The sequence below is a fragment of the Melanostigma gelatinosum genome, assembly GCF_949748355.1.
Source record: "Melanostigma gelatinosum genome assembly, chromosome: 14".
NCBI lineage: Eukaryota > Metazoa > Chordata > Actinopteri > Perciformes > Zoarcidae > Melanostigma > Melanostigma gelatinosum.
The window spans coordinates 17,779,961-17,901,856 of NC_136647.1; the positions used below are offsets into that span (position 1 = coordinate 17,779,961).

Here is a 121,896-nt window from a genome sequence, read left to right on the forward strand (position 1 = left end):
CCTCCCTCCCTCCCAGATAGATCTGGCACAGCACTGGGACACTTGGCTCAGCTCCTGGCTCTTAGGGTTGAACTGGAGCTTCATCAACATGCTGTTGACTCATGTAGGACAAAGTGCTGTAATGAGCACTCAACAGGATTTTCTTCATAAACTGCTAGCCCGGTCTCACCGAATGGCGTATGAATGACAGGACAATCTGTGAGTCATGTAGCGTGCGCAACAACAACACCGCTCTTTCGTGTCATTTTAGGCTATTTAGTCTGTACTGTCTGCAATGTATATGCAGTATTAAAAAAAAGCGAGTTATGGTGGGTCGATGGGTCAAACAAACACAGGACGTTCAACAAGGAGGCCTGTGATCGGGACCGGTGTTCGTTTCCCAAAGTGCTGTTGCGTTATTTTGAAGTCGCGTTAGTGATGTGTTTTCCATACTTGCGTTACCTTATTTGTGTTTTACGTTGTTTGCGTTTTGCGCTCTTTACGGTTTACATTGTTTACATTTTACATTGTTTGCGTTTTGCGTTGTTTACATTTTACGTCGTTTACGTGTTACATCGTTGGTTTTTTGAAGATGCCGTGAATACACAGATAATACTAAACCACTTTATCCTTGCGAGGGAACATTCCAAGCATGTACAAACACACGCATGTGTTTGAAACGGGAAGATTGCCCAAACACCAACGTAAATGGAGTGTAAGAGGGTGAAGATCAAAGCCATGGACGCCACTTCAAACAAATTTGTTTCCCCATCATCATTCAACTCTTAGCGCTGTCACCATGACGTTATTAATGATAACATGCACACTTCCTCTCATGTTCTACCGCTTCATTTTCATATTTATTATCACTGTATACAGCCATGAAGACTTAATGCTCTGGAAAAGATTTTGACTCACTGGCATGAGTGGAACATTGTGTGTCATCTGTGTCCACGACTATTAGTGGCTGACCATGTCACATCTCATTTGGCAGAGATTACAAATGTTATGTTGTTTCTGTGACCACAATGTTAGCGTGTCTTGGTGATTCTTCATGGTCACATTTACCCTGCCAGAGGTAGAAGTGCTACACTCGTGTGTGTGTGTAGATACGTGTGTGTGTGTGTGTGTTTCTGTGCGTACGTGTGTGCGCGCGCGTCTTGCTTTCAAGTATTCCCCCGCAGTCCCAGACTGTCCAAGGACTCCAGAGCGGCAGACATGTCATTACCCAATCCTCTGCCAACCTGCTGCTCTAATCTCAGAACGAGCAGACCAAACACCAAACCACACACAGCTCTGCTTTCGTCTTTAGAGCTGGCTTTCGGGGGTGCTGTGGTGTAATGCTGTGCTAACCCTAACCTAGGGCGCAGAACAAAGAGCAACACCATGCTCCACTCCACTCCCGCACAGCAATCTGGGGGTTTAAATAGCAGCCTGTGAGGGACTGGGGCTTGGCAGCTCTGGTCACCAGCGGATCGCTACAAAGTAAAAAGAAAAGGAGCCCACATGACTGCATGCAGCTCTGCGAACATGCCTTGTTAGCAGTGGCGTACTACTTTCCTGCTGCCTCGGAGCGGCTCCCACAGAGGAGGTTATCAGGTGTGCGGCCCTGATGAGACATCGTGGCCCCTGTTCTCTCAAATACAGTCTGCCTTTTGATCCGCCCACCCGATCCCCGTGAACCGCTGCACACCAGGGGCGGCTGACAGTGAAACAGAGAGGATCTGGTTATTTGTTTTGGAGGCTGTAGGAAGCCTTATGTTGGAACAAATGTAAATACACAGGTTATGTAACCCAGATGTAGATGACACCCCCCCCCCCACACACTCTCCTCCCCCAACTCTATCGCTTCCCTCCAAAGTCCCAGTCTGTGGTCAAGGCCATTTGAAGAGAGAGTGATCTGAACTTATTCCAAGTGGAAAACCAACACAGCGTGCTGGCATGGTAAAGCCACGATAGTGAGGCATATTTCGAGCGAGTCCAACAGTGAAGTCATTCGTGTTTCGACGCCGACTGCTGTTAGCCGTTAGCTCCGGAGGGTTAAACACGAGGGGAGTCGGCGACGGTTCCCGAGCCACTCTCAGAGCACCCTAAACAGCAGCCTGTCAGCATTCCTGCTGGGTGCCAAGGTATTTACTTTGGACAAGAGAGGGAGGCACAGAGAGGGACTGCTTCTAATTAGGAGCAGCCAGTCGGGAGGTCACGGCCAATCGGAACGGGTCTCCTAGATACGCACTCATCTTCCGAGGGCCGTTGGACGGTCCACCGGGCGCAGTCAAGTTTGGGTTTGGTTGTTTTGGAGCGCGTGTAACAAGGTCGCTGCGTGGCTGGTGGCAGCATTGTTATCTTCAAGGGAGTACACAGCTATGGAATGGCCTCATGGTGGCTGCAGGGCCTTTATAAACATTGTTAAAGAGAGCATGCAGTGCCCCAGTCCTCAACAATCTTATATGGGGAGGAATATTTGCACGCTACACTGGCAAATAACCAGCCTGCATGTAATCAATTTGGTAGGGGTTCAGTTATTCTATCTTGTTTATGGACACTTCAGCAGGGTGAATGTGTGCTGACAGTGGGATTCGAACCCAGGTATTTCAAGGTATGGCGCGGAACGAGTGCCAAACAAAAGCGCCTACTGCCGGCCACCGATCTGGCCTCTAATAGGTTAGCGGCGATGAATGAGAGTTTGGCACAGAAGACTAACTTAAGCCCTATTCGCACATGACTAGTACTACCTGGGGACCTCTTGTAATTTGTTATAATTGCGGAGGTCATCTGAGATCTTAATCCCATCAGCAAATCACCCATTGCATTTTGCCAAACACAGAGGTCATGTGATATTATTGGTCCCTAGTGATTTTGAGTTAAATTACTTTTTGTTTTTTGCACCGTTTTTTGTTTTCTCAGCGCATATTTTATGCCTCTTTCCTAATAGACAATTAGAGGCTGCATTTCTAGTTATAATTGAAAGTTTTGACAACATTTTGGGTGCAAATTGAGAAGGCTCATCTTGCTACACAGCACGGAGACCTATTCCCACACGCACCGTGCCAAGAGGTCTATATATATATATATATATATATATATATATATATATATACACACAAGTGACCAATTCAATATCTGAGAATAAAATTAGCAATAAATAATCGGCGTTTGCAAAAGGTCTGACCACAGGCCTGAGATTAGTGGCAGTAGAATGAGACCACATGAGTCAGATCTCAGTTCCTCAGAGACAAATGGACCATTGAAGAGCTCTGTTGCACAAACGCACTAACTGCTTCAACTGTTGCCCCTGATAAAAACCTAGAATATTGGATTTGTGTGATTTTGACTTTGTGAAATGCATTCGTGAGTGCATGCGTGTGTGTACATGTGAGTGTGTGTGTTCATATAGCGCCCGAGGCCACGTGACAGCAGTCACACCAGTGTGCGTTTTTTAACAAAAACTCCCTGGAGGGGAAAGGCAAGGCAAGGCAAGTTTATTTGTATAGCACATTTCAACAACAAGGTACAAGGAACAATTAAGAACATTCATTAAAACATTAAAAAAACAGTGCAAGAAATAAAATGCAGTAGTAAAATGCAGAAATGCAGGAAATTGATGAATATATTAATTGAATGTGGTTCAATTAAAGGCAGCAGCAAACAGAAAAGTCTTCAATCTTGATTTAAATGAGCTGAGGGTCTCAGCAGACCTGCAGCTTTCTGGGACTTTGTTCCAGATATGTGGAGCAGAAAAACTGAACGCTGCTTCTCCATGTTTAGTTCTGACTCTGGGAACAGAAAGTAGACCGGTGCCAGACGACCTGAGGGGTCGGGATGGTTCATAAGGTAGCAGCAGATCAGAGATGTAGTTTGGCCCTAAACCATTCAGTGCTTTGTAAACCAACAGCAGGATTTTAAAGTCAATTCTTTGTTGGACAGGAAGCCAATGCAAAGACTTCAGAACTGGGGTGATGTGATCCACCCTCCTGGTCTTAGTGAGGACTCGAGCTGCAGCTTTCTGACAGACTTTTTACAGAGACCTGTAAACACACCGTTACAGTAGTCCAGTCTGCTGAAGACAAATGAATGGACAAGTTTTTCCAAATCCTGTTGAGACATAAGTCCTCTAATCCTTGATATATTCTTCAGGTGTTAGTAGGCAGATTTTGTAATTGTCTTGATGTTCAGGTTGAGGTCTGAATCCATAACTACACCTAGATTTCTGGCTTGGTTTGTGGGTTTTAACATCAGTGACTGAAGCTGAGCGGTGATTTTGCGTGTTTCGCGGTGAAAGAGGGTAAACTCTCTCTGCAGGTGAACGGAGACGAAACACATCAGTTAAACACACTTAGTCTGGCAGACATACTAACCCTTTGTCTGATTCAGAAGCATGCACTTTTCATTTTGTCCAGCCGAGAGAACAGCCATCTATCATGCTGGCAGGCATGTGACTGGAAGTATGATGATCACAGAGAACAATCATTCACCTTCCGCTTGCACAGCAATCGTTAGGAGCAGGGGGGCAACTGCCAAAGGGTAAAAAACGCAGCTGTGTTTCAAGTCAAAAGACAAAATGATGAAGTATATTTCTGGTTAGCTAGCTATGATCAAGATATGACTCATTACTCGCATTAATTACAGGCCATCTGAAATCAGGAAAAGGTGATAGTGAGGACTGACACGTTAACTCCGTGACTGTAACTGAATCCGAGGATAGAAAGCATGTTATCTGGTTTACTGTTTTTTTCTAAGTCTCATTGTAAGTTACGTAATCAACTATGCGAGCTGAACAATTGAGCAAGGGACACAGACAGTCATGCATCCGCATTTCTAGATTAAGTACATTCAATTGATTAATCCTTAAACTTTCATAAGATCAAACCTCTTTCTCCTATTGTCAGTTGTTCAGTGGCGGAGTCCGCCATTCCTGTGCAAATTACAACCATAGGCACAAGGGACTCACAGGAAATGATGCAAGAATGTAATCCAGGGTCACCGTTTGTAATTTTATATCTCGTGTTTACTGTCCACTCTCCGGGACTGTGTTAAGTTACTGCCGATTCAAACCCGACGGCTAATTTACATTCAACACATATTCAACTGGCGAAACTCAGGGAGGCTTTTATTGTGAAGCCATCAAAGGAAGCTCAATATATTTGTAAGCAACTTTGGACACTGCCGGCTCTTCGTGTCGAGTTTGTTTGGCCGCACTGTGAACTCTTCTTTGGTATTTCTAATTGAAGTGGCGGCTGTCTTCTGCCCAAAGAATTCTGGGATATGTAGTGTCAAACTGCATTTTAACCACAGGCGTTGATGGATCAACTGAAATCTTGTAACTTTATTTGCTTTCATTTCATAAATTGACCAGCATTGGGCAGGTTGTTATTGTTTAATTGGTTAGCTACAGTGTATCCCGTGTAGAAGAGACCAAGCACAGCTACCTGGCTACACTGCTGCAGTGTGTATTACAGTACCGCAAGGCAGGTACTTCAACGTGTCTCAAGCCACTTCAGTGGCATTTCACATTTACACATCTGTTTTTCGGCTTTTCTAATTCAATAAATCAAACTCTGCATGCAGCACGGACGTATGAGGACCAATATTGAACCGAACACTGAAGCCTTTCTGAGTAGAAGGCCAAAAGAAAAAGAAAAAAAGCTCATAAATGGGACATGGCGTTTGTTGTTTGGAAGTGACCATGTGACTTCTGCGGACATAAAGCTTTTTTTGTCAGCAGCGCTATCTCTCTGGATCTGGGGTTACAATATGGCTTTTGTAGTCATGCAGCACTGAAAGATCTAAGTCACTTTGATCCCGCTTAATATAGTTTGGTAAATGATCTCAGTATGGGAGCTCCGCCTCCTGTGCACACGCACGCACACACTGTGGTCTCACACACACTCCCAAAGGCTCACTCATGCTTGTACACACACACAGACATAAAGAATCAGACCGTCACACAGGTGAAAGCTTCTCTCCTCGCGGATCGTTGGGCCGAGCGTTCAAGCGGAAAAGGAGAAAATGTGCTTCCACTCAGAAGACTTGCTGCAGGTTCTACTTTCGAAACAATACGTGACGCGCACGTTTCTGTCGTGAGCATAGTTCAAATAGTTTTCCGCTTCTCATACAGGAATCAAACAACTGTGCACGAAATTGCGTTGCTGGGGAGGTGTTAATGAAGCGGCAAACACATAGCCATACAAAAAAACACACACACACATAAAAAGAGAAATGCCTGAGAGAGTGACTGGATGAACCACGGGGAGCCAGAGGGAGGGAGGGAGGGAGGGTGGGGGGGGGGGGGGTCAAAGAGCATTTATCTGTAGTATGGTGACGACTCTTTTCCTCCAAGCTCTCAGCGAACTGAGCGCTTCCTGCCTTTTTCTTTTGCCCTTGAAACTAAAGCACTTGCAATGAATTACAACCGTCTTAAAGAGCTGTCAAGAAACAAGAGAGGACTGGTTGGAGGAGAGGAGGCGGCAGGAGGAGGATTTTCAAAGCTGCGCGCCGTGGGAGGACGAGGAGCGAGACGGACGGAGAGAAACGAGAAGCTGCAGAGCCCTTTGATGTCGGTGGGGGGGCCGGGGGGCCGCTTTCAGTTCAGATAAACCAGTGAGGGACCTCAGGATAAAATCAATATCTATGATGTCATTTGGCTGAAATGAACAGGATATCACTTGTCTGATAATAAAATTAGGTCCCGAATGAGCACTAACAGTTATGGATTCATCAACACAACATTTAGCAATTTACGCACGCGAACGCAACACAGACAACCGTGCTAAATGCTAACGGCGGGCACGCTAACAATGGCGACGCCAACAATTGGGATGTGCGCTTAGCACGTTAGCGTGCTAAATGTGTGGCATTTCACTCACACACCACAAACGCCAATGCTCATGGCGGCGCACGTCAGGGCAATCTATACAATAGTTATTGTACTGACGATATAAACATCCCCAGAGATGTGCCATTAGCATGAATAACTAGAATTATGTCCTCCGCCAACTGGTCAAGTTGCAGTTTACATCCATGTCTGTCCAAAAATGTTCCAACGTCAACATTTTATCTTATTTGTGTGAAATTGTCATAATTAGCATATAAATTCATGTACGGCCGGTGAAACCGTAAACATAACGTCCCCGGCCACAGCTGTGGAGGCATAAAAAACTGGAAAGGTTGTTGAAATATAATGCATTTATTTAGCTTACTTTGTCTCAAAAGCCTGGAAGAGAAGGCAGCGATGGACTCTTATCTGGTCTGACTTCTCCAGTGTTTCACAGTACACGTTTTTGCCAGTGACTAACCAATTTTGTTAAAAATCTGATCGGAAAATCAGCTGAATTGCTCCTTGCTTGCCCCCCCCCCGAGGATCGGTTGGAGGACAGGTGCTACACTTGACCTGCACCGACAGGACAAGTTCAGAAAGGGTCGCACCAGATACCGATCTCAGTCGGAATGCCGAAACGCAGAGGTATTCTCAACTGTTTAACCCGACATAAGTGAATTACACTGACCCTGAACACACCCTGGCCCCGCCTGGCCCCATGTCAGGTACGGCGCCATCAAAGGAAAACCAACGCCTGTGTGTGTGTGTGTGTGCTCTTTTATAAGTCGGTGGTGACTCACTGCCCTAGATTGTAATGGATGCGTGGCTATACACGATGGCACAACTTAAAAGAGCCGCGCGTTCATTTGCTGCTCCTCCACTGGTGGTTTCTCAGAGGGACACACAATAAAAGTGCTCCAAAAGAAGAGCGAGACAAAGCCTGTATCATTATCATTTCGGTTAAGTGTGTGTTTATGTGTGTGTGTGCGCACCATTTCAAGTTTGTCCACCGCTTTTGTCTGAGATCAATGAACTGTGTGACTATATGAAAGCGCCCACACACACACACACACGCACGCACGCACACATACACAGTGGTGGAGGAGGGCAGGTCTTCACTTTAATGTGAGGTTTTTTTTGAATGCTGTTTGTTCCCCTTTTTCTCTCCAACTCGGCCCTATCTGTGGCTCCAGTAGTAATCCCTTTACCATACTGCATTGAGTGTGTACTTAGCGTGTGTGTGTGTGTGTGTGTGTGTTTGCATGCTCTACATCAGGCATGTCCAAAGTCCGGCCCGCGGGCCAATCACGGCCCGAGGTCAGATTTTATACGGCCCGCGCCTTCTGTCTTAAAATGCATTATTTATGGCCCGCCAGCACAGTCAAAACGGAATGAATAAATCATACAAATTCAACATGCAATTCCTATTTTTACCTCATGGTGGCAGCACCACTCTGTAACTGTCTGGCTGTTTGAAATTGGCTCTGACCCTTGAACTGTCATGGCTACGGCAAGTAAAAAATATTTTTTTCACCGAAAACCGAAACAACTGTGTCTCCCTAATTTGTCATGAGACTGTTGCCTTGTTTAAGGAATATAATGTAAAGAGACACTACGAGACCAAACGTGCTAATGCTACAACAAGCTATCAGAGAGCGTCCGTGCTAGAAAAGTGAAGCAACTCCAAGATAACTTGGCCACACAGCAGCGGTCCCTTTCACATGAAAACATCATCAAAGTAAGCTGCGGAGTGGCCGTGGTAATTGCTAAACATGACAACCCTTTTACGGAATGTGAGGTTATCAAAGACTGTTATGAAAATAGCAGAAAACATTTGCCCCGAGAAGACGACAGAGTTTGCTAATGTTTGCCTGGCTCGTAACACTGAAGAGCTATCATCAGATACGAAGAGACAACTTGATTTTTTTCATGAGCCTGTTTCATGTGTGTTGAATTTAAATGTTAGACAACTTTTCATCACCCTCACTAAGTCATATTTAAGATTGTCTTGAGGTGAGAATATTGATCGGTTCCTATGTAATTAGCTTTTAGATGGCTTGTTCTTTGTTATCTGACTTTCAAGATGTGAAAGAAAGGCAGAATAGTTGTTGAGATGTGTTCACACATGAATGCTTACATTTGGTTACATTGCTATTTGCTGTCATTGAAAATAAAATGATAAAATAACAATGTATGTATAGGCTACTTGTATTGTTTAAAATAATGTCAGCAGGGACTGTTGGCCCTTGGGCATTTTCACATTATCAAATTTGGCCCTCTTTGAAAAAAGTTTGGACACCCCTGCTCTACATAGATGTGCTACCAAAACAAAACAAAACAAAAACTTGCAATTAAGCATGGGACTGTTTTGCACCCGAGTAGAACGATGACAGTGTGCTGCAGTGACTTTCTCTCGCTATTTGCATGAGGAGAGCAACGAAAAGTAGAAAAGAATGTGTTGTATAACGTCCATGAATTCCAGACCCGGTCTAATGACTTAAAAAGAAGGGGGCCGGCGGGATTAAGAGATTTGCCATGTTTCCCCTACCTGCCTGTCCTCTTTTTTTATTCCCAGTGCCCCGAGAAACATCTCGGCGGCCATCTCCTGAAGTGGGTCCGACAGGCCGCTGCTTCCTGTTCAGACCCCCCCCCCCCCCCCCCCCGCTCAGGAGGAGAAACCATGAGTCCAGAGCTTTGTCTGAGGGGTCGGACACGCGTGGGGGGGGGGGGGAGGCCAGAGGCAACATGGAACCGTGGTCTCAGATCACTGGAGGAAGGAGAAGATAGGAAAAGCACCAGCTGAACTGACGACCATGTGGAGAAAAAAGAGGAAAAAAAGAAAGAGGAGCACGCCTCGACGGCAGATATGAGGGAATGTGAATAATCTCCGTGTTTCTTATGCGATATGTTTGTCTCTGAGTAGCCTTCCTTTTTTTTATCTTTTAAAATCACAGAAAAGACAGCGTTCCTTTCAAAAGGCAAAGCTGGGGGGAAATTGTGAGCTTATGGCAATTTCATTCGTACCTTTATGAATGAATGAATGAATGAATGAATTTTATTTATATTGCACTTTTCACAGACAATAATATCACAAAGTGCTTAAAAGAGCAGACATTTAAAAGCATAAAAAACACAATGTGACCCTAGGGTCAATAAATTATATACACAGAGAAAAGTAAAAAATAAAATAAAAAATAAAATAAAAATGTAAAACATATTTTAAGAGCAGGTCTAGGACATGGGTTTACTTTTACACAAACGCCAGCCTAAACAGGTGGGTTTTTAGCTGGCTTTTAAAAGTATCCACAGTATCTGCGAGGCGCAGAGTTGCAGGCAGAGCATTCCAGAGCCTCGGGGCCACTGCCTCAAAGGCTCGGTCACCACGGGTCTTAAATCGTGTGCGTGGGACTGACAGAAGACCTAGAGCGTTTGACCTGAGAGTGCGGGCGGGTGAATAGGGGCGAAGTAGATCAGCTACATAAGCCGGAGCCTGACCGTGAAGTGCTCTGTAAGTGATGGTGAGAATTTTGAAGTGTATCCGAGATGCTACAGGGAGCCAGTGGAGAGATCGGAGTACGGGGGTGATGTGAGACCGTCGATTTGTTCTGGTGAGTAATCTGGCGGCAGCGTTTTGGATGACCTGCAGACGGTTAAGAGCAGATGCACTGAGCGATGTAAAAAGTGAGTTGCAGTAGTCAATGCGTGAAGAGATAAATGTGTGTATAATCATTTCTAATTCAGGTGTTGATACTACAGATCTCAGTTTACTGATATTTCTTAGATGGAAGAAACATGACCTGGACAGCTGCTTAACATGAGGGTCAAACGACATGGATCGATCAAAGAAAATCCCAAGATTGCGCAGGTTGCAATGGGCAGCAGAGGAGAGTGGACTAATAATCTGCCTGATCATGGGGACAAACTCCTCTGGAGCAATAACTAGAACCTCCGTCTTAGAGTCATTGAGTTGTAAGCAGTTTTCTGCCGTCCAGTCTCTGATGGCATTGACACAGTCCAGGAGCCTAGTTAATGTCAATGCCTTGCTGGGTTTGAATGACAGATGGAGTTGGATATCATCTGCATATAAGTTATAGGACACACTGTAGCTTTTTATAATCGGCCCCAAAGGTAACAGATAAAGGGAAAATAACAGAGGCCCCAGAACTGAGCCCTGCGGTACACCACAAGACAGTGGAGAGGTAACAGACACAAAATCACCCACAGAGACATTGAAACTTCTGTCATTGAGGTAAGATGTAAACCAGTCTAACGCTATGCCGGATATGCCCACCCAATCACGTAGCCTCTTAATCAGGATGTTATGGTCTACAGTGTCAAATGCAGAACTGAGGTCCAGAAGAACTAACACAGAGCAGTCACCTGCATCAGCACACATGAGAATGTCATTTGAAACCCTCAGGAGAGCGGTTTCAGTAGAGTGTTGCTTACGAAACCCAGACTGGAACTTGTCATCCATGTTGTGCCTCTCCAGTGCAGCAGTAAGTTGTTTGGCCACCACTTTCTCTAAAATTTTGGACAAGAAAGGCAGTTTTGATATGGGCCTGTAGTTCATGGGCAAAGCTGGATCTAAGTTAGGTTTCTTTAATATGGGCTGGATAGTGGCATGTTTGAAATAGGAAGGGACAATTCCTGTAGACAATGAGGAATTGACAACAGATGTTACTGCAGGGCCAATAGTTCGCAGAACTTTCTTAAATAGAGAGGATGGTATTATATCCAGAGGGCAAGATGATGGCTTTGTTTTGTTAATTAAGTCCATCAGGTCTTGAAGGCTGATAGGCTGGAAAGAGTCCAGAACAGCAGGAGATTGCGAGGAGCTACATGTAGATGAACAGATCCCAGGCTGAATGCCAGACCTAATACCTGTTACCTTATCAATAAAATAGATAAGGAATTTGTTGCAATCGTCAACAGAACAGCATGGTAATGTAGAGACAGACGGTGAAACAATTATCTTAATTGTGTCAAACTGAATCTTGGGATTTCTCTTTGAGGAAGAGATTAGGTTGGCAAAATAAGCAGTTCTAGCTTCCTTTACTCCAGTATTAAAATAAACTCTGAGGTCTTTGAGATATGAGCGATGCACTTCTAGCCCAGTAGCTTTCCAGAGCCGCTCTGTCCTGCGACACTTCTGTCTCAGGCTGCACACAGCGTCTGTCATCCACAAAGAAGTGTTATAGGCTGCCCTGGTCCTTTCCTTAAGAGGTGCCACTTTGTCCAGCAAAGTGGTGCAATGTTCATGAAATGACTGTATCAAGAGTTCAACATCATTGAGATTTGTGTTAATATCACAGCAGAAGTGCATAAAGAACTGATCAGCTGTACTCTGAGTAATAATGCGGGAGTGGAATGTTTGTTTCAGACACAAGGGGTCAGCATTGACAGAAAGATCAAAGAAAATACATTTATGGTCACTGATCAATAGGTCCTCACAACGGGTATTATCAATATCAAGACCCAGAGAGAACACAAGGTCCAAGGTGTGACCACCCCTGTGAGTGGCGCCAGAAACATGTTGCGTGAAATTAAAAGATTCAGTAATATTGAGAAACTCAGTAGCTGTACAGTCTGTGGTGTCATTGATATGCAGATTAAAATCACCAACCAGAAGCACTTTGTCTGCTTGATAATAGAGGTCAGAAAGTCTGTGAACTCTGATAAAAACTGACCTGCAGGACCTGGAGGTCGGTAAATTAAAAAACAGAAAAGCGGCTTTAGTCGGCCCACTTTAGTGAGCTGCAGCTCAAAAGTAGCATAGGATTCTGTGCTCCCCAATTGGCAGGAAAGCTGATTCTTCCAGACCACGGCGAGGCCTCCACCGCGGCCTGTCAGACGCGGTGTCCCAACATAAGAGCAGTCCACAGGGCAGAGTTCATTGAAATGGATGCATTCCATATTCTGTTGCCAGGTCTCAGTCAGAAATAAAAAAGCCAAATTATGACTTGTGAACAAGTCATTTAAAATGTGAGCCTTGTTTGTTATAGAGCGTGCATTAATCAGACACATTTTGATGGGGGAAGACACTGTGTCGTCATCAGCACAGGAAGCTTTGGGGGTATGTGCAATAGGACGGATCACTCGTGCAGCACCTCGAAACCGACCATAACTAGGGCGTGAGCGCGAGCCTGTGATTCTCACGGGAATGTTCATGGGTCGTGGAGTGGAAGTTACGGTAGAGGCTGGGAAAAGAGTGGTAGGAGACCCTCCATGCCGCCAGGGGGAGCTAGTATTGCTTGTAGGGGATGAATGCGGCTGATGAATGATCGTAGATAATTTATAGGACTGCCAGTGTCGCCGAGGGGCAGATAGGACTGATAGGGACGTGGTCCTCCTGCTGCTCATGTCGGGGGTCTCATATGGGGGATGTGAACTGGGGCTTGCAGCAAATTGAGGCCTTTTCTACGGCTACTGTTTATGTATTAACCTGGAGGTTGTTCTAGATTCATTAGCGAGCAAACAATCGGAGGATCCCATGCAAGGACATATAAGAGTGAGGGCAAAGCACTAAGTTTATTGTGAAAATAGCACTCGTCATTCGCACTGGTCATATATTCAGCCATTTCACTGTATTCCTTTCCACAGTTCAATTCATCTCCATCCCTGTTGCTACGAATACAAAATCTTCCAAACACTTCATGGATTTGGAGTCAAACCCATTTTCTGATCCCATCCTGATGATTTTCAGATTTCTCACAGTTCTCACACCACAAGGAGTTGCGAGGGCTGATATGAAACCAAAAACAAAAGTCCAGGGACCCGGACCCACTGCAGGAAAAATGTATAGATATATATTTTCAGATGAATGTTATGCCACGTGTACAAAAGCAAAGCTATGCGCCACAGCACCTCCGCATGAAGCGGCGAGGAGCCCCGAGGAGCCCTGGACAGGCTGTTATCTCATCCAGGGAGATAGGAAGTATGGACAGGAAATCTAGAGGGAGGGGGGAAATGCGAGGGCCCATATGGGAAGTGCAGTGTAAACAGCCTCCGTTTTTAATCATCCCGGCTCACGTTCAGAACTGGACGCGCTTTGATGTTCTCCCTCAGCGCCGCCTCCGCCCTCCCGTCCCTCGTTACCCAAACGGGCCGTGTCCCGAAACACGCAGATACCGGCCTGGGACGGTGGAGCTAGGGAGGCTCAGTATACCTTGTGGGACACTGAGGAGGGAGGCGGAGGAATGTGAAGTGGTGCAGAGTTAACTGGTGTTCAGTCAATTGCTTGCCCTGCTTTAATTATAGCTGATGTATTTAAGGGAGCTCTCAAAGGTCAATTCAACGTTTTCAAAAAGTACAAAGACCCAAAAATACAGGATGAAAAGAACGCTTCAAGCTAAGAAAAAGAAAGAAAGAAAGAAAGAAAGGTAGAGCCCTTATGATGTCCTTTATGGCTCAGTGCCCATTGGAGGACAAACTCCAACTCCTTCTCACAACAGAGGACAGTTGACAGTCCTCTCAAGTTCAAAGTTATCCCAGAAGCCTTTGCACTTTTCCTCTGGTCATAATGCAAGCTTCGTTTTGGGAAAGGGGGGGGGGGGGGGGGGGGAGTCAAAATTCCTCAGCACTTGTATTTGTCCAAATAGCGCTGGCCGGACCCCAGCCAGTGTTCCAATGAACGTGTTCATTCAGAGGACAGGGCACACGTCCAGGGAGATCACAGTTTAATAGATCAGAGGGAGATGTGTACCAAAGCAAGGTCTCATGACTCTGAGGGGGAAACTGGGGATTCCTTCTGTCCCAGGCACTCAAGAGCTCGGCCTTCACGTGTGTTAGCAAACACGATCAACACAGGATCTGATGGTTTACGAGAGAACAGACTTAAAAAACAGAATTTCTGTTTGACTTCTAGACTCCTAGATTCGGAGATATGGGCCGCAGTTAAGAGGAAATATACGTCTTTTGGATTTTGGGGTGAACAATCCGTTTAACACAGAGGATCAGTTAAAAGAAAGATAAAAGGACAGACACAGTGTGTGAGGCAGAGAATATATGGGAATCAACCTCCTTTCCAGCCTTCACCCCCCCCCACACACACACCCATCCACTGGAAGACGAGAACATAAAGCGGGACCGTAAAGCAGCCTGCAGAGGCAATGGGGACCTGTTGGAACAGGCCTAAGCTGCAACAAAGAGCATCCTGCAGCATAACACCACCTCTGTGCACTGTGGGAACAGCCTGGAAAGAGAGCCGATACCTTCATAGCCTCAAATAGAACCACAAGAAGTTGTCCGAGATAGGGGAAACAATACAACTTCACACTTTAAAAGGAAATCCAGGCAGATAGCCCTTCAACAGTCTCGACCACGCTCCGTCACCCATGTGCTGCTTCACAGTGCGTTGGTGAAGCTCTCTGCTGAGACCTACAGGGGGTTAATATCGTGTATTTCCTCTACCTAAACATTTTGTGTTTGGAACGCGACTAAATACTGCGCACAGTTTTATGGGGGAAGAAAAAACAAATAAAGGAAGCTGGAAATCCCAGAGAGCTGGAAGTGTCTTTGATCTCACCTGCGCTGTGATAAGCATCCATAACATGTTGTCAACATCCCACACATGCAAATCGGCTTTAACACGGAGCGGGGAAAAAAGCAGCGGCGGCTGGTCGTAAGTGTTTGAAACTGGGGCTTTATCTGCGGAGGAGCCATGTAAATCCTCATCAATTATGGCTAACTGCATGCATCTGGCTCGCCATTCACAAAACCTCCCACGCCCAGTAGAGTGAGAAGAGACAGGATCCTGCACTACCTCAGATCTGTCGTCCCGTTTCTCCGGAGACGGTAAATAAATGGACACAGCCGAGGCTTAAAGTGCCCCGGGAGGCTTAATCCACTCCTGAATCCCAAACATGCACACTGAATAGAGTGCATACTTTACGTTTGCTTTGCATTTTCTAAATGGTAAAAAAGAAAAAAGCAACAACAAAAAACTTCAACTTTTGCTTCAATTATAGGTTTTGTCTAAACATGATTTGCCGAGTTGTATCACAGTCTTCGACCACACCTTGATATTAAAAATGTTGGAAGAGCATTAGATGCCAGGAATAGTGCAAAACAAAGCTGTCATCTTTGAAAAGTCACACACAAAAAACAAAAAGGTTGGCAACCTCAACTGAACCCAGGGTTGAGTCAAAAAATAGACTGAACAACAAGCTAACCTCAACAACACCTGCAGGTCATCAGTGTTGTTGAAACTGATGGTCATTTTGATTGGCGTATGGCAACAAGTTCAGGTGGTTAACATCATTTGGTTGATCAGCACAGTGGATTCTGGGTAATCTGCTTTCTTAGGTCAGAGAAACACGTGGGGCCAACAGTCACTCCACAGACGGATTGATTCACTTAAACACAGGGCGGTGTTCTCGTTTTCTTTTATATGTCGTAACTTTTTTCTAATATATGGACGATGAATGTATAATTATTACTCTCCTGTTGGCACCGTTTAACTTTAGCAAAAAAATGTCCTGACATATTCAAGTTCAGTTGTCTCTAAAATGTACAGATGCAAGAGCAGTACAACTATAAACAAAGTGTCAATGGGAGAGTCCATTAGGACAACATGTAACCAGAACAGCAGACCAATGTAGTATATCAATGCCCAAAGGATGCCATGTGACAAGGCTGTCCGTCAAGTCCGCATATTCCCACTCATCCACATTGCTTAAGTGTCTGTGAGCAAGGCATTGCATTCCTGACAGCTTTGAGGGCGCTGTACACTCGCAGGAGAGCCGGTAGAAACTGTGACACAGCTGCGCCACTACGACAACAGGTGCCCACCCGCACCCGCTGTGACCCGGTCCAGTGAGCCTCTCTTTGTCAGCAGGCTATATGTTTTGGAGGTGAATGCGCCCTTGTGTAGATGCTCTAGAGACTCCTTACCTGCATTAGTTTCCCCTCCGCGTAGCCGGCACTTCCTCCTACGAACAACCCCTCCAGAGTGATGGTTTTCCCCGTCAGCTCGTGGTTCAGCAGTGACACCTTGATGACCGCTCGGAGGACCGGCCGCTCGGACTCCAGGCCCGGCTGGCCCAGCACTACCTGCAGGGCCGCCATGAGCAGCCACGGCCAGAGCCCGGCCAGGCGCCGCTGCGGGACGGTCATGGCCTCGGCTGTAGCGGCGGTGCCCGGCCGCACATGGTGGACTTCAAAGCAGGCGAGCACCGCGGAGAGACGGGCGGAGAGAATATTTAATATATGTATGTATATAGTACACGTCCCGCTTCTTCTTCCTGCCTCGACGAGCAAAACGCTAAACGGATACAATCCAAACTTTTAAAGCTGGAGGACTACCATCATACAGGCGCGTGAACGTCCCAAAACTTCCATTCAGCACCGGGAGTTAATATTCAAACTCTGCCCGTTGTAGGAAAAAGCCTATCCCTCCGGTGAGTGCCCACATGGAACAAAGCGCGTTGTTACAGGGAAGAAGAAAAAAAGAACTTTCCGAGATGCAATAAGCTCGAATGAACTTTTATCCAGTGTCAGTAATGTGGGTGGCGAAGAGACTGCACGCTCAGAAGGCACCACGGAGACACGCCGTGTTGTGCGGGAGCTTGAAGTGTGCGTTGACTTCCAGCAGCCGGGTCTTCACGAGACGACACAACAAACGTCCTCATTTGTAGCGTGTTTGTCGGTCTAGTCGAGCTACTGTATCCTCTTCTCTCGCTCTCTCTCCCAGAAGAAGGGCAGGTCTTTCTTCATCCGTATCCAAACTGATATTAATATGACAGTGTGTACGCCGTTCACTGGACCTTACAAATCGCACTTTTTCACCACCAAACACGGGTTGACACAAAAACAAAAACAGCGTCAGGAGACCGCACATCCCCGTGGGCCGCTATGTTTTCTGGATAATTCCACACAAAAAATAAAGGCAAAGGGCGACAACTTGAACTTCAAAGGCTGGGTTACAGGTTGCCGCCGGAAAGTTATAAGGCATGTTGACAGACAGCAGTGCCACAAAGTTGGGTTATATATATATATATATATATATATATATATATATATATATATATTTATTTTTTTTACAACCAAAGAGTTGTTAAATGCAGCCGCTCTATCTAATTATTAACCAGAGCAAATGGACCGTTGCCTTACTTCACTTAAAACTTGGTAATTCTACTGAGTCTGAGAACCAAAGCGACTTCTCTAACAGACCTATCGACTTATTCTCTACAGTCGGTCTTCATTTAAACCAGCTCGCTGTGGGAAAAACACACACTCGTACACACACTCACACAGGCATTCCCCTGAGTTCAGTGCCTCCGCTGCACTGTAAGAAATTAGATACGATCCTCCTGAGAACACCCGAGGGGAAAATTATTTGTTTATCAAAATCCATCAACGATTACAGCGTAGAAACACTGCAAAAAGGACGCAATAAAAGTGGTCCAAACTCCTTGTGAGCTCCATATGAAGTTGATAAGGCGGAGAGACACCGTGTACAGTTATAACACCGTCCCAAAAGTCTACCTCCCGGACTGTCTCTCGCTCCCCTGGGATCTCATTGACACTCTCTACCTGCTCACTGTTCTGCTGCCTTCACGTGCTGTCGGAGAGTGGGAGTTTATTGAAACGATGCACGTGTACGGCCAGATGTGTTTGGGGGAAGGCTGCATTTTTGTCACCTGGGTTCTTTAAAACGAAATGAGAGACCGTGTAAACAAATGTTGTGGCCGGTACATTAAGTTAGTATTATGATACTACTAGTTAAATTACAGTAAAGTGACGATAGGTATTTACGCCTATTTTTACACAATGTGATGTCAATTTGTCGTCTTTAATAATAAACAGCTTTCAAATACCAGAGTTGTTACGTGATTACTTTTGAACCCAAAACACTTGCATGTTACAGAATTTAAAAAATAGTTGAAGTAACAACGAAAGGGGAGTTTCCGAGCAGTACCTGAAGGCCACATTGCAGACTGAGGGCGGAGCACAGTCGTAGTGCTGATTAAACACGAGGAAGTGGCTCCCTCTAGTGTTCACAGTGTACAGAACCAGCAGACACCCCAGCACACAAGTGTCAACAAGAAATAATGAAATACAAGTACACAACACACCATCCGGCTGAATTATCGGAAACACATTTCTCTTTAATTATTAGACTTTTACACACTTGCCTTTAAAAACATGTCAAGTTACACATTTTAAAAACACAACTTTTGAAGTGATGCAGCGAAAAATAAAAAGTTTGGGAAATGCAACCATCACAAAGCAAACAAGCACTAGTAGGTATAACAAGTATAGTTGAAAGCAATTCATTCAATATTTTCTCCCCCATTTACATCAGTTTGTTACAACTTGCTTTGACAAACGCCACCGATTATGCTATTAAAAGCAGACAGGAAGTCAAACCACCGTACACTAAAATAAGGAGATGCTGAGTTAGCCCTACTGCAGCAAATCTGAAAATCTTATACTTCAAATAATTCTTTAAAAGCATCTCATTTTAGATGCTACTCTATTAAAAAAATGTAGCGGTCAATTTACAAGCTTATATATACATGCTTTACAATATATTTTTAAAATTGTACCGTGGTACAAGTAATTCTAAACAAACAATATAAATAGGACTGAGTGTTAAATTATTTTCATTTTCCAAAGTCACTTCCAATAAAGAAACAAATGTACAACATATAACTAATTTTACAATTCTTTAAAAAAAAAAGATTTAAATTTGAACACATCCACAAACTTTTGTACAATAAAGAATCATTAAAATGGAGAATAAAGTCTGGTAATCGTGAGCATTTAGGATCACATCCTGCAGTGAACCAAGACTCCCTGTCACATGCCAATCAAGTCAACAAGTTGACATCAAAACGATAAATAAAACCAACTGTCACTAAACTTGCATTCAAATTTGGAATGCCTTTCCTTCCACGAGTTTTATTCTGACCGCGCTCCCTACGGGTTGAATAATATCTTAGGTGTTTCCTGTGCTTGTGCTGCTGGTGTCCTCAGCCTCGACATCTATGTTCCCAGTGTCCTTCGCATCATCATTGGTAACCTCGCCCTAGCACAGAGGAAACATTAGCAAATAATGAGTAGGTATTCTGCAAGGTTGTTACACATTCTCTAGCAAATATAAATACCCTAACCCTAAAAAATATACATTACATTGACTATGGCATCTTCGGGCATTTGCTCAGGTGGTGAAATCACGGATCCCTCCAGCTGTTTGAATGCGAGTAGATCAGCCCTGCCTCTCACAGACACCACAGTGGGTCCAGGAGACAAATGTTTGGCCTTCCTGACTCTGACAGGGTTGCCGGTTTTAATGGAAACCGGCAGTGACACGGGGCCCGGCTGCACCGGGGCCACAACTCTAACCAGGCTGCTATTGGCCGGAGTTTGCATCACCTCATCTGCAATCTGGAACATTGTGTCGAAGTTAATGTCACATTTTTCCACCTGTTGGTGTTCCTTGTTCTTTGAGTCCTGGTTGTGGTCCACATGAGACAACACATTCACAGGACAGCTTGCCTAAAACAGTGACATAAAAAGAAATGCTCTAGACACGATACGTGTTCACCAAACTCCATCCTCCTCGACCAATTACAGCTCTGGTGTGAGTAATTGATTACATGACAGGGCGAATACAGTCAAATTCACCTACCTGGTAATGACTGTGGGTCGGGTAGGACCCTTTCTGAAGCCAACCACCTGCCCTCTGTGACGCCAAAATGTTCGGATCGTAGCACTGGTAAACTTCAAGAAGAAAAACAAAGATATTATTTGAGATTATAAAATGCAGGATTCAGGTTTGGTGTTGAAACCTACATTTGTGCATTCCTAATTAAAAATGACATGTATTCAACACACAAATTAGTATATTTCAGTATGTTACAAGTATATTGTAGCTGAAAAAAGGAATCTACTCGTAAAGTGATGTAAATAGTGTGGTTTATAACTGTTCCACCCAAACTCCTAACAGGTTAACTCATGTCATGCTCACATGGAATGTTGTAGCCAGGTTGATTTTGCGCATTAAAAGTGAAATTTGGATTTCCGTGGTTTGAGTGAGGCAATAAACTCTGGTGAATGAGCATAGCGCTGGAGCAGGAGGCCGCTCCGGCGTAGTGCTGGCTCAAAGTCACGAGTATCCCTTTGTCTGTAGCGAAGACAGTAGGCGAAAGAGCTGCACCGCTGCCCCACGTCAGGAACCGCAGTGGGACTGGGGTTCCATTGTGAGCCGTCACAGGCGGAGCTTTGTTTGGACAGTAAGGATCAGCCGACTTCCGATGAGGGGTGCTCGGCAGTGAATGATTGCCTGCAAGCAACAGGAAGAAGCAAAGCATGACAACAACCTGTTAGACGGCCACACGATGAAACGTGAAAAACACTGGATTGTGGAGTTAAAATGGCAATTTAGATGTTCGTATCATAGTTATTCATAGTGATTTTCAATGTTGGGGTTTATGGACCCTTTCCAATTAGATTTTTGCAGTACTGTTCACTGTAACACTACAGGGAAATGTGTGACCATTACATTGTGTTTTCACTATCTAAAGCTACTTCCCCACTGACAGTCATGCGGTGACACTTGCCTATTTGACCATATTTGTCTCTGCCACCACAGCATCCACTGTATCGGCTCGGGGGCCGAGGCTTCACCTCAAGACCAGCTTTTAGCTTGGCCTTGTTGTCGACGGTCAGTCTCCTCAGACTCGCCACAAGTTCGGGGTGGTCCCGCTTGAAGTTCTGGTGGTAGTAATAGCGATACTGCACGTCGTTGTATGTATTGGACACCTTGAAACCGTACAAATTGAGATTACGGAGAAAGCTCGAAAAGTTGGCCGTTTTGAAGGTGGCGGTGTTGTTCGAGGCGCTGCTGCTGTTTCTGGGAGACAGGACCTGTTGCTCGACGAGGGTCTGATCAATGACGACTACCAGTCCATCTTTGTCCCAGCAGATGGCTTCATTTAACGGGTTGTTCACCAGACGCCATAGCTTGGCAGGAAAGTTGTTAGTGTTGATGCTCTCGGTGACGCAATCTTCCACCACATCCATTCTTGTGCCTGTAGAATTGGATAAAAAGAGGTAAAGTTAGTGAAGCCTCGTCTGAATAACAGGCCAAGCGTCATCAGTTTACGTTAAATAGGTTGAGGTCAATCTTAGTTAGAAAGCTAAGTTGCTTCATGACAATATAATTAACTGATAACGTTAGTAAAGTAGCATTAAAAGGAGCTTATGGTCTAACTAACAGAATGTCCCGGTTCCGACACTTTTCGTTAATGCTGACGATACATATGTCCCAGGTACGACCAGTTAAGCTAACGTTACACTTATGAAGTTAATTAACTTAACTTTAATTGGACTTTCGTAACATTCATGTTTCAAACTCCCCATACTGACACACTTAACTTTAAAATAACTTGGCTTCTAACGTCATTAATAATGTCAACTTTAAAAAAATACATAAAATGCTGTACACAAGACCTGAAAATGCTAACTTTTAGTGTTAACGTTACTGGTAAGCTAAGTTAGCATTAGCTAACGTTAGCTCCCCAACTAACAGTAACTACTCTGAATTGTAATGATCTTTTGCGCAGTCAGGTTTGAGTAAAGTCGCATAGAATTATGTCGACATAGCGTTGTATTTTTTGGGGGTCATAACACACCAAGAAAAAACGCCATGAGAGGTGAACTGTGACTTTACCTGGGTCTGCAAACTCACTCCGGATCTCACAACCGTTGAAAGTTCCCGAACCGTTGAAGCTGTTGGAGTTGTAACGTTCTTCGGTAATAAAGCGCTCGAGAGGACAGTTTATGACATGCATCGTCTGACGCAGGTGTGTTCATTAGAACACGTCTTTTTGGGGGGAGGTATTCAAGTCCACTGCTACCATTTAAAAATACTCCAGGATAAGTTAAAGTCCTGCATTCCGAATATTACTTAGGTGTACAGAAGTATTAGCAGCATAATAAACGGGTCAAAAGTAAACGCGACCCTTTTGCAGACTTTTCCCTTCTGTTTATTATATATTTTACATAAAATCATTGGCCTGTACTCATGACAGAATATGGAAGTGCTTTTCACAAATAACGTCGTGCTTTTCAAAGATATAAGACGCTTTGGATGAACATTTTTTATTTCATAAAGTCGTATCAATCGCTGTCAAACCAATGCAGTCGAGTAAAAGTAGTGTTTCACTCTGAAACGTAGTCACGTAACATCAACATACGATCATAAAATTAAAATTCAAGTACAGCACAACGTTACTTTAATAAAGGCATTTAGCTATTGTAGGCTACACCACAAATTAGCTACAATTCCCTTATTTGAAATCTAGAATTAAAATAACAAGGTAGCAAAACCTTCTCATATTGATAATTAACGTGGATGGATAGATGGATATTCATGTGCCAAAATGTAGTAAAAGTAAACTGTGCGCCATTGAATTTTTATTTGGCATCGTTGAATTGTATTACAAATCTCAGTATTGATCCAACATTTTCCATAAAAAATAATAGCTAATGCTAATGATAGGTGATATAACAGCAGTATTGACAATAACGATAATAAAGAAAACTATAAATGAAAACAGACAGTGTCACAGTTCATTTAAAAAGCATGTAGTTATAGTAAAATAAACTAAAAAGAAAAACCGACAGAGGGAGACATTTTGTGAATGTTGGTCGTGGACTAACTATTTAATGTAACAGAGAAGATTAGTACGGAATGTCTGATCCAGAGGAAAACGTTTTTGTTCATAAATTGTGAGTGTGAATCAAAGGGCTATATCATGGAGATAATCACTGCAGCATTATCAACAGTCAAGGGAATACACAGGATCTTAAAATGTACCCCATGACACACAGGAGCCAGTGAGTCCAAATGCTAGAATCTGTTTGGATTAAAGTTAGGCATGTGATTTTTTTTTTCTTAAGTATCCATATGGTCTTCATTTAGAGATACAAAAAAGTAATTATCCTCCACTTCTCGGTTTATCCATCCATAATAAGTAGTTGCTTTTGCATTGAAACATCTATTATTTTAGTATAATCAAAACGTTTTCACTGTTCTGGATCCCGATGGTTGGAATGGTTGAATTACAAGTATGCATGACCAAATACATCAGTCAACGTTTAGTATTTGCATGCCACGTTTCAGGACATAGTGGAACTAATATACTGTATGTGACTATGCATAACAACTCAAACATAATCCCTGTAACTGAAATAATTGTTTTAAATAATGGAGGTATAACTATTTTTAAACAGGCGCACAATATGGACCCCTCTGCTGGGTCAACAAGGCCCTCGCGGCTCGCAGTCGGTGACGTAATTCCCCGGCGACTGGAATGATTGAAAACATTAATCCGGTTGATATTTCAGTATTACACCAGTGTTTTGTCCGGGAGCTGGACATAATGGCTTTGGAAATGGTCCCCAAAGACCTTCGCCATCTGCGAGCCTGTCTTCTTTGTTCTTTAGTGAAGGTAAACGCTCAAACTAGCGTCCCTGCTAACGTGTAGCCGCTTCCTGCGCGCTGTATTTGTCTTCTGTTGTCAAACAAATGAATGTAAGCTCTAAAGTAATGCTTTTACTGTTACCTTTATTTACTTAACAATACCAATACACATACTGAACCCGTTCCATGGTCTAGTTTGTTCGTCTACTTACTAAATTCAAACGTATCCTGTCTGTTGGTACGTGAAGTAGCTTGTGTGCTACTTCACATGTTTGTATCCATTCTTGACTCTTACTATTGTCCTTGATTCAAGTGTTCCCTCCTCTGGTTTTCTTTAGACCATCGACCAGTTTGAATACGACGGCTGTGACAACTGTGAGTCGTACCTCCAGATGAAGGGGAACCGGGAGATGGTTTATGAATGCACAAGTTCCTCATTTGATGGGTAAACGTTAATTCAGCATCGATTATTTAATAAATCAACCTTTCCCGTTGTTTTCTGGATGTTTACCATTCCCGTCTGTGTCCACAGTGTGGTATCCATGATGAGTCCTGAGGACAGCTGGGTAGCTAAATGGCAGAGGATAGGTAAGGATGTGTGCCTGTACTGAAAGATGCATTAATCCAGTTTGACCATGATGGAGTAGAATAACTCTAAAGTAAGGGAAGAAGACAAAGTATCAATATTATGTCAATAAGGACCTTATTTACTCAAACGGATACATCCAGTTTTACAGTTGGCATACCCAAATGCTGTTGAGATAAATAACATTTGTGGATATTGTTTTTGCTCCATCCTACAGGCAACTTCAAGCCAGGTGTGTATGCAGTATCAGTGACAGGCAGACTACCTCCAGGTACACTTTATCTAAACTAGTCTGCCTCTACGCAGGGAATTACATGTTTGGCTTTTTCTTGATTTGGAATTCCTTCCTTATTATTGCATTGTTAATTCTCCTTTTTTCCCCGAAGGTGTGGTGAGAGAGTTGAAAAGCAGAGGAGTGATCTACAAATCCAGAGACACAGCAGTGAAGACATAAACCGGATGGCTTCCGGTTGTCTGTTCAGCCACACCAGAGCGGCGTCACACTGCTGGGACTGCATTGGATCACGTCTGTGATGAAGGAACTGCCCTTCAACTGTTCAATTTGTGTGTGATTAGTAATATCAGCATGGCTGCTTATAGGGGAGAAGAAGTGGGTATTTTGTATTTCTTTGGATAATTGAGGAAAAAAAAAATAAAGGACTGTTTTTATAAGAAATGTGAGTTATTGTCTTTAGCACAGTCAACACTGTTATTTGCTGAGCCAGCATTCAGTTGACAGTGAACAGACGTGGGTGTCACATATTTGACAAAAAAAGATGATGCAGCACACTGGAAGAAATAGACAATAGCCAGAATTTGTCGCTAAAAAACAGCTTAATATTTTCCCCTGAATAACTCGTACCAAACACAACCCATCAAGGTCCACAGTGTACATATCACACACATTCATCAACTTGTTTTTGCAAAATACATCAAATTGGTGTGTCGAGAGAGAAGTCCTAACTTAATTTACAAAGTGGATTTTTGAATCTTGTGGAGACGTCCGTGTCCCCATCGTGAGTTGTAATGCCGTTGGTGATCTCAAACTTTTCATGAAAAACATTCATCAGTTCACAAATCAAATCCCTCCACTCCTTTGGATGACCACATGCCTGCAAAAGTAATTGCCTCTGCTTCTGTATTCTCGTTATAATATACAGAATTTAAATCACAACCAAAACCTCGTTCCGATCCGTGTCTCAACTTCCCACTGAACCATCAGAGTTCAGAATCAGAACCGTTTATTGCCATTGTATGTTGAACATACAAGTTCATCGTATTCATAGAGAATCACTGAGGTCTGCTGACCCAGCGACTGATTTGAAACACCAGAGAGGAGGAACTAAACCGTCTTACCACTTTTGCTCTGTACAAATGCTAATACAACACCCCTGTACTTATTTATTTGGGTCGCAAGATGGTGCTTTACAGAGTGCTGGAATTACAGGCAGTACCAAACATTGCCAATAGGGGGAACCATCAGCCAAACGTTTGCATTATTCTCACCTATCGTCTCATAAATAGTTTCTCTGGTTAAGTTTGAATTGCTTTCTCGTTTCCATCACTTCTTTGGCTGCAGTTTCATTGTACAAGAGTCTGTAATACGATGTGCACTCTTATAGGTGGGCTTCTATTACTCTGGAGGAAGATGTGTTTGTTGCTAGAAGCTCTGGGCATTGTCTAATTTACTGTAACCTGATGGACCGGGGTCATGCACACAGGGGACTCCTTAAAACTGTGGAAGGGAGCACAGTGACTTCTTGCTAGTGTCTTATTAGATGAGGGTTTCACTGCACCTGGGGCTGATATCTAGTTACAGGGCACGGTTTGTGAGTCAACAGAGGCTGTGAGGTGCAGCATCATACATCACATAATACTATTGTCAGAGTATGACATTCATAATTATCGGTCCAACGTGTGGGGCACAGAAAGATGTGTATGCATGAAAGGAATTTAAAGGGCCATCTTATGACTTACAGATGAGAATTTGCCCCCCCACTAAAATTAAATTCATATTTTTATTCCTAGGGAGTTCAAAATGCAAACATATGCAACAACCTTGTTTTTAAAAACTACATATTCACTATTTCAAATATTGTTAAAATACCAGGAGAGGATTTAATCCATCTGTTTTGAACAGTGATATAATAATGACTTCTTATGGAATGCATCTCTGCAAACATACCGTGGCTGAACAAACACGAGGTATTCAATACAATATTTGAGCGCCTCGCGCTGCAGGATGCGGAGGAGTGCAACATGTAGATTTTGTCGGCCCTTAGCAGGCCGTGACACCAAAACCACGTTTCCAATAGAAGCCTCATTCCAGCAGCGTGTGAGGAGAGCAGCTCTGTAGCAGAGTTTAAGTTGCTGCCCACGTCTCATAAGGTTTTATGCAGTTTTTTTTTCAACACTTTAAATGGATCATTCATGATTGGCTGTGATAACTTTCTCATCAAGTTCAACAGGACGATCAGCACGCAGAGCTGCAGCGTTACTAAAGAACTTGTAACAGGTGTATTATGACCTCATGTGGCAATTGTTAAAATGTCTGTTCACTTTTTTTTGGGCCGACTTGCTGCCACATTAAGGACAAGAGGCCCACAACGGACAGCAGTTGACTGATGTAGCACTATTAACAGTATTTGTTCACTGAAAATCAGTGAAAATGATTTGTTTATCAAAATCCATCAACGATTACAGCGTAGATACACTGCAAAAAGGACGCAATAAAAGTGGTCCAAACTCCTTGTGAGCTCCATATGAAGTTGATAAGGCGGAGAGACACCGTGTACAGTTATAACACCGTCCCAAAAGTCTACCTCCCGGACTGTCTCTCGCTCCCCTGGGATCTCATTGACACTCTCTACCTGCTCACTGTTCTGCTGCCTTCACGTGCGCACAAATCACAAATACGGTCACAAATACGGCCGAAAGAAATGGATACTTTTACAAATACATTCAAATAATAAACACAAAATTAAAATCATCCACTCGGTCTGTTCTTTTAACCACTCAACAGTCAATTCACTCCCTCACCCTCAGCAAACAGACTGGCGCATCGATGACCTCTTGATCACGATACAAATGACAAACTGCTTTTTCAGCAAACAAAATACAGTCAAATCATAAAAATTCTTTCCCTAACCAACACACAAAACAAACAACGTTACTTTAATGCATCACAGCGGCCGCTGCGTATCATAAACACAAGTATAATATCTGCTTTGGCTGGGGTTCGAACACGGCCCTCCCGCGCGGCACCCGGGGATTCTTTAGCTAAAACTCCCTAAACCGTTTCCCATTCATTTTCAATGGTAGTCCTAAACCAGTACGGATGTAATATATCTTTGGCCACCAGCACCAGCAGCGCTGTGGTGCCGTTTTGCGAGAGAAAGATTTTCTCCGGTGTTTGTCAGTCAGTCGGAGCCTGGAAAGAGCATCGACAGACAGCCCGCATTTTCCGGATCTATTCGCTGGGTGGACACTACGTTGAACGGTAAGTCATTAAGATGAATAACAATGAATTAAAATGTCATGACAATTAGTCTGGGCTGTCTGACATTCACTTGAAAGCTTCAAAGATAAAGTTAGTTGTGTTGTTTTTGTGTTATTGTGTCGAAGGCGGACTTCTGTATGAGTTCGTTACCTTACAACGTAACGTAATCTGGAGCCGTTAACGGTTCATATCGGTTAATTCATGTCCGACTTTGATGCGTTTTTGTGACCAAAAGTATCACAAGTTAACACGAACGTGCATTCAAATAAAATGAGTTGGCGTTTACTACGCATGTCAGTGAACACAGAGGCTGAGCAGCGGCCGGTTGAGGTTGTGGTGAACGTAAGATATACTCTGTTACTTTACGGACACGGAACAAAAGAACAACAAGCTGTGACCGGACCCGGTGGTTCATGTGAATCACGTTAACGTTAAATAAACATGCACGTCTCCGTTGTATCACGTCACGTATCGTCATTAATGCATGTAGTTCATAGTTATGTACATTAACTGCTCCACGTGTGTTTGACAGCATTAGTTACTAACGTTAGTTACTTGGCAGATTCAGGATATCAGACAAAATATACTCAACTAATAAATGATGTGTTATTACAGATTAAACTACCAGCAGTATATAAAGTCATTAAAGTGATGAACACATGCTTTTTTGTACTTTTACTGAAGTCAGACTTTGAGTAAGTAAGATTTGAATGCAGGACTTTCACTTAAAGAGTATTTACACCATGTGGTGGTATTAATACATATTTTTTTACTGAAGTACAAGATGTGTAGACTTTCTCCATCACTGTTAAAATAATGTTTATGTACAAGAAGTGCAAGAAGATATTCATTTAATGACGTTCTAATTCTCGTCTGTTTGCATCTCAGTGATGGATGAAGATGAAGAGCTGGAGAGAGGGATGCTGAGTATCTCCTTCAAAGCCACATGTGCAGAGCTGTGAGTAAACATTTGATGTCTTTCATTTCTACCACCTGAAGATTTAAAATCAGTTACAGTTCAGCCGGTTTGCTGACCGGTTAATTGTGTGTTCTATTCAGTGTATATGATATGTTTTTTGTTTGTTTACCAGCTGTTTCTGCATTGATGACAGCCAGACAACAACAGGCTCCGGGAACAGAAAGAGGTTTTTCACCAAAAACGTTCTGCCATCAACAGACAAGCCTGGGACCATGACTTCTTATCCCACGTGAAGCATTGAACCGTTCTGTCTCATGTTTAGGTGTTCTGCTTGTTGTCCTTGTGACTATGAATTGATACCAGTCATGATGAGGGTACGTAGCACTCTTTGTTTCCTTATATGGATAAAAAGAAACAATATGTATGTATGAAACTGCTGTGTTACTAACACCTGAATGCATGTGTTTGAAGTGTGCCATGTTGCTTCACCTGCCTAGGTTACATCACAATGACACACACTGAATATTAACCCATTGAAAGACAAACACACGTGTATGAATGAAGTATATTCTTTATATATTAATGTGAGAAACAGTCTGTCATTGGATACGGCTGAGAAAGGTGAAGTAACGATACTAACAGTTGTGTTTCTTTGTCAAAATATAAATTACTGACAAGGTGTTTTCCATTGTAGAACCATCTGCTACACTGGCTGCACCAACTCATCTGAAGGGTTCACAAGTAGATGGTAAATACATCCAACATGTAAACACATCTGTCATATTCACTGTGCTCATATCTGTTATAAACCGTTGATTGTGTTTTGTGATCCTTCTCTCCTTGCAGCCGCCGCTGTAACTGTAAGGAGACCAGTGCCTGTTCCTCAGGAGCTCACGTGTCTGCTGCCAGAAGGAGCGGGTCGTCCAGCAACAGAGGCGACTGTCACAGTCCCTGGTGTGTGTTATTTGACCTGTATTTGCATCTTAAAAATATACTTCATGTAGTGTTCATCAAAACTGTTGTTAATTCTATACAGTTCCTGCTGCACTGTATTCAGACAATAGGTAGGCAGCACTCCAGTGTCCAGCTTGCTGAGTTTCACAGACTACAGTGTAGCTGTCATGTTACATCCTTGCTTCATCTTACTGTCAATAATAATGACAACATGTTTAATATTCTCTGTAGTGTCAGAGGCACCCCTGATTTCTCCTGAGACGTCTGCAGAGCCCGCTCAACTGTCACCTGCACAGAGAGATCAAAGTTAGTGTGAGAATGTTTTTCATGTCAAAAGATTAAATCAAGACGCACCCAAAATCGTACTAATTTGCTCCGTTTATTCTTGTCTGACTAGGTGAGCCATCACCCAGGACGTTAGCTGTCCCCACCCGTCCTCCTCCACAGCTCCCTGGCTACGAGCATGAAGTCAGCCAGTGGACCTGTTCACAGCAGCAGAGGATCTGGATGAAGACGGAGCTGGAATCCACGGCTCTCTGGCCAGGCTGCTTTCCTGTGCGCAACCTCATGAAGATGGTGTCATTGTGACGTCTCCCTCCCCAGCCAGAATGAATCCACAGCATCTCTGATCTTCCTCCTCCAAAGTTCTTTCAGCTGGAACTGGATGCTACAAGGAAAAGGGTGGAGGACAGAAGACAGCAGAAGAGGAAGAGGACTGAATCCCAGCCCACAGGTCGCAAGTGTCGATTCTGTCAGATGGATCTGAAGCAGGATCCAAACAGTCCTCACATCCACACGGGGTTCCCTGGACTAACAGGGAAGTACATTTACTGCCCTGGTAAAGTCTTTTCCTTTTACAAAGACCAGGGCAGACGACCTGCTTTTTATGAGACAGTACGATACGGTAATACTTCACGGTCTATTTTCTCAATGACTTTTTACATATATCCCCGTCATGTTATGCCGTTTCTTCGTAGTCCAAAACGTTTTATAAATTACGTTAAAGATTACGCTATTTGTGGCATGAATTCGAGTGCTTCGTGTGGCGCGCGTGACCGCGACAGAAGAGGCGCGCGACCGCGTCTCACACTACTTCACTCTACGCTGCCACAAAAACGTCATTTTTCGCCTTTTATTCTACGTTTTCTGATGGACTCATTCACTCATGTGTACAATGACTGTATAACAACTCTGTTGCTCGGTCGATTATTCTTTACAAGTACTCTATAACTATGCAATACTTACAGCTCGGTCAGTCTGATAAAATCTGGATCAGCCTATAAATACAATATTGCAGAATTCAGTTAAATAGGTTTCTGCGCTCACCTTCGTTTGTACCGGTACAATCAGACTGTCGAGCTGCTCGCACGGCACTGGTGGCAATTACCAGCAATCCCAGCCTCAGAGGGAAAAAAACAACGCCTTTTTGGTTCTGGAAAAATAAAGAGAGGTCCATTATTTCTCTAATCCGAAGCTCTGTATCGTATCTATCACGTCGGGGTCACCATCTGTTGTGAAAAATAAAGTTATCTCCCACACTCAGAGCGGATTTAAGAGGATAATGAAAGCTCTCACGAGGCGTTATAGTTATATTAAAAGCAATAGGTTTATTTATCAACAGAGTTATTCAGCCCTGCAGTAATACGTGCACGGGTCACTAATAGCTTCGCTCGCAGAGCTCCACCATTTAGACACGCTTCATCATAGCAGCGTAATCATTTATGTAAGGTTCCGCCTCTAGAGGCCCATTGGTTCAAGTCAAAGTTGCAGGCTGAGCATGTTTTTACATGTATTCAACCTGGTTGGAGCCTGAGCATATCCGCCCACACTGGCCCGTCCCAGAAGGTGTAGTCATCTGTCAGTGTGTAGTGAGATTTTGAGGCGAGAGGACCTGGAAAGTATGTGAAGAGGGAGTCTGCTGGGGCGTTGTCCCTGAATCTCACTTTCTATTGTTCCTTCCTTATCTATCTAAAGATGGCGGCCTGTTTCTTGTGGCGCAGTTAAAGTTATTAATCTCCCTCTTACTTCTCCCTTGCCCTAGCGTGTACTGTGAGTATTGCGTGAGTGATTATTAAATCTGCATAACCTAGTGGCTATTTAAAGCTGCATAACCTAGTGGCTATCAAAACTGCAAATAAGCTAATTTTCTCAACAAAAGCAATTCATTCAATATTTTCTCCCCCATTTACATCAGTTTGTTACAACTTGCTTTGACAAACGCCACCGATTATGCTATTAAAAGCAGACAGGAAGTCAAACCACCGTACACTAAAATAAGGAGATGCTGAGTTAGCCCTACTGCAGCAAATCTGCAAATCTTATACTTCAAATAATTCTTTAAAAGCATCTAATTTTAGATGCTACTCTATTAAAAAATGTAGAGGTCAATTTACAAGCTTATATATACATGCTTTACAATATATTTTTAAAATTGTACCGTGGTACAAGTAATTCTAAACAAACAATATAAATAGGACTGAGTGTTAAATTATTTTCATTTTCCAAAGTCACTTCCAATAAAGAAACAAATGTACAACATATAACTAATTTTACAATTCTTTAAAAAAAAAAGATTTAAATTTGAACACATCCACAAACTTTTGTACAATAAAGAATCATTAAAATGGAGAATAAAGTCTGTTAATCGTGAGCATTTAGGATCACATCCTGCAGTGAACCAAGACTCCCTGTCACATGCCAATCAAGTCAACAAGTTGACATCAAAACGATAAATAAAACCAACTGTCACTAAACTTGCATTCAAATTTGGAATGCCTTTCCTTCCACGAGTTTTATTCTGACCGCGCTCCCTACGGGTTGAATAATATCTTAGGTGTTTCCTGTGCTTGTGCTGCTGGTGTCCTCAGCCTCGACATCTATGTTCCCAGTGTCCTTCGCATCATCATTGGTAACCTCGCCCTAGCACAGAGGAAACATTAGCAAATAATGAGTAGGTATTCTGCAAGGTTGTTACACATTCTCTAGTAAATATAAATACCCTAACCCTAAAAAATATACATTACATTGACTATGGCATCTTCGGGCATTTGCTCAGGTGGTGAAATCACGGATCCCTCCAGCTGTTTGAATGCGAGTAGATCAGCCCTGCCTCTCACAGACACCACAGTGGGTCCAGGAGACAAATGTTTGGCCTTCCTGACTCTGACAGGGTTGTCGGTTTTAATGGAAAACGGCAGTGACACGGGGCCCGGCTGCACCGGGGCCACAACTCTAACCAGGCTGCTATTGGCCGGAGTTTGCATCACCTCATCTGCAATCTGGAACATTGTGTCGAAGTTAATGTCACATTTTTCCACCTGCTGGTGTTCCTTGTTCTTTGAGTCCTGGTTGTGGTCCACATGAGACAACACATTCACAGGACAGCTTGCCTAAAACAGTGACATAAAAAGAAATGCTCTAGACACGATACGTGTTCACCAAACTCCATCCTCCTCGACCAATTACAGCTCTGGTGTGAGTAATTGATTACATGACAGGGCGAATACAGTCAAATTCACCTACCTGGTAATGACTGTGGGTCGGGTAGGACCCTTTCTGAAGCCAACCACCTGCCCTCTGTGACGCCAAAATGTTCGGATCGTAGCACTGGTAAACTTCAAGAAGAAAAACAAAGATATTATTTGAGATTATAAAATGCAGGATTCAGGTTTGGTGTTGAAACCTACATTTGTGCATTCCTAATTAAAAATGACATGTATTCAACACACAAATTAGTATATTTCAGTATGTTACAAGTATATTGTAGCTGAAAAAAGGAATCTACTCGTAAAGTGATGTAAATAGTGTGGTTTATAACTGTTCCACCCAAACTCCTAACAGGTTAACTCATGTCATGCTCACATGGAATGTTGTAGCCAGGTTGATTTTGCGCATTAAAAGTGAAATTTGGATTTCCGTGGTTTGAGTGAGGCAATAAACTCTGGTGAATGAGCATAGCGCTGGAGCTGGAGGCCGCTTCGGCGTAGTGCTGGCTCAAAGTCACGGGTATCCCTTTGTCTGTAGTGAAGACAGTAGGCAGTGGGACTGGGGTTCCATTGTGAGCCGTCACAGGTGGAGCTTTGTTTGGACAGTAAGGATCAGCCGACTTCCGATGAGGGGTGCTCGGCAGTGAATGATTGCCTGCAAGCAACAGGAAGAAGCAAAGCATGACAACAACCTGTTAGACGGCCACACGATGAAACGTGAAAAACACTGGATTGTGGAGTTAAAATGGCAATTTAGATGTTCGTATCATAGTTATTCATAGTGATTTTCAATGTTGGGGTTTATGGACCCTTTCCAATTAGATTTTTGCAGTACTGTTCACTGTAACACTACAGGGAAATGTGTGACCATTACATTGTGTTTTCACTATCTAAATCTACTTCCCCACTGACAGTCATGCGGTGACACTTGCCTATTTGACCATATTTACTGTATCGGCTCGGGGGCCGAGGCTTCACCTCAAGACCAGCTTTTAGCTTGGCCTTGTTGTCGACGGTCAGTCTCCTCAGACTCGCCACAAGTTCGGGGTGGTCCCGCTTGAAGTTCGGGTGGTAGTAATAGCGATACTGCACGTCGTTGTATGTATTGGACACCTTGAAACCGTACAAATTGAGATTACGGAGAAAGCTCGAAAAGTTGGCCGTTTTGAAGGTGGCGGTGTTGTTCGAGGCGCTGCTGCTGTTTCTGGGAGACAGGACCTGTTGCTCGACGAGGGTCTGATCAATGACGACTACCAGTCCATCTTTGTCCCAGCAGATGGCTTCATTTAACGGGTTGTTCACCAGACGCCATAGCTTGGCAGGAAAGTTGTTAGTGTTGATGCTCTCGGTGACGCAATCTTCCACCACATCCATGCTTGTGCCTGTAGAATTGGATAAAAAGAGGTAAAGTTAGTGAAGCCTCGTCTGAATAACAGGCCAAGCGTCATCAGTTTACGTTAAATAGGTTGAGGTCAATCTTAGTTAGAAAGCTAAGTTGCTTCATGACAATATAATTAACTGATAACGTTAGTAAAGTAGCATTAAAAGGAGCTTATGGTCTAACTAACAGAATGTCCCGGTTCCGACACTTTTCGTTAATGCTGACGATACATATGTCCCAGGTACGACCAGTTAAGCTAACGTTACACTTATGAAGTTAATTAACTTAACTTTAATTGGACTTTCGTAACATTCATGTTTCAAACTCCCCATACTGACACACTTAACTTTAAAATAACTTGGCTTCTAACGTCATTAATAATGTCAACTTTAAAAAAATACATAAAATGCTGTACACAAGACCTGAAAATGCTAACTTTTAGTGTTAACGTTACTGGTAAGCTAAGTTAGCATTAGCTAACGTTAGCTCCCCAACTAACGGTAACTACTCTGAATTGTAATGATCTTTTGCGCAGTCAGGTTTGAGTAAAGTCGCATAGAATTATGTCGACATAGCGTTGTATTTTTGGGGGGTCATAACACACCAAGAAAAAACTCCATGAGAGGTGAACTGTGACTTTACCTGGGTCTGCAAACTCACTCCGGATCTCACAACCGTTGAAAGTTCCCGAACCGTTGAAGCTGTTGGAGTTGTAACGTTCTTCGGTAATAAAGCGCTCGAGAGGACAGTTTATGACATGCATCGTCTGACGCAGGTGTGTTCATTAGAACACGTCTTTTTGGGGGGAGGTATTCAAGTCCACTGCTACCATTTAAAAATACTCCAGGATAAGTTAAAGTCTGTTGATAAAATTAGCTTATATACAGCTTTAATCAGCAATTAGCTTATATACAGCTTAATCAGCAGCTAGTTTATATGCAGCTTTAAGTAGCAACTAGCTTATATACAGTTTAATTAACAGCTAGCTTATATACAGCTTTAAGTAGCAATTGACTTATATACAGTTTAATTAATCACTAGCATATTTGTAAGTTTTAATAACCATTAGCTTATGCAGCTCTATTAACCACTTATACAGTGCTCACAACACAGCAAGGCCAGAGAGAAGCAGGTGAAAGGTTACTTATTTAACTGCGTCACAAGGAACAGGCAGCCATCTTTCAGATAGATAAGACAGTGAGATTCAAGCGAGGGCCAACGCCCTAGCTGAGCCCGGCTTCTTCCCACACTTCTTTCTCAGGTCTTGCAGCATGCATCATCTCACTCACACTGATGGAAACCAACGCCTATTGGGAGGGGCCAAGGTGAATGGACATTCACGGCCTCCATCCAGGCGCCATAACGTACAAACGTGCCACGCCTGCATCTTTGACTTTGGCCAATGTGTATCAAGGGGCGGACCCCCTATATTAAGTTTCACGCTGATGTGTTGAAGCGTGTCTCATGGTGAATCTCTGCGAAGTTCATCCATTAGCACCCAAGCTTGTTTTTGATAGCTGGGCTGAGTAACTCTGTTGATAAATAAATCTATTGCTTTGATTTAACTATACGCCTCTGAGAGCTTCTGTTTCATTCTTAAACCTGCTCTAAGTGTGAAAGACAGCTACAACATTTTTTCACAACAAAGTGGTGACCCCGACGTGATTTATATGATACAGAGCTTCGGGTTGGAATGTTAACAGACCTCTCTATTTGTGATTCCAGATAACGGCGCATCTCTCCCCTGAGGCTGGGAACCGATAATTGCCATCGGAGCGAGCTTGCAGTTCGGGAGACAGTCTGATTGTGCCGGCACATCTCAAGGTGAGCAGAAGCCTATTTAACTGAATTCTGCGTATTGTATTATAGTCATAAAACTAAATTAAATCCGACTGTCCGAACTGTAAGTATTGCGTAGTCATAAAAGTATTGTAAAGAGTAGTCACACAGCAGCAGGGTTGTTCAGCCCAGCATTTGGGGTTTTTGTACATATGCGTGAATGAGTCCAGCAGAAGACGTTAGATAAAAGGCGAAAAATTACGTTTTCTGTGGCAGCGTAGAGTGAAGTAATGTGAGCCGTGTCACGCGCCTTTTCTGTCGCTGTCACGCGCCTCGCATGAAGCGCTCAAATTCCTGCCACAAATAAAGCGTAATCTTTAACGTAATTATAAGACGTCTTGGACTACGAAGAAATTGCATAACATGACGGGGATATATGTATATGTTATTGATGTCATTGATAAACTGTATTGAGAAAACTGACTGCGGAATTCCCGTATTAAGAGCATCGAGTCTTCGGACATTGACTCGTGTGTAGCGATCCAGTGAAAAATAATGTTACTCTGCTTAGAGTTTCCTTGACGAAGTTTCTGGACGAGAGCACAGAAGTTGATTATATCGGTGTGTTGTTAATGACGGACGAGATTAATGAAAATGGCCAGAACGTGTACAGGTCCAGAGATGACCTAGGATAAAAAGCAGTTAAATTGTGTTGTTGACGTGCTGCCCTGATGGTGTAGTGGTTAATATAACGGTCTTCCACGCGGTAGGCCCGGGATCGGATCCCTGCTGTAACATTGTTTTTGACAATAAACAGCGGCCGTTGTGATGTATTAAAGAGCAGAGCTCTTTGATATGTGTGAAATTGGTTATAATCTGACTGTTTGTGATGTAGGAAAAAGCAGCTGTCATTTGTATCGTGATCGAGAGATCATCGATACGTCTGTTCGCTGAGTTTCAATATATAGAAATTGCTGTTGCTGATGTAAAAAGTCTGTCTAAAAAACAAAAAAGAGCATTGTCCACGTCCCGTGGATGGCAGTGTGTGTTTTAGTTTGTGTATTAAGTGTCTTCAGAGACAGCCGTGTATGTTCTAATTTGTGTTCATTGTTTCACTGCATTTGTAAAGATATTAATTACATTCTAGACCGTATTTGTGAATTGTGCGCATTTCAGATTTGGTTTTAATTTGTGTTTATCATTTGACTGTGTTTGTTTGCTGAGAAGCAGTTTTTCATTTGTATCGTGGTCAAGAGGTCAGCGGTACACAGTCTGTTTGATGAGGTTGAGAAAAAGAAACTTGCTGTTGGAATGCGATGAGTGTGTAAAAAGAAAAAAGAGCTGTACATCTCCTCTAAGGTCCGCGCTTGTGACTGATTTATGCTTAAAGAGACGGAAGCGTGTGTTTTGATTATTTAGTATGAATGCGGGTGACTATTTGCTGAGCTGTACGTTTTCACTTTTGTTCATCATTTAACAGCGTTTGTAAAACTCTTCACTTCATTCTGAGACCGTGTTGTGATTTCTACACAAATCTAAGACGGCAGTGTATTGATTCAAGTTTGTTTGAATGAGTGGAACTATTTGGCGCATACATGAGCGAGCTGACAGCTAAGCCGCTGAGGAGTACGTTTTAACTTTTGTTTATTTGTTTGACTGTATTTCTAAAAGATATTCCTTTACCGTATTTGTGATCTGTGCGCATTTAAAGATGGCAGTGTGTTGCAATTTTGTTTGAATGAAAGTGAATGTTTGAAGCGTGTATATGAGAGAAGGACTGCTGAAAGCTGTAAAAAGTTTGTGCGTTCCTGTGAGGGACAGACAGTTGAGATCTTGATTTGTGGTTGAAATATTCGTGTGTTGTTTCAAAGTTCGGTCAGTTGAGCAGAAAAAACACACATTATACACAAGCGTTGCACTCACACACACACATAAATCACTAGAATATGCTGAGAGACAGCTGAGGGTTAATCTAAGTGTTGGTTTTATTGGAATAGTTATAGAGACTACAGATACAGTGGAAATTGTGTTTCATAGGCCCCGTTAGTGAAGTTAAGAAAAGCGAAATCATTGCAGGCATACTTTCAGCCAGACAGACGCTAAAAATTAGGAATGTCCAAGGTTTACAGCTGAAACAAAGCATCCATTCATTTAGTCAGACAAACGGTGAGAATATTAGGGAGGGTATGCCTTCCTGATAAAAACACAGCTGCGGCCTTGATTTGAACAAGGACAGAGAGCTGAAGGAAACTAAAAAGGGGGGTTTATGGGCATATAGTTGCCATACTAATCTGAGAAATTCGAAACCACGTAACACACACACACCCGTACTAGACAAAGCACCCCCACTAACTTCTGATTCAGATGATAGATGATCTAAACCATAGAGTTACAGCCATTGATTGAGTAATTAAAACATAGCATTTCACACCTAGCAGGGGTATATAGGGAGACTTGTAAATAACATATATTCATACACTGTTAAATAATATGCGTTATACTTGTAAAGCTTATATTGCGGAGTTGTGAGGTCACTGTATGAAGGTCAAAAACGCCGAGAGAAGCACTCCGTCATTCTTTCGTACAACAGAAAAAAGATCAGTGACCCCTGAACAGTCACGCTTGCTAAAACCATCAGATTAGGGCTGAAAATTGCCACCTTAGTATAATGGACGAGCTTTTGGTGTCTATTCACACAGAGACTTCGAAATAAATCTATAACTGTACTGATTCCGTCCTCTTCACCATAAGTGTTAATAATAAAATAGATCATCATTTCACACACACACATTCCAGAGAAAGCACGGTTGTGAACGAGGGCCAGTGTGAATTCAGAGAGCAAACATGTCAATTGAAGGCATGAGAGGAGGTTTGGCTACCTCTGCTGGCACTTCACAACCTGGGAAGAAAAAAAAAAAAAAGAAAAAAAAACATTTGACATGAGTTTTGGCTTTTCTGTGGCCACTCCAAGAACTGCAACAGGAACAGTGGATAGGAGCTTTGGCTCCATCGTGTGGACATTTGGGAATACTGATTTCAGACTTTCTATTGATTATTGCAGAGGGGGACATCATGGCTGCGAAATACTCCTCTTATCTGTGCAACTTGGAGAATGATGTCCAGGATCAGAGCAGGATGAATGGAAGAATCAAACATTGGCCGGTGGAACAACAAGCGTACAAAAGAATGATAAAGAGATGGAAAGATAAAGACATTTGGGATGGAGAACTGCTGAACTGTCCTCTCACTGAAGAGAAGCTGCAACAAATAAGCGAAGAACACACTTATGATGAATACAGAGCTGCTGTGGAAAGAACAGATATGGAGCTCGAAGCACTAAAAGTGTCAATACAGCTGGCAAAGCTTGACGTGGCTCCAAAGCCTGCTAAAGACAAAAAGAAACAGCACGGACGAACTTTCTACTGCTACAACTGTGGAAAACCAGGACACTATTCACGTGACTGCCGCACGCGTGGTCAACAACAACAAGGCTCACCACGTGGAAGAAGAGGAAATTATCAGAGAGAGACAGGCAGTCAGCATCCAAGAAGCCAGAATCAAGCTGAACAGCAATATCTTTCACATACCTGGCAACAACAGAGACACTGCTGCAACTATTAGCCACAATACCTGCGTCATATCCAGTTCCAGACCCACATATTGCCTTAACAGCCCACAGCCCACAGACAAAGCATCCTCCATCATGACACACCTCAGCCCCTTTAGTTTGAACACAAGAAACAGAAGATGTGTTCACCATTCTCACGTAGACTCTGTCACATGCATCGGCACTTTAAGAATTGACTATTCATTCCCTTTCCACCTAGATGTTTCTGAACAAAAAAGAGGGATGTTAATGCAGTTTTGTATCAGAAAAAAGGGGGAGAAGGAGCTGCATCAAAGAATCCTCCTAAGCAAAGAAATTCACGTTCGGAGCTGCAAGAAAATCGAAAATTCAAAAAGAATGCACAAGAGCACATATTGTCTATGAAACAGGAGGAATCAATATGGCGTCATCACTACGACATGGCAGATGAAGCTGCTAAAGAAGAAGGAGGATACAGACCAAAACAGATGGTTCTGAAAATAGCCATACAAGAACCAGAAATCACTGAAGAAACACTGATTGACATACAGAAGAAGGCTGGACCATACGTATGGTCTGAATGGCAAAGGAGAGGAGCAACAACAGGAGAAAGTGGACTTTGGAGATCCCATGATGGCAGAGTGGTAGCACCAGCAGAATTGTGTGTCTCACTGATATCAGAGGCACGCACGAAGGAAAGAAAGGAACATTGCAAAGAATGCAAGCACTGTGCCTCTTCTGCGATGAATGCACCACCTGTGGAGATCATAATGTGAAGAAACCATACAAAACACCTATGGGCTCTTATCCTGTACCATCAGCCTGCTTCCAAGACACCAGCATAGATTTTACTGACATGGGACATGAAAACAGAGTACAAGGAAAAGTACATCTTGGTAATGGTTGACAGATTCTCAAAGTGGGTGGAGGCAATCCCAACTAAAAGAGAAGACGCACAGACAGTAGTGAGGTGGCTGCAGACAGAGCTGATACTCCGATAATGGTTCACATTTCAGTAATAAGCATTTGCAGGAAGTAGATATGGATCAGTGTATCATTCACAGTCACAAGGACTGGTAGTGAGGGCAAATCAGGCGCTAAAATCAAAAATAGCGAAAACATGTGTAGCATCAAAGCTGACATGGGTTAAAATTTTACCACTAGCTCTAATGGCAATGAGGAGCGCAAAAGGAAATAAGACGGATCTTTCACCACATGAGTTAATGACAGGGAGGCAAATGCCTGGTCCTCCAAGAGACGGTAGTCATATACATAGATATACATAGATACATAGATGTACATATACTTAGATGTGCAGCAAGTTGAAATGAAGGCATATGTGACTGCATTAATCATTCTCACGGAGGCTCTCTCCAAACAGGTCCAGCGAACCAGTGCAGCTGACCAGGAAAAGGTAAAAATCTCATCCGAGAGGGTGACTGGGTCAGGGTCAAAGTTCATAAGAAAAGTGGACTGACCCCAGGTGGACAGGGCCGTACGAAGTGAAGGAGGTTACTTCACACTCGGTCCAAGTCATAGGTAAAGCAGGAGCACCTTGGCACCACCTGTCACACTGTGCCCCAGCATCTGAGCCGTCCAGACCTCTAGCAGAGGTCCGAGGTAATCTGACGCAAAATGCATAATTTGTTTTGTAATTTGTAATTTGACTTTTCAGCAACCACCAACAGGTGATCCAATTAGCTACAGGACATGGAAACGACAATGTTTGGTTAAATTGAATTGTTGATAATGCTATAAAAACAAAATGGGTGGCTGTATAGCTTGTGCTGCAGCTAGACCAGCTAGGTTCACCGAACCAGCACCACTATATCCTGAATCTGACCCAACAGGATACGCATGCATGACAAATATGACTAAAATGGCTACTCCATCAGATTGCATGACTCTGGCATCCATATTCAAAGTACAAAACCTGACCCAACGCAGACGCAGACATATCTTAGCAAAAAGAGCAGCTGAGTTCAGTCTGGACAAAGGTCCAACCTACATAGATACAATCAGAGTGAACCAGAGGAGTGCCTAATCAATACAAATTGGTATATCAAATTGCAGTAGGTTTTGAGAGTGTCGCAAGTATTATTCCATGGATAACTGTGAATAAAAATGTTGATCGTATCCAATGTTCCCTCTAAGCTGCGCGCTTGAGCAATCGCGCACTGCTCGCACATTCTCAGCGCACAAGAAAATCTATGCAGCGCATAAAATAAAATTCAACATAAACGTATTAATTAATATCTAATATTAGTCCTAATCTTATCTAATCAATTAAACCAATAATAATAATAATAATAATTTTGTTTTCTGTACTATTTTGCAACGTAACTCAGTGAGTGACAGGTGTCCAGCCAATGATACGATTCGGTTCACTTACGCTACGCAGCCAATCATAGCATTGACACTATTGCCCTGCCCATTCGCGCCGTGCAGGTTAGCTAGCTAACAACAGTGCGGCGGAGTTACGAGACGCAAATGCTAACCCCTTATCATGGCGAAACGAACGGGCAGCGACACATCCACTCACCAAGCCATTGGAAAAAAGAAATGTGGTTATTTTAAGCTTCCAGTGCAGATTGTGAAAGAGGATTCAGTTTAATGAATCGTATCAAAACAGCATCCAGAAATCGTCTTGAAGTGGCACATTTGGACCAGCTGATGCACATAAAGTCAAAGCAAGAAGCAGACGAAGCCTTCAACCTGGACAAAGTGTACAACCATTGGAGAAGTGAGAAGGACAGACGTGAAAAATAAGGTAAAATTTAAGTCCGATTTGTGTATATTCTAGTGACATTTATTAAGATTTTTTACTTATGGATATTAATCATTAAATTATGTTACTACTAGATAATTTATGGGTAGTAGAAATGATAATAAAAAACTGAGTAATTACATATTTTACAGACAGAGTTACAGGAATTTACACTGTAACACAAGCTACAGCACACGTCATTGTGCAAAATGTGAATGTGTTTTAATGTGAACAAAATGTTATGTCTGAAAGGTGTATATGTATCATTTCTTCCAGAACAGGACCCTCACACAGGCCACAACAGGACCTCACACAGGCCAAAGCAAGACTCTTCCCATGGCCAAGCAGGACTGTCACATAAAACATACTACACATCTCATGAACAACAAGATTTTTGTCTTTTTCCTTTAAAGTTTGTCAAATCACTTATATTAAAAGTAAACTAGTGAAAATTGCTGCTGTAATTTGATTCTTTTAATAAGCCATGTAACTTGCTATGATCCAAGGTTTTGAACAGGTGTGATACTGGTGTGTGGCCACAGCGTGCACATCTGATGTTGCTCACAGTGGTCCTCAGTGTGCTCAGGGAGCTTGTGTGTATGCCCAGACACATGAAAAATTAGAGGGAACATTGGCTACACCACAAATTAGCTAATTACCTTATTTGAAATCTAGAATTAAAATAACAAGGTAGCAAAACCTTCTCATATTGATATTTAACGTGGATGGATAGATGGATATTCATGTGCCAAAATGTAGTAAAAGTAAACTGTGCGCCATTGCATTTTTATTTGGCATCGTTGAATTGTATTACATATCTCAGTATTGATCCAACATTTTCCATAAAAAATAATAGCTAATGCTAATGATAGGTGATATAACAGCAGTATTGACAATAATGATAATAAAGAAAACTATAAATGAAAACAGACAGTGTCACAGTTCATTTAAAAAGCATGTAGTTATAGTAAAATAAACTAAAAAGAAAAACCGACAGAGGGAGACATTTTGTGAATGTTGGTCGTGGACTAACTATTTAATGTAACAGAGAAGATTAGTACGGAATGTCTGATCCAGAGGAAAACGTTTTTGTTCATAAATTGTGAGTGTGAATCAAAGGGCTATATCATGGAGATAATCACTGCAGCATTATCAACAGTCAAGGGAATACACAGGATCTTAAAATGTACCCCATGACACACAGGAGCCAGTGAGTCCAAATGCTAGAATCTGTTTGGATTAAAGTTAGGCATGTGATTTTTTTTTCTTAAGTATCCATATGGTCTTCATTTAGAGATACAAAAAAGTAATTATCCTCCACTTCTCGGTTTATCCATCCATAATAAGTAGTTGCTTTTGCATTGAAACATCTATTATTTTAGTATAATCAAAACGTTTTCACTGTTCTGGAAAAAATGTAGAGGTCAATTTACAAGCTTATATATACATGCTTTACAATATATTTTTAAAATTGTACCGTGGTACAAGTAATTCTAAACAAACAATATAAATAGGACTGAGTGTTAAATTATTTTCATTTTCCAAAGTCACTTCCAATAAAGAAACAAATGTACAACATATAACTAATTTTACAATTCTTTAAAAAAAAAAGATTTAAATTTGAACACATCCACAAACTTTTGTACAATAAAGAATCATTAAAATGGAGAATAAAGTCTGTTAATCGTGAGCATTTAGGATCACATCCTGCAGTGAACCAAGACTCCCTGTCACATGCCAATCAAGTCAACAAGTTGACATCAAAACGATAAATAAAACCAACTGTCACTAAACTTGCATTCAAATTTGGAATGCCTTTCCTTCCACGAGTTTTATTCTGACCGCGCTCCCTACGGGTTGAATAATATCTTAGGTGTTTCCTGTGCTTGTGCTGCTGGTGTCCTCAGCCTCGACATCTATGTTCCCAGTGTCCTTCGCATCATCATTGGTAACCTCGCCCTAGCACAGAGGAAACATTAGCAAATAATGAGTAGGTATTCTGCAAGGTTGTTACACATTCTCTAGTAAATATAAATACCCTAACCCTAAAAAATATACATTACATTGACTATGGCATCTTCGGGCATTTGCTCAGGTGGTGAAATCACGGATCCCTCCAGCTGTTTGAATGCGAGTAGATCAGCCCTGCCTCTCACAGACACCACAGTGGGTCCAGGAGACAAATGTTTGGCCTTCCTGACTCTGACAGGGTTGTCGGTTTTAATGGAAAACGGCAGTGACACGGGCCCGGCTGCACCGGGGCCACAACTCTAACCAGGCTGCTATTGGCCGGAGTTTGCATCACCTCATCTGCAATCTGGAACATTGTGTCGAAGTTAATGTCACATTTTTCCACCTGCTGGTGTTCCTTGTTCTTTGAGTCCTGGTTGTGGTCCACATGAGACAACACATTCACAGGACAGCTTGCCTAAAACAGTGACATAAAAAGAAATGCTCTAGACACGATACGTGTTCACCAAACTCCATCCTCCTCGACCAATTACAGCTCTGGTGTGAGTAATTGATTACATGACAGGGCGAATACAGTCAAATTCACCTACCTGGTAATGACTGTGGGTCGGGTAGGACCCTTTCTGAAGCCAACCACCTGCCCTCTGTGACGCCAAAATGTTCGGATCGTAGCACTGGTAAACTTCAAGAAGAAAAACAAAGATATTATTTGAGATTATAAAATGCAGGATTCAGGTTTGGTGTTGAAACCTACATTTGTGCATTCCTAATTAAAAATGACATGTATTCAACACACAAATTAGTATATTTCAGTATGTTACAAGTATATTGTAGCTGAAAAAAGGAATCTACTCGTAAAGTGATGTAAATAGTGTGGTTTATAACTGTTCCACCCAAACTCCTAACAGGTTAACTCATGTCATGCTCACATGGAATGTTGTAGCCAGGTTGATTTTGCGCATTAAAAGTGAAATTTGGATTTCCGTGGTTTGAGTGAGGCAATAAACTCTGGTGAATGAGCATAGCGCTGGAGCTGGAGGCCGCTTCGGCGTAGTGCTGGCTCAAAGTCACGGGTATCCCTTTGTCTGTAGTGAAGACAGTAGGCAGTGGGACTGGGGTTCCATTGTGAGCCGTCACAGGTGGAGCTTTGTTTGGACAGTAAGGATCAGCCGACTTCCGATGAGGGGTGCTCGGCAGTGAATGATTGCCTGCAAGCAACAGGAAGAAGCAAAGCATGACAACAACCTGTTAGACGGCCACACGATGAAACGTGAAAAACACTGGATTGTGGAGTTAAAATGGCAATTTAGATGTTCGTATCATAGTTATTCATAGTGATTTTCAATGTTGGGGTTTATGGACCCTTTCCAATTAGATTTTTGCAGTACTGTTCACTGTAACACTACAGGGAAATGTGTGACCATTACATTGTGTTTTCACTATCTAAAGCTACTTCCCCACTGACAGTCATGCGGTGACACTTGCCTATTTGACCATATTTACTGTATCGGCTCGGGGGCCGAGGCTTCACCTCAAGACCAGCTTTTAGCTTGGCCTTGTTGTCGACGGTCAGTCTCCTCAGACTCGCCACAAGTTCGGGGTGGTCCCGCTTGAAGTTCGGGTGGTAGTAATAGCGATACTGCACGTCGTTGTATGTATTGGACACCTTGAAACCGTACAAATTGAGATTATGGAGAAAGCTCGAAAAGTTGGCCGTTTTGAAGGTGGCGGTGTTGTTCGAGGCGCTGCTGCTGTTTCTGGGAGACAGGACCTGTTGCTCGACGAGGGTCTGATCAATGACGACTACCAGTCCATCTTTGTCCCAGCAGATGGCTTCATTTAACGGGTTGTTCACCAGACGCCATAGCTTGGCAGGAAAGTTGTTAGTGTTGATGCTCTCGGTGACGCAATCTTCCACCACATCCATGCTTGTGCCTGTAGAATTGGATAAAAAGAGGTAAAGTTAGTGAAGCCTCGTCTGAATAACAGGCCAAGCGTCATCAGTTTACGTTAAATAGGTTGAGGTCAATCTTAGTTAGAAAGCTAAGTTGCTTCATGACAATATAATTAACTGATAACGTTAGTAAAGTAGCATTAAAAGGAGCTTATGGTCTAACTAACAGAATGTCCCGGTTCCGACACTTTTCGTTAATGCTGACGATACATATGTCCCAGGTACGACCAGTTAAGCTAACGTTACACTTATGAAGTTAATTAACTTAACTTTAATTGGACTTTCGTAACATTCATGTTTCAAACTCCCCATACTGACACACTTAACTTTAAAATAACTTGGCTTCTAACGTCATTAATAATGTCAACTTTAAAAAAATACATAAAATGCTGTACACAAGACCTGAAAATGCTAACTTTTAGTGTTAACGTTACTGGTAAGCTAAGTTAGCATTAGCTAACGTTAGCTCCCCAACTAACGGTAACTACTCTGAATTGTAATGATCTTTTGCGCAGTCAGGTTTGAGTAAAGTCGCATAGAATTATGTCGACATAGCGTTGTATTTTTGGGGGGTCATAACACACCAAGAAAAAACTCCATGAGAGGTGAACTGTGACTTTACCTGGGTCTGCAAACTCACTCCGGATCTCACAACCGTTGAAAGTTCCCGAACCGTTGAAGCTGTTGGAGTTGTAACGTTCTTCGGTAATAAAGCGCTCGAGAGGACAGTTTATGACATGCATCGTCTGACGCAGGTGTGTTCATTAGAACACGTCTTTTTGGGGGGAGGTATTCAAGTCCACTGCTACCATTTAAAAATACTCCAGGATAAGTTAAAGTCCTGCATTCCGAATATTACTTAGGTGTACAGAAGTATTAGCAGCATAATAAACGGGTCAAAAGTAAACGCGACCCTTTTGCAGACTTTTCCCTTCTGTTTATTATATATTTTACATAAAATCATTGGCCTGTACTCATGACAGAATATGGAAGTGCTTTTCACAAATAACGTCGTGCTTTTCAAAGATATAAGACGCTTTGGATGAACATTTTTTATTTCATAAAGTCGTATCAATCGCTGTCAAACCAATGCAGTCGAGTAAAAGTAGTGTTTCACTCTGAAACGTAGTCACGTAACATCAACATACGATCATAAAATTAAAATTCAAGTACAGCACAACGTTACTTTAGTAAAGGCATTTAGCTATTGTTTCCCTCTAAGCTGCGCGCTTGAGCAATCGCGCACTGCTCGCACATTCTCAGCGCACAAGAAAATCTATGCAGCGCATAAAATAAAATTCAACATAAACGTATTAATTAATATCTAATATTAGTCCTAATCTTATCTAATCAATTAAACCAATAATAATAATAATAATAATAATTTAGTTTTCTGTACTATTTTGCAACGTAACTCAGTGAGTGACAGGTGTCCAGCCAATGATACGATTCGGTTCACTTACGCTACGCAGCCAATCATAGCATTGACACTATTGCCCTGCCCATTCGCGCCGTGCAGGTTAGCTAGCTATCAACAGTGCGGCGGAGTTACGAGACGCAAATGCTAACCCCTTATCATGGCGAAATGAACGGGCAGCGACATAAAGTCAAAGCAAGAAGCAGACGAAGCCATCAACCTGGACAAAGTGTACAACCATTGGAGAAGTGAGAAGGACAGACGTGAAAAATATGGTAAAATTTAAGTCAGATTTGTGCATATTCTAGTGACATTTATTAAGATTTTTTACTTATGGATATTAATCATTAAATGATGTTACTACTAGATAATTTATGGGTAGTAGAAATGATAATAAAAAACTGAGTAATTACATATTTTACAGACAGAGTTACAGGAATTTACACTGTATCACAAGCTACAGCACACGTCATTGTGCAAAATGTGAATGTTTTAATGTGAACAAAATGTTATGTCTGAAAGGTGTATATGTATCATTTCTTCCAGAACAGGACCTCACACAGGCCAAAGCAGGACACTTCCCATGGCCAAGCAGGACTCTCACATAAAACTTACTACACATCTCATGAACAACAAGATTTTTGTCTTTTTCCTTTAAAGTTTGTCAAATCACTTATATTAAAAGTAAACTAGTGAAAATTGCTGCTGTAATTTGATTCTTTTAATAAGCCATGTAACTTGCTATGATCCAAGGTTTTGAACAGGTGTGATACTGGTGTGTGGCCACAGCGTGCACATCTGATGTTGCTCACAGTGGTCCTCAGTGTGCTCAGGGAGCTTGTGTGTATGCCCAGACACATGAAAAATTAGAGGGAACATTGGCTACACCACAAATTAGCTAATTCCCTTATTTGAAATCTAGAATTAAAATAACAAGGTAGCAAAACCTTCTCATATTGATATTTAACGTGGATGGATAGATGGATATTCATGTGCCAAAATGTAGTAAAAGTAAACTGTGCGCCATTGAATTTTTATTTGGCATCGTTGAATTGTATTACATATCTCAGTATTGATCCAACATTTTCCATAAAAAATAATAGCTAATGCTAATGATAGGTGATATAACAGCAGTATTGACAATAATGATAATAAAGAAAACTATAAATGAAAACAGACAGTGTCACAGTTCATTTAAAAAGCATGTAGTTATAGTAAAATAAACTAAAAAGAAAAACCGACAGAGGGAGACATTTTGTGAATGTTGGTCGTGGACTAACTATTTAATGTAACAGAGAAGATTAGTACGGAATGTCTGATCCAGAGGAAAACGTTTTTGTTCATAAATTGTGAGTGTGAATCAAAGGGCTATATCATGGAGATAATCACTGCAGCATTATCAACAGTCAAGGGAATACACAGGATCTTAAAATGTACCCCATGACACACAGGAGCCAGTGAGTCCAAATGCTAGAATCTGTTTGGATTAAAGTTAGGCATGTGATTTTTTTTTTCTTAAGTATCCATATGGTCTTCATTTAGAGATACAAAAAAGTAATTATCCTCCACTTCTCGGTTTATCCATCCATAATAAGTAGTTGCTTTTGCATTGAAACATCTATTATTTTAGTATAATCAAAACGTTTTCACTGTTCTGGATCCCGATGGTTGGAATGGTTGAATTACAAGTATGCATGACCAAATACATCAGTCAACGTTTAGTATTTGCATGCCACGTTTCAGGACATAGTGGAACTAATATACTGTATGTGACTATGTATAACAACTCAAACATAATCCCTGTAACTGAAATAATTGTTTTAAATAATGGAGGTATAACTATTTTTAAACAGGCGCACAATATGGACCCCTCTGCTGGGTCAACAAGGCCCTCGCGGCTCGCAGTCGGTGACGTAATTCCCCGGCGACTGGAATGATTGAAAACATTAATCCGGTTGATATTTCAGTATTACACCAGTGTTTTGTCCGGGAGCTGGACATAATGGCTTTGGAAATGGTCCCCAAAGACCTTCGCCATCTGCGAGCCTGTCTTCTTTGTTCTTTAGTGAAGGTAAACGCTCAAACTAGCGTCCCTGCTAACGTGTAGCCGCTTCCTGCGCTCTGTATTTGTCTTCTGTTGTCAAACAAATGAATGTAAGCTCTAAAGTAATGCTTTTACTGTTACCTTTATTTACTTAACAATACCAATACACATACTGAACCCGTTCCATGGTCTAGTTTGTTCGTCTACTTACTAAATTCAAACGTATCATGTCTGTTGGTACGTGAAGTAGCTTGTGTGCTACTTCACATGTTTGTATCCATTCTTGACTCTTACTATTGTCCTTGATTCAAGTGTTCCCTCCTCTGGTTTTCTTTAGACCATCGACCAGTTTGAATACGACGGCTGTGACAACTGTGAGTCGTACCTCCAGATGAAGGGGAACCGGGAGATGGTTTATGAATGCACAAGTTCCTCATTTGATGGGTAAACGTTAATTCAGCATCGATTATTTAATAAATCAACCTTTCCCGTTGTTTTCTGGATGTTTACCATTCCCGTCTGTGTCCACAGTGTGGTATCCATGATGAGTCCTGAGGACAGCTGGGTAGCTAAATGGCAGAGGATAGGTAAGGATGTGTGCCTGTACTGAAAGCTGCATTAATCCAGTTTGACCATGATGGAGTAGAAGAACTCTAAAGTAAGGGAAGAAGACAAAGTATCAATATTATGTCAATAAGGACCTTATTTACTCAAACGGATACATCCAGTTTTACAGTTGGCATACCCAAATGCTGTTGAGATAAATAACATTTGTGGATATTGTTTTTGCTCCATCCTACAGGCAACTTCAAGCCAGGTGTGTATGCAGTATCAGTGACAGGCAGACTACCTCCAGGTACACTTTATCTAAACTCGTCTGCCTCTACGCAGGGAATTACATGTTTGGCTTTTTCTTGATTTGGAATTCCTTCCTTATTATTGCATTGTTAATTCTCCTTTTTTCCCCGAAGGTGTGGTGAGAGAGTTGAAAAGCAGAGGAGTGATCTACAAATCCAGAGACACAGCAGTGAAGACATAAACCGGATGGCTTCCGGTTGTCTGTTCAGCCACACCAGAGCGGCGTCACACTGCTGGGACTGCATTGGATCACGTCTGTGATGAAGGAACTGCCCTTCAACTGTTCAATTTGTGTGTGATTAGTAATATCAGCATGGCTGCTTATAGGGGAGAAGAAGTGGGTATTTTGTATTTCTTTGGATAATTGAGGAAAAAAAAAATAAAGGACTGTTTTTATAAGAAATGTGAGTTATTGTCTTTAGCACAGTCAACACTGTTATTTGCTGAGCCAGCATTCAGTTGACAGTGAACAGACGTGGGTGTCACATATTTAACAAAAAAAGATGATGCAGCACACTGGAAGAAATAGACAATAGCCAGAATTTGTCGCAGCTTAATATTTTCCCCTGAATAACTCGTACCAAACACAACCCATCAAGGTCCACAGTGTACATATCACACACATTCATCAACTTGTTTTTGCAAAATACATCAAATTGGTGTGTCGAGAGAGAAGTCCTAACTTAATTTACAATGTGGATTTTTGAATCTTGTGGAGACGTCCGTGTCCCCATCGTGAGTTGTAATGCCGTTGGTGATCTCACACTTTTCATGAAAAACATTCATCAGTTCACAAATCAAATCCCTCCACTCCTTTGGATGACCACATGCCTGCAAAAGTAATTGCCTCTGCTTCTGTATTCTCGTTATAATATACAGAATTTAAATCACAACCAAAACCTCGTTCCGATCCGTGTCTCAACTTCCCACTGAACCATCAGAGTTCAGAATCAGAACCGTTTATTGCCATTGTATGTTGAACATACAAGTTCATCGTATTCATAGAGAATCACTGAGGTCTGCTGACCCAGCGACTGATTTGAAACACCAGAGAGGAGGAACTAAACCGTCTTACCACTTTTGCTCTGTACAAATGCTAATACAACACCCCTGTACTTATTTATTTGGGTCGCAAGATGGTGCTTTACAGAGTGCTGGAATTACAGGCAGTACCAAACATTGCCAATAGGGGGAACCATCAGCCAAACGTTTGCATTATTCTCACCTATCGTCTCATAAATAGTTTCTCTGGTTAAGTTTGAATTGCTTTCTCGTTTCCATCACTTCTTTGGCTGCAGTTTCATTGTACAAGAGTCTGTAATACGATGTGCACTCTTATAGGTGGGCTTCTATTACTCTGGAGGAAGATGTGTTTGTTGCTAGAAGCTCTGGGCATTGTCTAATTTACTGTAACCTGATGGACCGGGGTCATGCACACAGGGGACTCCTTAAAACTGTGGAAGGGAGCACAGTGACTTCTTGCTAGTGTCTTATTAGATGAGGGTTTCACTGCACCTGGGGCTGATATCTAGTTACAGGGCACGGTTTGTGAGTCAACAGAGGCTGTGAGGTGCAGCATCATACATCACATAATACTATTGTCAGAGTATGACATTCATAATTATCGGTCCAACGTGTGGGGAACAGAAAGATGTGTATGCATGAAAGGAATTTAAAGGGCCATCTTATGACTTACAGATGAGAATTTGCCCCCCCACTAAAATTAAATTCATATTTTTATTCCTAGGGAGTTCAAAATGCAAACATATGCAATAACCTTGTTTTTAAAAACTACATATTCACTATTTCAAATATTGTTAAAATACCAGGAGAGGATTTAATCCATCTGTTTTGAACAGTGATATAATAATGACTTCTTATGGAATGCATCTCTGCAAACATACCGTGGCTGAACAAACACGAGGTATTCAATACAATATTTGAGCGCCTCGCGCTGCAGGATGCGGAGGAGTGCAACATGTAGATTTTGTCGGCCCTTAGCAGGCCGTGACACCAAAACCACGTTTCCACTAGAAGCCTCATTCCAGCAGCGTGTGAGGAGAGCAGCTCTGTAGCAGAGTTTAAGTTGCTGCCCACGTCTCATAAGGTTTTATGCAGTTTTTTTTTCAACACTTTAAATGGATCATTCATGATTGGCTGTGATAACTTTCTCATCAAGTTCAACAGGACGATCAGCACGCAGAGCTGCAGCGTTACTAAAGAACTTGTAACAGGTGTATTATGACCTCATGTGGCAATTGTTAAAATGTCTGTTCACTTTTTTTTGGGCCGACTTGCTGCCACATTAAGGACAAGAGGCCCACAACGGACAGCAGTTGACTGATGTAGGTACTAATGTGTGATGTAATGTTACGTATTAAGTGAGCACTATTAACTGCACTGTTAGCACTGTTTACTGACAACAAATCAGATCTAACTGATCTGAGTTTGCCCTGCAGAAGTGTAAATAAAGTTTGTTGGTAGTACTATGGATGCTGAATGTCCTGCGGAGGACACATTGTTCTGGTTCTCTGTGTTTGTGTGATGCAGCCCAGGTGGAACAGAGACACCGAAAGTATAAATAGGAAGTGCGAGTGGCTGTTTGATGATCTATTCAGGGTTGTTTCTCCATCTAGTGCACAATGCATGCTGGGATACCCTCGTGTGAGTCAGAGCAGGAAGACCTCTTTATGAAATGATTCTCGCATGTGCAGCCGCAAAGAGTTCATTGACTCAGTGTGAAATGATTATCAGCTAAATTTAAGAAATCCCATCATTTTACAAGTAAAAAACAAACAAACCGTGTGATAAAATACATCTTAAATACACAACCTCAGTAACACGGTCATCCATTGGACGAGACCTACGTCTCTTCTTTTATGGTCAAATATAAAACAGTTCAATCTCTTTGCAGTTTTGAACAGAACTTTTACTGACTCAAAAAGAAAAAGGGAACTGAAGTTAAAAAACTACAAAGCAAATGTCACCGTTATTGAAATGTACAGAAGACGTCTCATTCTTTCCATCACAAGGGGAACAGAGAATCGAGCTCAAGTGGCTGGAGACGGTTTTTACTCAAATGAGAGAAAAATAGAAACGCGCCACTCAGTCAGTACGCCTCCATGTGGGTTTTTACCTCGATGCAAAACCGAGCGCACGAGTGGACTTTTCTGCTCCATAAAATTAAACAACTCCACACCAAAGTGCAGGTTGTTTTTTATCACCGTCCTCCCCCTCCCTCCACCCACCCATGTGATTTTAACCTATTTTTTCTTCAAACTACATGTGTGTGTGTGTGTGTGTGTGTGTGTGTGGGGGGGGGGGGTTGTCATTTCACGAGAGAGCCGCAAACTAACTAAAAACAAAACCGAGAACTGACTGGGCCCAGCGCTGCAAGACTTCCACAACCACACAGGCGTTGTCAGGAAGGCCCACAGCTCCACCCCCGTGCCATGTCGCCGTCTGAGCGAAGCGAAAAGAAGCACGCCCCTTCGTTTTCACACTCACAAGGGCCGCACACGGGGCCCCGCAGCCACGGCTCCCAGCGCTGTGCTTTTGCCCTTATTTGGATATGTCAAGGCTTTAAAGCTGCAGGGAAGGTAGATCACAAAATGAGGTGTTGGCTCGAGGTTTGTAGGCTGCTTGGTGAGCTCTGATGAAACAACAACAGTTAAAGCAAGTGGAGGCGTCTTGGACTCAGTCTGGGATTGCGCTCTGTGTGACAGGGATGAAGTGGAGATAGGGAAGTAGAGAGGATGCATTCTACACATGGGGGATGGACATTATCAACTGAAGGCCACACACACACACACACACACACACACTCGAGCCGGTGTGTGTGTTCGTGTTTCATCAGGGTGACAAAACTTCCTGTCTCTTGCAGACTAGAAAGCGTGAGATGATTAATGAGTTTTTGAAAGAGGAAAGTCAAATTCTACCACACAAATTTTTTCATGATTTATTTGCTTTTTTTGTGAATAGGAATAATTTGACATCTTTGGGCCTCAAACAGTATTTCATTGAATTCTATTTAATTGGAGTCCATCTGTTCATCGGCGAATACGCTGAGGATGTTTTATTCATAGTAACATAACTTTATTCATACATCATGTGGAGACAAGCTGAGAGACACAGCTGTAAGTGCTGATGCGGGGGGGCTTTCACAGGCTCGAAATGAAAAATTGCCCCCAAACAAGTTGTCAATAATAGACTGTTATACTTTAATTTCCTCGCTGTATAGATAGTGAAACAACTATTTTCAAAATTCTTGAACTTTTTCCAATATTTTCAGTGACTATCGCAAAAAAAAACTTTGTAAATTATACATTCATTCTTGGGTTTTGGGTTTCTGGCCACTTAAGGTTTTGGTAAATTGACAATAAGATGAGACAGACTTCAAGTTTAGACTTAGTTTAAATGCTTAAGTGCTGAACAAAAAGAAAAACCAATGCACTCCGATTAAACGGCACCATGTGAGAAGTTTAGAGGCGAAATGGAACTGGTGGAACTCATATGAAATGAATCTTGATCTGGAGAGAAGCTACAGATCAAATAAATGTATAAAATGGACACACTGCCTCAGAATTTGACCTGAGTACAGGTCAGGACTAAATCTACTTTACACAGTAGCAGGAGCAGCTCAGGCCTCTGTGGAGCTCGCAGGTCTGGGATGGAAATAAGCCTCCGGGTGGCTCGGTGGTGTCGACACCCGGCCCGCGGGGCCCAGGAGGAGCCTGGAGAGCACGGCCTGGGGAGGGGAAATGGCTGCCGGCCCTGATAAGGTCTATCAGGGCCCGGCTTTAGTGCATGCACTCCTCACAGGGAGGGAGATCACACGGACAGACGGCCTCACGGAGCGGCAGCACTTCAGCAGAGTGACTCAATAAGTTGAAGAGGGCAGGGATTAGTAAAAATGCAGGGCAGGGGTCAGGAGATTTGGAAAGTGTGGCTTCTAAAGACGCCATATGTCGGATGTTTTGAACAAGTCTGCATTGTGAGCGACGTGTTTTATCAGTCACTGGAGCATCATGAGGGATTGAATCTCAATACAGAAGATGAATACCCAGAATCCTCACGTCCCACTGGGCCTCCTACATTCAGTGTGAGAGAGTTGTTTATCAGGAGCACCAGCTGACGTCACCTCCCTCGTCTTTTATGAGTTTTTGTATCACAACCTGGTCATCTTTTCTCCAAAGCCTCTGTCGCGTGTGATGGACACCAACACATGTACATTCTGTAGGATTTCAGGTTTTAGATGTCAGAATGACATCCGCTCTTCTTCCTCTCAGACATTAACCTACATGACCTCCCGAACAGGAACGCACTTAATGGCAATGCAGTTACAGCCGTCAAAGGTCTTTCTATACTCACCCAGGTTTCAAATCCTCAAAGGGAAACGATGTGAGAAGGCGTCTGAACCCGGCACGCACCGAGCTGACATGCAGGGGTGGAAAGTAAACTCGTACATGTACCCAGGTATCGTGCTTAAGTATCATTCTGAGGTACTCTGCTTGAGTATTTCCATTTCCTGCTACTTTATTCTTCTATTCCATCACAATTCACAGAGGAATATTGCACTGTTTTTACTTATATGTGACAGCTATAGAGTGAAAATAACAAGCTGCTGCTGTGAAGAGGAAAAGTGGAAGGGACAAACGTGTTAGCTGACCAACACTTTGAGTTCATATGAGCAGCCGATTTGCAAATCTAAAAGACTCATTTGGAGCGTTAACAAGTGCACACAGGGAGCAGGCTTCTGGTGACCCAGATCAGACTGCACACGACAAGAGCAGCAAAAAGAAGTGAGAGAATCCGTTAAGGTTGTGAAAAGGTGCATTTTATCTGTACATGCAGCACAGGCCCCTCCACTGAACCCCCTCCCCAGGTTAGCATTGTGAGAACCCCCCCCCCCCCCGGTTACAGTTGGACATTTACAAGGAACTGAAACCGGCCGCCTTTCACTTTTGAAATCAAACAGATTACCAACAAGGTGCTGCTGGTAGTGAGTGAGTGACGGAAATGTCGCCTCAACCAGCAAACAAGGCACTTTAAACAATGTTCAAGTGCGTCTGTAACTTGGGACAAAGAGATCCTCTCAGTGCTCTTTCACACAGAAACATGCTTTCAAATTGAAGGATCTGAAATGTAAAAAGGATTTAAGGACAGGAGGAACTAGAGCAGCTCACCCTCTCCTTTAACGGTGTGCTTTGGTGTTTCACAACTGATTTCACCTGAAATAGCAACAAACTGAAATATAGTTGACAACGCTCGTCTGGTAGCTCCTATCGTTTTACACCATCTGAGCTGGAGGGCCTCGCTTCCGCCAAACAGAACTAATGCATGTCATCCATGATAAAATCATCTGACAGAAACGTTTCTTGGAGGACTTTGCCATTCATAGCGAAGGGAAGTCAGCTCATCGGTGAGTTTAACGTGAAACGAGCTGGAAATAGGTCACATCCACCTGATGGGAAAGCTACAGATATGTCCACACCAGTGCGTGTCGTAATGGCCCTCAGCTTCATTATGGCTCCATTACCCAACTTCACGTGGCACTGCGGTGTGGACAGAACTGCACCAAGCTACAGAATGCCCACACGAGTAACAATGACATCATCGCTCGCCGGCACCAAAAAAAAACTGAGCTTGGGCCTCGAAAAGGATTCGATTTGAAGTTAATTAAGCGAAAGGAAATGATTAAAAGATGTTTTTAGTGTTTGTACTCAGAAAGAACAGTGTTTTAATGTTGACACCATCCCGTTTCCCATTCAAGTTTGTGTCACTGTGCTGAGGAACATGCTCTCCTTAGTGGCCGTCAGCATTTTGAAACGGCGCCTGCAGAAGGCAGAGCGCTGAGACGGAAGTGGAGAAGGAGAGCGGCTGTGACTGTTAGACCTCTTCCTGTGGTTGCATCACGTGGTTGTGGAGGCTTCAAAAGGAGACGACGACTTCTTCTTCTTCTTCATCTGCTCCTCGGACCGACAGACAGAAGACACCCCCCGAGAGAGGCTGCCCGGACCGTCGCCACTTGAAACTGCAGAAGAGAAATGGAGGTCGGAGGTAACGTATGCTTGGACGCCGCCGTGTATTTAACGCTCAAACTATTTGTGTCAAAGAAGAGAAGAAGAAAATGCTTTTTATCCGTCAGATAATGAAAGATGTTTAACGTCGTCAACTCATTTCTTTTGAACCTTTCCTCAAGCGACCTCTATTCAGAAGTCCATGAGGAATAAAAAACATTGTACTTAAAACGGAACGCTCTTTTTTTAGTTTTGCTACAGTTATATTATGTATTTGTTGAAGTGTTCAGTGGATCTGCTGGATCTTTTCATTCGCTCCAATTTGTTTCTGAACTGTTAACGAATGTCTGTCGTCATTTCAAAAGACTTCTGAACGCACAAAGTGATCGGGCAGAAAAAGCTTACTCACGCCTGCCAAAATGGCTTCCTGAAGATAGCGCTTCCTCTGGCAGGCCGTTCCGCACCGAGGAGGCAGCTGGAGGGAACACGGTGGGGTGTTTGGGATGATTTTTTGTCACGCACAACAGGCCTTCGTTTAGATTTGAACACTGTGAAAAGAAAACAACCACCATGCATGCGAATGTTTCGAGGGAAAACAGGAAGTGTGCGTTTTTCTGGTTCGACATTAAAGCGAGGGCTGTTGGAGCGTTGAGCCGAGAGGTTTCAGTTTGGTGTCAGAGTGTGGGTCTGGGCGTGGGCGGTTGGTGTGTGTGTGTGTGTGTGTGTGTGCAGCTGCAGACGCAGGTGCAGAAGAAGAGAAGACGGACGACGGAGCAGCAGACGTACAGTGCAGTCATCCATAAAGTAGAAAGCACTACTAAACTCATCGCCACAGTGTAGTGTTTCCTACTTTATGGATGAGTGTACTGTTGGCTTCAGGGGAGAGATGAGAGGCCCGGCCGCGTGGAGCCCCGCGCAGGAAGTCAGAAAAGAGGAAGCTGCTTCGTCTCACGAAGCTACGCGTCGCTCAGAGTGTTGGCCCGGTCGGTTCACATGGGCGGCGCGCGGCGCGGAGCGAAGCTCGCAAACCCTGTCCTCCATTTTATAATTCACCCGTTTCAACTGTCCTGGAAACACAAAACAGCAAAATGAGATAATCATGGACATGTAATCTGTGTGATAATGCAATAAAGATAAAAATAAAAAAAGGGCCTCGTGTCGACTTCTGTTTCCCAGGAACACCACATGCGTCACACACTCTGGTGTTTTCTGTGAAAATATACTTTATTCCTGTAAAAAGATCCATATCGAAAGAAAACCACCACAGTTTCAAGTCAACGAGTCCTCCGTGTAGCTACATCTTCACTTACTCTTCCTCCATCCACAATGTCTGGACATGCAAACTAAAAAAAAAGAAATTATAATAATTCTGAAAAACAATATTAACAAAAATATTTACACATGAGCTTCCAAAAGGGTAATAAAAACATTAATATATAAAAAGGTAAATCTTCCACTTAGAAACAATGAATGCACGCTCAGGGAAGACAAGAGAGAAAAAGAAAAGGTTTCCCGCGCTGTATGAAAATATACCACAAGTCCCAACACTGTTCATTATATACACACAGCGTATTTTCCACTGCGTCGACAAGTCGGCCCTGGAAACACATGAATATGACAGTAACATAAATAAGGCTGAACATGGGTACGACATTGGTATGCATGCAGTCAATGAACATCCTGTAAACAACATAATGAGACTAAACCAGGTCTGCTCGTAAGGCTAAATATGACAGACTAACACACTACCTACGGGGCTCTAGGTCCTAACTCACCACAGAAGCAGCTGGAGGAATACTTGTGTATTTGAAGGCCGTCAAATACAAGAGCAGTACAAATATTCGCTGTACATTTCGGCAACTTTTGAGCATCCGACCCTCTTTAAAAAAAAAAGAAGAAAACACACAGCACAGCCCCAGTCTTCCTCTGGCCCGGCTATCTCACATCTAAAGTGTCTTTGTGGATCCGCCCTCCTCCCTCTGGCTCTTGGCATCGTCGTGCTGCCTTTATGTCTTCATGTACAAATAATTAAAACATTCATGACATCAAAGAAACAAATGTGTCGTTAGGTGTGCCTCCGCCAACAACAGGGGTGAAATCAGGTCTGACCTATAAAAGGACGACGCTCTGCGCTTCGACCCGGATTAGCCCACTGAACCCCCCGACCTCACCGCTGCCGGATGCTCGGCCTCTCGTCGCTATGGTAACGGGCAAAGCACCTACGATTTTGGCATATTTCTGCAGCTTCTGACAGCCAGAGTCAACGGGCGGCTCGGCATCGATGAGAAACTACAAGTGAAAACCTGAGAAGTTACCGAACAGATAGCAGACCCAATCAGAACCACTGGACGTGTTGTCACGGACCAACACGCTCAGCAATAAGGCCTGGTCCCACACACACACACACACACACACACACACACACACACACACACACACACACACACACACACACACACACACACACACACACACACACACACACACACTGAATTCTTGTACTACATCTTAATGCCAGTGAAGCTGTCTCACACCATGATGCGTCCATGTTTTGTTCCAGTATTGCAGAGCACAATGCGCGATATTGCTAAAGTTCTATTATTTAGCTTCAACCAAACTTCGACCAAATTTGATGATGCAAATGTGTGGACACAATAAATGCCGCGCTCGACGCTGTTAAGCCTGTCTGACTCAATGCTCTCTCTCTCTCACACACACACACACACACACACACACACACACACTTCAATAAACTCAAACATGGAGGCAAAAGAAAAGATACAACTTATCACAGTAGCGACATTAAATCCGAGCGAGTGTTGTTCCCACATGCTACGTTCAAACCGTAATGAATCCCAAAAGCTGATAGAGTGCATGTTATTAACGTCAGCAGTGCTCAGGACACGGCTTCACTCTCATCTGCATATCTAATGAATCAAGGAATACTTTCAGTATTGTGGTTCTGGAGTGTTAATGAGCATGCGCTGCTATCGATTAATCAATTAGTCCGGAGGTCTTCAAACGGTCCACAGCTGAACCCAGTGGAAACATTCTACATGTTTACATCCCCTGAAGCCCCGAGAATCATGGGAAATGTAGTTCAAAATGTTAGAGCAAGCCATGAGAATGAACTTTTTCAATACTTCTTTGACAGTTCTAAGGCTCAGAATGTGGGTAGTATATTTTTGGAACCCCAACAGTCTCCTCTATCAATCCACAGACACATAATCATAATAAAATCAAACTAATCTTTTAGGCTGTAGCAGTTGTCTTGATTTTGACCAAGGGGGGTGGGGCACACTGTCCGACTTTGAAAACCTCTGGATTAGTCGATGGAGAGAAAACGGATTATTTTGATAACCAATAATCATTTCAGAAAAAACAGCAAATATCTGATGGATTTAAGGTTCTCAAATGTGAGAATTTCCTTTTGTTCCCTCGTCTTACATAATAATAAACTGATTTTCTTTGGGTTTTGAACAGTTGGTGGGAGAAAACAAGACCCTCCATGACATCCTGCATGTTTTACAGGTCAAACCATTAATCAATAAAGACTCAATGACAATCATTAGATGCAGCGCTACTAGCTAACAGGAGCCTACTGATCGCCAGATACTACGTCATGCTTTCTCTTTCTCTCTCTCTCAGACAGAAATATGAAGCATGCAACATTTAGGCCAAGTGTGACTGTGTTAGTGTCTGACAAAGGCATCTTGTTTTCAGTCTCATCAGTGGACACACACGGACACACACATCAAAGAAGTTCAACCCTTCACAATCTTTACCTTCAATAAACAATCTCTACTGTTAACCTCAAAGCCCCACAACTAGTTAGATCTAAACTACCGTCTCTGACCGCTCTAACATGACTAAGCCTCCTGCCCGGACGTCACTTCATGCGATGCGGTGATGGTGAGGGCACGAGTCGGACACCAAATAAATAACACGTTCTGTACAAAGTACTGTATAAATACTGAAAGACGAGAGAAACACAGGTGAGGGGGACGAGCAGACGGGTATTTAAAATACATCCGATCGGGACGGACAGTGCATTCTTCAGTCACACGGAGGAAGAGACAGACTGCTGCTGCTGTTCATTTGCTTCAAATAAATAAAGTGGCACCAGTACATGAACATTAGAGCTAATGTCTGAGCTGCTGTTCCACACCGTTCTGTATCCAGCTGTTCGAAATAGAACCGATCCGTGAAGAGACAACCGAGTGTGTTACATCAAGCATCGAAGCCTGCCGAGTTGAACCTTTTGCAAATGCTTATTAGGTAGTATTTAGAGAATATATTTGCGTTTGCACACTTCAACATGCACTTCGACATGCTAGTGTGATGCTGGAAGCAGGGCGTCGATGCACTCCAATATTTACCAGCTGCTAGCAGTACTCTAAGGCAAATGTATAATTACTGACGGTTGACGCATCGGTTATTAGATCCGATGGCCCCGAACCGCACCGGCTACCAACCGAGAGCGACTGTGACGATAGAAAAAGTGCTTTCAATGTGACGCGGGTGTTCTGAGTCAGATGTACCGACTCAATCTTTCTTGCTGGATCCCAGCTTTTTGAACAGCTTCTTGCCTTTGGAGAAAAAGCCTTTCTTCTTCTTGACCGGCGCAGAGCGGTCCGTCTGCGCCGGGCTGTCTGCTGGAAGGGGGGCCAGAGGGGCGCAGCAGGCCTCCGCTGCTGCTGGACCCGGAGCAGGGGCCGGAGCGGGGCCCGGGTCTGACGCGGGGCTCGCGGTGGGTGCCAGTTTGGGTGGCGGGTCCGTGTGCTCTGTTGGGTCTGGGAAAGGAGTTTCTGTTTGGGGGGGAGAAGCCTCTTCTAGGGTTGAGGGCTCAGGATCTTGTGGCTCCGCAGAAGTCGTTCGGGGACCCTTCAGGAAGAGAGTCAGAACTTTTAGAACAAACATATTAAACAATATCTAAAGCTAAGTTAGGGTTGAAAGTTTAACACCAAAAGGGAAATACAAGGATAGGACAGACGCACACAGAGGAGGAGGCAGTGGATGTGAGATCTCAACTTCTTGACCCGTGTTTTGATGAACTAAAACCAGGTGCAGGACGACAGGTGGAGGGAAGAGGACATAAACGGGGACACTAGTGGTGATCACTGAGCCGCTAGAGTCCGATCTGAAAACACTTACGATCAAGTCTCGAAGTGTACACTTCGTTTCTGCTTCTGCAAAAGGCCATGCAGGAAATAGTGGGGCAAAAGAAATGTGACAGGGCAGAAATTAAAGAAACGCAACAGAAAATCACAGCAACCAGACGCTGAAAATACATGAAAAGAAAAGAAGTCAAAAATAACTTTTTAATGTCAGTGATTTGTGAAAACGAGGCGTAACGTATGCCTGCAGGCATCGCCCACGGTTCCAAACACAGAAGTGCATGCTCGGCGGACAGACGTGCTAAGCCACCTGTGATTCTCTGCGGGGTTCGGGTCCGGGCTGAGCAGACTGAGGTGTGGCTGGAGCGTCCTCTGGGACGGCCTGCAGGAAGTTGGAGGGCACCAAGCCGGTGAGTCCATTCAAGTCCCCCTGAAGAAAGAACAAGGAGGACACGAGGGCGCCTTTCAACAACTGTGAACCCATACGCTGTCATTTTCTATTCGTCAATCAACAGACATTTAATCAACAAATATTTCCATAATCGATTAATCATTCAAGTCATTTTTCAAGCGAAAATGTTGATGGGTCCAGGTTCATAAATGTAAGAATGTTATTTTCATGGGTCTTACATTACAGCAAATCTAATAGTTTTGGATTTTAATCGGACTAAACAAAACATACGACGATGTTAAATTGGGCTTTAAGAAATAATGAACACTTTTCATTGTTTTTGATGTTTTGAGACCAAACGACGAATCAGTAATGCAAAATAATAGTTATATACAGCCCTGCTCTTACGTAGAAGAAGCCATCTTCGTCCATGTCACCAAACACATGGATGACGTCTCCGGCACTGAAGGTCAGCTCAGCCTGAATCCCGTCATGAAAGAAGGAGGCAGATAATGAGCAACAACTAGCACATGTAATGTGCCGTAGTCTGGGTAAACAAAAAGACATTATGCACGTCTGACCTCTATGTCAGTGTTGGGGGAGCTCTCTCGTGGATCGTAATCAAAGATGGCGACCATCCTGCGAGCTCCTGGGGCCGGGTTCCCCACAGCTGCTGCAGCGGGGGCAGTCTGGCTGGGATCTGTCATTCAAACGGGGGGGGTGGGGGTGGGGGGACATGCTGATAGTTAGAGGAGTAACAGCTCATCAGCATGCAGCTCATCGTGACCGACTCACTCAGCGTCATGCTAAGCTGAGGAAAAGTCACACCACTGCAGTCAAACACATGGAAATAAGGAAATTAGGAATTAGGAGTGAGAGTTAGCATTTTTTTTATTTTCATTGGAAAAGCTCCTTGGGCTGTAAGAAATGAAGAGAACAGAAATGATGGAATGATTAATATGATGCCACGTTGAACTGTAAAATGAAAAGGGGAGTTAGGAGAAGGGCCTGCTTGACATGACTGGGGGTTCGTGAAGAAATTGAAGGGACTCGCGTCATATCTTCTTATGTTTTTGTGTCCGAGTGACTCATTTGGACACCAATATTTGAGCGTGGTCCAGTATTGAGTGAGGAGTTGAGCGATTACATTACAATCCGTTGAGCGGCTGCCATCTCCAGCGTTCTCCTTCAATACTGCACGTTCAAAGTTGTTGTCCTCATTCGTCACTTAAACAGAAAAACATGTGAAACTAGAGTCCAAGTAGAACAAAAAGGAGGCTACGTGTCAAGAAGAAGACATTCGATTTGGCAATTGAATTCATGCTGCTCTCAAAAACCAAATATATTGTTTCTATTATTCCTTCCAACACAAGGAACGTGCGTTCTTTTTTAGAAGTCTGTTGTTGAGGATCTTTAAAAAAGGTAAAATTCTTCAGTATCCCCCTAAATGATCAAACAGTCCCTAATCAGGATGAATGAAGGTGAGCCCCGGCGTTATCAGCAGTCCAACCGATAAGGAAGAAGGTCACAAATGGCACGCAAATGCATGAAACGCCAAGTAAACACATGCGGTCCTCCGGTGGACGTAGAGAGGGTCGACATGCAGAGGAGTCAACGTGCTCACTACAAACCTTGGCTGGAGGAGTCTACGCTCTCCTCCCAGAGTGCGGCAGACTCCACTGGAAAAGACGAGGTGCGGGAAGAGAGCATAGACACGATCACAGAATGACACCAGACCTCACAGGCCAAAGAACGACCCTACAGTATCAAGTCTCAGTCGTCACACAAAAGGCACAGATGGAGATCAGAGGGGATGGATGGCTCAACAGGAGAACTCCAGGTGATCATGCAATGCAGTTGTGATATCGGAGCAGAATACCGGCCAAAAGGACTTTCTTTTAGCAATAAGCATCAGACTGCCACTAGTGCCGGACCGAATGTCGTTCTTTACATACGAAGCTTCTATAGAGGCATTTGAACAAAGCTTTGAATGTAAGTCGTCATTAAACTAATAAAAGTGTTTTTGTTATTGTGGATATATAAATATCGTGTATGGTGCTGTTACATTGCTGCTAGACTTTAATACAGGTGCGGGCCTCCAACTGGTGGCCGGCGGGAGAGCAAACTGTTTTTAGAGCACAGGGAAAATGTTTTTAAAAGGCTAAACGCCAACAAATATTCAATTAAAATAAAAATATGCTGTAAAATGTTTAGAACTTGTCATGTTCAATAAATCTTGACTTCTCTGGAGTTTTTGGACTATTCGGTGCGACCGTAACAGCCACATTCTGCTGCTTTGTCTGCAATGTATTACATGAATATCAATGAAAGCTGACAGGACTGACTCAGTACTCATGTACGTGGCTTTTTAACATTGATGAAAAAAATAAAATCATAAAAAGGTTAGCCTGTGAAGAGATGCAATGACTCTGAAGAGCCTGTGGCCCTGAGAAGGAAAGTGGCCCACTAAGCCTTACTTATAGAATATGGAAGCACTGTAGAGAGCTGTCATAGTGCTAGTACTCTGCCAGGCTGCTGGGAAGCGGTCTGATTTCATAACTACAGTAGCTGACCTAAAGAAATCCCCCCTGGTCGCTGAGTGAGAAGCAGCAACTGAAAGAGCAAAAAGCTAAAGTGAAAGAGACAGAAAGAGAAGCAAACCAGAGCAGAGAGTGAAGGAGGGAGGTGGGAAGCCGCAAGCTGCAGCGAGACACACCTTTCTTGGATCGTCTCGGTTTCGGCGGTGGAACCGGGCGACGCGGAAGCTGTGCGTGTGTGCGAGAGCCTTTATGGGGTTTTAGAAAGGAAAACCAAAAAAAAATAATAAAAAAATGATGCAATATTTGAGAGAAGCAGACCAGACAAAAAGTAGACAATGAAAAGCCAGCGAAGAGCAATTTAAACAAAGACAACCAGTGAGCAGCAGACACAGAACAAGTGGAAGTGAAAAGGTTAAACCATCAGTTACACCGCTCTCTGGGTAGAAAGCAGGAAACAGAAGCAAAGTGTCAGCTTGATTTCGCTGCTCGACTCGCCGCGGGCAAACACTTTGACTTAAGTTCTTTCTCTTTTTAGACGCCTGCTTGAGAGCGAAGTCAGTGACTGAGAATAGATGGTTATGCTTTCCTTAACAGCAACAAGAGTGAACAAAAAGCACTAAAAACATACAAAGGAATGCCACGGGGGAAAGTTTTGGATTCATTTTGGATTCAGTTCAACTGAGCTTTCTCTGTGCTTCCTGCTGGATCAACAGGTCAACAGGCCAGAGGGAGCGTTTACATCTCCTCTCATCTGGGGGGAAAAAAAGCTTTCGCTGTTTCCCCGATTAACTGCAGACAAAAAATATGACAACTTTACACAGCTGGCCAATTTGAAGACTAGGGAAATGAAAAATGGATATTTTAGGTGTGGATTCTGCAACACTTGCGCTGCTATTTTTCACTTACCACTTTAAACACAAACAGCGGGGATACATAACGAGTGGAACATTACAATTCACACCTATGGTAAAGGATGTACTCGCCTCCAACTGTAACACACATGTAACGGCACACAACGTGATTACGATTCACACGGAACGCACCGTTTCGTCATTTGGTCCTAAATCTGCCTCCAGGCACGTGTTCAGACAGCTCCACCTACCTATCTTCTCCATGGAGGCCGCTGTGGACAAGAAGCCCTGCCGCAGAAGCTGCTGCCGGGTCTCCTCGTCCTCCACCTGGATCTCAGACACCATGTTACACGGCACGTAGCCCAGGTGACCGCCGCACTCGCCGCGGTAGAACCCGTCTGCGTCTTTATCTCCATGAACCTGCGGAGAGGAGTAGATCAAAGTTACAGGGGGGGGGGGGGGGGGGGGGGGTTCAAAATGACTCATGGGAGAACCAATATCTACAGTGTGCATATCTAACCATGTGCCCCCCCTAATGTGAGCTCATGTGCATGATTGTGGAGGTGGTTCCAGTAGCGTCGGAGCTGTGTGGGGACGTACTTTGATGATCTGTCCTTCAGTGAAGGGCAGCTCCTCCTCGGCAGCGTCAGGATTGGGTGACATAGTGGCCGGATCGTAAGGGAAGAGGGCCACAAAGATGCGTATGTCACCATCTCTTTTGATCTTTGGTGAATCAACACCACCTGCACACACACACACACACACACACACTTATATACAAGTGTCTTTCCTTTTGTTTAGAGAAGTGCAGAGTTGAAAGCACTGTTTCTATCTAAGTTGAAATGAAGAGTTATCATATATAATGACGCCTCAGCATTTCACTGCACAAAAACCTCAATAACGTAAATAATGATATATATATATATATATACACATACACATCTTATATATGTCATTTGCAGTAAATATCACAATATTAAACGTGTATTTTAATGTTTCATAAGTAAGTCGGAAGATAGCAAGCACAACTCACCCATCTTTTAGTGTTAATGGAAGTTTTTTCATAAATCTAAATATTAACTTTCATACTCAAAATTCAGATTTTCTTTTACTAATAAAATACATCTATGCGAACTTAGAATATTCATTGACAGCCCTCCTGGTTTTGTTTTAAGCTCGTCATAATTCCTTGTCTTTGTCGATGCACGATATTATAAAAGTTTTTGTCTTTTTGTTAACTTAGCCTTTCAAAAACGTGTGTCGGTTTATCGTCACTACTGTCACACTACGCAATAGCTCGCAATGAGCTCTGCTAATAGCAGAGCCAGCTCGCCCCTCCCCCCCCCCCCCCCACCAACTGCAACGCTGCTGTGAACAGTGAGCACATGCAAGTCCTTAAAAGAGGTAATCAAGCTAAACCACTGATCCTAAGCTGTGTGAGCCGTTTGACAAACGTGCACTCCTTCATGATCTGCAGCGAGCGAGCACCAGGGGAACACTCACCGGGTCTGACCCACTCTCTAATTTGAATGTGAAGAAGTTTACTGACAACACAGAGGCAAACAATAAATAAATAAATAAATACAATTATATATATATATATAAAAAATAAAAAATAAATATATATATATATATATATATATATATATATATATATATATATATATATATATATATATATATATATATATATATATATATATATATATATATATATATATATATATGAGAAGGTGCAGCTTCACAGCTCGTGCAAAGCAGCCTTTAAATATGTCTGGTAGCACGGTCTACCGCACAGCAGATAGAGGTGTGACACCGGTGTGGTTAAAAGCATTGCCACTGTAGCCTCGACACATTGTAGAGCCGTAGTGCGACTTTAAGCTGCGCTGGAGAGCGCTGTTCTCGATCTCATTCGGGAGAATCAGCCCATCTGTGGCAAAAGTCACGGGCCGCCGACTTGCACACTTTCACATCCTCACTGATTTTCCAGTTGATAGGACAGAACTTCTCCCCGCTCCCTTCCTCTATCTGCGTGCACGTGTGCACATATGCTTTTCTGTGCACCCACACACACACACACACACACACACACACACACACACACACACACACACACACGTGCCCGTTTGTTACCGCCGCAGCAACTGAGGAGGAACCCAGTGAGGGAGAGAAAGAGGGGCGCTGGTACCTCCTCACTGCAGGCCGTGTCTTTGCTGGCTAACCGAGGTTACTATTTTAGTGTCTGTCACTTCCTCCTGTCATGACAAGCCACTTTGAGTTAAGCCGGTTCTCAGCTTAGCAGGCTCTCTCCCACTTCTTCTCTGCAGCTACCGCACCTCCTCCACCCTGACCAACCCCCCCCCCCCTCCCTTCCTACGTGAGGTGCTAATCTGACTACCTTCGTGTGAGAGAGGGGGAGCCTTGCCAACAGAAGGCACAGGTGTGTCAGCATCAGACCGCTGCACCGTTTCAGTAAAGAGAGAGAAAGACACGGAGAGATGGAAAAAAAACAGAAGACAAAAGAGGAAAGAGTCTCTGACCTTTGAGTTGCCTGGCCTGCGATGGACCTGCCTCCGCTGGAGGGATTTGGCCGGGCTCCTGCTCGACATACAGCAAAAGAAACAAGACAATAAGAGAAACCCTCTAACAGAGAAAACAACAGAGGAAATGGACTGAAAATGCAGCCGTTCTTTTTCTTGAACAACATTCAATAATCTATGCTTCATCCGATGATAACCCATTTCAATAGTTACTTATTTCAGTAATGATCGAAACCTCATGCAACCCCACGGTTTCCAACATTCTACTGTTTCCACATGAAGACCTTGTTTTGTTGCATTGCGGTGGTGTTAGCGGATACAGACCGAAGCACATCCACTGTAAGCTAATGCAGGACAAGGCAGACTACTTAAAGACACGAGCTGAGTGGCTTTCAAGGTGAAGGAGAAAATGATTGCAACAGGAAGTAGTGCAGTTAGACAGAGGGAGAACGGAGTCACAAAACCGTACAAATATTAAACGTCTGAAGGAACTGGGTGATGATGGACTGAATAAACTGTATTTTTCTTGCTTTTGAAACAGCAAAATATGCCACAAACTGTGCTACCGAACGTCTCTCTGTCCACTGCTGCTGCGGTGATGATGGAAAACGTAGCTGTCTACCGATCGATGGCGTTAAGTGATATCCACTAAAGCACTCAGAGCGCCAGATCTACGCTGCTACGCTGCTGTACAGGGAGAGGAAGGGGGCTGGCCTGCAGCAACATTTACCAGCGGGTCGGCCTGCATCCCCCAGCGGTGAGCAGGTCTGCTGGGCTCCGTTTGAGCCCCCTCTACCCACCACTCAGATCCCACCTCCCCCGGGCCGCCGTCGTCATCGGTGCCGTACTCCAAGTCGATCTCTTCACCGGGACCGATGGGCGGCCTCTGAGCCTGTGCCGTTTTGCTGACCAGGTAGGGTGTTGGCGGGTTGGGACCATGTCCGGTGTCGACTGCCACGGCGACAGCCATCTGACTCCTGAGCATGGCCTCCCTCCTAAGGCGGTCCCCTAGCCCTTTGAGCAGTGCTCTGTCTTTGCTGGTGGTGGGGGTCAGCTGGGGAGGACAGCGGGCCCGCCTGCTGCTGAGACCCTCATATAAACTCGGGTCTTGTTCTTCGGGATAACTGATGGTGTCAACTGTGTCTGCGTAGTGCACCCTGTGCTGCGTCCTAGGCCTGACCTGCCTGAGTAAAGGCTCTGCGGTTGGGGATCTGGGATCCCTGTTGTAGTGGTGGTGGTGAGGGGGGAAGTGTGGGTGTGGGTTGGGGTGATGCTGGGGTGCGCAGTGGACGCGCTCCGAGTCTCTAGGGCAGAGGTGGCCGGGCCTGGGCCAAGGCTGACTGCGTTGGTTTGAAGGCTCTTCTATAATGCTGTCTTCCTGTTCGGTCACCTCGGGAACGCCGAACAGCTGCTCGTGGTGTTGGACCTGAGCCGGCAACTTGAGGATCTTCTCTAGTACCTCCTCATCACTGTCTGGAGGCTCCAAGTTGCGCGACTACGCCGCCGAAAGGTCAAAGCAACCAAGAGGCGATTGGTGAAGGTGGGACGGGAAATCATATCGTTCAGTGAAAATAAGGGAAGTGCAGACGAAACAGAGGACAAGCCGGTCATGCAGAGGAAAGAGAAAAGAAAGAAGAAAGGATCTCAAACAAGCATGATTAAAAATATGAAAGAATGCCACTGAAGGCCGACTGAGCTATGCAAGACAAACTGAAAGAAGCATGTGTCATTCGAAAAAGCAGAACTCACAAAGTGCCCGTGCAAATGGCCACAAACTATGCAGTGCACTGTCTCCTTTACCCTGTTGGCTCTGAATATGTAGCCCCGGGCCTGTGCGTCTCCGAGGTGGTCAGAGTAAAGGTCCTCCTCCTCCTCCTCCAGGATGTCGGACAGATCTGACCGGCTGTTGTCTGCGTTGTAGTCGCCGGGAGGCTCCACGAGCCCTCTGCTGTAAGTCTGCAATCAAAAAACGTCAACACACGGAAAAAATATCCAATTCATCCGACATTCTAAACCCTTATTAGTCATCCTCATTAGATAAATATCGACAAAAATGAATAGATCTGCAAGTTAAACGAGAACATGTTGCAGATACAAAGGCACACTTGAAACAAAGCTGTATTAATAATACATACGGCTGCCTGGCATCGGCCCAATGCTTTTACCTTTGAAAAACAGCACTGGTAAGAGAAATATGATACAAATAATGATGTTGGCTTTCCTAATGCGAGAGCAGATGTCAAGAGAGACATGCTCTCAACTTTGCATGATGCATTGTCTCCATTAATCCATCAGGATTAATAAATTGCTTTACAAGCAACAAATACTTTGCAAATAAATGGGTATATTTTAATTAGGGTTTCTGCAGGTTCAACAAGTTAAATGTAAGATGTCGCGTGCTGACTGCCATCCACAGTAGCTACTACACTGACTATGGATAAGAACTTCATACATCCCAACTTTAATTGGTGAATTAGACTATTGGAATTAATTATACAACACCTCTGGAGGGTTCAACCCCCTCGTCAGTTTTCTAGTGACGAGTAAACTATTTGTCAACAAATCAGTGCTGACCTGCTGCGTGCTACAGTACGCTGGCTCTTGGTCCTGTCTCAAGAACTCCTCCATGGACACCAAGCGGGAATTCTCTTGATCCTCCTCTGCTTCGGACTCCAGCGGTGAGCTGCTGGGGGGTCGGTGAAGGTTGATGTCCAGAGGATTAAGGACGCCTGCGATCGGGGCTTTGGGTGGGGAAGGGATGCGCACGGGGCTCCCGAGCTCGGCACCGGGGTCCTCGAGGAACTCTACCATAAATGGGAAAGGGCGTATCATTCCGGGGCCGCTGGTGTCTCTGTGCTGCTCCAACACGGCTGCTGTTGCTGGTACTTGTGCAGTTGCTGCTACTGGAGGAGGTGGTGAGGTGGAGGGAGAGGTCACTTTTACCTGAAGACGAGAGAGATGGTCAATACAACACAAATTAACGTTCAATTCCAATTATTCCAGATATTAGTGGTGAATCGTTTGTTCGCGGTGGGCCACACCACTCAGCCTATATTGTTTTACATTTTGGCACATTGGCAGCATTAACAGTCTGCCGAATTAGCAGTTCCTGTTTGCACTGAACCCATCGATGAACGGACAGTTATTGTGGAATAGAAACTTAAACACGAGACGACTCTCAGGCGTGTTCCGGGGAAATATTCTATGACTTCTAAGCGGACGTTTATTCGTGATGGAGAAAGCAGATAATGATATCCGACCTAAAAGATGAATGTCTGTGTTCAGATGTGTCGGATATTGCAGGAATCGGCTGTTTGGGATTTAACGGTACCTTCCCTGCCTCCATGGGCTTCCAATGCTGCAGCTCCAACTGCCGACTGTGTTCATAAGCTGCTCAAACTACCATTACTAACTTCCAGTTGGTTTTAGAACAACCGACGTGCACCTGTCCCTTCACTTCATGCAGTATCTTTGCCTCACGTCTCCCTCTTATACTCCCTTCAACCCGCATCAACATCTGGAGGCGAGTTGGAGGATGACGAGTGAGGATTACCTCTAGCGTAACGGTGGAGGCTATTGGTAATGTGGCCTCACGTACAGCCAAGGCAGCAGCAGAGGAGGGGTTGGCCCAGGCGTTCACGTATGAAGCCGAGAAGAGAAGGTCATCTGGGTGGAGGGCTCGAGGAGGGTTGGCAGCAGCCTCCACTGTGAGGCCATGGATATTTGTGTCCGATGACAAAGCGCTGGGCAGCACGGAGACTTTGGCGGCGGAGTTGCCGTAGGACGGCGGCGAGGGCAGGTGGCTGCAGCCTGTGGGGGTGCAGGGCTGGGGTTGCACCACTTGAGCGGCGGTGGCTGGACCTGCCATGATGGCGGCCAGCTTGGAGGGCACATTGACTGGCAGAGAGTCGCAGGACTCCCCGTGGGCGGACATGGTGCGGAGAGTGAGCTCCCGAGCGGCCAGCAGGGACTGCATCTGAGAGGGGCCCAGCAGGGCACTGCCGGCTGTTGGGGAGGACACCTCCAGCACCTGGAATGGGAGAAAGACAGGTACATCTTTTCTTTTAAAACTGCACAGCAGCTCCCAAAACGCAATATACTGAAACCAAACCGCAATGCACCGCTTGGCAACACGTAAAAAAAACCTTAAAGTTCTTGCCTTTTTCTTGTCAGCATATATAGTGTATCCAGTGACACGGACTCCGTTGGAGGTCCCGGCAGCATCGATAGTGACCGGCAGCCAGCTGATGAGGGCAATGCCCGGGGAGGGGCCGTGCTCCAGCTGTACATCTAGAGGAGCATCAGGCGGTCCTGCAGGCATTGGAAGCATCACACCACGGCCAGCGGCAAGCAAAAGAGAGAGAAACATTTTCATATTATTATAGGATCAAGTGATTCACAATTGAAATTACAGTGTTTGGGATAAGAAATGAATATCACAACGGGAATATAATGCTACGGATTTAAAAAAAAGCGCCATCTAATACTGAGCAGAGGTCTTCAACAGGGGGTCTGCGAGAGTTTTGGTTGATTAGACCAAAAATTATTATTTTTCTCTAAACATGAATGTGTCCATTATTTTAATAGTTAAGCATTGTATGAAAGATAACGGGTCTGTTTATGCATAGCAGTGGCACTAGTATGCCATCACTTATTTTTAGTTTCCACATTTATGTTTGAAGTAAAAACATCAGTTTGAATAGCTTGTATGATGATTATCATGCAATTGCCAATGTTGATATTGGCATTGGTATCAGCTGACAAGGTGTGTTTATAAATGGCAGTGGCACGGCCTCCCTACTCACTGTACCTTGCACATGTTTAAAATAAAAACATGAATATATGAACCTGTGTATTATTTGAATAGCTTAGTGTTGAATGCACAATAAAGAGGTATGTTTATACGTGGCACTAGGCCCAGTTTAATATAAAACACAATTTTATACAATATATATAGTCGGGGGTCCCTGCTTCATCTCTCTATCAGTTTGGGGGTCCTTGGCCTGAAAAACATTGAAGACCCCTGCTCTAGAGGGACATTAAGACATTTAGAAACCATATACCTGCGTTCCCAGAGTGTGGGCATGAAACTTAAGCAAATTTCAACGATTATTTCGAGAAACACAACTCAAATTTAATACGACACGGATCACAAATAAGCATCTAAGATTCATTCATGAAAAACAAAAACAAAGAGTAGATTAGAAGGAGCGGAGTGGCAATATGGTGCCACAAACAGATGCCAAACAGTGTTTGCAGTTAGCCACATCCGTTCACAGGAAATTCCGATTCTTTGAGCGTCCCCTTTTAGTCTCGCACAAAGTTTTGTTGGAAAGCCAGGAACGAGAAAATGCGAAGGGAACCTCAAGATCTAATAAATACCAACTTGCCATCATAATAAAACCCTACTTCCTCATCTACAGGAGTACTTGATCGAGGTAGAGGACGGCATCTGCCGTGACCAATCGAGTCACCCGTTTCCCTTCTCTTTGAAGTGATGCATTCTGTGCCATGGTGCTGTGGCTAATGAACAAGAGAGAGACGACTCAGAGCAGCTCTCATTAATAAACTGATGTCCTTGTGTGGGAGGTACAGAATCACCACCACTGAATATCAGACATCATCTGAATATAACTCGTTGGCTCCGATCACTGTGTTGATCTGATTCAAGACCCGTTCAGTGAAATAATGTGAAGAGCTGGAGAGAACCAGCAGTGGACTGTAGGAACAGTTTGGCTGACATTCAAATACAGAAAGAATTGAACATTTTCAAGGGAATTGGTCGCTAATCATCAAACTGAGATTTCTTTTTTCTTAATAATAAAAAGTAGCTTCTGTTTGATGGAGGCAGATCAGAGGGTAAGGGCACTTCCACTCCATACTGCTCCAAAAGATTCACATTTGCGATATTGAACGCATACACATGTATCTAATCTAAGTCTTATAATTGGCCCAGACATTTTATTCTGCGACAAAATCACAAATCCTTTACAAATTCCGAATTGTAACAATGATGTCCTGGGTGGATAAAATACATATGTGCATCTGAATTACCGAATGCAAGCAGCTGCTTCTGTCGGGCTTCAGTATCAGGCTGTTATTGTTTTGCAGAGGCTTACTCTTGGTCCAATTTACTCTTTGATATGACTTCATTTCGAATGGGGAGAATTAGTCTTGATTGATTCGTGACCCATTGATTATGTGTAAGTGTAACTGGATATTAGACGATAAAAGATAGATATTTGATATATAATAAGATGCTAAATCCTGACCTGCCATCAGTGTGGTGAAGGTGATGGAGGCGCTCCTGTGTTCGCGTCGCTCCACGGGTAACTCCCAGAGCGTGCGGTGCGGCCGTGCCTCCACTTTGACCGCGTACTGCAGGCTGGGCAAGAGGTTATTGAGGCACAGCGAGCTGCAGCCAGCCTTCACCAGCTCGCACTCCTCCTCATTCAAGGACACAATGTGCACATAGTTACTGTTGCTGGGCAGCCAGGTCAGGTTGGCAGATGTGGCGGTGATCCTCTCCGCGCGCAGCTGCGTGGGCGCCACACAAACGTCCCGACCGACCAGCATGCTGCAGCGCAGCTGGTCCGAGGGGCCCTTCTCCGTCAGGCTTTGCACTGACACGCGGTAGGCCTTGAGGCTTATGTCCAACCGCTCCAGCACCGCTTTGGTCTGGGCACCGAAGGGCACGTTGAGCCGCAGCTCCTGGTCCACGTACACATTGTAGCTCCACACATTGCCCCACCCGGCCGGCACCAACGGAGGGTCCCAGCCGATGATGATGCTCTTGGCAAGCTGCTTGATGAGGGTGAGCTTACGTGGGTAAGGCACAATGTCCACTCCCACCTCCTCCAAATCCAAGTCCAGGCCGTTGGTGAGGGGGGCTGGGACAGCCAAGGCCGATGCTGAATCCGAGGGGGCTGAGGCAGGGCCAGAGGCGGCGGAGGCCTCTGTCCTTGCTGAGGCGCTGACGCCCACGTGGAGGTGACGCTGGTGGCTGGCACTGTGCAGGCTGCTGTCTAGCAGGGAGTTATGGGACACGTCCCCCGTCTCTGGATGGTGACTGCTCATGACATCGTCGTCCGACACGCGTTCCACAAAGTTAGAGGGGACCAGCCCTCTCCGTCCGTCCATCAGCTCGCCTGTGGGGAAGCCACATTAAATACTGAACACCCCCGTCAATGCAGAAATATGAATTTGTAGATACAACATATACTCGTGGATTTACCTTCATAGAAGCAGTCGTCGTCCATGTCTCCATACACGTAGATGTATTCTCCAGCCGTGAGCGGAAGCTCCACCTCAGGGTTGTCATTGGGGCCATCATATGGATTATAGCTGTTGGAAATGCATTCACCGGGAAGTTATTTCTTCATCCCGTATTAACAAACTGTCGACATGGTGACTCAGCGCTTGCCTTAGTTTAATACTCACCTGTATCGTGCAATGAAAACCTGAAGCTTTGCTGCTCCTCTGCCGGCTGCGTACGGTGCAGGAGCTACGTCAACGTCCAGCTCCTCCACTTCACTGGCGGTGTCCACCTGAGAACACCATGGACAGAGGGTGAATTGCCTGGACCCTGAGGCAATCCGAAAACTGCTTGCAATGGTGTGCAAAAACTAATCAAACAGAGATATATGTGTATTTATTTTTAAACTAAAAGCAGAAGTAGAGGGATTGCTGTGAACTGGCTTGAAGAAACAACATTCTTTAAAAAGTGTTTTTTCCTCAGTGCAATTTATTCAGTAAATGAGTTTACTGTAAATACTGAATTACTCATGAGCTACTGTAGATGAATGTTCATGCTAATATTTTTGTTATATAGTGATTTAATATTAATATTAATATTAATGAGTCACTGTTGCTGGCAGAGAATCACCTTGACACCCGAGCTGGATTTCCATTCAGAGCTGCTCCACCAGTACAATAAGAGGGCTGGTTTATTTATAGCTGCCTGGGAAAACCTTTTTAAGGATAATCACTTACAACTACTACTACATAACCTTCATAATCCACAGTGGCGAATGGACTGTCTCACTAAATATCAGCTTTATTGAAATATGGGCAGACGAGATGAGAAGACCACCAACCTGGTTGTCTGTCTCTTTGGCTGACAACAAAAACACTATATCGTGGCGGAAGATCCAAATAACTTCTCTTAAGAATGAGCAGAGGAAGCGGGATCATATTCAGCAACAGTCTGGGCAGGCGTGAGATGACAGGGCGGTTTAGGAGAGCTTTCTAATCCATCAAATCCACACAATCAATGTGATCGTGCGTTGCCTTCTTGGTAATCTTGATGAGCAATCTGTCTGTCTTTGTAGAAACAAAGACAGGCAGGAGAGCTGCAGGCAGGAGTCCTGCATGACGACATCACCCCGGTGAACATTAAGGGGATAGTTTGAAGTGGGGTTGTATGAGGTACTTTTCCATAGAGTCAGTGTTTGTACCTAAAGTAGACAGCGGTCGGCACGCCTCCATGCTAAAGTAAAAAAAAGGAATTTTACCTCGCAGAACAGGGAAGTTGTAAATGACTGTTTTTGTCAAAGGAGTTGAGTGTCTTTGAAGAGAGAACAGATAACGGCTTCAGTTCCCCGTCGCAAAGTGCCGTCTGATGCACAAAGCATCCAGAATATTGTAAATATGAAATACACTTAAACTGACGCTTAAAATGTTTTTAGGTGGGCCTTTCTTTTAGTTTGGTTAAAACACGTTTTGCTGCTGCTCCCTTGTCCAGAGCAATACATTCTCCAAACTGAGGGTGTGCCGACCGCTATCTGCTGTAGGTGATATATTGACTATGGATGAGTACCGTATACAACCCCACTTAAGAAAAATCTGAACTATCCCTTTAAGGGACCAAAGGAGTATTATCACAAACCTACAACCAGGGCTTGAAATAAACACTAACCCCCTCCAATAAATGCTGGCAAAGGCTGGGAACTTGTAAATGTAGTAACCATTGGACTACGGTTTCATAGAGATCATTTTAAGCCACGCCTACAAACTGTATCATATCGTGGAAGGTGGCTTCGCCTTGCATGCCAATTGTACAGTATATCACTGACTACTAAGTGCATAGTTAATGTGCACTGCTCCTCATGAATGATGAAGAAAGTATTGTGAAATGAGTGACAAGTGATGCGCTGCACATCGCCCCGGCTGGTACCTCGTGTGTTGGGCTCGATTTGTGCGGACTGAGGTGCGTGTCAGACTTGGGCGTGAGGTGCGTGGTCTCGGACTTGCTGGAGGATGAGCCTGACTTGCTGACGCTGATGGTGGGCAGCTCTCGATGCTTGGTGACGGGCGAGCGCTCCACCCTGGACAGGCCCGCAGCGTGGGGGGTGGCCCCCAGCCGCAGTGCGGCGGCCACATCTAGCAGGCAGGGGAGAGAGAGAGAGAGGAAGAGGATAATACATAATCTGTGACTTTAACAGACGAACCTGGCCCGGTCACTTGTTACACTGGTTGAATCCATGAGCAGCTAGGTGGGGGCGAGGTAACCGGTTGACATGCAGGAGGCTCAAGGTTGAACCTGGCTGATTAAAATGGTGGAGGAAAAAAAAAATCCTGTGTCCATCTGTCTGAGGTCAGAGGCGTGTCACACCAGCGACGTTAAGGGGCTTAACTGGGACATTTTCTCACGTCGGCCCACGAGCACCGACCCTCACGTGATAATGAGCATTTACGGATTGCGGTGGTGTGTTAGGGTGAGATGACGGGTTGGAAACATGCCGTGCTTTAATGACAGTGCCCAACGCATATCATGAGTGACAGAGACGGAGAGAGTACCGAGCGGATCTTTACCCTCAGGGCAGGAGAGAGTGTCACCTCCCTCGAGACTCCAGAAGGCTATTTCACCCTGAGACACCATGTCCCATGAGCCACCAGTGCAGTCTAAAACACATGAACAGTGCAAGGAGAAAGAGGTTGGATGGATACATACAGTAGGTAGGATTTGGACTAGTTTGCGCTGTTGTTACGGTTAAGGAAGTTGTGGCTGGGGATTACATCATAATGGATGGTCTTAAAAGCATGCGCCTGTGCCTTTAATTCACAGCCTGTGCTGAACAAGCTGAAAGGTAAGAGGTGGTGCTCAGTTTCTGTTTCTGACACAAAAGAGAATCTTTGGAAGACTGGACTGATGCTGCTGGTCTACCTCTCACAAGCCATGCTTTGTGACAGGGTGTCCTTTGGAAATGAAAGAATTCAAGTACACTAAGAAAGATTATATACCATGAAAGTTACCATTAATAGATTATTAATAATCTGCTAATATGCATTTATATGTTGGCAAACTTTTTTTGTGGATATTATAAATTAACCAATTTGCTAAAATCTCTTAAATATCACAGAAAAAGCACAAAGAATCCTCTTTGTACAGTTTTGTAGAATGGCAGTTAGCAATCATCAACCATCATGAGGAAAAGCCCTCAACAACTATCGCCCTCTCTGCACAGATTGTACTTTCGGGCGTGGGAACGCGTCACGTGGCTTGTGGCTCACCTCGCTCTGCAGTCAGGCCCACCCCGTTGGTCAGAACAGAGAGGCTGGGGTTGTTGAGGAGTCTGGCGCCGGCCAGGTCCACCTTGGAGGCCTGCAGTCGAAACTTCTCCAACTCCTGGGACAGCAAGCCGAACTGTTCGCTCTGGCTGCGACACTTGTCCTCCAGGTCTCGTACCTTCGACTGCACAAATGGCGCGACGGCAAAACGGCCACACAGTGAAAGCAGAGTTATCGACCAGTTGACTGAACACACAAGCAAGTGAGCACAGCTGTTCTCAAGGAGGTTGGTTGGAGTGGAGTTTGAACACTCGAGCGTTGTCTTGTAACACCTCAGTCATGTGGAGGGATCTAACAACGTGGGCCCCGTTTTCATACATGCGCAACGACCAACGCAAGCAGTGCTTTGACCGCTTGGTATTTTCCTGACTTTCCTGAGAAATACAGTTTGACCGTCTGTGTGGTATTTTCGTCGTTAGTGCAGCGGCGGTACAGGTGGGACCGCAGGGGCCTTTACACACAGGCGGGTTAACCTTCATTAAATCGTGTGCAAACGACACCAGAACACGCCCAGACAGTTTGTGCACCCCTGGACCAACTGCTTTGAGTTGGTCTTGCGCAACTAAAACGGGGCCCTGTATGTAAAAGTAACCTGCTTAATAAATTGCCAGTGTCGTGCAGAAACCTTTGATGCCTACACAGACACTTACTTTGTTGTACTACGATACGATAAGATAAAAACGATGATTATTTTGGTGCGTGAGCAGAAGGAACAGTTTAAGACAGCAACATACAGTTCATACATTGCTGCCTATGAAAGCTAATGCATTATAAAACAAAGCACTGCCAATATACGGTTAGGATTCTGCAAGACAGACTACATAAACTGTCAGGGAAACATTTAATATACGCTTCAAACACAAATTACAGGTTCAGTTGAAAGAAAAAGGGAGGGAAACAAAGGCGGGTAGTTTTCTGGTAAAAACCAGAGTGGGAGGGGTAGCATTCAGTCGGTTAAGAGAATTCTCTGCATCTGTTCGACACTTTGTTCACTTTAACGAAGCCACTAGACAGCAAGGTTTGTCTTAGCTCCACTGAGTTATGTGGCTGATTTCACTTCAGGTTGCGGCGGGAGTTTCCTGGCAGGCAGATCTGACAAAAAAAAAAAAGCCTCCGCACGAAACAGTCTGAACAACATTTCCTGTTAGCTCTCACCTACGCAGAGCCTCGCCTGCAGCCGCCCGTTATCTGGCTACACTGAGCTGAAGCGGTAATGACGACCGGAACACCTGGAACCCTCACATGAATACTGAAATATAATAAAAGCGGTGTGTTGGGTGTAAACAAATGGGGGGGGGGGCCTAACAAGCCAGCATGAAGTGTGCTCAGTGCAGCTGGGAGCGCTAACCGTGCCGCAGATACACCGTTATCTGGTCTCATGTGAATGACCTGATTCACACACTGTTTGCAAACCTAAAAAAATAAATTGCACCATCATCAAATGAGCTTCTGTGGCCACATGAAGCGTCTATGAAAGACTGTTATAATACTTACTGCGGGGCTGTCGCTATTGCTTTTAATTTAACTTTATGAACTAAGCGGTCAACTCGAAGGATTTAAATAGAAGTAATTGGGGTTTGGTAGTTCTATCTACAGGGGGCCGGGGTGGGGTGGGGGGTGGGGGCAAGCTGGCTAAAAGGTTGACAGTACCTGCATGCAGTCCAGTGTACTCTGGTTCGCAAAAAAGTTAACACAAAGGACAGAAACAAAAAGGAAACATGCTTGTGAAAGGATGAATCTGAGAAAGAGAAATCTTATTAATAAAGCAGAACCACAGCAGTCTGAGTCCAGGTCTGCAAGAAGATCCTGTCGGGGAACCGGCATCACGAGAATGTCTCTTTGGCCCTCTGCGGCCGACAACCTGCCTTTTTATTTTAATGGCTGCAAATATTCTGCTCAATCTTACAAAAGGCAGCGCGTTGACTTGGCAACACAAAGCTCGGGTCCTCGAGAGGGAAGAGAGGCTTTCTCCTGTGAGGCTTCGGCTCTAAATACACACAGCAAGTGAGAGAAACAAAGCGAGAGGAAGGAAACAAGCATTTGAAGAAAAACAGGAGCAACTATACTCTACCAGCTCCCTCTGCAACACAAGCTGAGTCAACTCCTGAAATAAAACACACACTTCATTTTAGCAGAATGCACTGTGTGAAAAAGTGGAGCACAGAGAGCAGACACATATAGTGTGGAGGACTTTTTGAGGCTCTCTTTTTTTATTTTTTTTCGTCATCATTCAAAATCAGCAACCAATCAGAAGGCAGACGGGGACTTCCAACTGTCACCGACTGTCTGGATTCAGTTTGAATTCAAAGTGCGTTACACTCACACCGAGAGCAAGTTCAAACGTCACAGTGCAGCGGAGAAGACATCTGTTCAAACGGTTTTCCAGGCCCGCGAGCGCGACAAAAAATACCAGTACGACTGTTTTCTGCCAGGTGTCGAGATTAGAATAAAGAGCTGCTTCATGTGGCAACGGGATGTCTTTTGTCTGCCAAACACGGGGAGTTCATCAAATACTCATATTCTTGTTGCTTGGTGTTGGAGATAAGGAACATTTTCTTTCATGACGAATTAGATGTGATCTTGTCAGACAGAAATACGCTAGTGCGTGAGAGGAGCACGGAGGAAGTCTGAAACACACTCCTCTTTCTAATGTCGGGGCCGAGTGCATTGGGTTCCAGCCTCTTGTGTGACTGTAATAAACACTCGCGCCTTAGATTTCCGTCTTGGTAAATCATCATAAAGTTCTTGAAAGCAACTCGGGCTCGACTGCGTGGCAGTAAAAGCACTGCATGGTGTAGAAAGAATGTCTCCGCTAGTCCCAGTGGTGCAACACACTCACCTCCAGCACCTGAACCATTCCTTCATGCTCCCGCTTGGCGTATAACTGAGCCTGAGAATACAAAAAATAAAAAAAGACATTCATTTCGTGTAACATTGGTTGTTTGCTCATAAGAGCTGCGTTGACAAACTCGGCTTTATTGGCGGCCGAAGGCTGCCTCCTGCTGGACAAAGTCACCCATTCCACATAGTTGGGGTGAAAGCAGCCAGAGGGGACATGAGGGTTTTGATTTAGCAAGAAAAACATTCGTCAAATACATAAAGTGGAGAACTCACCCGCTGTAACCGTTTGATTTCATCCTGTTTGAACTTAAGGATAGCCAGTGCCTGCTCATGTTCCAATTCCAGCTGCTGCCTTCGCTCAGCGACCTCTCGCATATGCTGTTGGGAAAGATAAAATATATATTAGACGGCAGTTGTCTTTTCCAGTAGGAGGAGAAGGGGTGAGTTTCTGAGCCCGGCTGTACCTGTAGGACCTGCTCTAAGTTCTCCAGTTTGGCACGGAGTCTCTGGTTCTCCTCGAGAACTGAATTGTGTTGAGCGGTCACTTCAGAGAGATCTTCCCTCAGCTCCTCATTCTCAGCCCGAGTCTGAGGAACAACAGGAGGAGGGAGGAGAATATTATTTCTCTGCGTCCATGGGTCGTCATTATTTTGAGCTTTTACTTCACAGCGTTACAGTCTCCTTGATTGTCTCGCTGGACCTACTGGGCATTCAGTTGGTGAGTAACATATTATATCAATTGACAGCTATGATTGCCAAAACTATGAAATTGAGACCCACTTCATAGAGAGAGCGAGAGAAAAAAGCAAAACATGTTTTTCCTTCGCAGAGCTCAACACTGACCTGGTCGAGCAGCTGTGCCTTCCTCCTGAGGAGATCGGCCTCCTCCTTTAGTTGCTCATTTTTGCCCCGCTCATCCTCAAGCTGGCTCTCCTGTTACCGAACCACAGGGCAAAGTTCAGGTCAAGCTGAGGAAATCCATCCCTTCCCAGTCATCCTTATGTCCACTATATATGTATAACGCTGAAACCAGACCGGAGCCAGAGAGCATGCAGGAGGAAATACTGGAGCAAGAAGACTGCTTACCAAACTCAGACATCTCTTCTGTCGCTTCTTCACTTCATGCTCAAGGTTTTCACATTCTTTTCGCTTCTTGCTCAGCTCGCTTTCCTGCAACGACAACAAAGCAAAGAAGAGTTACATTCAATCCTTATTTTGAAATCGAACGCGGCTCTAAGACATGGTTTTAATAGGCTATACTGTGTGAGCGCGCAAAAACACGACAAACGACATGTGACCTAATGACGAAGAATCTGCGTTTACATTTCGCAATGCAGAATACGTTGGCTTTGGTTCCCATGTTGACCTCTGACACGATAACAATGCGGTATTACAAAGCTTAGCATCCTTTAATTATTCTAAAGGCAGCTTATATGCAGGACCAGCATAGCAGAAATCAGCTGATTTCAGTGCGGCCTCAGGCCCTCAATCACCGCTGGGACCGTGTGGGGGGGGGGAGCTGCACAACAGACAGGCTAATTGCAGACCACCGGCAGCTGACTAGAATACACTTAACCGGTGATGACACAATGACAATTGAACTGGGATCCGTGGTCTGATTTGCTTGACTGTGAATCGGCCACAGCTGTAAGTAAGTCAAATTTATTTATAAAGCGCTTTTCTCAGACAAAAGTCACAAAGTGCTTAACAGAGCAGAAATTACAAGCATAAAAAACACAATGTGACCATAGGGCCAATAATTTACATACACACAGAAAAAATAAAATAAAAATGAAAACAGTTTAAAAGCAGGTCTAGGACATGGGTTTTACCCAAACGCCAGTTTAAAGAGGCGCGTTTTGAGCTGGTTTCTGAAAGTCTTCACAGTATCTGCGAGGCGCAGAGTTGCAGGCAGAGCATTCCAGAGCCTCGGGGCCACTGCCTCAAAGGCTCGGTCACCACGGCTCTTAAATCGTGTGCGTGGGACTGACAGAAGACCTAGAGCGTTTGACCTGAGAGTGCGGGCGGGTGAATATGGGCGAAGTAGATCAGCTACATAAGCCGGAGCCTGACTGTGAAGTGCTCTGTAAGTGATGGTGAGAATTTTGAAGTGTATCCTAGATGCTACAGGGAGCCAGTGGAGAGATCGGAGTACGGGGGTGATGTGAGACCGTCAATTTGTTCTGGTGAGTAATCTGGCGGCAGCGTTTTGGATGACCTGCAGACGGTTAAGAGCAGATGCACTGAGTGATGTGAAAAGTGAGTTGCAGTAGTCAATGCGTGAAGAGATAAATGTGTGTATGATCATCTCTAGTTCAGGTGTTGATACTACAGATCTCAGTTTACTGATATTTCTTAGATGGAAGAAACATGACCTGGACAGCTGCTTAACATGAGGGTCAAACGACATGGAGCGATCAAAGAATATCCCAAGATTGCGCAATGTGCAGCAGAGGAGAGTGGACTAATAATCTGCCTGATCATGGGGACAAACTCCTCTGGAGCAATAACTAGGACCTCCGTCTTATTGTCTTAAGAGAATAACAGCCTGAATAACGTGTAAGCAAAGATGATCGCAACTTAAATGTACTGTCAGCTGTTTTTACAATCAACACTGAACTGTTTTATTTGTTGCGGGTCAAACTTAATTTTGTTTTTTCAGATTTGTCTACCAGTTTGGACTTTAGCTCCCCGTGAATTAAATCCTTCTGTTGGCCAGAGGATGATGTAGACGTCCGTGTGTCCCACGTCACTGCTTTGTTTCTTCTCTGTATGAATGTTCACCGTGTTGACAGTCTTAGTTTGGCGTGTTAGCGTGCTAATATTTGCTAATTAGCACTTAGCACACTGAGGCTGAGGTGAGGCTGATGGCAATGTCATCGGTTTTGCAGGTATTTGGTCTTAAAAACCAAAGTATTGGACAAAATACGATTCGGACCCGACGATGGCGCTGGATGGAAAATGAAGGGACTGTTTAAGTTGTTTATTTACCCTCTGGGGACCATGAATGTTGAAAACCAAATTGCATGGCAATCCATCATATTTCAGTCTGGAGCAAAATGGTGGACTGACCGTCATCGCTCTCATGGCTCAAACTATCACATACGACGTGATATCTGGGCCATCGATGTCTCTCAGGGAGGGCTCAGCGCTTACTCGTGATGTAACTCATCTAAGATATTTGCCAGTTGGTCTGTGATGAGAGGTGAAGATCCAGCATGGATTAAAAAACAACAACATTCTAGCTACAAGCTGCCTGTGCAGCCAGACCGTGTCCTCCTCAGATTCCAACGTAAAGATGCAGAGCATTACACTTATTAACTTGCATCGTATACTTGCTCAGTTCCTTCATAATTATGCAGATTTCATTTGGATGAAATGAAACATCTGTGTGTGCAGATATGCATTTGAGCACATCACATGTGATTTTTGGAGAAAATGACAGTCTGCACATTAATTAGGACGACTTCGCTCTATCAGAAAACTGCACAACCAGCTTTTCAATGTACCGACTCATCAGTGAGAGCGGGGGGGGGGGGGCTCACAGCTGTAGGGTGAGGAGACATGCAGCCTGTTACTGGCACTAATGCTACCGTGTAATCAGGTCTCTACACATCATCGGTTCATGTCTGGAATCTCCACTTTCATCCTGACCAGGAAAGTCAACCACACGGAGCTGAGAGGGAATATGGTCCGTTTAAGCCGTGAGACCCTCTTGGAGAGTCACCGTGCCACTCTTCTGTTTCCAGCGGACAGGCTCAAAGGACAGGCTCAAAATAATCCCGCGGCATTACATAACAAATCTGACTATAGATTTCCCCCGCGGTGACAGTCAGCTCAGTCACAGCACTGGATTCAAGCCTCGGCTTCACATGACAATGCAAAGTGGACGGCCGTATTGCTGCACTTGGGCACAATATGTATTTATTGACGCTAAGAGGAGTGTAGGACTCTCATGAATGACTGTTTCGAGGACAGAATTGATTTAGTAACCTGCATTACTAACCCTCTGATTTCAGCAACACACAACAATCAAATTTGGTGTATTCTATTTGATTGTGTTGAACAATGTTAAGAGTATTTATCAGATGGATTTTGTCCTCATGAAAGCAACATGAACTGGATTTCACACAGATTCAAACAGAATGTAGCACATTAGCGCTGGAAACGGATACATTGATGTGTATGTTTTGCATGTGGCGCTACATGACAGTGTCTTGATGAAATACCAGCTGAGCATAGAACTGGATGCTCTCACCAGAAACTGTAGGTGCTGCTCCTCTGTGTGCTCCTCCTGACGGGAGGGGGACGGGCTGAGGCCCGGTTGGGGCGTTAAACGCAGCCCCGACTCCTCCTCCTCTCCGGGAGTCTTCTCACACCTGGATGGAGCTTCATCTAACACCACACACGGGGTCTCTCCTACAACCTGGCAGGGGCGGGGATAATCATTCATTCAGTCACTTCATATGTACAGAGGTAATCTGGAAAAGTCAAGATCCTTAAAAAAGGGACATGCATATTTTATCCTCTTACGCTACAGGTAAGAGGATACATATGCTGATTTGATTTTGGGGTGAACTGTCCCTTTAAAAACAGGACACTGAGAAGGTAGCAAACATGCAATTGTTATACTGTAAGGTCCCACTCAGTGGTACACCTCCCACTGTGAATGAGGGATTAGCAGCAAGCCTCCTTCCCCAGTGGTCTAACTACAATCAAACAATAATCCAGGGGGGAATCCCCTCCAGCCTGCAACAGGACTACAACACATTAGCAGAGAGCCTGTTCTTTCTAATTAGGCCGGGTGCAGCGACTTTAACGCTTCACAGCGGGCTCCTTTTGTCGGCTAGTCGTTTATATGACTTGTACGATTTGTCTAACTGGGATCCAGGTGGGGGGGGTAGACTGACAGGGTTAAGAGTCGGGAATCAGTCTCTAATTTTAGAGCAAACCTACTTATGCTCAAAGTAGAGCTGCGCTAGTGCAGCCAAAGCCACGACCCAGTAACAGGTTTAAAGGCGCTCTGCTGCATGCTGCAAAGTGGGATCTCTCCTTCACACCCTCCTTTCTTTTACGTCGTTAGTCGGTCACTATCACTCCAGACTTCAGGCAGTCAGAAATGATGAGTACTGTTAAATCAGTCACACACCCACACACACCGTTTCAAATCAACTAGAGCGTTTGCAAAAAGAACGCAGCGTGTATACTACTTATTTATTATTTGTTCCTTCTGATCCGTGTCAAAAGATTCCATTCGGTGGTAAAGTGGTAATGTTCCATGTCTATGACCAGGTAGCAGTTACCTGCCATGCATGTGTAATATTTGAATATTATCTGTTAATAAGTCTTCAGTGTGATGATATATGAGGACATTTGATCAGGCTGGAGGTTCAGAGAGAGTTACAGTTCCACTGTAGTTCCAGTGACCAAAAACGACAACATGACAAGAGTTATAACTGGATCGGCTCATTGTTATTTTTAGAAACCATGAACCTGGCAATGACATTTCAGAAGGAAATCAGTTGATTCTCATTGGTACGACATAAAACTATACATCCCAAGATGCCCATTCCCAGAATCCTTTGGTTCTTCCCTCTGTATTACTGCTACTAGCAGCAGGACAATCACATGAATGTTTTCAGGCTCCGCATATCTTTGTTAAACGTGCAGATGCCTTTCACATGTGAAGTTCGCATCAGGGGAGGTTACGGTTTGATCGTCTTTAAGTTCAAGCATCATGACGGAAGACCTCAGTACGGAGCCCATGACCCCAGTGGGGCGCTTCAGCACCACATCAGTGTCATGTCTGTGAAGTTAAGCGAGGCTATCCCGGGTTTATCTTTCGGATAGGGGACCAGATGGTGTTAGTAGTGGTGACGAAAGGCCAGCAGGAGGCACTAATTCCATTGGCCCCCGTACAAAACTGTGCACAGGGCTTTAAAACAAGCGGTCTGCTGATTTTTCTGTTCGTTTTGGTGGTCATTAAAGGTCGCGTCGCATCCATCACAAGTGCAGATGAGCCAGGTGGTCCCAGCATGGCACGTCATACCAATAAGAGTGGGCTGGCTTCAGTGTGTGGAGTTTGCCGCTATAATCTATCAGCCATGTGCCAAGGAGGGGCGTGACTCAGGTAAAACTACGATGCAACCCTGAACTAACCCCATCCGTCTTAATTATAAGTCTGATTGAGTTGAGCTACTTCTATCACAGGTGACTTCTGAAATCCCTTTAAAAAGAGCAAAGGGAACGCGAAAGATCACAGAGTTCAAAGCAGACATAATCAGGGTTCAGGCGACGTGTGACAGAATGTCCACATGGTTTTGACGGATGAGCGCAGAGGGGAAATATTATATAATGCCCACAATGTTGTGAGGAATAAAAAGGGTTGTCGTAGAGAGCATTACACTGATGCTTAGGCTTTTATGAATCATTTCAAAAGGTTTATGTGCCAACACACTAACCTGACCTAACTTAGCGTGACCTGAGGAGCGGTGCGTGCTTTAGAGGTTTTACTAGGTCATGGTTTTACTCTATTGTCACATGGACAATTAAGAGAAAAGATCAACTGGGTCGGCGTTAGCGCTACAACTTATTCAAATAGCATACTTCAGCAAAAATAGTGACAGCGAGTCCCACATACGTACAGCAACAAAACTAGAATATATTTCTGTAGTTCTTGGCACATTGTGTTATTGGACTTTTTTATTTTGGATATTGCATAGTTTAAAATACAAACAAGGGTTGGCGTTCCGGTACCGAATCGATAAATCATCCAGTTTATTTGCAAGAATGTTGCACTAGAATTGGCCTTAACTGATGACAAACAGGTCAGTGTTTCAAAATAAACCTACATCTATAATAAATTATAATATTTATTTGCATTAATATAAAGCTTTTGTTTGCATTATGAAAGGATTTTCAGTTTAGAAGTGTTCAGCTGGTTGATTTGATGATTCACTGTGTCAGTGTCAGTGTTTCATTAAATATGAATGACCAACCATCCAGTCAGTGTCATGTGTTGAGAAAGTAGTGAAATTCAAAAGATGCCATGGTTAGCATCGGCTTTAAATCTAAACTATCATTCCAGCTGTTATTATTATTTTTATTAGTAATATTAACGCCGCTTCTGCAGCACAAACACTCTCTGCAGACCAATACACAGAGTAGCTGAGGCCGTCGGAGTCAAATTACATCATCAATGAAAATAATCTGATGGGACGAAAGCTGGTCGCAGCTCTGAGTGAAGAGATGCTGGCTCCACACACCTGACTCTACAACCAATTTATCATCAGTCATATAAATGCATTCCTGTTCTACAGATTCATGCTAAATGAGAGGCTCGGATGCTAAAATCACATAGAAATACAATATTCCCTGACATGCAAACTTGTTTCATGTATGATATTATTAGAGTGCATGTGAGCTTTAACATTGTACGTGTGTGTGGCTGTTTGCTCAGCAGTGAAGCACTGAGTTCTAAGTAAATGTAAGATGCAGCTTGATTGAATGTTTCGCTCACTTCCTACATCCCTTTGCTGTTTTATTTCATTTCTTTTGTTAACTTTAACAGACGGTACCTGATTTGCATTGACTGTAGCTTTGTCTTTTGGCTTGACTGGGTCACGACAGACAGAAACGCTCGTTCAAACTTTGAAAATAAAGTGATCAGATGCGCCTTTTCCCGTCTCTCTGCTCCTGGGCTCTTTGCAAACGCACATGTTTAACAACACGACGAACTGAACTTCTATTAAAATTGAAACGTTTGCACAAAAGTATTATTGGCTTCTCAGTGACAGTAAAAGAAAGAAATTTGTGTCTTTCAATGGTGAATGGGAATCTACAACAGCGCATGCACTAAAACACAATAATTAGGAATAAATACTACAATCCTGCTGAACTATTATCTAATGCTTATCAATAGATGCCTGATGAAGGATGCAGCCATGTCTACGGTCTGTCCTGGTGCTGAAGCTACAGCAGGTGCCTCACAATGCGTTTTTGGAGACGAGTTCTCACCATAAGAGGCTCTCCTCTGCTTGCACACTGCTTGACACGGTGAGGTGCCGCTGTGTACACTTCACACTGATGTAGTCCATATATACTCCAGGATCAAGCACACCTTTGGGCCCATGCGTACTGACGCAGGGACAGATCCCATTCAGCATGCCCTGAATGCCATAAGCACATTGGTGTAATCCCTGCAGACGACTGAAACGGGTAACTGGATCACTTCTTTTAAAAGCACCTTAATGGATTGGCCTGGACGTTGATTTTCTTTTTCAATGCAGAGCATATCGATGTCCACCAATCACACTCGCTGCGCATCCTGTCACTAAGTCGGCTCCCGTCTAAATTCTACATCTGGAAGCTCCAAAACATGAGCTTTTTAAAAGCGGGTTTCTGAACAGGCTGCCCTTGACTAGGCCTCATGCATGTCCCGTCTTTCTGATTTGGAAGAAAGTGGCAGTCCACCACAGACGTGTGGGATTTAGTACGGGATTTACTGAAATGAATATTAAGAAAACTACAGCCATGAGACCGTAAAGGAAAATTCCCCTTAGCACAAACACGGGCCGTGCAACATACTGATAATCTTTCAGAATAAGCTGGTTATTTTAATATCGAACACAAATGCAACGCTCGCTGCCTTGAGCCGGTGCTCTCACACTCCCGGTACGTCATGACACTGATTAGTTTTCGCTGTTAAGTCTCAACTTTGAGTCCTGCACGGCTCCAGGCTCACATCCAAGCAGACGCATACGAGGCCAGCCAAGGAGGACTACAGTGGGTTAAAGCGACCGACACACGGAGGCAACAAAACTCGTAAGGTGACCTACCCCTTTGGTGTGATCTGTGGCAACGTCGAGGCTTCCCCTGGCCTGCTAGTCATCCAGAGCAGGGCGCGATAGAAAAGTCTCCAGTGCGGCCGGAGTCTTACCTACCACCCAAAACCCTCTCACCGCTGCCACAGCAACAGAGAGCGGATTACTGGACTGTACCATTCTGTTGTTAGAGGGGATTAGAGTTCACACAACATGGCCCCTTTCTGGGTGTGCGCGTGCCACCGGGAGTGCGTGTGTGCGTCCCGCAAACGGGAGATTACCACAGTCGGCATTCTCATTTGAGCTTCACATGCAGAGAATTTACTCTACTTCACAGGCAGCGGAGGATTTTTACAAGAACAAATCCAGAGATAGAAGTACGCCTTGAAGCAAACTGATATATTAATGCACACTCTCAAAAGAACATAATTTAAACAACCCTATTACAGATGTTCAGTGGTGTGACCAACTCAATTTCACATTTACAAATAATGTCCTTTCTGCATTAAGTAACATATTCATATATGGCAAATAAAAAAAGACAGGGCCTTTCTAGTCTTTCAACCAGTCGAAGTGCTGAACACTACATTTCAGCACTCACCCATTCAGACTCACGTTTATACACTGATGGGACTGAATTTGCCAAGGATGCCGGGGATCGAGGACGAGCAGAGGCCCATGAATCTTTATCTTTGAAATACAGTTGGTGCATTCTTCACGTGTGGCCAGTGAGTGATCTATCTGCGCATCACTTCACGGGTGAAGAACTGTTTCTCAGAACTGGACAGAGAGGAGAATTAAATGGAGAGAGGATGAGAGCGTGTGACTCCGATATCTTTGCTTAGGCCCAAGTTCAAGGCGGGGAATCATCTCATTATGGCTTGTGGCAGATTAGTATCAGGTCCAACGACAAGCCATTATATAACACTGCAAAACTGCATTCCATGCCAACATAAACAGACGCTAGCTTTCAGGGGGGAAAAACTCACATTTTACATTACGGAACAAGGTTTACTGTAATCCAAACTGTACTGTGGTACCAACACCATCGCTCCTATAGGTGGTCAACACATGATCAAATGTCTTGTGTTTGTTATCACACAATGATGATGAACAGCATCAGCATACCAATTTTTATTTTTTTTAGAAAGAGCTACAGCCTTTCTACCTTAACCCTGACTTAGATTACAGTATCTGTGTATTTTTTTATTCTTATTTACAAGAAAGGATCCCCACAACACAGCAACTAGAATAGAATTTACTGAGCTGTTGCCATTTCAAAATGATGTAGTTGTCTTGATGTCATCAGTTTTAAAGTGCATAGGTTCTCTTGTTAAAATCGCTGAGGACCAACAGGGGTCAGCAAAGAGTTGTGCTATGTTATGAGGGGACTTTACCTCGTCTCCCTCGTCTTCCTCCTCGATTTGCCCACACTTCTCTGGGCCACAGGGGTCGGGACTGTGGCTGTGCTGCTGTCCAGACGATGTGACCGACAGCTGCCTCTGGAGCCGCAGCACCTCCCTCTGAGACTCCCTGAGAAGCCTCTCAAATTCCACTCTGCCAGATGGAACAGGGGAGCCCTACACACACACACACACACACACACACACGCGCATCAAAGACCACCGCAAGACGAGCACGTCATCAAGTCAGCACATCGTGGCTCTTCTAATTTTAGCTGTTGAAAGTTTTAAAACTGCATCCTGAGTACCCATCTAACATACATACATCTTACCAAGTGAATTGTAATCTAAAGAGGAGCCATATTTCTTGCAATTGAGAACCGATTAAAAATTGTTTTAAATAAATTTAGAGCAAAAAAGTAGTAAATATATAACAGGAGACACTGCAAAAATAAAGAAATTCATGCAGTAAGACTGATTCTGGGTCACGGACCACCAAAAATATCAAAGTCATCTCATTTGGGCATTATATCTTAATGTTCCCATCCAAGCTGAAAAAACCACTTCACCCTCATCACACGGTGAGACAAGTGTTGACAGTCTCACGAGATCAATAGACAGCACACCCCGTCAGACCATTCATGATGAAAACCCAGCAGATGTTCATATTCAGGGGGGCGAGCTCTTAAGCCACTGGAGCAGTAATTAAAAGCAGGCACTTAGAAAGGCAGCCTTTTCCTGCACTGTCATCTAGTTATCGGCGGTGACGCAGCCTTTCTAATGCGGGCTTAAGAGGGAGGAAGGATGAGTAGCACCCGCGCTGCCCAGCAGAGAGCGAGCTTGTGGCAGGGATGACGAGGAGGGTTCAGATGGAACGTTCAATGGACGTTGAGTGGTCTGAACTGTGAGCCCAAGATCCGATCAGGGTCCACAGGTCAAACCAGTCACTGAGGAGTTCTGCGAGGAGTACCTTCGCGGTGCCCTGCCGGGCCTCCAGCACTCGGCACTCTTGCTGCAGGGCGGCGATCTCTTTGTCCTTGGACAGCAGCAGGTCGGCGTGCTGGGCGAGGTCGCGAGCTCGCTGGCGGGCGAACGCCCTCTTGTAGTGCTCCACCGACCCGGGTCTCAGCAGCGACGGGGAGTTCACCTGCACGAGAGCAAGAGGGACATGAAGACAGCTTTTACTTTCACTCATCAGAAGATTAGCGGGGGTCCGGTGAGCAGGTGCACTGAGAGTAGCCAGTGGCCGAGATAGGAGGTCCGATAGTTGTGTTCTTCACTACTGGTCTCCAGGACAGACTAGTGCTGGAGGCTCTTTCCCTCTCACCACCCCTCCTGTAGTCGGTGCATCATGCAGCTTTTCATAACAATAGTACGACAGTATCTGATGTTATTATGCCGTTCAGGTTGTGTTTCAAGAGACTATTTATGAAATGATTGAATGCCAACGTCGCCACTTATTTGTGAGCTGTGATGATGTCTACCAATAAACGTGAACTGGATCTGATTACCGGTGTTCTGTCAAATAAAAGGGACCCCGCTGCATAAGCATTTATACTTACTATATCAAAAAGAAGTCAAGGACTACAGAAATCTATTTTGCTGAAGCGACTGCATATTCTTGTGTTTTTTTTTATTGTCTTCTTTTTGTTGTAGCTGTCTAACAAGCTTCTGCAAACAATGAGGGATTCAGTCAGTGTATTAGCTCATTTGCAGCCTATGACTACATGTTTCATACTAGATCTGACAAAAAGAAGATGATATTTATGTCTATTTGAAAAGGTACAGATGATACCTGACTGGCAAGTAGGCAATAGTTTCTATTTACGATATTATCGTAACAAAATATGCTTAAAACTCTTAAAATGGCACTGAAACACACTGGAATCACTTTACCTTTACATTTAGTTAAAAAAACAATTATCTATATTACATCACAGATGGGATAAACATCTTTCTTTGGTGACAAACCTTAAATAAGGTAAATCATAAATCATAAGTTCCCCCAAGGGATACAAATACTAGCAACATTGTTTGTGTATGTCTTCCTTAAATAACTCCTGGATTTTTTAAAGTCAGGCTCTATTTTTAACTTCTCTACATAATAGCGAGCTCAACAGCTTCTTGATGTCACTCAGGTGAGGATATTCACGATCAACCAGATAACAGAGATTCCCCACCATCAACTTATTGGGAGTGTTTTATCGCGATCCGTTGCATCTCTTCTGTGGATAAATTACATCTCAAGAGACGTCCGACTGAAAACGGAGTTCTTGCAGCCGATCTAGTGATGCATTAAATTATTCAATCGGGTGCCGGTATTTCTCAACAAGGCACCCATTCATCATCACTCTCTCAACTATTCCATTCAACTCGCTCCCGGACATTACGGCGGTTCGGGCGGCGGTGCTTGATAATGAGCTGCTCCCCATTTGGGTCACGGCGAGGGCCGAACGTGGGAAGAAGGCAGTTGGCCGTGAAACCGTTTGAGCTTATTCTATTTGTGCGGCGTACCACTCTGAGGTTGGCCTCCTGCAGCTTCCGAGCTCTCTCCTCCAGCCTCTTAGCGAGAACAGACAGCTCCGTGTTCTTCCTCCTCAGCCGCCTGACCTTCTCCTCGGTCTCCGGGGCGCTGCTCTTCCGCTACACACATGGGGAAACACATATCAGCAAAAACATGAACACAAACTATCCTGCTATCCTGGAGGGCTCGTTAACGGTTTGAAGAGTGGCAGTTTAATGCCATCTGTCACCAGTGGAAATTCAGAAGCTACATGGGGAAAGGCCAACACACTGGCCAGATATTCATCTATTTATAAACTGAATAAAAAGAGCAAGAAGCAGCAGCTCGCTGAAACAATGCACGTTTTTTAAAGTGTGTTGCTCGCTGCTTCTGTGCACCTGGCCTACTTTCTAGGAAGCCTTCAGTCAAGACGACAGACTCTTGTTATTTTTAGTCTCACCAGCAGGCCGTTCTCCTCCCTCAGTGTGGTGCAAGTCTTCTCCAGCTCGTCGAGGGCTCGCAAGAGCTCAGAGTTCTGACGCACCAGGAAACCGTAGGCAGTGCCATTCTGGAAAAAACACAAGCACAACACGGACAGATGCAGAGTTTACCAACTGCAGTTTTTTTTATAAAACAAGGTGAGGGTCTGTTAATTATTTTCAGAGTGAAACGAAGCGCCTCCCCCAGCCAGTGTTAACATGGTTCCATCTAATGATGGCTGACAGATGATAGTCCAATGAAAAGGCTTTTCATTAGGCCGACTCCATCAGCCAAACCCCGGTGCTGAACATCTATAACACCACATTAACTCATATTGAGCCATGGAGAGAGGGGAAGGAGAGAGGAAAGTAGATTCATTTTCCTAATTTTGAATTATTTGTTGTCATCAATCTAAACGTTGCCCCCCGTGAGGACGTGCTCTCTCCTTGCAGATGACCTCGAGCTCTTTCAAATCGGACAGGATTACCAATCATCTGTAAAGGGAGGATTGGTCTCAGGCTTCAGGGCTGCACCTCAGCATCATGATGGACTGTGATAGCAGCTGTGAGGTTAGAAATAAAGACGTCATTTTCCAAACCCAGTGTGCATTTAATGACTGCAGTCAGTTGTCATGGACTGAAATGAATACACGTTATGGGTGTTACACAAATGAGCTTGTTATCTTGTGAGCCCTTAGCGAAGGGCCCGGCTCAAGAGAACAAGCTCATAGATGTGTCACAGTCCATGTGCTGATCAAGTCATTGGCGTCCTGGAAGCGGCGCCCTACTTCTGTGACAGGGATGCTGCGAGGATCAGAGCGGAGGAGGGTGAGGGTCGACCTGGCACACGTGCACGCAAACGGCTGCAGCGAGAGCAGATGGACGGACGGGGTGACCGGAGAAGACGGAGGTAAAAGGTAGAGTGCTCGTCCTCAGAGTCTGCATGTCCCTACACACTGAAGTATCCACAGACAGATGGAGGTGGGTGGTTCTCCAGGAGACAGTGGTAGACCACATATCCCAGCATGGATAAAAAGCACACGGATGGCTCCACATGTGACACACCGGTGAACCTGCCTCCGTAATACACTGGGGATCTCATTACTAACGTGAGAAATCACACGTTTCTAACAGCACAAAAAAAAGCTTATGTTACATTACACATCCCGCCATCTTGTGAGATTATGTCGTCTTGGTAACTGCGGATGACGGGCGATCTGGCGGCTCCCCGGAGGGTTTTTTGACGCTACTGTTACTTAAGTCAACACTAATGACCAGCTGTGTACTGAAGCAGCAGCTGAGGCTCCAGCGTGTGTTGTGACGGTAATGTCGGACACCCGGGTCTGAGTGTCTAGTTCAGGGGTATTCAATTAAAATTCACCGAGGTCCATCTCGAGAGAATTTCCTGACGCAAAGGTCCAGAACATATGATTTAGTCCCATATGTACTGAAGTAGCCGGACAGTTGTATCTGTATCTAGTTAACTGAACTGACTGTATAATCAAACATAGGAAGTGCAATTGAATAATATCTCAACAATATTTGTCATTTTCAAATTTAACTGGATGAATTATAATTAATAATCAAATAGATGAATCACCAAACTCCTGTGGTGTAAACCAGTAGCATATCTGACCTGTAACTTTGGATTCAGAATAGACTGACTGCCACACTTTTCGTAATTTGGCTCAGGATGTTTGGTGCCATCATAATAATTTAAGGATTACCAAATCCCTCCTTGAATATCAAATTGTTAACATTGATTATTTACTGAGAGTAAAGTACAGTAAAACGTAGAGCGCTTTGCTTATAGGAGTGATATTTTGAAATACAGTATTTATAGTCATACAGTTGTAAAATAATGAACTATGTAAAATGTTGGGATTTACTCTAATTTCCTACATTAGGACTGTTTTTATGCTCCCATTCACTCACTCTTTGTGCTTTCTCTCCTCACAGGTTTCTATGGATCCTGGTTATATCTGGACCATGGTCTTGCCTCCTGCCGTGGTTCTGTCATATGCATTGAATGTGTTGTAACTCTGTAAATGTTGTTCATTGTTCATCACATGACATCAATTGCACTTCTGTCCATCCTGGGAGAGGGATCCCTCCTCTGTTGCTCTCCCACAGGTCTCTCCCTCTTTTCTCCCCGTTAAAGGGGTTTTTGGGGGAGTTTTTCCTGTTCCGATGTGAGGGTTCCGGGACAAGAGGATGTCATATGTGTACAGATTGTAAAGCCCAAATTTGTGATTTTGGTCGATACAAAAATAAATTGAATTGAATTGAACCTGCCCCTACTGTTTTCAACAACTCCACACCTGGACGGCTCTGACGCAGGCCGCAGCAAAACCACTGCTCATAGGGTCTGCAGACCGTCAGATTTCATTCTGACGCCGTAGCAAGGCGCTCATTTCTTATCAAGATATTTCATTTTATTTGACTGTGGTCAGGCTTCCTGGGGGGCTCCCCACCCATCTTAGTTATGCTGGGATGGTGAACTTCTGTTGACGTGAAGGTCTAGTTCGTGGGTTACAAAGCAGTGGCAGAAGAGCATATGTTTTCAGGGGGAGACCACACAGACTAGCAGACACAATATTCTGCCTGAAATCCTTAACACATGATCTGGGGAGGAAAATAATTCACGAAAAATAAATTGAAACTGTATAAAGTAGTAAAAGGGGGAAAAAAGGATTTACACAAATTTCCAAAGTGGCAACATTTTTACGATAGTCCAGTGACCAAAAATCACTTGGTCATGGCCAGACCCACGTCTGTTTCCTAAAACAACTGCATGTTCAGGTACATTTCAAGCACCGTCTAAATTAGTAGTGAAAAGCTTGCAGTCAAAGCAACAACGTGTGATCACTATTTGAAACTGTAGGCAAAAAAAAAAAGAAGCTGTTCATGGACGACATCTCCAATCAATACATGCAGTGACTCAGCAAGTTCACCCTCCTTAAACTGGATGCTCTCTGTGGGCTCCAGCTGAGATCCTGTAAGACACAGTGTCATCTCACTATTGTGGTTAAGCATGACTGAAGCCTCAAGATTTCCATGAAGTCAAACCCCTGCTTCTTCTCACTCATTTTTTTCGACATTTCAATCTATTTGAAATCTAACATTTAAATACAGAGTGGCTTTTATTGTGAAGAAGCCACAGGAAACGCACTGGGGTTATAGCGCAGACTGCAAAAACAAGATGTCTTTTTCAGCACTCTTGCAATTTTGTTGTTATTACAAAGTTTAAAAAAACCATTATTAGTACATTAAGAAAGCTTCCGGAAGTTTATGGGTCTTACTCTTCATGCTGTGTCGAAAATACTACCTCATAGTGTTGGTCAGAGATTATAAAGACATGTGTGAGTCTTCAACATGAACAAGGAGCTACTGTAACAATCTGTCAATCGATTCTCGATACACTCTTTTTCCTGGTCAGGGAATGCGGGAACCTTAACGCAATTAATGCATTGTGGTCAGGTCGCAAGTTTAACAGAGGGCTCACACACACAGACACACACACAGACATAAAAGCAGCAGCACAATGTGTTCCCTTTGAACGAACAATTGTTAGCGCAGCAGCAGACTTGATCCTGCGTCAGGAATTGCAAATGTGAGCTGAACTAATAATAAAAAAAAGACTAAAGACACTTACATTGAAGCATTATTGACGTTACAGAGCCATTGTCTGTTATGAACGTTGACGTCACTACCGCATTGCATTGTGGGATATCCATGCCCGTGTAGTGTGCAGAGTTTGCAAACTGCAACGTTTCACCAGAAATCCTGTTTTAGCGTACTATATAGCATGTCAGGAGCCACAGGATGCTACTATTATAAGTATGTGAGACCAAGCAAATGACAAAAGGACACGCAACACCGCTAAATGTCATTGAAGTGATGCCCAAACACTACATCAAGCAGAGATAGCTGCAGCCTAAACTAGTCTTTTTACATTTCAGCTGAGTTATGTTGTTTTCTTCACAGCAAACACACTTTAATGGCTCACAGAGAGTCAGCCTCAGCTCTCAGATGAACCTTTGTGTCCTTGGGAGTTATGTTGCCATCAGTTAGAGGAGCCGGTCCCAGTGTCCCAGCCCTCAGGACGACGATGCTAAAGCCCAATCAATCACCTCAGAGGAAGGCCAGCCAGAGCGAACTCTGCCTCCGCCGGCCTCCATTCTGATTCTAATGATCTTGGAGTCCGTCCACGTCTTCTAATTGTTCCCTGGGAATCGCACTGAAATACGCCAGAGGCTTTTCTTTAGCCATGAGGTAATGCCGGCTTCCTGCGGGGGAAAGAAACCCCGTGCCCGCTTCCTTGCTTCTCTTGCTGACACAGAAAAAGGGCTGCAGGTGGTGCAGTCCACTCAAGGCCAGTGTATTAGCATTCAGCCAGCTCTCCTCTCTCGCGGCACCTTTCACATGGGCCTGGCTCAGTCAGCGAGGCAGACGTAAACGCAGCAGCAGGAGGGCGGGGGGTCCACACAAACGTCTGTCAGGGGAGCCAGAGCCTAATGGAGCAATGTCCCTGAGCCCTGTTTCAATCTGTCTGCAGTCATCATGGATGCAAGCAGATAACGGATTATAAAACACACCGCAGCTGATAAAGACCCCGGTAAACGCAGGGGTGGACGAGCCTTTAACTGATCGCTAACGCGGGAGATATTTTGCGCTGTGAAAAACCGTGATGGCATCTGGGTCATCTGGTGCTTGCTCGACCCAAGAAGAGTAGTTGAATCACTTTGGGGGGTTTTCAGATCATGAATACAAAGAATGTTGTACTTTCAGGTCTGTAAAACAGCTTCTCAGAGAGACGCCCCCCCCCCCACACAGTGACGCTGAAACCTTTTCTGTAGAGGAGATCCGTGTGTGTGTGTGAGAGAGAGTGAGAGAGTGAGTGAGTGAGTGAGTGAGTGAGTGAGTGAGTGAGTGAGTGAGTGTGTGAGAGAGAAAGACACAGATCCAGATAATCAAAAAGGTCAATCAAAACCACCAAACCTCAGTTACGCACGAAAATGAAAGAGCAACATTAAAGATAAACTTCACAAGTGACGCGTTACTAATTATCCCGGCGCGTATGACTTCTATTTCTTATAGAAATCCGACTCTGACAGGCGTGAGCTTCATAAAGAGAGCAGGCCGAGTTGCCTCTTGATTATCTGGGTCAGTTGCTGTTTTATGTGCCTCTAAGGCAAAATGAAAATGGAGTTCCTTTCTTCGCTTGTAGAGAAGCGACGACACCGCGATAGATAAAAAAAAACCAGTCAATTATGACACACCTTCATATGAAATTGGCAATTGTCGCTGTATGAATCTCATTTGGAGCTAATAAAACTGCTCGGACAGAGAATATTGATGAGGTTCAAAGGAAAATGCACACAAAGTGAGACATACACTTACCGAGTCGAATAAAATGCGCTAATGCAGCAACTTCCATAGCGAGGCGAAACTGTTCCATTCTCACAGCTTCAAGGTGTTTCATTGGCAACGTGGTAAATAAAACTCCACCGTGTGATGAATTAGTTATTCAGACATTGTTGCTGTGACTCTGAGAGCTAAAAGCAATGCAAGAAAACACGTGGGAAAAGAAAGAGACACAAGTAAATGAAAAAAGCATCATTCATTTGACACTTGCAAAATAATGTTGCAATGAAAATAACACAACCAAATATAGAAATGCTGTAAGTCCCACTGAACACAATGGAAATTAAATGAAAAAAACATGGTTCAGATAAAGATGGCTAAAGCTAAATGAACAGCAAATATCTGAAATAATATTTAAATCATGAACCCCAGGCATGTGCATCACTTTTTAGTGTCTCCTGGAAACGTCTGTTTTCAGTTCTGTGTGAGTCGCAGCATTTCCGTATTTGGTTGTGTCGTCTCATTTTTGCAGCATTTCTTTAGATCTCGTGCTGTCAAATCGGTGGAAATGTTCTCTGAATTTGCTTGTGTTTCGTGATTCCTTTAGTTGACCTTTCTGGGCCACCGTACACTATTCCTGACCTACCAGGAACCCCCTCCACTGTGTTTTATGTGATTTCCTGTATCATAAAGGGTAAACTGATCAGATGTACAAAAGGGAGGTTAGTTCCTGATGTATGAAAACATAAAAACATTGTGGACATATATATTTGCAGTACTAATGAGCATATAGTGTATATGGCAGAAAGAGAAGCTGAAAAAATTAAATAAAATGCAGAAAATGTTGACGATAAAGGGTAGGTAGAATCTGAAGGCGATAAGAAACGGGGAGGAGACACGACTTTAGTTACCCATCAACAAAGATCTGAACGGATCATTAAATGTTCGATTTAGCTTTACATATTCATAAGCTCTGCAACCACATTATCCTTTTGTCTGGGATCCGCGTCGAAGCTTCTGTAAGCAAATGTAAATGTCTAGTCTGGTTTTCACTGAAATGGCAACATCAGCATTTTTAGCTGACAGCTAGAACCCCCCCCCCCCCCCCCCCCACTGTGAGCCTCTACGATGCCGACAAGACAAAGACACAGACACGCACATGGGCACACGCGTTTGGCCATTGTTACCTCTTTGTTGGACATGATATTGGAAATGTCAGTATTAAAGCAGCATCATGTACGGTTCATAGTACATGCTGATGTATTGAAGCAATACATCAGCATGCCACTAATTATAGCAATTGTGGATTGGGGGCTTGGGACAGAAACAACACAAAGCTTACTTTTGGGAAGGACTGGATAGAAGAAGAAGAAAAGGATAACACACAGTAGTAACTGAATAAACAAGAGTTACATGTAATTCAGTCGGTCTGCGTTCTGCAGACTCAAAGACAGCAGCAACACGATAACACGATAGTCACTGTTTCATTACAATGTGTCGAAGCACAACTAGTCCTGGAGGCAGCATCTTAACAATTTGTCGTTATTATCTTCCTACATCATTTTATCCGGCATTTCAGAACACCACTGATTGATTTTATTTTTTTTATTTTAATAAGCTGCATGTACTCACTGCTGATTTTATTCAGCATACAGGGTTGGCATGAAGGAGGCAATCTGGAAATGTGCTATAATTAATCCAGGCCTCGTCTGCTCCCGGTAATACTCGAGGGGGGAAAGACCTCCTCCCAACAGAGCCAACCCTAAAACGGCCCACGGTCGCAGAACTGACTCTCGAACACCATTTAAATTGCCAGCAGAGGAGAGTAACGGAAAAACCTATAACCAGCGAAGACAGTGAAGTGGATACTAATGGACTCCACGATATCGGTGAGGCGTTACAATTTAGAGCCAAATTAATGACTCTCTTTATCTCCGTCAGTGGATTTCTAATGAGGATCTATGAACCGCTCTGCTGTCAAACATCCTCTCAACGCGCAAAGGAAGTTTGAGGATGAATGTGTTGTGATCTCCTACTACGCCTCATCTTCTACAATAGAGGATATATTTTGTAGTCTAAATGTTGCTTTACTCCATTTACGCCACCTACATCTGTTGTGGTTTAACACTCGCATGCATTTTACAGCATAGACATGTTGGTCTCCAGTTCGCTGCTACTTAATATTTCTACAGTTTTGTTCCAATTGCTATGCTCAAGGTTGCAATATCCACTGTTTTTATAGGACAACAAACTAGGCTTGAACTTATTTGAGATCTGTGGTGTTGCAAACATGTCTTAAGGTTAGGAAACAGGGAAGCTGCCATCTGCGCCGGTCTCAAACGAAGCAGAGGAATACGTCTCTAAAAGAAACTACAAACGAAAAATAAAACCACAGAGCTGTTTGTGGCCTGAGGTATTTTCATTAACAGCAGCTCTCTCTCCCTATACTCATATATAAGTCATGAAGAAGCCCTCTTAAGTGTCCTCTCAAATCCCCTCCGGTATTTATCACGACTCGCCTCGCCTCGCGCCCCCCGCCCCGGGGTATCTGACGGTGACAGATTAGGGGGTCTCTCTTGCTGCGTCAGAGAACAAAGAAGCAACACGAGAGGGACCCCCCCCCCCCCCCCCCCCAGGCGTCCAGCCATCTACCTCCACCACCCCCTCATACAAACGTCCTCTGGAGGAGGTTGTGCAAAAAATAAAGAATATGCACAGTCTGGAAATGCTTGTTCGGGCCTTTTCCTGTCCATATGTTTAGAATAAAAGATGTGCATACATTTCAGCACATAACCTTCATGTGGTATGGACCATCTAGTTTACAGCCAGGGATGGGTTTCTCAACCATTACACGCATGTCATGGTGGATTCTCATGTAGCGACGGGCTAATTCATCTCCTATGCCAGGACTGATTTCCTGACATCCAAGTTAAGACATCAATATGGAAGCCGTGGTAACTCTGTTGTAGCGTCTGCGATGCATGGTGGGTGTAACACTAATTATGAGCACTCGTCCCATCGGCGTTCAGGTCTTGTCTCCATTGTGACTCTGAGCTTATAAACATTTACAACACTGCCGCACCGACACAGTAATTAAAAAGCCATACTGTCTGCAAATAAAAATGTCACGATCCCCCGAGCCCGCGACGGGCTTAGACACGCAGAGAACATCTGGTGTTTAAAAAAGTCAAAAGATGAACAGAAGGAGGGGTCGCCGGATTATGCCGTTTTGTGCAGTGTCAGCAGAACATGGATGGTGGGGAGACAGAATGCGGTGAGGGATGATTTGTTTCGTCCCCGACCCTCCACAGGTTCAAAACCCCCGAGAGCCCCAAAATAATATAACCCTTAATCATATGCATACGAGCCCAAGCTCCTTTGCTACTTTGTCTGCATGACACGATGTAGAGACACTAAAATTGGCATTTATGTGTTTTTGCGGCAGCATCTGTGTAGCGGATAAAAAGTTATGTGACTGTCGTCTAAATCAGTGGTTCTCAACTGGTCTGGTCCCACCATCACCCCTTAATGACAAGCCACGACCCTAATTATATATATAATTTGGGTATATCTATATTCAAGAAGTCTAGTAGTAGTAACGTCTGTGTAGTAAACAACTGTCAAATCAAATAAAGAAAGTACACCAATTATATTTTAACAAATATTAATCTCATTTTTCTAATTTAACTGGATGGATTATAAATAATACATAGAAATACATGAATAAATGTTCTTCTCATTTCAAGTAAAATAACGGCTGCATTAAAAAATAAATTACGTAACGAAATTAATTTTAGCAAAATAATTTTCACTGAATTGCCCTGCAGCTTTAAATTGTGAAAAAGCCACGATATTATATTTTTCTCATCTTCTAAAAAGAGAAATTGGTGTTTGACTGGACAGACTCGTATAGGTGAATTCTTCAGAGTCTAATGACTCTGGTCTCTCTGGACATTTCTCTCTTTTGGAGATCGTCCTATGATTTGACTTTCACAACTCACACTTCAACAGTCCTGCTCTGCTCATATGTCCTCGTCTCTCCTTGTGTGTCACGGCGTGTGTACATCTCACTCGAGTCAGGAAACATGTCAGAATACTCATATTTGATTGGCTGAGCTTCATCACGTGATGTGATTCACAACGCATTAGTCGGTGTTTTTCCTGCACCGCTGAACAAGTGCCGTAAATGCTGGAATAATTCCGCTGCATAAAAAATGCCCTTCAAATGAAATCACTTTTTTCAGGCAAAGGCCCGCAACCCACTGAAAACGGGTCCGCGACCCAAAAGTGGGTCGCGACCCACCAGTTGAGAATCACTGGTCTAAATGCTTTTGTCAACCGGAGCTTTGATAAAAACATCAAATATGGGCCCACCATCGTTAAGCCAGTTTCATTCCCCAGACTGGGCGGACCACCACAGGCTACTATGCAGCCAGAAGTGGAAGTATAGACAATTAATTGAAAAAAACCCGGCTCTAACCAGCCCCGCAACGACCGTGTTGCCAAAAAAATAATCACTCCTTCTACTCAGTCACTGTCATCCTTGCAGGTCTGCCCAGTCAGCATCTCGTCTCCACAAGCTCAAATTCCACCGGATGTTTCCAGTTACGAAATTGTTAAAGTCTGTTAAAGAACACTGATCCGCTCCTGTATCACCAGTGCTGTGCCAACACGATGCTACTATTTGGATAATTTTTGGATCAACGCTTTATTCTGGCGACAGGGTTAGAAAATGTGGGCTGAAACTTCGCTGTCTCAGGAACAGGTTTTAAAGTAATATATGGCCGTGTTCAGTTCCCTCTCAAATATCCAACGCAACACTATCAGCTGATCAATCGGCTATTGGCCTTTTTTCCTGCTCCAAACTATTGTGACGACATCGGCCTTTAAAAATCCACCGTCAGTCGACCGGCAATACATATCATGCATTATCATGATCTAGAAGGCTCAGACACTGTATGCTCAACACATTCAGGAGAACACGGGGCAGACCGGGCCTGAAAGTCAGTCTCCAGACGACGGAGCATTAATAGAACACACACTGTCAATTCGTGTCGAACAACAATGCCGGAGCATTCAAATGTCTAGACACTATTACGGCGTTCCACAACGAGCCTATACGAGTCACATTCAATAAATAAATGCACATCTGGCAGAAATACTCGAGTAATGAAAGGACTTGGCGACCTTTATTGACATTCAGTGGGTCAACAAACTGAGTCTCCCTTCCCTCCTCCGGGCGAAAAGCATTTCCCCATTGTGAGAGGGGGGGGGACACAGGTAATCAAGGGATTAATTTCGCCAGCAGTTTGGGAGCGGGACCAAATGGTGCACAAATGTCACACAAATGTCACAGACAGCAGAAAGCCCTTAGTGGATGCCAAATGTGTTGCTGTCTGGATGGCGGCTTGTGAATGTAAGTGGGTGTGTGGGGGGAAGAGTCCAGACACCCTCCGTGTGATATTAGGTCTGAGTTTAAGCCTTTAAAGAGGCAAACACTGCAGCTGCAAAAACAGGTGGATGAAGAAATACCAACAGCTGATGACAGAGCTGTGACACAGACTATTGCCCACCTTTAAAAAGCCGGATCACTCGCGTGCTACTGTTCTCACAATGAATGAGGCGTCATGGTTTAAGGTTATGAGAGTATTAGCAGAGGTGTAGAGATGACAGGGAAATGGGAAACAATAAATGGGCCAATAAACGGCATAAACTCATTTGGTGAAAGATGGGATGAGAACCAACATTATATCACAATAAGGACAATGCATGTTTTTTTTTACGTGAAAAATATGTGAAAGATGTTCTCAGGTGTTCACAGAGAATGTATGCACCAGTGAGCAGCAATACTTGGTGGAGCACATACTGGTCAACAGAATGTATTCAGTCAGTCCCACATACAGAGCAGTGTGCGGAGTGGAAGAGATCCCCCACAGTCCATTCACTCACAGCTGTGAGTGAATGTGACAGCGAATGCAATGTCTGACCACCTGATCCGTAGAGAGATGTTTGGGCTGGAATAGTGCAAGACCAATACTCCAGAGACTCCCCTCTCACTGCTCCATCAATTATTCACAAGTCATACAACGAGACTGGCCAATAACACACTCATATGTGCAAACACACACATACACACAAGTAGGGCCTTGAGGCAAGAAGGGGGGGGGGGGGTAATCCACTACTTCTCAGGTTCTACGGGGTTTTCCAAACATCATTTGCATTGTGGACCATTTCCAGTGCTGCACATGGAAGAAGGCCTCACAAGAAACAAGTGGGTATTCAATGGCAATATGAGAGGAAACACAACAACAATACTAAGACATTAAAACCTTTGTAATCTAGGCGATACATGTCTGTTTTACACAGTGGCTGCTAGGCTCATCATCACATACTTCATCAGAAGCAGAACAATAAGCGGATGACTCTAGGGGTGTAACGGTTCACAAAATTCACGGTTGGGTTAGGTATGATACAGTGGAGTCACGTTTCGGTACAGTAGAAAACTATAAATGCCAGAGAAATGTACTTGATTTTAAAATATATTTATTCATTACAACTAACATCATAAAGTTATTCTTTGACTTTGAACAATGATGGAACTATACCTGAGTGACCCATCTTCTGGGGTGTCTTCTTAGCAACACATATGCATAAAAAACAAAAACTGCTCCTTAATGCTATTGTTACTTACATCTTCTCCATCATCATTTTAGTATGAACGATGATGGCACTAAACCTGAGTGAACGTGGCTCTTCATCAATAAAGGTTTGAACGTGGCTCTTCATCAATAAAGTTTAAAAAATAAATACATTTTTTTTAAATTTTTTGATTCAAACGTATTGTTCGGTTCGTCATGCATACCGAACCGTGAGCCTCGTACTGAACGGTTCAATACGAATACGCGTATTGTTACACCCCTAGATGACTCACAATTCAAAGACCTCTTTGAGATTAGTGATTCATTTCAGAGGATGACAGGAAGCGTAATGGTGACATCAGGTCTCCTAGACAGACACAGGTGCAGACCAGGTCGGTGGTGACCTGTAGGGCTGGCGTCTAACACTCGACCCTCTGCAGGATTTTTGCTGAGCATCAGTTATGTCATTGTCTCCACAGCAGTTGGAATGAGATGTTGACAAGGTAACAAAGTCTACAGTAGATTTACAGGCCATAGAACCACAGCTGATTGAGCACAAGTACTCTAGTATAACTGGAGGTAAGGTGTGTGTATGTGTATGTGTATGTGTGTATATATATATATATAAATTGCATTGTTCTCGACATTTTCTTGGGCCCTCTATAGATGCAGAGGGGGACCTGAATATCAGTGTAAATGTTGTTAATAACTATTAAACATATATTATCCTGGCCATTCAAACTATGCAAAAAGTATGTATGACGTCATTAAATAGGCCGACTTACTCTCAGCTCCCCCAACTCTGACCGACTTCCGGTGTCCCTGGGTAAAGGTATTCTTGTGTGACCATAAGGACCCCAAATATAAACAAAAAGCTCTCTGACAAAAAGTTGTCAGAGAGCTGAAACCTGCTCGCACAGTCTCCAGTCAAACAGCCTGACCAGGTATTCCTAAAGACGCCACTGTTCACAGTGACGGATGGAGCGCCGCTTGAGTTAGGACCGCGTGTGACAAAGGTACCAACACTTCACTGCAATAGCTCTTTCTATTGAGGAGAAACAGGGTTTTGTTTGTACTTCATCTCTTGGTAGCTCCTTGTTGAACTGCGTAAACCCATCAAGCATCAGCGAGGCAGCCATATGCTATCCAGACAGGTGTGGAAGAGTTGGGATCACAGAGGACCACACAGACAACAAGCTCATTAGCCTTCAGAGACTCCAAGTGGAGAGACTGACAACTGCTTTGTGTGATTTGCGCTCATAGACTAGCAGAGTAGGTCTGTTCGTCACATGAGCCACAGCAAAGGAAAGTGGACTGAATGAATGAGAATCAAGGTAAGAGCAAATAAAAAGGCATGCAAATATTAGATCTAATATAACTCCTTATAAACCCATGTCAGTAGATACACCTAAAACAAGATGAGATGTTACACCTAGCCAAGTTTAACCACATACAGTAGCGACACACAACAGATCTGCTGCACCAAAACGTGGCAGGGTGGTTCCAGCTGAGTCTGAAACTAGCACCCCAGTGCCCTCTTGTATTCCGGGCCAATAACGTAGGGCGAGCATCTACTTAAAATGTCTGCCGACATTATTTCAAAGTTTGCCTATGGTATACAAATCTATTACCAACGTATCCGCCTTTGTGGACAACCCATGAACACACTCGATTTCTACTAAAAGTTTCAGAAGACTGATCTTTTCAGCAGATATCAGGATAAATTCATGTTTTTCATCATCAAACGTTTAGTCAATGCATGGAACCAAAACTTTACCAGCTTTCTGTGGAATACAATGCATGGATTAACGTTCTGCTGCGTGGGCCGAGCCACACTGGATCATTGAGATCTGATGATTAACATCAACCTACACTCTGAATGCAGCCATCTTTCTATATACTCCATTTATAGGGGGGTTGCTGAACATGATGCCGTTTTCCAGCTACAGTTTCACCCACTTTCCTTCTGCTGTACAATACCTGCTCTGTGTCTTGCATCAATGGTTTCCTCTCTAACAACTACAGAGGTTTATTATGTTCTTATAAAAATGTGTCTTGCCGTACACACAGAGGCATCCATTATGGGTGGAATATAAGACAAAAGGAAAACGAAAAGGTACCCCCACTGCAAATAATGGCGTGATTATGAACAATAATCTAAGAGTGACAGGCCCCTGCCAACCCCCACTGGTCTGAAATAACCAAATCATCGATTCTAATGCATCATTTGATGCTCCCTCTCAGCTTCTGTGGCCAAGGATCCTCTCCCGTGTTGTGTGTTGACAGTTCATTAGGGGTTTTTACTACGCTGCCATTGTTTAATGATTGGGTAATGAAGTGGCGGGGGTGGGGAAGACAGCAGGCAATGTTGCACACAGGAAACTATGGGATGAAACTGTGTCTCAACCAAAGATGCATTCAATCCATCGAACAAAGGAGAAAGAAGTACTGAGGTGTCATGAAAGAATTGGTGATGGAAAGCACTGTCGTGCTAGTATAGAGAAAGTATGGCAGACATCTTTTAACTAGCGAGCAATCCTTTCCAAACAAGAGTCTAATGAACTAATGAGCTAACCCTAAATTCAGCTGAGAATAAACATAATCTAATATTAAAATATGATGGTGTGGAGAAACACAAAAGTAGGCCTGTCACGATAACTACTTTTGCTGGACGATATATTCTCACAGAAAAAAAATGCAATGACGATACGGTCTACATTTTCAGCCAATTTTATGCCATTGATATAATGATAATATAATAGCATAATAACGCAAGTACAGACAAGGTGACAGAAGTGACAACAAATCGTGTCTCAGTGTAGTTTTTCCTGGTCTTTCGGTTAGGCACAGAATGTCTGATAATGGCAGGTAATCCCTGCTGATTATTTTGGCATCATGTTGCCTAAAATGTGATATTCTTCAGTCAAACACAGCGGGCAAAATCAAGATCAGCAAACTTGATTCAGGTCATGTCCATATGCTGTACGACAAGTCACTGACGTAAAACGTATCAAGGTCATGTCCATATATAGCATACGATAAGTCTATAACATAAATTATCGAGGTCATACTGAGGTCACTCATATGTATTGTAAAATAATTCTATAACGTAAAAATTAATATTGCGGTCATGTCCATAAATAAGGTGCGATAAATCCATCTTGTAAAAATGATCGAGGGCAGGCCTGTACATTGTTTGATAAGTCGATTATGTAATTACCGTGACAGGCCAACACAACAGCACATGTACAGTGTATGTGGATGGTGACTGAGTGGCAGCTCAACATGGCACAAGTAGATTCAGTTGCCTTCATCTTCACAGTCTAGGATGGAGACATTATACTCCCTGTTTTAACTAAACAGACACTTTTACTTCACTTGTATACTGTATCCACCAACTGTATTTAGTGCAGCTGAACCTCTCACAAGCAAATATTCCAGATGTTAAAAACAATATTACTTTTGTTTTTTAACTGGTACATTAAAAATATATATTTTGTTAGTTGGATGGAGTAATGTAAGTTATTCCGATAGTTCCTTGCAGTGATGTCTCATTGTACAGGCATTTATATCATGAGCAGCCATCAGATACATAGAAATCTGGTTTCCTATTGATTTTCAATTGGCTGCCATTAAGTGGATCTTCTGTGCTAACAGGATATGCAGAGGTGTGAAATTATGGACAAGATCACAACAGGTCAGCAGAATACCTACCAGCCCTGTTTCTACTACAGCAGATACAGCACTGTCCCAGATTAAGTGTCGAGAAAATGTGCTGCACACAGGTTCAGTGTAACATCACTGAGATCCAACACAAATGATGATCCAACCACCTGTTCTAACATGTTTTCTACTCTGGCATGTCTGCAGGCCCCAAAACCTTCTCATGCCAACCATCAGGAAAGGTACTTGAACACTCAACAACTGTTCGAAACTCACCTTGCGAATGCCTTCCGCTTCAAAACCATTGAGGTTGGCGTAAAGCGAGTGGTGCCTTTTCCCCAACAGTGTCGCCGAAGTGATATTAGCCGTGGCCGGGACTGCCTTGTCCAGGAGCCCGTGTGGCTTATCGTCCCGCTCCTCCGACCCCCTCGACTCCTGCTGCTGTCGTCCCCCGAGAGCCTCGGCCACCTCGCGGCCCTCCATCTCTGCGTGTGCCGGCGCAGACTCTGGCTGCTCAGGCCGGGTGCACAGGTCATACATCACTGTCTGTCAAAGTCAAACGGCGCAGGTGGGATCAGTGTGGCTGAACGAGGAGCCCGGCCAAGACCGAGCCATGGCAGGCTTTTCATCTGCTGGAGGAGAACTACGCGGAATCAGCTGTGGCAGGTCCGACTTCACGATGATGAAAGACGCCACCGTCCTCCCTTTCTCCAGCGGTTCACCAGCAGGAGGGTTTTATTGACAGCTGTGGTGAAGTGTCTGGAACCGAGCAAAGGACTGTTCTTGCCATACCTGATGGTAACTCAACACCAAGACTTCAATTTGCAAACCCCTATAAAGTGGGGAGTTTAAGCTGACAAAAACAGCACTGGGGAAGTTCCTTGCCTACAATCGGTTTGAGAAAGAGTCCGTGTGCCATATCCAAGACAAAACCAGTGACGGTTAAATCAGGAGTTGTAAAGAACCTCCTCCCTCTCGGCGCTGTGACGTTTTCCAAAATGAGGACAGTCAGCTCCAAAGGGATCTTACATATTTTCGGCCTCGGCTTCAATGAGTGTCATCCTCCTGCTAGCATTCTTCAGCATCCCGCGGTTAGTATTCATCACAGTGTGGCATTGAGATCCAGAGTCCTGCTCGCTTCTCCATAGCCGCACCGCTCTGTCGTCTGACGGGGGGGGGGACAAAAGTATTTGTCCAGAAAAAGGAAAAAGACACACCAGTCCAGTTAACCACCGTAACGCTGGAACAGCGCATGGAGGCCCCGACTGAGATAGCAAACAAGAAGAGACGTGTGATGGAGGAGATAAGAAAAACAACAAGAGAAGGATCTAACTAACAGGTCTCCACTCAAGTCCCCGTTCTCTCAGTGAGGCTGAGATGAGGGCGGCGTGTCGTCTCTCCAGCTGCGAGTCCGTCCTCGTTGACGCCGCCGTGTCAAAAAGCATTTCATCCAGATGCAATACGGCTCGACGGGCTGTTTAATCCCTTCTTGGTTACAGCGGCGTATAGGTGAAGAAAGAGGACGGAGGGAAAAATGTGTGTGTCTGAGTGTGTATGTGTGTGTGTGTATGTATGTATGTGTGTAAGACGGCGAGTGTCGCTGAGAGGAGGGGGGGTGGGGAGGACTGCTTCCGTCGTCCTATCACAAAAAGGCAGGCTTTGAGACGGGGCCCAATCATTACCGCAGCCCAGAGCTCGTTTCCATGGAGATGACGCTGGAATGATGTTGGCTCCCTCTTGAACAATCAATACACACACACACACACACACACACGGGGAGGCTGCAGGGGAACAAGTGTGTCCTGTCCGGACTAATTCGGATGTTTTACTGCAGTTGTGCGCTAGAGAAACAAATAAGACGTCTACGAGCCAGTGAATGCTACTTTTGTGTTGGTGATTTAGCTTCGGACGCGGACATAAAAAACAACATGTAAAGCAGCACGTCTAATGCAAAAGCTGTAATTTAGCCGTACTGCCCACTTCTATAAAAGCTAATATCAAGTACTCCACCTAATTGTCTATCAAATGAGGAGAAGCAGCTTAATAAATCTCTTTAAGCAGCGGCCTGCTGAACACGGGCTGGGGGGGGTTGTTGACTTATTTGGGATGCCTCCGGTTAATTCCTCACTCTGCCTCTGCAAACTCTGCACTGTTTAAAAAGCACAAAGAATGAAATAAAAATGAAAAAGTATGACTCCAACCTCAACATTAAGAAGCTCAACAGAGCCGGTTGTAGCTGAAAGTAGAGGACATGCATGTACCCACGTTTAAAATGTGTGTCTCACACCGCAGACTACTCACTGGATCACTTCCACGGGAGGTCACGTGAGGCCAGGCGTCGCTGTGGCAGAACGTATGCAGCTTTAATGACATTGACAAAGAAACTGTTCTTTAATAACCCAATCCACTTAATAAGGTCAGTGTTTGGTGCAGATACTGGATCAGTGCATCCCTGGTGACGAGTTGGACAAAAAAAATTGAACCATCAATCATCGACTCGTGCGGAAAATAGCCATGTCATGTTCACAAGAGTGGCATTGCTGCTGCTGTGTTTGCAGCCACCGCTCGCTCCCTGAAAGGATTATTATTGTCTACACATAAAGAATTGGACATATATAGTAGAAGGCAATAATTCGCTGTACTGTTTGAACTGGATACTATCTGGATATTTTAACCCATTGCGGGCATGTTGCAAATATATGAACAGTTTATCAATTACATTTTCAGACTTTTTGCTGGACATGTATGTGATGCACTTTCAAAATATTAAATCACATATAGTTTAAGATGTTGTTTTTAATCGCCCACTGCTACTATACTTTGCATACATACTGTAGGCCTATTGTCATCTCCTGTACAGCGGGTCACAATGCACTTGAACACTTTGTGGCTGCTTTGTTGCAGACACAAGGCCTGCTGAAGCGTTAGTGTGGGGCTGCTTTGATGAAAAGGCACCGGTCTACCTTGTGTTCTTTTTAAAAAGGTCACTGTTGGACAACCCACGGCCGGGTGCAGCTAAGTTAAAAATAGACGTTGCGCCTTCATTTTTTTACATTCCTTTTTGCAAGTGGCAGTTTTCTGGTCCACTACCAGTGCAGTCAACGCTGCAATCGTCTACAATGGGCTCACTCTGAACATTAAAATGACTTCCTATCATCCCCATACACACTCAGTAACACAAGGAGAAAGGGTTCATTCTCACAGACAGAAAAATGTCACAATGAGGAGCCTCGGACAGACAGGTCCCGCCCAGGAAAATTAGCTTCTTACGCTGCATATTACAGCTTCAGTCTATTCCCTTATTAATTACAGTGTGCTCACAAGACCTCGGCTTTAGTAGCCCAAAGACTGGATCCAACCCTGCTGACGTGAACTCCACCCAACGCGAACTCCACCCAACGCTACTTATATTCTGCAACAACAACAAAAATAACCTCTGTTGCTTGTTTTCCTGTCAGCGCCTCTGTTCCCAATCAGAGAACCACATTTCTTTGGAGATTACAGGTTGTGGACTCAGACATACAGTAAATATGAAACAAAGGAAAGCTTCCAGTCAGCAAAACCCAACGCATGTCAAACAGCGTTACGCTCTGCACAGACATGAGCTGCAGCCGGATCCATCGTGGCTCAGTGGTATTGACATCCTATCATCACTCTGACATATTTTGACAACTCCCCGAACTGCCCGTCATGAGACCGAAGAGACAACGCAGTCGTGATGCACCGAGTCTGACTGTTGTATCATATCAAACAACACAAATACGTGCTTTTCTTTGTTTTATCCAAACTGTCTTTGGATTTCTTGAGGATATCATTTCAGATTTAAGCAAATTAGCATTGTATCAAATAGTAGTTAAGAAAATCACCAACGACGATCATCTATTTACACATCAAATACACCAGAAAAATGTCGGTAGAGCCTAAATACAAATGTAGGACTCTATCCTCACGGCTACATTTTCCTTTATAAGCCGCACTTTCAATTGTTTTATGATAAGAACATTTCTCTGAGTGAATTGCATGATGCACAATTTTTCACATACAAAAACAGTATCGCATTTAACCTTAAATACCTTAAATGAACCTGTCATAAAACAAACAGGTTATTACGAAAATCCCGAAAAGGTGGCAGACTGGAATGAAAAAATTCCCGTTTGTGTTGTAAACAAATATACTGAAGTGAACAACAGTTGACAGACGATCGACAAGCCATGAATAATTGAAAGAGGCACGAGTCCATTCTTGTTTTGAAGGAGATTCCCATTTGAACACCATTCAAATATTGACTGTGATAACAAGGCCGATGCATGAGCAGGACCATGCAAGAAATATGAGGCTCTGCGAGTGGACCCCGCTGTGTCGACACGGTAGGGGGGGGGGCTTTGATTAATTATTCAATTTCCTCTCTACGAAAACATGAATCCAAATTTTAAGAGACGGAAACACACGGACCACCTTGTGCCACTCCAACGAGAGGCCTAAACAGATGCAGCCACATGTGCGGACCCCTCCTCTCTGCTCACGTGCTGCACAGCTCTTCTTCTCCGACAGCCAGCAGCGCTGACAACATCAACATGCATTTCACACCAGCCGTATTTAAAGGGTTTTTACCATAGTGGCAAATAAAAAAGGCTGCAACAGTAGCTAGTGTTTGGTTCTCTGTTTGGTTGTACTGGAGTATAGTCAAAATAAACTCTTCATGGAAAGGCTACCAGTTGTTTTATTCTCCATCTTACCGCTGCTGGCTACGCACCACTTGCTGCCTTCACAAATATTCTGGTGCCTAAAAAATTACCACACACTAAGCTTGGTTCAAATAGGAGGGGATCATTTCACAGTTACACACCGCCTTCACTTGATTGAGGCTAACTAATATGCTCAGAAAGAGGATTGTCCTCGATTTTGTCGAGTAATCGATGAGCTGATTTAACTGACGGTAAAAGTGAGTTTCTCCATGAAGAATCATGCAAAAGCACCACTTTAAACCTTGTGTGTACCAGAGCTGTGCTCATGTGTTTCAAATGTATGTTGGGGTCTGACCATATGGCTTCAATATGTGCTGTGAACAAAGAGAATCAGGCATTCACTGTTTCAAGCAAAGGTTTCATCCTGATTTGTAGTTTGATAAGAGCAAGCCTCCTCTGGTGGAATTTCACACTAGGGTGTGAATTCCCCCCCCCCCCCCCCCAAAAAACCATGGTCACCTGAATGCACCGCTGCAATCTCATTGGCCGAGAGCCAAGAGACTCCAGGACCCCTGTGGTTCAACCACTGTTCTACAAAACTGTCTCCAGCCCCCACCTCAATGCTTTTTCCAACAATCCCTGCGGGATAACAGGAGGCACGCAAACACTCTCTTCGCCCGGACCCCCCGTCCAGGCCACAGACGATCCAGCTTCCCCGCCAGCGCGACGCTGGCCACGAGGAAGCAGCGGCCCTTCTCCCCTCCTCAAACCCTGTCAGGTCATAAGCCATTTCGCTGGCCGAAACAGCCGTGTTCCACGCTGAGTAAAGGCCCACTCCGCCCGCGATAACGAATCCGCTTCAGCGATCCGTTCTCCGCTTTTTGCTTCTTTTTCTTTTTGTGCACACTCCGGCAGGAAGACGTCTAATCCTCTCCTGACCGATGATTACCGGGAGACGTACGGACCACGTCGTCTCAGCCGAAGTTAAACTGTCCTCCCTGCAGCGAGGATAGATCACGTCTGCGTTTCGCTCCAGAGCGAGCTCACGCCACAACGGACCGAAGCCGCACCAGCAAAAGCCGTGCGACACACAGCGCCCGCTGCAAGCAGCCCGCCCCCCATTCCGGCGAAGGAAAGACGACCAAGCCTCCCTCCTTCACCGACGATTCCCGGGAAGACGCACGGACCACGCCGTCAGCCGAAGTTAGATCACCCTCCCTGCAGCGAGGATAGATCACGTCTGCGTTTCGCTCCAGAGCGAGCTCACGCCACGACAACACAGCGCCGGCAAAGCCGCGTTGCAAGCAAGCTCCCCCTGCTCCCCCTGCTCCCCCTTCCCGACGAGGAAAACAGACCACGTTGCCACGAACACACTTCAACGTTGCAACGACGCATCGACAAGTAAGATTCTTGGCATCTGGGCATAGCTTAGCTTAAATTAAAGTAAGTTTAATTCAGGTCATTCATTTATATGTTGATATTCCCGTGTTTTTGTGTGTTTAAGTTACTGTCGCGTGATATCGAGATATTGCGTAACTCCTCGCGGACCAGAGAAGCTCCGCTGTATTAGTGTATTAACTGCTATGACTGTTTATTTGGGATTATTTTCATTCATTGTCTTCCACTCCGTGTGGGAGACCTCTTTTCATTAAATCAACTCTGTGAGTGAGCTGAGGTGCGTGGCTTATCACGGCATATGTTACCGGCAGTTCAAAGACGACAGCGGTATACTTATGCGTGATAGAACCAGCAAACTCAGGCTCCCTACAACATCGCACGCCGAAGTGTGATGCACGTCGAGTCCTCGCTCCTTTTTTCCTTTCTTCCTCCTCTCACGTAACACGCACACACAGCTCCTATCTCTGCCCCTGGGGAAACCCCGTTCAAACGATCGCCTCACAACACATGTGTGCATCGGCACACGTGATTACGTACAGCAGTCTCACTGCCATTTTGGCCCTCGTCACTCGACTCCGCCATCTTTGTAGTTTTTAGCTGTAGTATCTTAAGGCCCCTCCCCTTTTGGCCCGCATCACTCGACGCCGCCATCTTTGTAGTCTTTAGCGGTAGTTGTAAAACTCTCCTTCCTTTTCACCCACAGACTCACACACACACACACACATACACACACACACACACACACACACACAGACATACACTCTCATCCATTTTATTCATTATTTAGTTTAGGCATATAAAATTGTATGATAACGTTTGTTGGTTGCAATATTAATTGATTTGATCATTTATTATTTTGATTTAATAAACTCTGTTATACTTTCAGGAGCAGTCGTCTGTGATTACTTGTGCATATGTATTTGATAAGACTGTATGTAGTAGCCTGTGCTCGAACTTAAAACCTTCACTGTCACTGAATGTATAGTCATACGCAGACTATCGACATTATGAGTGACTACTAATTATGAGACTTAGTTTTATCGTTTGGTTATTGGTCCCTGTTCGCAGGGTGGTGCCCCGTTTTTATTAATAATCATTAATAATTGTTACATACATTAATAATTCTATTGATGTCAAGAATTCAGTTTCTTAAATGCTGATAACCCAAACACGCTCCCTTAGATCCCAACATGTATAAGTCACTCAGCACGAGAAAAGCCTAAAAACAGCCGTACAAGAACTACTTCTAAGAAGACAGAGTTGTTCATGATAACCTAAATGGCGCATACCTCAGTTTCTTTTGTCTATAATGTGGGCTCAGTCGCCAAAACATCTGTTGGTACAGATCAGGATTTCACCCATTAGTCTTAAGATCTATTGATAAAAAGTGATCATTGATTTGCAATCAATATGTTTACATTGTGTGTTCTGTGATGCAGCCTGTGTGTGTGTGTGTACCACATCATAACTAGTATGTTTTGATTTGATGATCATGGCGTTAGTGATGTTATCTTCCTGTAGGATTACTGTGATGATCAGCTAATATTTAGCTCCTCATGAGCGTAGTTCTACATATATTTGTAATCTCATTCATTACAAATGCACAGGATTGATTACAAAGAAAATACACTCAAAACTATTTTTTGGGCGCAAATCCTTGCGGGGCTTCATAATCCGTGTGAGCATGAAGCGAGGCCACAGAAGTGCACACGGCTGCAGTGTCTGAGTTACAAGTATAAGAGGAGAAGCTAAATATTTACTCACTCGCTTCATTTAGGAACCACGTGTGGAATTTGCAAATCTGAAATAGCTCACCTCCATGATTCTGTCCGTGCATTTGGAGGGCGGTGACTCGTCTGACCCGGAGGACTCGCCGCAGTGGGGGGGCTGCTCGTCCCAGCCGGCATGGGGAGAGTTGTCAGGGTGACAGATTTTCAGAGAGCCGCCCCGACAGGTGTCCGCTGCGGCGGTGCAGGGGTCAGCTGCACAGAGGGCCCTCCCTAAGGGCTGCTCTCTCCGAGCCGCTTTGGTTTTCTTCTTGGGTGACTGGGAGGCAGTCTGAGGTCTGGCCTGTGGCAAGGCCCTGGAGTAGGTCAGGAGAGGCTTCGCCTGGCAGGAGTTACTGCCGTCTTCCTGGGTTGGCTTTCTTGAGAGACTGTTAAAAATGCAGCTGGGGTGTCCTGCTCTCTGCCTCCCCTGCAGCGCTCTCCCATGGACCTCGAGCAGGTGGCAGAGGAAGACGGCCTTTTCTAGCTCCGACTCCTGCCTGTGATGCAGTTTATAGAGCGCCCGCTCGCCGTTTATCTTCTCGTACAGCGTCCGCAGCAAATGCTCCAGCTTTCGATAAGTTTCTCCACAGAAAACCTCTTTCTCTGTGGACTTAACCTCCGCGCATCGTCCGCCGTCGTTACTGTTCACCTCCTCACCCAGCAGACGCCAGTGTCTGTTAGAGGGCCCATCCTTTTGGCACCCTCGCCTGGCAGCCAGCTCCCTCACAGCCTTCCTCTGTTCCCTCTCCGCTTCTTCCCGCAGGTGCCGAAGCTCCACAGAGAGGTGTCCACGGGCCCGCCGTGCTCGCTTCTTGTCTGATTCCCAGTCAGCCCGCAGCCTCTCTAGCTCCTGTCCGTAGTCCGTCTGGCCCCGGCATGGTTTCTTGGATGACAGTGCCAGAGGGTTATCCCGGTCTTCCCTCATTATGACACTCTCACAGGACATGCAAGGAACGTTGAGACGCATGCATTTCTAAAGGAGGGGGTGTGGCATGCAATGGAAATGAGAGGGAGGGTGACGGGTGGTTATCAGACATGCAGCATGCAGTTACCGCACCAGGTCACTGGAGAGATGAGACAGTGGAGGGTGTGAGAGAATAGGAGAAAATGATCAGGTATATTCAAATGTTTAAGATGATTCTAGTAGCAAGAAATGCAATGTTTCCAGCATGGTGAGAGCAGGCGATGATTTCAGTGTTGGTCATCTTTGTTAGAGGGAGGACTCAGATGAAAACAAAAAGAGGGCAGCACTCTGAGGAGCTTTAGGAAAGCAAACACATTGAACACGCCTATAAACCTGTGAGTTTTCTGAGAACCCCCTCTCTATGCAGAGATATGTGTCAGTAGCTGCGTGCTTTGTCTATCGGACGTCCTACCAATACATAATTCGATACTTTGTATATATACATACATGACCGAATGGTTCATTACAGATGCCTTCCCCAGCTAATTATGACTGTATTTATACCTGACATGTTTTTAATGTGTTCTATCTAAACCTGGCAGAACTAACAACTGTACAGATAACATAAAAACAAAACTGCACGAGATGCTATTAATCTAACGTTAGATTAAGCAGCAGGAGCTACAGTTAGTTGAGGATGCAACAAGTGCGCCAAAGAAAAGCGCACACAGCACACGGCAGTGCACTGTTAGCTGTCATTATGGTAAGGTCAGCCAGTGTTTACCTGTAGCTCAACTTAGCGGCTCTTATTACAGAGGATGTAATTGGCTAATTAACTAGCATCATTTAGCAAGCTATTATATGTTCAAGTAGCGTTAGCTCGTGCTAATTTATCTAACGCTATTAAGGTGGATAACGGTCTGTAGTATGTTGGATTTGGACCGAGTCCTGACCCCTGGCTGCTAAC

At 44.1% G+C, this 121,896-nt stretch overlaps 4 protein-coding genes across 5 annotated transcripts in view; 2 read left to right on the plus strand and 2 right to left on the minus strand.

Moving 5' to 3' along the window:
* Positions 1 to 17,228, minus strand: part of rnf43 (ring finger protein 43) — an 84,907-nt gene extending 67,679 nt beyond the window's left edge. For both annotated transcript variants that reach the window (XR_013772598.1, XM_079283876.1), the window contains exon 1: positions 16,691 to 17,228. Coding sequence is in view for 1 of the 2 variants with exons in the window: in XM_079283876.1 (XP_079140002.1) it covers positions 16,691 to 16,912 (222 nt within the window). In the remaining variant the exon portion in view is untranslated. The remainder of the gene's footprint in view (positions 1 to 16,690) is intronic.
* A 6,484-nt stretch (positions 17,229 to 23,712) lies between these two features.
* LOC306787917 (transcription elongation factor SPT4) lies at positions 23,713 to 25,486 on the plus strand. Its single transcript, XM_079283228.1, has 5 exons — positions 23,713 to 24,258; positions 24,569 to 24,675; positions 24,763 to 24,818; positions 25,034 to 25,087; positions 25,203 to 25,486. Exons 1-5 carry the CDS (start codon positions 24,121 to 24,123, stop codon positions 25,268 to 25,270), a joined length of 423 nt encoding a protein of 140 aa, XP_079139354.1. The 5' UTR covers positions 23,713 to 24,120; the 3' UTR covers positions 25,271 to 25,486.
* Positions 25,487 to 49,770: 24,284 nt separating this feature from the next.
* On the plus strand, positions 49,771 to 51,827 carry LOC306787759 (transcription elongation factor SPT4). Its single transcript, XM_079283020.1, has 5 exons — positions 49,771 to 50,599; positions 50,910 to 51,016; positions 51,104 to 51,159; positions 51,375 to 51,428; positions 51,544 to 51,827. Exons 1-5 carry the CDS (start codon positions 50,462 to 50,464, stop codon positions 51,609 to 51,611), a joined length of 423 nt encoding a protein of 140 aa, XP_079139146.1. The 5' UTR covers positions 49,771 to 50,461; the 3' UTR covers positions 51,612 to 51,827.
* Positions 51,828 to 60,846: 9,019 nt separating this feature from the next.
* Positions 60,847 to 120,971, minus strand: tspoap1 (TSPO associated protein 1; the record flags this gene model as incomplete). The annotated part of the gene is made up of 33 exons (XM_079283145.1): positions 60,847 to 63,333; positions 63,877 to 63,996; positions 64,366 to 64,437; positions 64,539 to 64,657; positions 65,589 to 65,636; positions 66,674 to 66,742; positions 67,600 to 67,768; positions 67,949 to 68,091; positions 69,889 to 69,946; positions 70,589 to 71,383; positions 71,689 to 71,844; positions 72,463 to 72,831; positions 73,442 to 73,918; positions 74,048 to 74,199; positions 76,161 to 77,036; positions 77,123 to 77,232; positions 77,329 to 77,435; positions 79,064 to 79,269; positions 79,687 to 79,791; positions 80,401 to 80,581; positions 82,529 to 82,561; positions 83,297 to 83,347; positions 83,572 to 83,676; positions 83,763 to 83,885; positions 84,142 to 84,231; positions 84,385 to 84,468; positions 87,557 to 87,724; positions 93,518 to 93,700; positions 94,494 to 94,670; positions 96,038 to 96,166; positions 96,487 to 96,594; positions 112,450 to 112,719; positions 120,072 to 120,971. The coding sequence occupies 33 exons, from the start codon at positions 120,969 to 120,971 to the stop codon at positions 62,995 to 62,997; spliced, it is 7,092 nt and encodes a 2,363-aa protein (XP_079139271.1). The 3' UTR covers positions 60,847 to 62,994.
* Positions 120,972 to 121,896: the final 925 nt, after the last annotated feature.

Excerpts from the sequence above, each read along its gene's own strand:
- LOC306787917 (XM_079283228.1), top strand. The coding sequence starts at position 24,121 with ATGATTGAAAACATTAATCCGGTTGATATTTCAGTATTACACCAGTGT. Across the intron at positions 24,676-24,762 it reads ACAAGTTCCTCATTTGATGG|TGTGGTATCCATGATGAGTC; the intron begins GTAAACGTTAAT and ends CTGTGTCCACAG. Across the intron at positions 24,819-25,033 it reads AGCTAAATGGCAGAGGATAG|GCAACTTCAAGCCAGGTGTG; the intron begins GTAAGGATGTGT and ends TCCATCCTACAG.
- LOC306787759 (XM_079283020.1), top strand. The coding sequence starts at position 50,462 with ATGATTGAAAACATTAATCCGGTTGATATTTCAGTATTACACCAGTGT. Across the intron at positions 50,600-50,909 it reads TTCTTTGTTCTTTAGTGAAG|ACCATCGACCAGTTTGAATA; the intron begins GTAAACGCTCAA and ends GGTTTTCTTTAG. Across the intron at positions 51,017-51,103 it reads ACAAGTTCCTCATTTGATGG|TGTGGTATCCATGATGAGTC; the intron begins GTAAACGTTAAT and ends CTGTGTCCACAG.